Below are 137,454 nucleotides of genomic sequence, written 5' to 3'. Positions count from 1 at the left end.
AATGTACTATACAAAGAAAATAACTACTGGGGCCATAGATCTCTGTCAGAATCTCCCACCAGCAGCAGCTTCTAATGTGGACATAATATTCTGCCTCAAAATGTGAAGAGTCTTGACAGCGCACAGGGAACATGCTCCAGAATTGGAAACTGAGAAATTCAGAGTGACTGACCAGCACTGAGGATGCATTCAAAGGAGTAATAAGGCACTGGGCCACTTGCATTCTGCATGAGGTCAATCTAGTGAAACATCCTAGGGAATTTTTTCCTCCTTTTGTTTTGTTACAGAGCTTCAAAAGCACCCATCAACCCAAAATGTAGGTTCTCTACCTTTAAAAAAATACCAGTTGTTGATTGGTTAATCATTTCTGAACCTGTAAGCCTAAACTTTGTTCCCAAGATTTTAGTGACATAAGACAATAGAGTTTGTATAGAAAAATATATATGCAACCTTCCATTTGTTTTACTCACATCACAAGGTCTCTTGGTTTTCTTTTTCCTGCAGCTACTGAATGGGCTGCTCAACTGTTTTCAATATGTTTGATTAATTGGATGACAATGATGGGATGCAAACAGAGGGCATTAATCCTCACATCAATGCTAGCATGATAATAGCCTGCCTTTTCAGTGCCCTATCTCCTAGCTAATGGCAGGAAAAAGTGCTGACTTCACTTCAAAGCACCAGCTGGTAGCTCCTAATGAATGGAGTAGTAAAATAATAATAATAATAATAATAATAATAATAATAATAATAATAATAATAATAATACCCCACCCATCTGGAGAATAAAATGGAATTATTCCTCTCTGTCCTTGCAGAGTATTAGTTGGGGTGTGCAAAATGGGCCTTTACTGGTTGATGGACAATAGAAAGTTAGCTTTCTTTAAATCCATTTATGAGAGGGCTGCCTGGAACAAGCTAGTGGCTGGTGAAAGGGGACAGAAATTGTACTTTCAGCATTGCTTCTTTTTGTTCAGAAGGACAGGAATAATACATTTCTCCAAATCTTTAAACATGCAGGTAGGTCTAGGAGGACCAGACAATTTTTATTATTCGGTTTCTGATTTGCCCAGTTTTAAATTCAGTTCTCCACATTGTACAACAGTTTGCCATGTTATTTCTCTATCTGTTAAAAAATGCTCATGAAAATTCATCAGCATTTTAGGACAAATTTCTCCTAACAAAAACTTATTTGTATGCGATTTTGACAATGTGCATATTTTTGCAAGCAATTTTTGCTAATACGTACAATGCACCTTTTGTATGATATTTTCACTAATATCTTCATTTTTATGCACACTTCCCTTTAATATATGCAGTTTTGTTAGACTGCTTCACATTGCATCACAAAATTCAGATAGGCGTGAATTTTGAAAAATTGTTGACGTCTCTTCAGGTGACAAAGTCTGGCTTTGCATAGTTGAAATTCATGTAGTCATTTTAAAGGTAGTATGGCAGCTAAATGTTCTACACAATCTCTTCAGTCAGTTAGATTTTGAAATGTGAAATAGCAATAGTTTATGGGCTATCAGAGGTTATTACTCTCTCCAGTCACATGGCTGTGTTTCAGACTCAATTTCTTCTTCCCTGACTTCCAAATCTCTTTGTGGCTTTAAGAATAGATTTCTATGAGCTGCTGATCTTGCAAAGTGGCCAGACATTGTGTCATGGATCAACACCATCAACACTATTCTGTCACTTCAAGCGGTTCAATACTGCCCCCCTCCACAACCTAGTTTCTTTTTCTGTACTTCAAAGCTTCGCAGTCACACTTTCCTGGAGAGTTCATATTCTATTCAAGTTAGAAAAATAAACTGGAGGAAAATATGTTTTTTCATGCGAGTTCTGCATCAAGTTATATAACTTTGTCAAATCCTTTTTCTACTTTGCAGAACTTCTGAAGCTTGAGAGCTGATAATGTTGATAAGGCCAATGGATATTGTTTTAAAAACTGTATATTTTTTATCCAACCCTTCCTCCGGGTTGCTCAGCTGGGTGTACGTGATTTTCACAACATTGTAGGGTAGTTACATGGAGAGATAGTGACTGATCTCCCCCATTTATGCTTTATTTTTCCTGTAAACATACTGAATTGGACTGAAGCATGATGACCTCATGTCAGTCAGTACAACTAAATTCCCAGATGGGGGGTGTCAATGACTTAGTGAAGTTGTAGCAGGGTATATGTAGCGGGCTCAACACATTTTCAGACTCTTAAGTTGTAGAGTCTATAGTTTGGCCTGGATCTTGCTTAGTCTACTGCCATGCCCACTGCAGCCAGGGACTTGGCTGATTCTCTTCATATCCATTGCAGAAGCACATGCTCAATTGATGATGCTGCGCATGTTAGCCTGAAAGAAAGATGGTTGTATTCATATCTGTACTTGATGACCTTTGGCAAACTTCCAGAAGTCTTTGCGACCCTTTCAGATGCCAAAGTATCTCTCTCTCTCTCTCTCTCTCTCTCTCTCTCTCTCACACACACACACTATCTAGAGATATATATTTTCCTATGTATATAAAAATCAAGGTGTCATTCATCATGCTATGTAGTTTGAGTGACCTCTGGTGAGAGGCCACACCTTCTGCAGTATGGGTGTACAGGGAGGGGAGTTGGTCAAGTGTGTGGAAAAGGCAAAGGGGTAGGCAGGGTTGGCAAGCAAAGTGAGCAGGGGCAATAGCCCCTAATCTCTCTCTCTCTCTCTCTCTCTCTCTCTCTCTCTCTCTCTCTCTCTCTCACACCCACACCCACACACCCCTTCCCTATTGTGAAATCCTCAGACTAGTGTGCATGTGTATCTGGCCTTACATTTTGATAACAGACTTTTTAAAATAAAAACAACAACAACAACAACCACACCTGTCTTCAGTTGCCTATAGCCTAAGGCTGACTCTACTACATGATGAAAGGGCTCAAGAGAAGCTCTTTTGCTATTATCATTTCTTGCAACCAGCATATACACACCACTGCATGGTGATATTTATAATTTCATTAATATGTGTGTGTGTGTGGAATAGTTGGCAGAGAATGACACCTTGCTATGGCTCACAGAAATGCACACCTGCACTCTAACGCAGCTTCCCACTGCTGTTAGTCGTTGCTGCTCCTGTGAGCATACAGAGAAGGGTGTGTGTCCAGCGTGTGGCGAGGAAGCACTGCAGGCAGCCAAAGTCTATGGGCTGTGGCAGAGGAGAAAGAGAATTGTCAGCTGAAATGTCTCACCCATGGGGTTGCAGACAGGAGACCTCATATGGGTGAGTAGACAATAAGAGCTAAACTTCGTTCAGTGCTAAATTTCCAGCTAGAAGGCATAGATTTTGAAAATGTTATTAAGTTTTATTGGCAAATGGCTTAATCAAGTGAACAGTATCATGCATATTGTAGGAAACTAATGACAGTTCCCCTTTAAGAAAACTATTATCAGACATAGTTATGTTTAAAGCTATTAAATTCACCCAAGTAGAGGTGAGAATAATTTTAATGGTGTGTGTAAATTACTCTGGAGGGGTGGAAAAAGCATATTTTGTAATGATTATTGAAGATTGCATGGCATGGCATTATTTCATTATTAAAGAAGTATTAACAATTTATTAGTCTAGAATAAAAGTACCAAGCCGCTTCCGCAGCTGGCTGAAATTGAGGGTTCTGAAATATTGTCTCAGGCAATGTTAGAAACCAATTAAAAGTGTGCATGGGTGGAAGAATATAAATGGTAAGACAGGAACCGGAGGTTCTTACTTGAGATGAACAATAGATGAGATGAAGTGTTGAATGAAGAAATGTGTTGTGGGTAATGACTAACAACAATAAGTGGATTTGCCTCAATGTATCCGAGGATGCTTCCTATCCATGTATATTTTTGAGCAACTGCAACTTCCTGCAGGCTGATCTACATTTTTTTATAGCCAGGATGGGTTGGGCCAGCATGCTTCATCCTTAGGCAGCCACAGTAGGCATGGGGTCGCCATGGTAGGGGCATAGGAAGCAAGAAATGACATAGCAACCTTTGTCACTGGGCATTCATCACTTCATCAGGGTCAACCCTGGGTTAAGGATCTCCATATGGTGCACAACAAATATGGGTGGCCCTTCCAGGTCACTATTAAAGGTAAATGGACCCCTGACCATTAGGTCCAGTCGTGGCCGACTCTGGGGCTCATCTTGCTTTATTGGCCGAGGGAGCCGGAGTACAGCTTCCGGGTCATATGGCCAGCATGACTAAGCCGCTTCTGGCGAACCAGAGCAGTGCACGGAAACGCCATTTACCTTCCTGCCAGAGCGGTACCTATTTATCTACTTGCACTTTGATGTGCTTTCAAACTGCTAGGTTGGCAGGAGCAGGGACCGAGCAACGGGAGCTCACCCTGTTGCAGGGATTCAAACCGCTGACCTTCTGATTGGCAAGTCCTAGGCTCTGTGATTTAACCCACAGCACCACCTGCGTCCCTCCAGGACACTACTGGGGGAGTTCTATAGCCATTATCCCCTGTCTTGGCACATGGACCCCTTTACCAGTGACCCCGATACCATGATCCAGAGGAGGGTGGAGTCACCCCCTCCAGTTAGACTAAGGATACAACCCAATGCCTTTTCCCGCCAACAAGTTGTGACAATTCCTGTGAGGTAGGTAAAGCCCCCCAAACTGGCCTGAATGGTTTGAAGGCAAATTCTTCCCTGGCACTGAAAACGGAAACTGAGTCACTCCACAGCTTGGACATATACACGCAGCACCTGCTTAACTTCAGGTGGGGTGAAATTTATACCATTTGGGTGGGTGGAATGTCCAATACTGACTGTGCTGCTTGAAGATGGTGCAGCCAGTTTTTATGCTCAGGAGTTGAAACAGGCTTGACTCAGGTCCGTTCTCAAAGTCCTGCTCCGTAGTCGGGCTCAGATTTGCCAATTCCAAATTCAAAAGTAGGAGAGTCCTGCCACTGCCTGTTGGGGTTGATGATGCTGTTAGCTAGGTACACAGGAAGTTTTTTGCCTGCCCCCCCATCATCTTGCCCACTGCCAAGCAGAAGAAGCAGCATGGACTTTGAGGGGGCTCCTTGGGAAAATGCCTGTTGGTAGGCCTCCTATGTCAGTGGACTTCCATGGCAGGATTACCTGGCAACAGGTGGGTGGGTCTGGGTCTGGCTCATTAGAACCCGGTGGGAGAAAGTGAAGTGTCAGCATGTGATGTGCTGGGGTGCTGAGCCTTCAAAGGGTCTCAAGAAGATCATGGGCAGGCTCATATAGAGATAAGTGATAAACTTTGTCCCAAGTCCTCACAAGGTGGTGCTTCTGCTCGTATTGCAAATGGAGAGGCATGAAGACACGGGGCATGAAAAGGCATGAGGGCCTTCTTCAATCATGCATTTCCTAGTGCCTTTTCTCCTTACATTTCTATTTGTTTCAGTTCCTGGGTATTCTATCTTGTGCAACCAGTGGTGCCCACAGAGATCTTCAACAGTTATTTTCATGAGCACAGTAGAACTTTTGTGGAGTTGGTATGTGCATGAGAATTACTTTTGATTATGAAAATCACTTGGTAAGTGTATCAGCATGGTTCCAGTTCACACAGTGCTTTTCTGCATGTGATCACGCGCATAAATGAACCCAGGAATGACTAGATGTAAAACAACAGCAGCAACAACAACAACAGCCAAGAAACAGAATAAGGCCCACATGAAGTGGCTTCTAGATTATGGCTACTGTCTGAGAAGATCTTATTTGCACTGAAATCTAGTGACAGGCTTTTTTCTGAGTGCTATGTTTGCTTCCATATTTTAATACACAACACTTAAGGAAATGATGTAAACCAGCCTTAACAAGAGAGAAGGGAGCATATATTTGAATTAATAAAACACATTAAATAAAATCTGGTTTAGACTCTGTCATGAAAGAGCTAATTGCCACAGCCCACAATTCTACAATTCTTCTATAGACTTTCAGAGGAATAAAGTAAAAACTGTTACTACTGTTGAAAATTGTAAGACAGAAATTTCAGGGAGTTAGTAGCAGTGAATGCAATCATGGTCCCTAAATTATTACTCTAGTATTGCAAGTGGAGTGCACTATTAAGGCAAGGCATGTTGATTTTATGCATTATTATTTATAAAAATATTTTTATACTCCCATCTTATAACATATCAAGGCAGTGTATAGCAATACATTTGTGCAATGAAACAGAAATCACCACTGCAAACAGTACAAATCAAATGAATGGCTAATCAGAAGGTATTCAACAGATGCCTAAAAGTCAAAGTATTCCACAGGATGTTACCAACAAAACATGTAAGAGGGAAAGGTGGGGAGGGGGGACAGATAAGGACAGGTAGGGGTTAAAGATCAAGATGATAGCAGTACCTTGTAGTTCACAGTATTATTCCAAATATCAAGCCTAGAAATATTACCATTGCTGGCTACACATCCAGTTTATACAATGCCTCTAACCTACCAGCAGAAAGCTATTTAAAACAAATTTGTACACATTAAGAAGCAGGAATAATTCAGTAAATGTTATTGGGTGGACCTAGGCTCAGCAAATGAATCATTCAAAACAACAGGTTACTATTTAAAGTTGCACACAGTTATTTTCTTATTTGCTCCCCCCTTTTTTCTTTCTTTTTTTCTAAAAAAAGAGCCCTTCTTTTTACTGTAAAAAGCTTAATCTGTTTATTCACTTTTCACTGGACAAAGCGCTGTTTTAATGCTATGCTGCTGTGTTTGGCAGAGTTTGGCAGAGTTTGGCAGAGTTACAATTACATCATTAGAGCAGCAGTGCTAAGAAGAACATTAAACCCTTTCAGATCCTTAGCTCTTCAGTACCTTTCAGGCAATATTAATTAAATTCTTTTTTTAAAAAAAGCCCAGTATCTGGTTTAAATTGTATTATAAGAAGTACTAGGAAATGTGATTGTAGTCTCAGAAAAGTTCTTGGTTCCGGGACTGAACACAGAACTGAGAAGCTCCGGAGGGGGATATTCATGGTAATGATGCAACTTGTTTTCTGTACAAGCTGCTAACAACAATCCTTCCTGTACTTTGACCCATGTAAAATAATGCTACATTAAATAGCTCTCCTCTTTGACATCTTTGGATTAGGCTGTACGTTAGGGTAGAATTAGGGACGCGGGTGGCACTGTGGTCTAAACCACTAAGCCTAGGGCTTGCTGATCAGAAGATCGGCGGTTTGAATCCCCGTGATGGGGTGAGCTTCCATTGCTCAGTCCCAGCTCCTGCCAACCTAGCAGTTCAAAAACACCTCAAAGTGCAAGTAGATAAATAGGTACCACTCCGGCAGGAAGGTATACAGTGTTTCTGAGCAGTGCTCTGGTTTCACCAGAAGCGGGTTAGTCATGCTGGCCACATAACCCAGAAAAACTGTCTGCAGACAAACGCCGGCTCCTTCGGCTAGTAAAGCAAGATGAGCACCGCAACCCCAGCGTCGTTCGCAACTGGACTTAACTTTCAGGGGTCCTTTACCTTTTTTAGGGTAGAATTATCAGGGTAATTGTAATTCCTGGATCAATGCTACATCATGTACAACTTGGGATCAGGTTGCCTAATAGAACCAGTTTTGCCCCATATATACCTGCTCAGAATGGGACGCTGCTGAGAGCCCCACATGCCCCAGAGATCCTCTTGGTTTGTACGAGAAACCAGGCTTTTAATGTTGAGGCTCCAGCACTCTGGAGTCAATTACCGGCCGAAAATTAGATGGGCATCTGACATCTTGATGTTTAGGTGGCTGCTGTTGACATTTTTGTTTCAGGAGACTTTCTGTGAAGTGCAACCCAGTCATTCATGGAACATTGATTCTACATCAGTACAAATGGCTGTATTCAAATTGGTTTTAATATGTTTCCCTTGTTTTATCACTTGCTGTTTGCCACCCTGGGAGATAGGGCAAAATATTAAATAAATAAATAAATAAATAAATAAATAAATAAAGCAATTGTTTTGAGATTCTGTATTTCAGTTTACATTTATCTTGTATATGGCTGTCGTTGCCTCAAGTACTGAAGTGGGAGAAGAAGAAGAAGAAGAAGAAGAAGAAGAAGACGACGACAATGGAAGTAAAGGGCCATTCATTGCAACAAAACACTTTCAAGTCAGTGCAGAAATGGGTGGGTTGCTTCAGTTCTTGAAATCTTAGCATTCCAGATCAGAAATGATCCCTGTTGTGGAACCTCCATTGCTCAGCTGCCACCACCATGCAGTGAGACAATGGTAGGAGAGAGAAAGAGCCTTTGTGATTGGGAACACTGCTATATCCAAGTGAATTAATTAATTTATAATTTAAAACTACCAACTGATATAAAAAAGCAATAGAATGGCAGTGTACAATTAAATTATAAGAAGCTGTTGTGGGCCGAAGAGCAGTGGAACCATGGGCAGTGGAGCCAAGGCATGATACTTGCAATAAACACTAGACACCTAACTGGGATTTAAACAGGTCACAACTTATGAATCACAGATGTTAGTAGGTTTTGGCGTAGGCTTTGGCTGTGTACCCTGAATCAACCAACCCATCTGCTGGTTGATTGTTGGGCAGGATTAATCAAGGACTCGGCTAGACTGGTAAAGAAAAAGTGATTTACATGTGTTGTATGCAATATAATGCTGTGCCACCAGAAGGCACTGTGGAGTCCCATTTTTCCCTACTGGATTTCCCTGTTTAAATTTACAGCACATTTAACTGAAACACTTCTTTGATGCATCCAGATCTAGCTCAAGTTTAGGACTAGATGGCAGATAGATGGTATAGTGTAGATTGTGGTGATAAACCACAGGTCCAGGGTTCCAAACAAATGTTTTCTTTTTTTAAAAAAAAAGTTTCCAAAAAAATATTTAAAAGTATTAATGTTCGATTTTCAAAATGTACACTAGGGAGTAAAACTACCTGAATTTAGGACTGGGATGAGTTACACTTCAGATCACACAATTAGATGCCACAAAAAATGAAGGCGGGTGTCGAATACCTGATCAGGAGATAATCATGTTGCATTATGTATGGCAGTCCCACATTCACTTTTGACGTGGTGACAGGAGGTATTTTGCCTGTCAGGTGAAAGCTTGAGGACGAACAGTCTCTCTGAAATGGAAAACATGATCTGTCACTGCATGGGGTGTGCTTGTAAAAAATACTCCCCCAAGTGAAACTGATAAGAGAAAATCCTCTTTAGATTGTTAAAATGACCACAGGAACTGGGTCATAATGTCTGCTTTTGCTTTCAATTCCTTTACCCCAACAATGGAAAAAACATCGTGGCATTCAAAATCATCATGGGGGAGGCACCATAGCACAGCGGTAGAGCAAATGCTTTGCAGGCCCAAGGGCTCAGTTTCAAATCCCTCGCATCTCTGGTTAAAAGAGTCTTAAGTATAGAATCATAGAATCGTATGCAATGCAGGAATCTCAGCTAAAGCATCCATGACAATAGCAGGTAATGGGAAGGCACTCTCTGTTCCCGAGACTGCCTGCCTTGTTGTTGTTTAGTCGTTTAGTCGTGTTTGATTCTTCATGACTCCATGAACCAGAGCACGCAGGCACTCCGGTCTTCCACTGCCTCCCGCAGTTTAGTCAGACTCATGTTTGTAGCTTCGAGAACACTGTCCAACCATCTCGTCCTCTGTCGTCCCCTTCTCCTTGTGCCCTCCATCTTTCCCAACATCAGGGTCTTTTCCAGGGAGTCTTCTCTTCTCATGAGGTGGCCAAAGTATTGGAGCCTCACCTTCACAATCTGTCCTTCCAGTGAGCACTCAGGGCTGATTTCCTTAAAAATGGAGAGGTTTGATCTTCTTGCAGTCCATGGGACTCTCAAGAGTCTCCTCCAACACCATAATTCAAAAGCATCAATTTTTTGGCAGTCAGCCTTCTTTATGGTCCAGCTCTCACTTCCATACATCACTACTGGGAAACCATAGCTTTAACTATAGGGACCTTTGTTGGCAAGGTGATGTCTCTGCTTTTTAAGATGTTGTCTAGGTTTGTCATTGCTTTTCTCCCAAGAAGCAGGCGTCTTTTAATTTTGTGACTGCTGTCACCATCTGCAGTGATCACGGAGCCCAAGAAAGTAAAATCTCTCACTGCCTCCATTTCTTCCCCTTCTATTTGCCACAGCAAGGCAATGATCCATGAAGGGGAATACTGGGCTAGATGGACAAAATAGTCTTTTACCTGATACCAGGCAGTTTTTATCTAACTCAATCCACATGTGGGAGTTCCTGGAGAAGAGAACTGCAACCATTGAATCCCTTCATTGATCTTCCTGCTGCCACACTACCTGGGCCTAAGCCATGTTTTGGCTTAGTATGTTTTCCTTCCCAGGGCTCATGGCTTGTTTTCTTTAGACAAAGCACAAGGTGTAAATCAAGAACAAACCTTGGCTGCAGCTTGTACTTTGTTTGGACCTAAACAAAGTGAGCACGGGTTTGGGTCAACTGGTAAACAAGACCATAGCTTAGCCTTGGATAGTGCAGAAGTGGGAAAACCTGGAGAGGACTGCAGTGACAACATGTTCCTCTCCATGCATTTGTGCTAATCAGTAGTTACAAGTTTAAGTTGTTTTGGAGGAAGTACTCTAGATTTCAAGTGCTTTTTAGAGGCATCACTTGCAGAGGGGGGGAATACTTTGTTTAAAAACTGTTTGGATTTGGATTCAAAGTGCTTTCTCCAAAACAGAGTTGGGTATGTTTAACTTGGAGAAGAGGAAACAGAGGTGAGATGATAGTCATCTTCAAATATCTAAAGGGCTGTCACATGGAAGAGGGAGCAAGCTTGTTTTCTCCAGCTCTGGAGGGTAGGACCTGAACTAATGGATTCAAATTACAAGAAGGGAGATTTTGACTTAACATTAGGAAGAACTTTCTGACAGTATGAGCTGTTTGACAGTGGAATGGACTCCCTCGGAAGCTGGTGGACTCTCCTTCCTTGTTGGTTTTTAAGAAGAGGTTAGATGGCCATCTGTCAAGGTTTCTTTAGTTGTGATTCCTGCATTGCTGGGAGTTGGACTAGATGACTCTCTAACCCCACAATTCTATGATTCTATGATCATGTTACATCTAGTCTATCCAGTGATTGCAATAATGCAATTATTGGTATGGTTGTTGCTATTGAGGATCATTCCCATGTTAGTAATAGAATGTCCCAAGTCTTCCACCCACATGGGCTACGATCACAGACACTTAGGTGAAATCTACACACAAATAAAAACGTTCTGGAAATGCTTTTATTTAACATTGAATTTTCATTGAATTTTCTATAAGGCTCACCATTGCCATCTAGTGTCACATTGTATATTGCACTTAAAACACACTTAAAACTTTTATTTGCAGCTGTAGCTGACCACACGTGGGTTGCTATAATCATGATGTAACAGCATCCTGTATGGGTAGAAGGCTTTAGATCAGGGGTAGGCTCTGCAGGGTAGCCCCTACAGTGATGCACAGGTGTTGCTGGGCAACAGCTCCTATCAGCCCCTATCAGCAAGCAGGCCAGTGGGATGATGTTGTACCACAACATTGGGATAGCACCATGTTGACTATCTCTGCCAGTAAATACATGTATAATACTCTACACACTTTTCTATGTGGACATATCTAATTGTGGCCAAATTAGATATGACAATAATAATGTGTCTAGTTTTCAAATTTTAAAAAGCAGCTGCTTGAACTCTTCCTATTTCCCTGTTACCCATAACAACAGATTCCTGGTTACTTCACCTTCTAACTCTGGTTGAGCTGCAGTACAGGCTCAGTCTTCCCTGCCTGCTTGCCCTTTTCTTTCCAAACACCAAGCAATGGCTTAAGGCAGGGAACTTGTTTGCCCCCTCTTTCTAGTCTCACTAGCAGTTTTTTTCAGCATCCTCCTGGGGAGAACTGCGCTCCCAACACCAGCATTGATGCAGCTCACCTGGATGGCGCAAGCAGGGCAGAGTTGAGGTGTGAGCTGTTTGGGTGCACCAGTGGACCCAATCCAGCCCTTCCACTGAAGTGCCTGACCTTGCTACTACCCTGCACAGTCCCAAGCAGGTAAGAAGCAGTGCTGGTACCTCTTGTGGTACCTCCAGCTTCCCCTTACTTTCTGCCCTGCTCCTTTTGAGACTCCATTTGCTGTAGCATATATATCCCTCCTTCTCTCGATCTTTCTATCCCACTTGGTGGGCTGTTGTCCTTCCCCACCTGCCTTGTCCTGATTGTCCCCCAGCCTGCACATCTCCTATAGTGTTTCCAAATCTTGGGAGTGATGTATGGAGAAAGAACCAAGAGGAACATGAAGTGGCAAATGGAACAGGTAGTCGGGCCACACCCCCCAAAAAAACATATTGCAAAGCTGCAGGAATGGGATAGTCAAACTGCAAAGTTTCACATATAGTAATTCCCATGGAGATCAAGGGAGCTTATGCATTGACTGTGTTTATGCATCCTGGGTACATACTGATTTATGCAGCTGTATGGAACTGAACTCTCTTCATTAAAGAACATTCCACCAGCTCATCTCTCTTTAAAAATACAAGAAGGGAATAGTTTTTGTTTAAAGAACATCCCCATAAATTAGATATAAGACTGGGAAATTAGGGCATTGCTTTTCCAGGGGAACCTTTAATAATACTCTACACGATCCAGATATGGAGGGCTGCATACCTGGTATGCAGATAAAATAGACTCCATGACCATTTATAATCTAGTTTTCAAAATAAATAATTAAATGAAGCGATGGGCCCAAATTTTCAGCATGAGCAACACACAAGCACATTAAAGTTTAAATTCTCCTACAGTGCTCTTTAATGAAGGGGAAGCACAGGAATAAATGCCAAAAATCTGCATATTTTGGTGAATTGCTAGGGTTTTAGGAGGTGGGTTTTAAAAAAAATCTTCTATTTAATTCTGTGTAGACCTGTTTTTAATCAGCTCCTGACTATTATTCCCTGTCTCTTCCCCCCACTTTCCCCCCTTGTTCTTTGCCTTACCTTGGCAAAGCAATTAAAAAATGAAATGAAAAGCTTTCCAATATTTATAATTGTTCATCACAAACAGCAGGCTAGGAAGCTATTGGGAGGGTATTACGAGTCGTTATGCCTCAGAATTAAACCCGGTACCCAAGAGATGCTCTAACTGTCACAGAGAAAGAAGCGGCCTGCTTAGCAACATCAGCACCATTTGCACACCCCAGCCGGGTGCTCCGTCTCCCACCGGCTCTCCACAGAAAAGAAAGACTAATTCAAGGTGTCTGCCGTTTTATTCAAGGTCCCCAAAGGTATGAGTGAATGCTAATTATCAGTTCTCATTGCTCGTGGTTCTACTTTGTGCCAAGTCATACTAATGAGGAACAATTCCCCGTTCCTCAGAGCTAACGATCAAAGAGCGCAAAGAACATACATATGCCTGTATGTGTGTTTGTACTTGTGAGTGGCCATTGCTCCTCTGTAGTGCATATCTGATCTACCTCAACATGGTGCTTGCTTAGCATTAGCTCAACAGGGCTCCCATCAGAGACAAAATGGAGGGGCAACTCCCTACACAATAAGCACAACAACCTATTTATTTTTAATGACAGTTAAGGAAATATATCTGAACAGAAAGTCATAAAAAGATTAAATATTAATACATGCCAGAAGCCTGAGGCCAAAGAAATGGTTGATTCGTTCAAAGGCATAAGTGAAAGCTGCATTCCTTTGGCTACAGGCTCAGCTGCAGCAGAAGTTATCCTACAAAAAGTCCTTCAAAATGGCCCCTATGATAGGATAGAGAACCTCAGACCCAGGGGAGAAATGTTCTCCCCCAGGCCTCTCTATCTAGCCCTTGTGGTTTGCCCAAAGCCATGTCGCGTCACACCAAACCACAACAGTGGGACTTGGAAACCACTGCCACAAGACCCCAGTAAGTGAGGCTTCAGCACAGAGGATGGGGGCAATGGGGGCAGCATCTTCCCATTTCACCTCTGGGTGTGAAACGGGCTGGGCCCCCTCTGGCGTAGTCAATCATAAAAATCACCAGCAGCAGATCCTATGCATTTCCAGAGAGGGAAGATACAAAAAACCCACACGAACTACCCCACATAGAAAGGGCAGGAGTGGCAATTGTCCTTTCCCTTCTGACTGTCCAACCTAAGCACATCAGAACCATGCATTCAATGGTTGTTTTCTGTGAGTCTGTGTAGTTCATTCCCTTTCTAGCTTGTAGCAGTGGGAGGGAGGGGGGGAGATGATGGAGAGAGAGGCATGTGAAAATAGATAAATTCATCCATTCATTTTTTATGTTGAGCTTGGTTCTGACGAGCCTAGACATAGTGATCCATGTTTTGGCCATGTCGAGGTTTGGCTACTGCAACACAATCTTCATTGGGCTGCCTTTGAAGATGGCTCTTCAGCTGGTTCAGAATGTGGCCACCAGAGTCCTGATGTGGGTGAGGCAGCTGGAATTTGCAAGCACTGTTTTACCCTTTAGATCCTTAAATAGATTTTGGGCCCAAGCTACTTGAAGGATAACTTGCACCTGGCATCAGCCTGTCCACATAGAGTGGTACCTCAGGTTACAGATGCTTCAGGTTACAGACTCTGCTAACCCAGAAATAGTACCTCGGGTTAAGAACTTTGCTTCAGGATGAGAACAGAAATTGCGTGGCGGTGGCACGTTGGCAGTGGGAGGCCCCATTTGCTAAAGTGGCACCTCAGGTTAAGAACAGTTTCAGGTTAAGAACGGACCTCCAGAACAAATTAAGTTCTTAACCCGAGGTACCACTGTATTGAGATAAACAAATGAAGTTCTCTTTATGTGTCTGTTGTCAAGGTCACTAAGGCTGGTGGCTGCAAGGGAGTCTTTTCCATTTTGGTCCCAATATCCCCCCCCCCCCGTCAGTGGATTTGCAGTGATTTCCCATCCTTCAACTGTTTCAAAAGACCCTAAAGATAGACTTCTTCTGACTTATTCATTATTGGTGTTTTATGGCCGAGACTGGGGTTCACTATTGCTGTGGAAAGTGTTTTAATTGGCTGGGTGATACTTTTACTTACAGTTCTCTTAGGTTGTTGTATTGTTGATATTTAAAAATATTTATTATTCTAAGCTGTCTTTGAGAGGAATTGCCCAGAATGACTGCCTAGAAATATATTACATAAATCGAAATTTTTAAAAAAGTGTGCCGTGCCTGCTTTACTTCTTGAGTAGGGTGCTCACATTGTTGAGTGACCCTACTTGAAATTCTCATCCCATCTTTACTTTGCACCCTTGGTTTAACTCTTGCCTCAGAACTCCCAAACTCTTACATCCCATGGTCTTTGGACTTCTTCCTAGTAGTCACTTGTACAAGACTTAATCCCAGGCAAATTAAGAATTATCTCTTCCCTTATAAAGATAGACTGAAAAATGTTTGGTTCTCTGAACCAAACTGAGCAACTGAAAATACTATATCATGACAGCTGCTCAGCCAATCCATGTCAGAGGCTTCACTGCCTTTAGCACAAAGCAGATACATGGTGTATTAGAGGCAATCATCTCTTTTAAAGTTTCTTTATGGTGAAAAATTCCTTCAGTACTGGGAAGACGTCCAACCTTGTGAATACCTTTTGAATGCCAGGAAGGAAAATCCTATCACAGATAATGAAGTGATGACAGAAAGCAACAATAACATACACACAGACACATAGGAGACAAAAAAAAAATACTTCAATAGGCTCTCTTTTATTTTAAACTATGGATTAATTTGCCAGCAATTTATACCAAATTGTTCAGGGCTTGTCATACTGCCAGGAAAATCTCTATTAGCTGCTAGCAACTTACCTCAGAAAGCTCCATATTTCCTCAGAACACGATCACTTCCTCTCAAGCTTCCCAATGCTTCCATTTCATCATCCAGGAGAGGTGATCCCATTGTTGCTTCTTCCATCTTCTGAGAAATGAAATTGTCAGCAAGGCAATTGAGGGATTTGTTGGACCTTACATTCTTAAACCAAACCATCATTCCTTTTTTTTATACTGTGTTATTCTGTAGAGACCAATTTAACATTTGTAAGCTTCTTTACACATTTTTTTTGGTGTTTTAGCTAATATTATGTGGTCTTCAGGTTATGGGTGCTTAATGGCACCTGTGATGTAACATGATGTCATGTTGTCGTGACATTTTGTTGGTGGCACAGCGGTGCTTCTGAGGCCTTGTGGGGTCCTGGAGGTCACATCTGAGGACTTGTGAGACTTCTGATGTGACTTCTGGTTTCTACTGGAAGTTTCATTCAGAGGCTTGGCAGGGCCTCCAACGTCACTTCTGAGACCTCACAGGGTCTTGGAGGTCACGTGTGAGGCCTTGCAAGACCGCCGATGTGACTTCTACTGGCAGTCGCCTTCCGAGTCTTTGCAAGGCCTCGGACGCCGTCTGGGAGGTCACATCAGGGCTCCAACGTGACTTCTGGTAGAAACCAAAAGTCTTGGCGGAGCCCTGTGTTGTGGGTGCCTGGCACCTGGGGCCCCCTACATCTGGTGCCTATGGTGATCTTCAAATAACACTCCACTGTTTGTGTTTTAACTGACTTAACCTTCCCTACAAAAATAACCATCAAGTATGCCACAGGTCATTAAATGCTTTCTTTTTATTGTGTTCTAAAAAATGTGACCTATCTAACTCTATTGAGTTTTCCAATCTCAATAATTAATTTGTAACTTGGATAATTGTTTTGTCTAGAAGTATGAATAATAACAACAGCAGCAACAATAAATCCATCTGTGGCAATAGTGCTAATGTTTCATGGGTCTGTGTCAAATTGTGTATTGGAAACTTTGGAAAAAAAGGCTTTCTGTCAAATGACCTGAAAGCAACGTAATATGATCAGTGTAACATGTGGAACTTCATTGATAGGCGCCTCCAAATAAATGCTTCTAAAGCAAGTCCCTGTGGGAAGTTGTAATGCCCATGCGAACTTATAGTTAGCTATGGCAAAGCCCTAATGATCTGTTTCTTTTCAACCAAATATCCATCATCACTGGCAGAGAAGACAAGTGCCACAGAAATCTCCCACTTTTTAAAAAGTGTATTTCATACTAATGGACGTCTGATTGCATCATATGGCCATTGCACTTTCTTTTGAATTTCCCAGTCTCAAACTCGGCAGTAACAAAATTGCCAACTGATACCAGTACTTCAGTGGCTATTTCTGCTCCTGCACTTTCTTTCAGGATAATCAGGTTTGCCACAATTGACCCCTCACAGCCTGAGGTTCCCTACGCCTGGCTTAAAGACTATTCCGTACTCCAAGCACTAGAAGCATGTGATATTTCTTCCAGATAGTGCATCTGCTGTTATTGTGATTGCCACATAAAATGAAGCTGCACAAGGGTTGTAAGGTGCTGAACATTGTCTGTGTCACCGTTACGTGTTTTTAAATGAAAGAACTATGAAATGTCTGAGTCTTTAAAGCAGAGGCTGGATTAGCCTTATCAGGGATGCTGTAGAAGTTTGTCAGCATGGTAGACAACATGACCTTTGAAGTATCCTCTAATTCTATGATTCTATGCTCTTGTTTATTACTGTTATATATTTATCTTATTTTTTGGCTGTTTGTCTGCTTTAAAAATACCCAAAGCACTAGACAGTCTCTCCCCCACCCCCGCTCTCTCTCTCACACAAAATATCAAAAATGTTAACATTCATTACCCAACACAACCTTCTGATAAAGAATCTAAAACAGTAAAAATAGTTTTAAATTGAATATTTTCCCAAAGGGCTGATCTCACCCTTTGAAAATACAACCTTTTCTGGAAGTGTGTCCAGATAACTACTCAAAAATTGAAAACCTAAAGTTATTTAAGGAAATCTAGCTGCATCTTTGTTACTTTACTTTTTGCAGGCCCTCCAGCCTTGAATTGTTCCTCACCGGTTGAAGACTGTTTGCAACAATTCCATTCAGCCACAACCCTGGCAACAATACAGTGGTGCCCCGCAAGACGAATGCCTCGCAAGATGAAAAACTTGCTAGACGAAAGGGTTTTGCGGTTTTTGAGCTGCTTCGCAAGATGAATTTCCCTATGGGCTTGCTTCACAAGACGAAAACGTCTTGCAAGTTTGTTTCCTTTTTCTTAACACCGTTAATACAGTTGCGACTTGACTTCGAGGAGCAACTCATAGAACGTGGTGTGGTAGCCTTTTTTGAATTTTTTGGTGATTTTTGAAGCTTTCCCAAAACTTTTCCGACACCGTGCTTCGCAAGACGAAAAATTCGCTACACGAAAAAACTCGCGGAACGAATTAATTTCGTCTTGCGAGGCACCACTGTATAGGATGTACTTCCTTTTGTGTCCTATATTGAACTTTCTGACTCCTTTTGTTATCTGCCTTTCCATTTTAATTATCTTTCTAGGTGCCTTGTCAAATTAGTGTAAACAAATTACATGCTGTAAATTAAAAAATAATGTAATTACTATATAGCTTCTTATTAGCTGTTAACACATATGCCTTTGGACAGGCTGAACCCACATGCATTATAACGCTTAAAGTAAGTGACCTGCCAAGAGCTTTAGAGAAATTATTTCTTGAAAAAAGATTGAAGCAACACAATTAATTAAAAGATTACACACACTTGAGATGGTTGTTGGATCCAGAGGTTCTATTGTGTTTGAAAAGTCATATACATAAAGAGAGCCACTGAGGCTTGGAGACTCATCTTCAAATCTCCACAAGCATAGAGTTCATGGGATGACCTTGGCCCAGTCATATTTATCAGGCTTAACTACCTCTCAGGGTGGTTCTGATGATAAAATGGGTGGGGGCAACTGAGCACATTGCCTTGAGCTCTTTGGAGCACGAGTTGGACAAACACGTAATAAATAAAAGTAAAGGCCAGATTCCCCGAACTGAGATCACACTTAGGTGTAATACCACTGAGTGAAAATTGTAGCATTTTCTCCACAATAACTTTTGGTGGTTCTTTGAAAACCATGTGGCCACATCCATGAAAAGCACTATTCTACCACCCTAACAGTCATGGATTCCTATGCCAGAATCCTGTGAATGGTACCTTTGAAGGTGACTCAGAAACTACGACTAATTCACAATGTGGCTGCCAGACTGTTGACTGGGAGCAGCCACCGGGACCATATAACACAGTCCATTGGCTCCCAGTATGTTTCTGAGCACAATTCAAAGTGTTGGTGCTCACCTTTAAAACCCTAAACAGCCTTGGCCCTGTATACCTGAAGGAGCGTCTCCACCCACATTGTTCAGCCCAGACACTGAGCTCCAGCTCTGATGGCCTTCTGGCGGTTCCCTCACTGCAAAAAGTGAGGTTACAGGGAACCAGGCAGAGGGTCTTCTCAGTGGTGGCGCCCACCTTGTGGGACGCCTTTCCATCAGATGTTGAGGAAACAAACAACTATCTGACTTTTAGAAGACATCTGAAGGTAGCCCTGTATAGAGAAGTTTTTAATGTTTGGTGTCTTACTGCATTTTAATTTGTTGGAAGCTGCGCAGAGTGGCTCAGCAACTCAATCAGGTGGGTGGCATATAAATAAATTGTTGTTTGTTTGTTAAGGGTGCAGGGTGGTGATAGACCAATTCCCTTTGTGGGGCTACAGTTCCCAGAATGGTTTAACAATCAACATATCATCCCAGGATCTCTGGGAATTGTAACTCTGTGAAAGGAACAGGGGTCTCCTAACAACCCTAAGCACTTTTGTAACTGGACTTTTGGGAGTAAGCTGTGTATAGTATAATTGAGCTTTAAATGTATGGCATGGCTATAGCCTGATTTTAACACAAAATCAGTTCTATGATGCTAAGGGGTTCTCACTGGTGCATAGTAAACATGTTCTTTATACCAGCACCTTTTTATGGTTTTGTGTGAGGGGTTCTGTTCAACAAGGAAGGTTATAACAAGAATAGAGGGCTAATAAGCAATTTCATTAGCATGCTGCTATGAGATTTCCTGCGCTCATCAAAAATATATGCTGTCTGTAGTTTTATGATGTTAAACTCACTAAGGTCAGAACATCTCAAAATAAATTGGGCAATATTACAAGGTAAAAAAAAAATCACACTTTGAAAGAAACTTACAGATAAGAAGATTCTAGTGTCACATTGAAACTTTCTAACTGGATGAAGAAAGGGGAATGGACAAAGCCATTTTATGCAAAAGTATGGAATAAAAAAACCCCTACAAAACCTAATTGTTTTTTGTGGGGTTTTTTTTTTTGCAATATCTTTGCATGCACTTTAAGTTCTACATAAAGGGACATTTTTAGCTTTGTCAAGCTTCCACATTACTTTATTCAGAAGGAAGGGTCATGGAAAGACCAATTTGCATTGTATTTTCCTTAGATGAACAACTAAGATATTTAGAAATACATATGTCAAATGTAAATTGTGAATGTGACAAAAATGTGTATTATACAATTATACTTGTCAGGGAGTGATGACTGCCTCTCTCTGTTGAGTGCTTCTGTACGTGAAACCTGAAGAGTGAAAAGACCTTAACACTGCAGTGCTATACATATGTATGTGGGAGTAAGACCCATACTCCTTTTATTGTTTCCCAATGTTGTTTCCTGCTTTTAGCGCTGTGTTTTCAGGCAGTTACTGAATTAGTGTTCTGTGACCAGCAGATGACCTAAATTAGTTCTGTTGTGTGAATAGTTAAGTATGAGCTATGCATGCCCTTGATTTGTTTTAATTTTTTCTTTGTGCTAATTCATTGGGACTCATATAAATATGTGCAAGAAGCATTTATGGGATGTTGCAAGCTCTGCCCCTGGCTTTCACGCTCACTCATCCTTAACCCTGCTAGAATTAAGAGATATACATAATAAATGATTCATTATGAGCAATTATCTCTGGAGATTTTTTTTTAATCTTATCAAACCATAGACTATGTCAATCATATGCTAATTCTCACATGGAATTACATCTAATAAGCATCCACTTTTAAGTTTGGTAACTCATTTCAATCACATAGTTTTGCAGAGAAAAGGATCTCTGATTCCAGGAAGAAATACAACGATACTTTATTTTAATCCATCCACAACCACATTAGCTATCAACAGAACAACCCCTGGAGTCTCCAGGATTTCTCATAAACTTTCATCAAGAGCAAATCAATCATTTCTGGGGGAAAATAAGCATCTAGATCCCAGTGGTTGAGTACAAACTTCAAAGAGATGACATGTATTAAATGAGATGTTTGATCATGTGATTCTGTGAACATGTGTTAATACTCATTTCTCATTGAAACAATGCCTTGCAACAAAGGACCCAGAGCAAATATTATTGGAAGAGTAGAACACAACATTAATAATATACTCTGTGGTAAACATTAAAAAGCATTGGGGGAAAATACCAAATTGACAAAAATGACACTCTCAAGAAATATTAAAAGGCTAATATTCTGTATCAAGCAAGCAACTTCCATTAAGGTTAATTGGAAACGTGAGGCAAATTGCGTTCATGAAAAGAATACTTTCAGTATAATTAATCTGCTAGGCTATAGTACCGCTGGAAAGGACGGAGGAATTATAATGGATGACGAGTTTAACATGAGTCAATAATGTGATGCTGTTGCAAAAATGGAAAATGCTATTACAGGATCAATTGATGAACATCTATGATAAGCAATAGCACTGATTTACTGAAGGGAGGTGGATTTTTAAATTAGATTCTAGGGAGAGCTTCCTAGCCATGAGACCATTGGGCCAGTGGAAGAGCATATGGCAAGGTGGGTGGAATTTTATGATCATTTTACCAGGTTTATCTTATCTAATGATTTGACTTTGCTTTAAAATAATGTGGATTAGTGACTCATGCATTATCCTAGTCCTGTAGATGATCCAAAAGATGTCAAAGCTTCAGATTAATCAGAAAGAGCTTTGCTGGATCAGACCAAAGGTCCATCTAATGCAGCGTCTTTGTTCTCACAGTGGCCAACCAGCTGCCTCTGGGAAACCTGCAAACATGACTTGAGCACAATAGCACTCTATCTACATGTGAGTGCCATTCCCCAAAAGCTGATGTTCAGAGGAATGCTTTTGCTAATGCACTGAGACCCTAATTCTTCATGAATTTATCCAAACTCCTCACAAACCCATCCAAGATTGGTAGGGTATGGAGGGAGGAGAGGAAGGGGAAACGTCATTGCACAAATGAAATGCTACTTTCATGATTCTGGATAAAAGCCAATAAATAAAATACAAACTTTGTTCTGAGTTGAATCAATAGCACACTTCCTACTGATTTTAAAACATGGGGTTTGGAGTGCCATCTTGTCAAGCTTGCAATATAAGATGACTACAGTTATGTGTACTGTGGATTGTACTCTTAGTAACAAAATCCACACAGAACTGTAAGTGTAAGCTTTCTAGTGTTCACAACCTTTAAACAACAGCATAGCCATGTTTTCCTTTGCTTCCATCAGCACCTTGTGAAGAACAACCTGAGGTACAAAACTTGCCGGTGCAGAAAATAAGTAAACATAGAACAGAAAATAAGTAAGCTGTGAAACAGCGACAGTTGCAAGTTCCAGCCTCAAGGAAACATTCGGAGGATCAGATCACTTAAAGTGATTTTCAGTACAGCTGAGCAGCGATATTGGAATTTCAACTGAATTTATTCCAGTCAGTTTGTTCACCATTATTTTATTTTGTTTTTTATCATTTAATAATAATAATAATAATAATTTATTATTTATACCCCGCCCATCTGGCTGGGCCTCCCCAGCCACTCTGGGCGGCTTCCATAAAAACCAAAAATACAATAAAATATCACACGTTAAAAACTTCCCTGAACAGGGCTGCCTTAAGATGTCTCCTGAATGTCAGGTAGTTGTTTATCGCCTTGACATCTGCTGGAAGGGTGTTCCACAGGGCGGGCGCCACTACCGAGAAGGCCCTCTGCCTGGTTCCCTGTAGCTTTGCTTCTCGCAATGAGGGAACCGCCAGAAGGCCCTCGGCGCTGGACCTCAGCGTCCGGGCAGAATGATGGGGGTGGAGACGCTCCTTCAGGTATACTGGATGAATTTAATGAATTTAATGAATTTATACTCCGCTTCCCACTGTATGGCTCAAAGCAGCTTCCAGTAAAAATAAAACTTTGTGTGAGGGGGACAGACAAGGCCACAGAGTGACTTGGAAGCTCAGTGAGTACCTCTGATTCGAGATGCCTTCTTAACAGGTTGATCCAACTCAGAAATTTTGTGCAACCACAATCATTGCAAATATAGCTAGAGACCTGCAGTGAAACATCTCCACATTACTTCAAGCAATATGCAAAATACAAAGCACACAGTCATCACTGGTGATCTTTTTGAACCCTTCAATCCAACTCTCCCTTGTGTGCCTTATCTATTATGTCCCATTGTTCCTGTCCTTCGTAAAAGTTGTTTCCTGCTAGGTAAGGTAAATTTGATTCCAGACTTTTTTTGCTTCCCCCTCCCTAATTATTGCAATAAAACAATATTATTCTTGTTCAGTTTTGCCTGTGAATGTGAGAAATACAGAGTTTTCTTTTGGGGGAAAAAACTAATATTGTGAAGGGAAGATAGAATTAGAGGTCAAAAATGAATTATTATTCACCTCCAATGAGCCATTAACGCTTTGGGGAGTTGAATACACTCTATGACTGACTCTTCAAAGGTGAATAATTGACTAATGGATACAAAGGGGGTTATTAATCTCCACTCCCCAGCTTGGGGCAAAGATTGTGGAGTGTCACAACCAATCATGATGGCTGTTTTGATGGACAGGCCCTTTGTGCACGCCTTTTCTTGAAAACCATAGGAATTGATTGGCTTGTGGTGTAAAATGAAGTCCTGGCAGGTCACTTTTTGAATTTTGCCAGAAAATTATAACTTGCATGACAAGAGCAGAGCAGCCCATTCCTAGGATGCTGTTTTTGCCAAATATGAAAAGCGGCTTTTTCATAAAAGCTGTTTTTTAAAAGATAAAAATAGAGGGGAAAATAAAATTTGATCTCTTTCTGTTGGAAAATGAAAACTGGAAAATGTTGCATGTTTTAACAACAGTAAGGATCCCCCCCCACTCCTGTCAAATCTTATTTCCCCCTTTTTAAAAGGGAGCCACGATTGCCTCTCTCCTTTTTCTAATGCCACAACAGTATGTACAGAAAAAGTGAAAAACTTTAGCCTAAGGGTCTTCACAAAGTTATGAATACATTAAATGGAAGCATTTATGTGAACATTGAGGGCAACAGCACAGCAAACACTGTGGCTGTCCAATGCTTATTCCTTTCAGTGTGACTGTACAAAGCCTAGACAACTTCACATCACTGTGAAATGAGCCTCCTGCTACAGCACTGACATACTTAAAAGATGAGAGCTTCCATTTCAATCTTCTTTTAAATATGTGCCCTTAAATTAAAGGTAAAGGTAAAGGTACCCCTGCCCGAACGGGCCAGTCTTGACAGACTCTGGGGTTTGTGCGCCCATCTCACATCTATAGGCCGGGGGCCAGCGCTGTCCGGAGACACTTCCGGGTCACGTGGCCAGCGTGACAAAGCTGCATCTGGCGAGCCAGCGCAGCACACGGAACGCCGTTTACCTTCCCGCTGGTAAGCGGTACCTATTTATCTACTTGCACCCGGGGGTGCTTTCGAACTGCTAGGTTGGCAGGCGCTGGGACCGAGCAGCGGGAGCGCACCCCGCCGCGGGGATTCGAACCGCCGACCTTTCGATCGGCAAGCCCTAGGCGCTGAGGCTTTAACCCACAGCGCCACCCGCGTCCCTGCCCTTAAATTACTTGCTTGCTTTTATCTATTTCAACAACTACTATGCACGTGTTTACAAAAGAGATACAAAGGGGGGGGGGAATAGTTCAAATTTACCAGAAAAGCTTACTTAAAATGCCCGCTGAAGTAATAATAGTAAAAGTTTACACCTAACACCGGAAGACTAACAATAAAGAGGCCTGCCTGCCTGTCCTCAACTGAAAGGGAGTTCCACGGGCTCACAATACTGAATGCAAGGCTCATGGCCAGAGCTGGCCCACCCATGCGGTGGGATGAGGAAGTCGCCTCAAGCAGCACCCCAAGGGACAACACTCCCATTGCACCACCCAGCTTTGCTGCCAGTCTCCTCGGCCTCTAGGGGCAGAGAGGACCAGTGGCAAAGGTCTGTGTGTGGGAGCCAGGAAGTCATGAAAAAGGCTTGTAGCGCCACCTGGTGCCTCGCTGACCTCAGTGACCTGCATGTCCGTGCCTTGCAGTGTATTAAATGCATAGCCTTATATGGAGCTATGTTCCCCCCCTGGGGAGTATAACCTTACTTGGCGATGGGTGGGTTTAAGCCATGACCGAATGTAGGTAATGTGAGACATTGGCAAACGGCCATGCGGAAGGAGAGAACAAAGGATAATAAAAGTTACTGGAGAGGAGAGAAGAAGTTCGAAAGGAGCTGCCCTCCATCCATGAAAATATTGCTGGCTCTCTGTGTCTTTATTTTATGCTAAACTGTGCCATTTGTGATGGCTGGCTCTGACATCTGTGGAACGCCTCCCCTTTGCCAGATCAGTGAGAGGGGAGGCTTTCTGCCATCTAGCTTTGCTGCTGGGCAGGAGGGGGAGCTCTCTCCCCCCACCTGACAGTGGGGCAGGGCTCTGGTGTATCTTCTCAAAGGCAGTGCAATGCCCCATTGCTGTGTGGGATTGCCAGTTGGGGAAAAGACTCTGCAACATAGAATTGGAGATCTGGAAGGGACCACAGGGGTCATATAGACCAATGTGTAGAAAGGTCCTCTTTTGCCAGGCTGCAATGCAGCCCACTATATAAAGGTAAAAGTAACACCGGTTACTCTGCCCACTTCTGCCACCACTGGCATACGGGCTCCAGACAGTTGCACCCATGACAGAATGCAGCCCTCAGGCTGAAAAAGGTTCCTCACCACCACTGGCACACAACTTTCTTAACCATTACTAGACTTCTCAGGGCCAAACCAGAGGCGATGCTTAAAAAGTTGCTTGAAGTTTTGTTATTTTTCTTGCTATATTTATTTTTTTAGTGCCAATAGCTGTAACGTGGCAGATTTTTGTCTGGATTATGGCATGTGGGAGAAGAAGGGGTTGCTTATTTATTATGTATACTGTTTAATATGCAGAATTCCTATGGGGATTTTTTTTGTACATAAAAGATACTAAAACCAATATAACTATCTATCTATCTATCTCTTTCACAGAAGACACAAAAATGTACAGAAATATATCAATGAAACAGCAGTAGAACAAGCAGTACAATAAACCCTTATGAGCCAGGAAACGCCTACAGAAAAAGATAAAGTCTTCAGGAGACGTTTAAAGATGACTACTGTTTCCACCTCATGAACTACACCCAGGAGGATTGCTGAAGTGGTGGCTCAGGCAGCTGCAGGCTCTGGGCTGCTCAAAAGATCAACGTGGGCCTGCATGTTGTAGTCTTGTGCTGCCAGCCATGGCAGAGCTCAGGGGAGGGGGAAGCCAGCCAACCAGCAGAGTCTCAGGGGGGTACTTGCCTGGAGGCAGAGTCCATATACAAGGTACAGTCCAGTTCTAAAGTCAGGAGTATCTCAGTTCATGTAGTCAGACTATAGAGGGGTCAAGAAAGCCAAGGATCCAAGGTCACGAGAAGCAAGAAGCAGCAAGGTCTGGTCAGGAACGACAAATATTGTTTCCAGCAACTGACTGAGGCCAGAACCCCTGCTTAAGAAAGCTGGAGCCAGCTAGTTCTCATCAGGAACAAGAAGGCTGATGAGCAGCAGATGGAGTCACTTCGCCTTCTGCTTCTTCAGGCTGCTGCTCAGCAGGTGAAGCAGACTGCTGGCCCATGACACTGCAGGGCACCAGAGAGCAATGGGGCTCGGGCACTGAGATTCTGGCGCGTCGTGTCCCATCCTGCTTCTCCCCACCTTCCGTGCGTCGTGTCCGCACTCCAGGCGCCTGCACTGCCCCGGGCACCCAAGCAGTTAGCTACGCCACTGTTCAGGCAAGAGTCTTTCCCATTCCTATGTGCAGATGATGGGGACTGAGCTTTTGCATGCAAACAGTTTGCTCTACTATTGAGCCGTGGGCCTCAGGTATCTTGAAGTTAGGGGATCATATCATTGTCCAGTAAAATATCTGACATACTTTCTCAGCATATCTGGCAAGTGTGCACCTCCTTCCCACACTTGCATTAGTCGTGATCCTGGCCTTTGCGGTGAGATTCACTTACAGCCCATAGCGCAAGAGCATAACCTGCTCAGGCTGAGATATAAATGATGTTTCTCTTGTCTACTAGTGGAGAACAAGTAATTTACAAAAGCCAAATGGCTATCAGATGCTTCCATTAAGATTATACAACCTTACTAATTGTGCTCAAATGCTGTCCATTATGAAAGTACAGGTTCATATTGATCTGCACAGGACATGGAAATGTTGCTCAGGTGGAAATGGGGGCCCTTGGCTGAAAAAGGTTTCTTAACCCTGATATACAGTTCTCCATATTTTCCAGGTTTGTTGATCGCTGACATTGAAGACAGGTGCCAGGATTTAGCTCCAGCAAGCACAAATGAAGCCATTGCCATTGCACCAAAATAGCAAGCTGATCACCCATGTCATGGTTCTGATTAGAACATTATTTTCAATTAGACCATCCTCTGCTGCCCCAGTGTGGGATCTTATGGGAGAAAGTGAGGATCAGTTCATCCAAATGGAGGGCTTATCCACAATTTAAGGCATGATCTGCTCTTTAAAGCTCTGTGTCCGAGCTCCCTTTTTCTTGCTTCATAGCTTTCCCTGCAAAAACCCACTCTTTAAAGCTCAGTCGGAGCAAATTTCAGCTGGAACTCGCTGGAACTCAGTTCTGGCAACTCTCTGGTGGATGCAGTTTCCATTATAAGAAAATAAGGGAGGTGTTCATAGTGAGTTCTGGCACCTCTTTTTCTAGAAAAACAGCACTACAAATAGCAATCCTTTTAAAACCCAAATTGATGTTTGCTCCGGTTGAGAGCTAAAGAGTGGGTTTTTGCAGAGAAAATTCTGGAGCAAAAAAACCTCTGTAACGCTTGAACATGGAGCTTTTAAGCACGAATCTGTGCCTGGAAAGAGCAACAGAAAGGTAAATAAGCCTGGCTGTACTTTCATTTTCTTTTATGACATTAAACCAGAGGCTGGTTGTTACGGTATATATCACAGCCCCATCCCTTTTTGAAGTCCATTCAAAGCTTTTCCATGTTGCTGTTGGAAGACACATCTTTTATCTCTCTACCCTGGTACCATAATTAGTGCAACACCTTCGAAAAAGTCACTTGTTTTTCCAACCTCTTTAGTTTATACTGTAAAGTGCAGATGAAACATGTTTTTCTACCACTGGGAGCCATTTAGTTTTAAGATGCATGTGAATTAGCACTTACATATTTCTCCTTGTTGGGTTCCCCCCGCCCCCAATCTCTTGTTTTGAAAAGCAATTGCATTAACTGATGGCACCAACACCTACTGCACCATGTGGAAGAGTATTGTTAATGTATTTTCACAGGCATATTCCACTTGACTGTCAGGAAGGTGGATACTTAGAAACACACTTCATTTAGTGCAATGTATTAAAGCAACATTATCTCTGCACCAATAAAGCAAACAGCATAATGCATCACAGGAAATATGGTGAGGCACCAGATGCTTGAGAGGCCAGGGACAAAAGAAGCCTCTAGTAGGCACAAATAGAAATAGCAGAGGCAAGTGACATAAGAAAAGGGAGGTCAGTACGCAGGAAGGGATCCATGGAGATAAATCACTCAACCCAGGCTTCTCTGGGTATTTGGACAGCATTCAAAATGAACAGTGATTGTGCAGTCCTCAATCATAACCCTTTGTGCATCTGCTTCTCAAGGCAAGTTAAGAACTTCAGAGCCTCATTTGCAGTGAAACAGATGATCAAAGAAGTTGATGCTCACAACACATATGTGTCCTAATGCTCACAACACATATGTGTCCTTAACTAAGGATCCTGAAAAGTTTAAGGTCTCCAGTCACTTTCGGAGGAAGAGGAGTGCGGGGGGAGCGCACCGCCCTTGGCAGCCCGTTCCTGGTGAGGTGCCATCGCGGCTGCCCCCGCAGGTGGTGCGCCACGCCCCCAGGATGCGCACAAGCCCTGCCCCCACCTGCTCTCCACCCCCGGTGCTGTCTCCAGTAGCTAGAATCAAAAACACGATCAGACTGAAGAAGTCGCAAGATCCAACAGGTCAAAATAAAAAAGTTTGACAGTGATTCTATCAAACACAGACAGTCCAGCATAAAAATGCCACATTCAAATGGTTCCATTCCAGTTCACAATGCAACCTGGTCCAGAGTGGGTTCAGAACCCAACACAGTTGTGAAAGGTTGTGCTCCCTGAAAATGTCCTCATTAAGCCTGGCATAGCCAGCTGATGGAGTCTGGGAGTTCTGGAGGTTTAGACCTCCAGAAAAAAGTGGCCTCCTAGACTAGTCCAGTGGCAAAGTATCTGCTTTGCATGCAACAGGTGAAAGGTTCAGTTCTCAGCATCCTCAGGTAGAGTTGGGAGGTACCCTGATCTGAAATCCTGGAGAACCACCACGAGTCAATGTAGAAAATATTGAGCTGGAGGGTCCAATACTGAGCTGACACAGTACAAGGCAGCTTTCTATATCCCTTTGTTCCTATAAGAAATAAAAAAGAGATCATTCATATATACCGTATATATCCTTTCTTAGGAATCTCGAAAGCTCTTAGGCTATATCCTAATGCCTGATCACAAATGATGCCATCTCTTTCATTTACCCTGATCCTGTTTGGGGTTATTGGGTTGTTCTTGTTTTTATTTTGATTATGTATTTTGTGATTTTATATTGTGATTTTATCCTGTGAACTGCCCTGAGACCTGAGGGTATAGGGCAGTATACTAATTTAATAAATCATCACCACCATCATCTGAGCCCATGCAGTCAATATTCCTATTTCTTTGCTCAGAGTAGATATCCAGGAATACTCTGTAGGTACATCCCAGAATCTTTATGTAATTGAAAATTAAGTGCAAGCCACTTTGGCTGCAATCCTAACACAGTTACTGAGGAGCAGGGGTAGGGGAGAAATTTGATTCAGTTTGCATTTAAATGTAAACCTATCTAAGCCACTCTTTCTAAAACAACGTGCAAACCAAATTCACACTTAAAAGGTTGGTGAATTTTAATGAGTACTTTTAAAAAATTGCTGAAAGTGATGGGAATGTGGAGAATTGAAATTACAATTGAAAGAACTGAGAGAAACAAAAATTGTTGAATTTGCCCACTTACTTGCATAGACTGCATTGTCTATAAGACGAATAACAAAACCTATCCAATACGCACATGTGTTTTGTTACCTGTTAAAACATGCCATTCCTGCCTTTGTCAATATATGGCCAATTTATTGGAAAAGTAAATAAAATTTATTGGAGATCTGCTCTCAAAGTCCCAGCGCTGTCTGTTTAAGGGGCACTATAATGATTTGTGACAAACCATGTTTATGAGAGAGAAGGAACACGAGCGCATAAATCAACATACCATATTGTTTTAGAAAATGAGTTGTGAAGTTATAGAGTAAGTCATGAACTTTGATAATGAATTTTAATAAGCTCTACTAACAGCCTCCTGAGGATGGATGGATGTGAGGTGACTATGTGATGGTCTTTTAATAGTAAAAGACAAGGGTGGCATTAAAAAGTTAGCAACGATGCCCAGTATATAGCGTAATCCCATAAGCTTCATGGTCATTCCCAAGAATCATGTTATAGGGACCCAGTTCTTATGTGAAGCTGCTATTGAAGATTTTATCCTGTTACTTAGACTGCGAATGCCCTACTGGGCTTTCTTTTGTCAACCAGCCTCCCTTCTTTCTTTGAGTTCAGAGATAGGGAATGTCAGCCCTGAGGGTGAAACCTGGGCTTTGGAACTCTCTCCAAGCTGCACCCTCACTCACCAGAAACTGAGGGATTATACAGTAAAGTCCCTAGATTTAAGAGTCAGATTTCAGGAGTTCAGGTTATCATGGCAGCGAGAAGTCCTCTGCCTCTCTTGACAGATGCAGGACATCTCTGCAGCTGTGGTGGCAAAAGCCAATATTTGCACTGGTATAGCTACAATGGACAGTGGATTTATAGGATTCTGTTTTTGTTTTTATTTACCCAAGTGTTTATATACTGCTCTCTCACATCAGGGTGGAGTATTGCAACATAAAAAACCTTTAAAAACAATACAGAACGATGATTAATTGTAACTGGCTACTCCTGAAAATGTTAAACAACTGCTTAGGCCTGTCAGCATATTGCTGGACTATTTGATTTGAATTTCTCTTTTATCCCTATCCTTAACCCAACAATTTTGGGTTAAGAGCTAAATACACCAACTGATCATGCATCAACAGCAACACTAAGTGTTGACTGTATTGTCACTACTTCATAAAATGCTGTGAATATTTCAAGCTTTCATAATAAACAATAGATGGTACTGTGAGTTGAAATTTCTTTACCAGTCACAAAATGGCTGTTTTGTCGCTCTTCAGTGGGTTCTCTTAATTCCATGTTCATTTTACTAGCCATTCCTTAGCACTTCTTTAATTCCTTGTGCTTTATTCATGTTACAACTAACTTCAAGGCATAAGGGTGCACTTGCAAATCAGAAAAGCTTGTCAGAAAGCCAGACATGTAAGCTATGCACTTAGGACCAAACTACCTTTTACATATGTTAAAGAAATGCACTATTACATTCAATGTGATCAAATTTTCAAAGCCAAATAGTGTGTGTGTGTGTGTGTGAGAGAGAGAGAGAGAGAGAGAGAGATAGAGAGATAGAGATAGAGATAGAGAGAGAGAGAGAGAGAGAGAGAGATCAGGTTCAGGGTCATGCTGAGCAGAGATGAATTTAACTCTCTACTTTCTGCAGCGGTCTCGATGTAATTATTCCCCTAAAGCTGCTATTTGTATTGGGAGGGAAGCTCATATAGCGGTCAAAGTTTATTGAATTTTTGCTTTGGCAGGCTTTTGGCATCTTGGGCTGTTATTTTAATGCACTTTTAGTAGACTGATCTGTGGAGGTATAAATGCTGGGGCCCTCTAATTATGGAACACTATTGACACTTCATTTTCGCACGGGGAAGCATTTGTGTGAAATAGCTCCCATTAGAAACATTAAGAAGCGGGGGGGGGGGGGATGCCTGCAAACTGCACCACCTCAAAAACAAATGTGCAAAATTGGCCTTATCATTGGAAGTAAGGCTAATTTCAGTCTATGAATTTGTTAGCCAGGGAAAATTAAGCATTTGATACCTTGAAGGTGGGGGTGAGGACCCATTACCTCTTTCCCTCAGCAGCCCCCCACATGCCTAGAAAGCATCTCTTCAAAGTCAGGGCCATCCTAAACAATGGGGGGGGGCAGTTCGGGAACTTCATGACCAAATGTCCATGTACTCAGCCCACGCAAAAGCACTTAGGATTCTTTTGCCACAGTAGTAAAAAAAAATGTCTCTTTTTCTACCTATCCCAAATGCAAATCACTAGAGGGATATGTCTGGTTTTCTCCATGTGGAGAAATCTTACTGAGCATGTAGAGCAATGCCAAACTACCTGTGAATAATTTGACTAGTCAGCAAGCTATTGTATGATCAGCTCAGTTTGTCAAATTTGCTAAATGAGGGCCTTTTTCACATTCCTTCTGCTTCTCCCCATTGTAATAAATTTGGATTGCGTGTCAATTATCCAAATTTATTGGCTACCCGCCTCTCAGGTCTGAATATGTATGTGATTTTTAATTTAAGGCTTTCTCGAGGTACAACGTTTATTATCAGTCCCCTCTTTTAAACAGCATCGAGTTAACCAGTATTTTGCACTCCCAAAACGTCTTCCCTTTTCAAGGTCATCAGTTTTGCGACACCGCTGGAAATGAAGTGAGACGTATGGTTCGGTTTAATCAAATTTCACGCTCTGCTGCCTCCTACTTATGGCCTTTCTGCTAATTGATCAAGTTTTCAATTAAAGTCTCCATCTTTGTTTTAATTCTTTGTTAAGGTTTTTATTCCATTACATGGTTTCATAGGATCTAAGTTGCTACAAGTACAAACTGTCTCCTCCTATTCTATCCACCGTCTAGTTACAATCACACACAAAGTCCTTGTTGGAATAACTGCATCTATTCAACTTATTTGTGAATGCTAAGAGAAATGGTTCATCTATCAAGAGGAGATTAGTTTGTGTCTTTTATTATCATGGGTAAGAATTTCTCCTTTCGGGGAAAAACAATTAAGCATATCATGGTTTTCAAAAATGACACCACACTGAATAAATAGGGAAGTGAGAATTGGGTGCTTCTCTGCTTCATTGAGGGCTGTTCTAGTAACCGAGTAAATGTCCAAATGTAATTTATTTGTTGGGCAGTGAAGATCCAAATGAGTTCCATGTCTGTTGTGATGAACTATAGTCACACACTGAGAAGCTGTGCCTCTGTGATATGAGTTTCCATCCTTGGAGCTGGAGACACTTCAAGTTATGCTATTTTTTACAAGTAAGAAATAACAATTCCCAGCCCAGGGCCTCGAGATGCCTCGAAAGGGCACCAAATTGTAGGACTGTACATAGGACCCTTGTGTCTCCTTCTAATGGTTCTTTAAAAATGTTTCTCAACTGGTTCTGAGTTGTTCTGTGCTCTGTTCACTTTGATCTGTGATTCAGGTTCTGAACCAGCACTGCTTCATCTAAAGTGAAGCTCTGCATCCCTATTTACTCTTGCGGGGAATCTAGAAGACCTCAAACACCTCCTTTTGGCAGAAGCAGGTGAAATATGCCGGCACAAGGACAGAGGTGGCCCATCACATTTTGTCACCTGCGGAGAAATGGCAAGGTGCTGCCCCTTGCTGCCCCTGATGAAGCATCGCTTACCAGGGATGTGTGGCTGCAGCTTCCAGGTTCCAGTGAGCTCTCACTAGAGCCCTTTGAGATTTTGTAAGGCTTCCAAGTGATTTTGTGAGCCTCTCACAAGAGCTTTCAAGGCTCTCACAAGTTCTTGCTGGAACCTAGAAGCTGTCGCATCACTTTTCCTTACTTCTTTTGCAGGGGGTGCGGCATGCACACAGAAGCACCCCTTGGATTCTGCCAGTGGTGGCTGAAGCCACTCAGGCGCCTGAGGCAACATGCCCGGGGTGGGGTGAGGCACCCATAGGTGCGGGACGCACTGCAGGGCCTCCGGAGCCTGCCTGCTTCCTCCTACTCAGCCACCCTACAGCTGGGGGTGGGGAGAGAAGGCAGTAGGCGGACCGATTGGGCAACGTGGGACCTGTGCAGGCCCCACGGTGAGTGCCAGCTGGCATTTTGTCACCCCCTCAGTGGTGACACCCGGGGCAGTCTGCACCCACCGCACCCTCGTTCCTCTGCCCCTGGATTCTGCTGCCTAAGGCAGTCACCTCAGCCTGCCTCATGGATAGGTCAGATCTGCAGAGGAGCCATTCCATAGCGGATTAAGTCTACCAAATTGCAGCTCCAGGGGCTTTTGTGGGGTTAGTAAAAGGCAAACAGTTTCCTCCCTCACCCATATTTGTGGAAAAAATATCCAAAATCCATATTCCAAATTTTGGGGGTGGGTGGGGAGCAGTGGAGGTTTATCTCTTGCTCCTTCTTACTCTAAACAATTAAGAGGAGGTTGAGTGTTGTGTAGTCTTGCTTCTACTTTTTATTATTTACAGCTTCACATTGGCTAGCTTAGTGTACTTGCCTGTGTTGGAAGGGCAATTCCTCCAATAGGAATTTAAAGATGAAGCTGTTAATTCTGTTGTGGAGTGCTGAAGAACTCCAGGTGATGTTTACCTCCAAGAAGAGCAGTAGCAGATGGATTTTTTTTAAAAAAAGTTAAATGAAGCTTTTATCTTTTTTTAACAAAAAACTTCTCTGTTCTGCTTTAACACAAAAATCATTCAGAGATTTCTGAGATTCTGGAGACAGCATTTGGGGGGGGGGGTCTTATAAAAAGCCTAGCTCTAGAGTAGGGAAACGCAAAGACCTTGAAAAACATATAACTATGGTAATCTGAAAAGTAGAGACTATGGAAAAACATGGTAACAGAGCTACACGAGGCTTTGTGAACTGTAAATCACCTCCAGCAAATTAAGTTACTAGCCTAATCCAATTCGGGGCTCTGACATCTCAGTTCAACTAGAATCACCTCATTATTCAATCCCAGCACAGTGGTTGCACATTTCTAGCAAGTATTGCAGTTAGTTATTTAATGCTTTATTATATATTTTTCACTCCCTATGAAAAATTGGTTTTGGCGCTGTGGGTTAAACCACAGAGCCTAGGACTTGCTGATCAGAAGGTCAGTGGTTCGAATCCCCGCAATAGGGTGAGCTCCCGTTGCTCGGTCCCAGCTCCTGCCAACCTAGCAGTTCAAAAGCACGTCAAAGTGCAAGTAGATAAATAGGTACTGCTCCGGCGGGAGGGTAAATGGCGTCTCCGTGCACTGCTCTGGTTCGCCAGAAGCGGCTTAGTCATGCTGGCCACATGACCCGGAAGCTGTACGCTGGCTGCCTCGGCCAATAAAGCGAGATGAGCACCGCAACCCCAGAGTCGGCCACGACTGGACCTAATGGTCAGGGGTCCCTTTACCTTTACCTAACAGTACAACTTGGCCAGCCTTGGGTGTTACTTACATAGACTTGGGGACAGGGGGTAAAACCTCAGGCAGCAAAGTTTATTTGACTGGCCCTGCCTCAACCCACTAGTCACCATCAACTGGACTTCTCAGACACCTTGCCCTGCCAATATATAATATAGACCTAAGCTGGCTTGACACATGAGTAAGACAAGATTCCCTGTGCACCAAGTCAGCCAGCATCAGGTTTCTGTTGAGACACTTTAAGTAAGGAGAGAGAGAAAATGCAGTTACACAAAGAAAAAAATATCATGTTTTTTCTAAGGCTAACAGTATCATAATCCTAACTTAGTTGAAACAGACTTATAGCCCCCATTGATGAAGGAGAATATTGGGACCTTCGTTTGAAGGCAAAGAGGGACAGGGACAGAAAATCCCATCTCAGATTATATGAATATGAGCTCTAGTAGAGATGGTGGTAGTTGGGCAAAGGGGTCAGACGTCAGTCAGAGAGGTTTTTTCCGTCTGCAGGTTGAAAGAAAAGAATACTTAAGGTCTGGCCAGGCCAGGGTTTTTAAATTTTCCTTTTCATTTCTTTTTCATTTTGAATTGTTTTATTCTTGTTGCAAGATGTTCTGAGAATCTTGTTATACAGTAGCCTGTAAATATTGTTAATATTAACAACAGCCAGAAAAATTCTGAAAAAGAATTGACAGGCAAAGAAGATATAAGAGATGAAGATATGAACACCAAGTTAAACCTCAGGTTTGCACAAACAAAAGCAAAAGATATTCTATGAACTTTGCTGCAGTAAAAATATCCCCCTTCGCACAGTGATTTTCGACATTCCTTTCAATGGGGATTGGATACACAGCTGGTGGTAGATCAGTACTAACATGATGGCAGCTGGTAAATTACAATTGTGGGTGTTTTTAATGTTCCTTAAATGTCCTAAAATGGTTCTGGAGTAGCTGCTGTATTGCCACAGAATTTCCTTTGTTGCATTCATATAGACCAAGGAAATGTTTTATACAGAAGATATGTACCACAGGCAAAATACTCACAGCCCATATCTCCCTCAAGTAGCTGTCTGTCACATTTGTTCAAAGTTTGCTGCTGGCAACATGGTAGTTATTAAAATCAATATTTTCTGAAAAGCTAAAGGAAGTGTGTCAATGGGATCATGGTAAATACATTCTATACAACAAAGTCTTGTTTATTAAAGCATAGCAATTAACTTAAAAGGTGGACTTTATGCTTGGATTCTGAGGCACGGAGCTCAGTGGCAAGTAGATTGTGGATTATTCCCTGAAAAAATTGCAATGAATGTCAAGTAGTCTTAAAGGTTTACTGTTCAGAGCATTTACAATGGGAAAAATTCCCATTTTATGATAATCTTCAAATATACAATGAAAGCCTATAAAACATTTTCCTGCTTAAGATGCAGAAACAAGCACACTTGCTACTCCCAGTGATCTGAACATTAAACCAGGACTGATGCACTGATCAGAGAGTCACTGTAGCTCACAACAATTCCACCGTGGTTCTTGTTACGCATTTTAGTATGCCGGCAAGGTGCAAAGTTTTTCTAGTTCTAACGGCTTTGCCCTTCAGGCATTCCGATCCACAAAATGTATTAGCTGGATTTAGATTGGCTTTACACTCTGATCTAAAATACATTTACTTGGAAGCAAGTACCGTTGATGTCAGTGGAATTTGGGAATGGAACCCCCTCTCCCCCCCAGTTAATCTGTTTAGACCACATCCTCAAAGTCCAAAGCTGTGGGCCTTCATTAGCTACACCTGCTCCTCTACAGCCAAAGTGGTATTAAATCCAGAATAAGTGCCAAGCCAACTCCTCTACTAGGAAAGGCTGTCTGCACTGGTTTGGCTTGCACTGCCTTGCATTTGCTGTTTTCACTTATCAAGCTGTAATATTACCCTCCTCTTTATGTCTAGTAGCACGACCACAGAGGCGCCATGAGCAAGGAGAGCTGTGGGCACTGTAGTTTATTTAATTTAATTTATGAACTAGTTTGTACATTACTAGTATACCTGAAAGAGCACCTCCACCCCCATAGTTCAGCCTGGACACTAAGATCCAGTTCTGAAGGCCTTCTGGCGGTTCTCTCACCATGAGATGTGAGGTTACAAGGAACCAGGCAGAAGGCCTTCTCTGCAGTGGTGCCCGCCCTGTGGAACACCCTCCCATCAGATGTTGAGGAGATAAACAACTAGCTGACTTTTAGAAGACATCTGAAAGCAGCCCTGTTTAGGGAAGTTTTTAATGTTTGATCTTTTATCGTGTGTTGTTGTTGTTGTTGTTGTTGTTGTTTTGAAGGTATCTCAAAGGGATTTGCAAACAGAAAAATATTTAAAAAACACAACACATATCAAATATACCATGTAAATTAATGCAACATATTAGCACTAAGATGTTCACCCACAACTAATGAGTTACAAAATCATAGAATGTTGTTTCCCACCTAACATGACAAGCATGTAGATAAAATTCAAAGCCACCAAAACAAGAGCTAAACTTTTGCCTAAATGCCAGGCAGGGGTGGGAGGGAGGAATAAAAAGTATGTTCCTGATGTTCTAAAGATGCCAGTGTTGGTGGCAAGTGGACCTCCTTGGGGAGAACATTCTACAAATGGAAGGCATCACCAAAAAGGTCTACTATCTTTTGCCCACTTCCAAACTTCTCTCTCTAGTTGTCATCATTTTAGTGGACCCCCGAGAAGCACTTGGCTGCTTGGGATGCTAGACTAAATAAACCTTTAGTATGATTTAGTAGGGATCTTCTTATATTCATATGGATTTGGTTCTTTACTGCCATGGCTGGCGTCTGATTTTGGCACCTGCCATGGCCCAAAGCCCTTTCAGGGACCACTATGAAGAGACTCAGCTATACTGCTGCAAATAAAACGTTTTAAGTGTGTTGTAAAGTGCAGTATACAAATGTGGCACTAGATGGTGAAGGTGAGCTATGGCAAATCCAATTTATTTTTCAAAACATTTTTTAAAAAAGTATTTTCATATTTTTTTCAATATGTGTGTAGATTCTACCATGGTTGGTGGAATGTAGAGAGCTTCATTTATAGTGAATCTGAACATTTGCCCATCTCAGTATAATAATAATAATAATAATAATAATAATAATAATAATAATAATAATAATAATTTATTATTTATACCCCGCCCATCTGGCTGGGCTTCCCCAGCCACTCTGGGCGGCTTTCAAAAGAATATTAAAATACTATAATACATCAAACATTAAAAGCTTCCCGAAACAGGGCTGCCTTCAGATGTCTTCTAAAAGCCTGGTAGTTGTTGTTCTCTTTGACATCTGGTGGGAGGGCGTTCCACAGGGTGGGCGCCACTACCGAGAAGGCCCTCTGCCTGGTTCCCTGTAACTTGGCTTCTCGCAGCGAGGGAACCGCCAGAAGGCCCTTGGTGCTGGACCTCAGCGTCTGGGCAGAATGATGGGGGTGGAGACGCTCCTTCAGATATACTGGACCCATGTGGCCTTCAAGATCATCCATGACCACTGGTCATCTGGCAGGGGCTGCTGAGAATTAGAGACCAACAAGATCTGGAGGGACAAAAGGTTTGCTACCCCTGGTCTACACTGACTGGCACACTGGCTCTGCAGGGTTTGAGATGGGAGTCTTACTTAACCCATCTATGGATCCCAGTAATTGAACCTGGGTCATTCTGCATGCAAAGATGTACCCAGGGGATGGACCGGGGAGCCATTTTGCCTGGGTCCCAAGTGCAAAATGGGTCAAATATATAGACACTTATTTTTAGCATTTGACAAATTTCACAGCTTGACTTTATTCACATTGGACCAAAATATGACATAAAGCTAAAGGTAAAGGGACCCCTGACCATTAGGTCCAGTCGTGGCCGACTCTGGGGCTCATCTTGCTTTATTGGCCAAGGGAGCCGGCGTACAGCTTCCGGGTCATGTGGCCAGCATGACTAAGCCGCTTCTGGCGAATCAGAGCAGTGCATGGAAATGCCGTTTACCTTCCCGCTGGAGCGGTACCTATTTATCTACTTGCACTTTGATGTGCTTTGGAACTGCTAGGTTGGCAGAAGCAGGGACCGAGAAACAGGAGCTCATCCCATCACGGGGATTCAAACTGCCGACCTTCTGATCGGCAAATCCTAGGCTCTGTGGTTTAACCCACAGCGCCACCCGCGTCCCTTAAAATATGACATACTAAGTTGCAAATTTAAGAAAATAAGAGGTGTGACTCGTAAAAGACATATTTAGCTAAGTCATTGTGCTAGCAGAAGCCAGTGCAATGATTCTTAGTGCAGTGGGACTTTCCCCCGCTCTCCTCCCCAAAACAACATTTGTGTGTGTGTGTGTGTGTGTGTGTGTGTCGGGGGGAAGCGGGGAGATCATTCCATCAGGTAAATAGAACTGCTTTCACTGACGGAACAATCTCCTTAGCACTGTGTTTTCTGGTGTGGGTGCTTTGCATATTGCAGCCATTAGAAAACACCCGCAAATATTTTTAAACAAATGTGTGGCCTGGCTTCAAGAACAAGTGTGAGCCTTGACTCACTGAGGCTCAGCTTTTGAACCTTCCTTCTTTCAGTGTGCTTCACAACGTTTGAAGTTACAATAAAGAAGAGTGTCTCTGAGCATGTACAAGCTGCCTTACTTCCTTATTTCCTTGGCAGTCACTTGGGTGTTCCGGTGCCATTTGGGGCATTCCATTCATATATTCAAAGGCTGTAAAATATGGTCCATAAAACATTTGAATTCACTACAAACTGGGGCATAAAGGATCACCCCTCTAAGAACAGTGTTATGTCAGTTCATTCTGGTAAGGTGTGCACAAGACACTCGTAAAATGTTGGTTGCACAGGTGGTAAATTGCAGCAGATATCAGTATGCAATGGGGAAGGGTGGGGAACATATCCCAATCTGTCAAAAGCTTTCTGCTTTGCATTGCATCAGCATTATACCCAGTAGATGCATTTGGCTGCCATAGAAATTCTTCCCAAATGAGGGGGGTAAATCTAAATCACCTTCTGGCCAAGCGCATGCTCACCCAAATTTGTTCTGATTTTTAAATTTATGGTGTGTTCTGCCTTGTCACATTTGAGCCATATTATGCAATAAATTTAAAACCAATTTTACCTGTGAATGCATGTTATTGATTTAAATTCTACTTGCTTACAAGAGAGCAGCAAAGAAGAGCAAACAGGGGAAGGAAAACTTCGGAATTTTTTTTTCTGACAGAGAAATGTAAATTTCTGTTGAATGCTCAAGGTCTCTGGGCAGTTGGTTTGATTTCCTGGCTAAGTTTTTGGCAGCACTAGTTATGGATGTTCTAGAAGAGGGTGGTCCAACTTGTGGCCCAAGGATGCGGCCCTCAAGACCTTTTTTTGTGGCCCTCAGCAACATTTGACGTTCTCCCCTGCAGGCTTCGTGCTGCCTTCCCAAAGCTGGGTAAGTAAGGCGCTGGACTTTAGAAAGAAGGCATGACTGCTCTAGGGTTCTAGAGTCCTCCACTCTCCTTCCCAAAGCTTTGTTAGCACTTTCCCAGCTTGGAAAGCAAGGTTGGAGGATTCTAGGACCCTGGAATTTAATATGTGGGAATGTCTCTTCATGCCCACCCATTCCGAACTATACATTTTTAATATATACTGAGCCCACAATCAATATATTCCTAGTATCTGACTGATTCTTTCATCAGCACATCATACAGCTGACTGGTTACTTTTCATTTCAGTTCTCCACAAAGCTTTTAACACATAACTTATTAACTTTCTTTAGGGCAGCAGCCAACATTGTTACACTGAGCTACACCATCCCCAGAGATAACAGCGTGATTTCCTGTAGCAAAAAGTCTGGAACCGATCTGCTTAACATTAGAACTTAATGACTCTAATGACCTTATTTTTAAAACCAAAGCATGTGCTGTGCTCCAAACAGATCAATATTCATGTCTTTAATGATGCAAAAATAAACAGATAAAAAAAGTATACTATTGTGTTTCAAGATAATTCAGAGAGAAATGAAATTTAAGTAAGGAGATATGGCATATAATGTATTCTTTTAGGTAGAATGCCCAGAGTAGGAAAATTAGCATTAATTAATAATCTAATAAAAAGAGGTATATAATGAAGAACAAAATCTTTAGGTTACTACAAATTCTGCAACATTGTTAAATCCAAAGTGCAACTGAAAGCTGCAGTGCAATCTTATGAAAGAAAACCTAATGTAGTTCATTTTTTTAAAAAAGTTACCAAGTATTTGTGATTAGCTGGAAGTTAAAATAATCATTTCTGGAAAAGCAGTTTAAAGTCTGAGGGCCAAACAAAACCCTTGAGCCAAATCCACCACTTGCTTCTTTACTCGTAAACCAAGAAATCTTTTCCTGCATGTCATCTAAGTCATCTGTGCAACAATCTTGTAAGGTAAGGCAACCATTTATTCCCATAATGCAGATGTGGAGCTGAAGCCTATTCTGAACTTAAAAATGGAAAGTGTAATGCTGGAGGTAAACAAAAGAGGCTTAAAGACAGTCTCAAGGCAAATCTAAAAAAAAGTAGTATAAACACCAACAATTGGGAAACACTAGCCTGCGAGCACTCCAGTTGGAGAACAGCCTTTACCAAAGGTGTCATGGGCTTTAAAGACATTCGAACTCAGGACGCAAGGGAGAACCGTGCTAAGAGGAAGGCATGCTTGGCAAATCCACACTGTGATCAGTTCCCGCCCGGAAACCAATGTCCCCACTGTGAAAGAACGTGTGGATCCAAAATTGGACTCCACAGTCACTTACGGACTCATTCTTAAAACCGTGTTTATGGAAGACAATCTTACTCGGCTACGAGTGATCACCAAAGAAGTGAGAGCCAGTGTGGTGTAGTGGTTAAGAGCGGTAGTCACGTAATCTGGGTAACCGGGTTCGCGTCTCCGCTCCTCCACATGCAGCTGCTGGGTGACCTTGGGCCAGTCACACTTCTGTGAAGTCTCTCAGCCCCACTCACCTCACGGAGTGTTTGTTGTGGGGGAGGAAGGGAAAGGAGAATGTTAGCCGCTTTGAGACTCCTTAAAAAAGGGAGTGAAAGGTGGGATATCAAATCCAAACTCTTCTTCTTCTGAATAGGGCTGAGGTGAGATTTGAAATGGACACATACAGGTTCAAAAAGTTTGGCACTCCTAGACAATACACTTCCTCAGTTATCATTGTAGGAGGACTTGGAGCCAGTTACTGTGAAAAGGTTAATATACTTAAATGCAGTGTTTTCAGATTAGAACTGTAAATCACCTCAAGTAAATTAAGTTACCAGCCTACAAGAGATAGGAAGACTTATCACCAAATCTGGGCACCCAATGTCCCAGCAGCATGCTATCAGTCTTTCAATGTATTGCAAGAGTTCCACCTGTTTAAATTGCCTCATCGAGCAGTTTTTGCTATCCAGTATGCAGAGTCTGTACAAAATGCACTGCAACGATTGGAAACAAGCAGATGGCATCCGCTGAATTAAAAAAAAAAGCAACAACATTTTGAGACTACAATTCAATTTAATCAAAGTGCATAAGAGAAAGAGTGCTGCAGTACCGCATTGATTTCCATAGGTAATGGTTCTTTTCGAAATGTGGCTTCGAGCTGCTGCAGGAATCAGCATTGCTTTGATTTGGCTTTGTCAAAACTATTTAGATCCACTGTGTTAGAGAAAGCACATGAGACTCCACCTGCCAAACATGCTTCAGTTTAACCTTGAATTTTGATAATAAGAGTCATTCAAATTCCCAGGCTGGGTAAATTCCTGGGTGGGACATGAACCAGCCCAATCAAACTGCCTAGATAGGTCTGCTTATGAATTCTTTCTCATTTTCTCATAGAGTCTTATTTCATTTTAGTCCCTAGCTGATTTGTACCTGATTTGAGCTGCTAAGTCTGTCTAGTGTAGCATTCTGTCTCTGTCAGTAGCCTGTCCTGATAGAGTTCTCAAGGAAGCCAGGGCAGATTTTGGTAATCTTTTGTAATATGGCACCCTGTGTGAACCCAAAATTTGGTACTCCCTAATGGATCTTCTCAATTATGGATCCTCTCAGTTTTGCACCCTCTCTGCTTGGAACCACCTGCACCACACTAAAGCCAGTGCTGAAGCAAGGCATGAAGCTCACAGCTACTTCATGATGTTGGTGTCTAGCATCTGATAACATGAAGGTAGTCATCACGGCTCAAAGGCTTTGATTGATCAATCCTCCTGACATTTGTCCATTGTCCCCAACCCATATTGTGCAGTGAATTCTAGAACTGCCCACAGGTGCTCTCTGGCCCACTGGTAAGAGCAATTAGGTTGGTGAACATTAGGGACACGGCCTTCTCTGTTGTGACCACAGAACTCTGGAATGCCCTCCACAGAGAAATTAAGATGGGTTCCTCTCTGTTGTCCTTCTAGGGAAAGCTAAAGCATTTTTAAAATTATGGTCTGTATAAGAATGGTGTCCTGATTGTTGTTTTAAGAACTGTTGTATTTGTTCCTGTTTTAATGTTGATCTTTAAAAACAAAAACAAAACAAAACCTCACCCCTGGTTCAACGGTTGTTGCTGTAGCAAAATGTCCCTCTGTGCCAGGACTGAAGGACCCCTTTCAGCCTCAGGGACACATTCCATTCTAGATAATCTTACTGGGGTCACATGTGAAGCAGGGCTGCAGAAGGGTGTGGCTGTGATCTGGGGAGAATCCTGAGGGCCAGATAGAGAGGGTTGAAGGAACACATTTGGTCCCTGGGCCTGAGGCTCCCCATCGCTGCCTTATGCCAACAGTAAAGGTAAAGGTAAAGGGACCCCTGACCATTAGGTCCAGTTGTGGCCGACTCTGGGGTTGCGGCGCTCATCTCACTTTATTGGCTGAGGCAGCCAGCGTACAGCTTCCGGGTCATGTGGCCAGCATGACTAAGCCGCTTCTGGCGAACTAGAGCAACGCACAGAAACGCCGTTTACCTTCCCGCCGGAATGGTACCTATTTACTTTCACTTTGACATGCTTTCAAATTGCTAGGTTGGCAGGAGCAGGGACTGAACAACAGGAGCTCACCCCATCACAGGGATTCAAACCGCCAACCTTCTGATCGGCAAGTCCTAGGCTCTGTGGTTTAACCCGCAGCACCACCCGTGTCCCTCTACGCCAACTGTAGATGCATCCTTTTATCATGTCATGCTGCTATGCAAGGGAGAGTAGGTTCCAGGGTCTAGTCATTCAAGGTCAAATTCATAGGTTTTTGAAGTCAGTGGAAGGTGTGCTCTGGGCTTTGGGGAGAAACAGTAGCACAAGGGTTTGCAATTTCAATGGACGACATAAACAAGCAATATGCAAGTAAGTACAGGGAAGAAAAGATGGATGGAATGTGACAGCAGAAACAGTATGACAGCAGTGAAACACAATGCTTGCAGCTTTAGTGGCCCCATGGTGTTTGTTTACATTTTACTATTTTATTAAGAGCCAAGATTCTACAGTGAATCCCCCAAAGTCCAAACTTGGAGAAGATAAAACATTATTTTAATGCTTACCAGAAACCTGAAGGCTTTTAGCCAGTGCACTGTGACGGAAATATGTAGTCTTACAATCCCATCTGATTTTGTTGCCATAAATATATTGTCTGAGTAAATAAAACGTTTTGACTCCTGAAGATATTAAGCAATGAATTTGATCTCATTGCCAGTACAAATATTAGGACACGGACAAAGCCGTGCCTTATGTTACTTTCCGCGAATATGACATTGCTCAGAAGAGCAAGGAAAACTGAGGTTTTATATTTTCCTGTGATTTGGTCAAACAGAATAGTCTAGTCGTAAATCAGCCAGAAAGACAGGAAACCAAGTGAACTGAAACCTGCTTGCACAGAGTTGGACTGCTAAATCATCAGCGTTATCCTTTCCAATTAGACAGGCATACTTGCTGCATATATTTTAGATGCTTGCTAAAAACTTTTTTGTCTTGGCAATCATACCCAGATATCTAATTTAGGGTGGTATTTGACTATGCTTTGCTCAGAGTAGACTCATTGAAATATTAGAATCTAACTTAATCATTTTAATGGGTTTACCCTCAGTTGAACCCAGATTTGGTCCTAAAAGTGTGATTTAGCTAATCGTTGCTTTAATGCCTATGGTTTTATGTATGTTTGATTTTTAATTGGCTTGCAGATTTTAACTGTGTTTTAGCTGCCTTTTTTTTGTATACCACTTGGAGAGTTTTTTGATCAAGCTGTTTAGAAATATTCTAAAGAAATAAAGAAATAAAGTCTGATGATTCGGATTCACTGCTAGTGTATACTGCAGAATGATGCTACACTATTTTGGCCCTAACATGCTGCTGCTGTCGTTGTCAACAGACTATCTATTCTAAGTCGATCTCTCAAATAGATCCAGGGCTGATAAAAAATAAAGTACTTCTTCATTCAGGCTCAGCATATAATTAATCTATGGAATTTACTGCCTCAAGATGTAGTGATAGCCTTTGACTTAGATGACTTTTAACGGGCTCAAACAGCAGGACCCAAGAGTTTTACTGTAGAGGCTGAATGAGTTACTGGCCCAATCTGTGCTACATCATCGCTTATCACAGTGAGAGAGAGGGTACTACAGCTCTTCAATTCAGCTGGATCAGGAGATCTGAAGAACCCATCAAAGTCTGGCGCCAGGTCTGATTTCTCAGTCTTAGTAAATTGTCTCATTGAGTTCCCTAGGAAGAGGGATCTCCTGTTGACCTCCCTGTCTGCATTCCCCAGCAAGACCCAGCCTAGGTTGCGATAGGCGATCCTTCTCAGCGTGAGAAGAACACACCCCTCTTTCCTGCCCCCCCGGCAGGAGAAAGAGATAGACAGAAACGTATTTACATGCCTTTATTTCTGTCTTTGCAGCGTTACAGAAATCATGACTGCTCTCTTCAAACTCCAACAGCAGAGAGAAAAACTCCTCCTGTACTTCCTGTACAGCTCATATTACACTCTGAGCTAATTCCGGTGCTTCGCACTGTGAATAGACTGTCCCTCTGTTTCCCACGGACAGTCCCAACATTACCATTATGTTTTGCTTTCAAGCTACCAGCAGCTCGCGGCTGCATTGCTTCAATATCGTAACAGATTGATGGCTAGATCACTCAGTAAATTGTAGCCCTGTGAGAGGAACTAGCAAGTCTCACCATCCTTAACAAACCACAGTTCCCACAATTCTTTGGGGACTGTTAAAGTATTATTATTATTTTTTAGATTTATTCGACACCCCTCATCACAAGATCTCAAGACAGTATAACAGTGCTTTAAACGTATGGGGTAGATATTGTCTTAGACTTGCTGGCTGAATCTGGAATATGTCTGTCAGTCCATCCTTGACCACATGTTTTACCTCTGTTGCTTCACAACTGTCTTCACCAGAGTCTGATCCTTCAACCACAGCTTCTTCCTCTGGCCTATCTGTGCCACAACTGGACACTGGCTGCAGTCTATGTCATAGCTTGACAAGAGGTGTGTGTAAATAAATTCAGGAAGGATATGTCTACTAAGGGCCATTAGCCATAGTAACTGAAGTGGAACCTGAAGTTAATAATACTTCTAAATGCTAGTTCCCAGAGGGCTAACAGTGTGGGAGAGCCATTGCCTTTGTACTTGGAATGGGGAATCTGTGACCCTCCATATATTGTTGTGCTGCAATTCTCATTGTCCCAGCCAGCCTGGCCAAGGACCAGAGATGATAGGAGGTATAGTCCAACAGCATCTGGAGGGGCCACAGGTCCCCCAACCCAGCTTTTTGTAGTTTGGTGGAAGTAACTCTGACTGGTCTCTGTGGGGAACAGGATGCTGATTTGGTTCAGAAGGCTCTTATGATTTGGTTCAGAATGTTCTTATTAAAGCTAATAAGATTTGTATATACTAAGTCCGCTGTAAAGCTTTCCTGTAAAGGCCCAAGAGATGAATGGGAACAGAACAAGCAGAATTTGCTTTTACATTTCCCCCCTTCATGTCAGCTTGACTTGTGCAGGGGAACTACTTGGTGGATTGTGCCCTGCAACAGTTCCCTTCATGGGAAAGGGCTGGCATTGCCTAGAATCAGCCTACATCCTACATATTGCCTCTGTATGCACTTACACATACGTCTTTCTTTATTCAGTGCTGTTAAGAGCCGGCTATACATACCAACATTACGGCTTTTATTTTTAGCATCAGGTATCATAGATCTGCATGGAGTTGCCAAGATTTTTGCAAGACAAGCAAGTGGCCCTGGAGAGCAAATGATCTAAAGTTTCAAAGCAATGACAGCAGTATTTATGGAACATACTGAATAATTTTATACCTTCAGCTTTTGGGGACTTTTATAAAGAAATTAATAATTAAACAAGCCATTGTGACTTTAAAATGCACCACTCTTTAGAGGGAAAAGAAAACTGAACGTGATTTATCACAGGGGAGATATGTTAACAGTGCGTTTTCAGCTTTTGTACAATGAAAATGGTGGAATACATTCTAGTGAACTGTGGGTGTCTAATAGGCCCTTCAGTTTAAGCACTAGTTTGAATTTCTTTTAATTCAGTAATACAATGACAAGCTAATGGAATTTATGTAATTTCAAAACATTTTTCATTGTGCAATTAGAAATGACTTTCTGATTGGAAGATATTTGGGAATATTGGAAAATCATTGTGATATGCGGAAATATCTGAGGAAAAAGTGGGAAAGCTGTAAAATGGATGGATGAGTTTTGAATGAAGGCTTTTCTAAAATTAGTACAGTGGTACCTCAGGTTAAGTACTTCATTCGTTCCGGAGGTCCGTTCTTAAGCTGAAACTGTTCTTAACCCGAAGCACCACTTTAGCTAATGGGCCTCCTGCTGCTGCCGCACCGCCGGAGCACGATTTCTGTTCTCATCCTGAAGCAAAGTTCTTAACCCGAAGCACTATTTCTGGGTTAGCGGAGTCTGTAACCTGAAGCGTATGTAACCTGAGGTACCACTGTACATACTGACTGAACCTATGAATATTTGGATGTGGGCGGATAGGCAGGAAATGTCCTCTACTGAGAGAGTAATCTACCTTCCCATATTGCATAGATTTAACAACATAGATCAACTTCCACAACCTGGGTGCCTTCCAGATGTTTCAGGCTGCAACTCTCATCATCCCTGCCCATTGTTTTGGGTGGCTGGGGCTGATGGGAATGGAAGTTTTTCAATTTTACTCTTCTCCAAATTTCATAACACACTTCTTGGCTCAAAACAAACTACAAAATGTGTATTTTGGGACACCTGTACTTTGAGAGAAAGTATTTATTTATATTTAAATATGAACACACACAAATTAATGCAGAAATTGGATGGAAAAGATTTATGAATTAACAAAGACTAGAAATTGATTGCTCTGCCCACCCATAGGCTAGATGTCAGCTTCTCCTGACACATAATATCTGCATGATTTACTGGCTATCTGAAAAACAGAGCTTAAATTATGAGATCTTTCCTATATCAAAGGAGAGGCCAGAAAATGTAATGTGCAGTTCTGATGGAAATTACACTAAGAAGAATAAAGCTACCTAATATTAGACCATTCTTTTGTGGCTTTGAAAATACCTAGCAATGACAGAGTTAATCTCACCTCACCATGACACCCCCCCCATGATAAACAGAAAACACAAACAAAAATTAAGTTATTAAACTGCTTATGCCTTTGAGCAAAAATGAAGCGCTGAACATCTAGCCCCAAACCTGCCTGTTCTGCTAACTTGTTCCACTGATTATGGCAGACAGAATATATTGCTTCTAGTGATCTCAACAACATTGAAAGATATCGGTAGCACTGAAAAACTCTCACTCTGCCTTGTGCAGATAAATAATTGACACACCATTCACTTGAATATTTGGTGGGCTTGAAAAAAGAAATATAAAATGTAATTAGCTCTTATCTGCACCATGATTCCCAACACAGCATAATGAAATGTAAGAATTTAGAAAGAATGGATATTTTCACATACACATAAACAAGCTATACCACTTGTACTTGAGTTGGTTTTTCAGCTCTGTTATTGCTTAAGCATGTGCTTCATTGCTTACCCACAGCTGTACAGGCACAACCAATTTGCAATAAATAGGGAGCCATTCAAGAAATGTATGACTCTGGAAAGTGGTTTTTAAGCTACCCATTCATAAATTACAAGACAGGGGAAATCGCCCAAATAAATACTGGCAGCATTGGATTTAATTAACCAACAGTGTTTCGTTCCCATGTTTCTCCAGCTCTTGTAAGCAGGGATACTTCAAAGCTGAATTGGGATCATTCCACTTGAAAATAATATGATTACCCACTATTCAAAATCAGTTTGTGCCTCTTGTGTGTTCAGGCAAAATCTGTGCTGCCATAATCTTGCCCTAGTTGCAACAGCCTTTCAGCATGCCCACGAGGACACTACCAAAGTCTTATTGTCAAACCTCCAGGTGGGCTTCCTAAGAGTCAGCAGTTTTCTTGAATCAAGTATTTGTGGATGCTCTCTTGGGTTTTCAACCAGCACTGAGGAAGGCACATGTCTTCTTCAGATGTTACGCCCCTCCTGTGATGACAGAGAGAGTGGCGAAATCTCCCTCTGTTGCATTACCGTCACTTTCTTTGCTGCCCTCCCCCAGTTGGAGAACAAATGTCTGCAGCAAGGATCTGTGTAATTTCCCTGTGTGACTTAGAACCTGATCTTCCAGGGTTCCAAACTGGGTGATGAGTAAAGAAGGATTTTCACTTGCAGGTGTTACCCTCCTAACATGTGGTGAGCTTGACCTGGTCAGGGGAGAGTCAGAGGAGGTGGGGTGAAGAAGCACAAGCCACTCTTCTCAGAATGAATTGCATTTGGGAGGGAATGTCTGAAGAGGGCTATAAACTAGCCGGTCCTATGGACTCTCTTAGCAGGCACAAAGCACTGTGATATAGCTACAGTGTTTAAGGGGAAGTGGGACAGAAACATCCCCACCTGCCCACCTGCTATGTATAGAAAAGTTGTATTGCTGTTCTTGGATGCCTGTCTTTTATATATGGTGGTAAAATGTTGCATCCTGGATTTACCAACTGGAACAACCTATCACTGGCACTGTGTAGGAAAGGAGCTGCAGCAGAGAAGGTTTCCTCCATTGCTACCCTGACGAAGCTTGATTAAAAGGTTCTTTGCTTCAGTTGGTCAGTTTTGATCAATTGAACACTGGCTATACTCTAGTAATCTACTCTGCCCTTTCCAGCTTCAAGTTCTCTGTAAATAAAGGGGAACTTGTACCAATCAAGTGACAAAGAAGGATGTTTGGAAGCAGTCTCAGTTTTGAAGTTGGCCTGGTATCTCTAGTTGAGCTTTGCTATCCACAAAGCAGTTGTTAAATTTTCCCCAGATCTTTCTACAATATTATTATTATTATTATTATTATTATTATTATTATTATTATTATTATTATTATTATTTTATATACTGCCCTATACCTGCAGGTCTCAGGGCAGTTCACAGGATAAAATCAGAATATAAAACCACAAAGTACGTAATCAAAATAAAACAACAGCCCAATAACCCCCTCCCCACCATTTTAAAAGGGCATAGGATGTCAATCAAATCAACTAAAGGCCTGGTTAAAGAGGAATGTTTTTGCCTGACGTCTAAAGGTGCATAATGAAGGCACCAGGCAAACCTCCCTGGGGAGAGCATGCCTCAGATGGGGAGCCATTGCGGAAAAGGCTTGTTCTCCTGTTGCCACCCTCCAGACCTTTTGTGGAGGAGGCACACAAAGGAGTGCCTCAGAAGATGATCTCAGGGTCCGGGTAGGTACATATGAAAAGAGGTGACTATTCCATGAGATTGTAGGAAGAGAACATCTTAATAGGTTGGTCAACCTATTTGTGTAACAGTAACCACTTGTACTGATGACACGGTACATAGAATAAATTTATGGGGAGAGGTCAGAATCATACTTGTAAACAATTTTCAGCAGTTCATCTAGATTTTTGTACCAAACCCACATACGACAAGAAGTGTCAGGTCCATGATATAAGTGAAAGGTATAAGATGAAGATCAGGTGACATCCACACATATTGGTATACTTGCAAAGAGCTTGACTATCTGAGGGGGTAACATGGCCCAATCAGCACATACAGAGGAGTCCTTCATACATATGGCAGTGTGAGTGAGGCCAGTCTGTGCCTGCAACACCCCGCTGCAGTTCACATATTATTTCCCATTCATTATTTTCTATGCCGCTCAGGTCATCCAGATAAGTGAATTGGTATACATTTATCTGCTGTGCTGTGTTCAGTTTTAACACAGCAGTTGTCTATTTCTCTCATGTACTAGCAAGCAATCATATTAGCGAGCATTCCAGGAAATTCTTTTTGAAGTTCACACTCTAAATCTGGTTTTGCTCAAAACTTGCGGGCTACTGGGAAAAGAAAGAAAGAATTGTGTTCTGTTCTGCAAAGTGCATATCAGTGATTTGGTCCAATCTAAATGGACACTCAGTTTCTTTCACTGAACTTCAAACCCACTCCCTCGCTGTCAAGAAATAAAGGAAATGCATGCACAGCCAGCCTCCTGATTAAAGCAATTGTGATAATCAATGTGATTAGTGCCCTCCTTGCTTTGACCTGTATTTTTATTAAGCATTTAGAAGCATGCATCTACTGCAAAATCATGGATGTTCTCTATTTTCTTTGCCTCGAAATCACATAGATGGAACAGTTTAGTTTGTTCCATCAATCAATATGAGTTTCACTGAATTGCTTTATTCCTGGCATAGCCTTGAGAACATCAAACATAGCAGAATCAGACTGAGGGCGTTGGTGGTGTCTATGCAAAGGCATAGTCATTACTACGTATCGTGGAAGCAAATTCAATAAGTAACACTTGCTTTTGTCTATCTCTGATTCTTTCAACATTCAGCAACATAGGGTGGCCTTGGATTCTAGTGTCTGGTGAGTTCTTGATGTGGAGCTGTAAATTCATTGTTGCAGTGAAATCCTTGATTGACCTCGGCTACTAAGAGGCATTGAAGTCTTTAAATGCTCTTTACATGGGCATAGAGCAGGCAGCACTATTCTAGACATCTTAGCACATAAAGATAATATTTCTACAATGCATTTGTTTTTTGTTTTTAAAAGAGCCTTGAATAATGAATTTGTACTTGTAGTTTACCCCAGAAGTGTCATAATGTATATATTAGTTTCACATTTATAGAAACATAGAAATTCATTAGACATGAGAAGAGAAAAATGAAGCACTTTATATGGAGCAGGATGAAATGTAAATTGTTGGCTTTTGTGACCTGTCTCTCTGCCAAGATGCAGTCTAGACATTAGAGAATAGCAAAAAATATTTAGATAAGCACAGTAATGTAAAATATACTGTCAAACTTTTAAACTTACTTTTTTTGTAATAGAGCTGAATGTTTACACTGCTGAGCTGAGTTGAAATATGTGCCGGCCTCTCAGGTGCTACAGTAACTTAATAAAGGTTCAGCTCTGTAAAAACAACAACCCCTAATAGGATTATCAGGGCTGATCCAGGGCCACTCATGAACCAAAACCTAAAATGTCAGCAATTTGTGCCTCTTGACAAGTTTTGGTTAAAGTGTTGGCACTCTTCAAGCGTTCCTTGTGTGATGAGATCAAGCATAATGAAAAAGGTTGTGAGACCATGCAGTTAACTCCAGCCCTAAGCTGCCTGGCTCCACATACCCTTGTTGTCACTGTATTGAGCATAACTTCTGAAACAGGGAGAATGTTGTACATATGGAGGTTCACTGAACGTTGTCTGAAAACTATACTCACCCAAGTTTCTATATTGTACATAGAGACTCCATGTATAGAGCTATCTTCATAAATTATGTCCAGCGCAGCGTGCCCAGTGGCAGGGGTGGGAGGAGCCCTATAACTTTGAAGGCTAGGGCTAAATACTAAATTAAGCCTAAAAACTAAACTCTGTCTCCATCTCCAGCCAAAATCACAGTAAAAGCCATCCTCTGTGTGGTATTTGGTATCAGGGACAACCCCACCCCAAGCTAATTGCTGTACCAGGAGGAATTAACCTTGGCTTACCCTTTCCAATACATACTGTACATACACACACTGCACATGGAACTTTATTTCTAAAATCCAGTGATGTGATTGCTAATGTAGAAACATCCTTACAGTACATTTTAAATCTCAGCTGTTTACTGTATTCACAAGTGTACGGCTAGAGGAGATGGAACATGACCAAATATGCAGGCTTTATTGGTCCCAAATCAACATCTCCCAGGTATAAAAATATTCTGTAAAGCAACTTGAAATGAGAATCCACCAGGCATCAAGCACCATTAATCAAAAGAGCATCATTCCCCATCATTATATGCCAGGCTTAATTGTGAGCCCTTTGCATAAAGAAAGGACTTCATGACCTATTCAACCTGCTCCTAACTGTTCTTTAAAAACCAGCACATTGTTGACTTAGCCTATTGCATTACAGTAAACCATAAACTTCTTTTGAACCTCTTATTGGCAGCCCATTCCTCATGACCTAAAATGTCTGGTAAATCACCGTGGATTACCGTTGTTATCAGTGCAATACCTGTGCTTTGAGAACAAGTTTTCTGGCATCCTGTAGCTAATCTGAAAGTAGAGAAAGTAAAATACTTCCTCAAAGATACATAAAAGGAATTTTGGACAAGTCTGTTACTACTGTAAACAAGAAGATTATTAAATTCCTTTTGACTTTACTTTTCACCTGCCATGACTCTCCTTCAGCCTGAGAAGTGTTCAAGTATTTGGATCATGAGTTGATGGAGTTAAAAACTATATATAGAAAAGTATTCATTTCCATGGAACTGCTGTTAACACTTTGGAAAGTTGGCAGTTCTTAGGAGGCAATGAGGTTTATTTAACTAAGCCTGACACTAATAGTCAGAAATCTCTGAGTTATAATCCCCTAAATTTGGGTGAAATCACTTTGGTCTCAGTTTTGGTCCCGAAAATGCATAAGGCTTCTTTACTACTGCAGTTTAGCGGTATCAACCTTTTTATTTCACCATTAAGCCTTTCATCTGTGGGCATGTTATAAACTACTCTGTGAGCGGTCCTATTAGGCGCAGTGAGGCAGCCGCCTCAGGCAGCAGCTCCTAGGTGTTATGAAAAGATGGCGAATGGCTAGTTGTTTAATATATTATTGCTGTATTTTTATTATTAGGGAGGCGTGCTTGTGGGAGTTTATGTCTCAGATGCTAGAATAACTTGTCTGACCTTGGATTATTTGCACCTTGACAGGGGGTGGGGTGGGGCACCTTAGGTAGCAAAATGTCTCAGTAGGACCCTGAATCAACCAGGTACTTATGTGGTAATGGATTATTCCATTACAAAATTTTAAAAAAAAATGTCAGTAAAGTTTTAACCAGCCTTCCAATCAATTATGTGCTTGCCTTCAACACTCAGATCTAATCCTTTAAAAAAGTTTTATCTCATGGAGAAATGCACTCTTACAGATTTCCTCCGCACTGAATAATTACAACCCAGGAGCCACACAGGGAATCTCTTCATTGACAAATCCTCATGATCCAACGGCAAAATAAGCTTAACCCGCTTCATAAGCATAAGTCTTGGGAAGGGTGAATGAACTCAGCAGGGGGAAAGGCAAATGGTGGCACAAAGCAGGTCCTGTTCAGCATAAGGAGGGGTGGGGAAGGGCTGTAAATAAGCAAGGAGCATTTGCTCAACAGTGGCATCGCTGACAGAGGAGCAGTAAATAAAGAAGGGGAAATATGCACTCCGAGGTAGCAAGCCCTGTCTCACATATGAAACCTTACCAGACAGAAATCTATACATTTCCCGTCAGCACGCACAAGCATCTTTACTAATGACATTCAGATGCATTTGAAGCAATGCATAATGGGTTGGTTTAATGAGTGGGTGCCCACCTGATACCTTAAAAGTGGACCTCTCCGTATGTTGTGAACTGCAATGACGGCTCCTATATCTATGGTGAAGCGACCTGTGGAAAGTAAGGTGGCACACAGAGTAACAAACAATTGTCAGCAGCTGGAGAGCATAATTCCTGAAGCTGCATGTTTGTGAGGAAGTGAGAGGGAAGAGGGAGTGTTTCGTGTTGCCAGTGTTCAAGTCTTATGTCGCAGAGCACATGCCCCCTTCTTACTTGGGGGATTCCAGTGAAACATTGTGTGGAGTAGCTGTTTATTTTTATCCAAATATCTGGGCTTTACCTTATGCAGTTGAAGGTGCTCATGATGTTAGCCGCTCTGAGCCCGGCCTCAGCTGGGGAGGGCAGGATGCAAATAAATTATTATTATTATTATTATTATTATTATTATTATTATTATTCAGCAGTGGCAATGGCTCGTACGGCTGACCTTTGCCAACAGAGAGCTTTCTGCAACTGGGATAAGTGCCTCACCAGAGAGTGGGAGATACTTCACTGTTGATGGGAAGAATGAAACACAGCTCACACAAGACACAGTATTGACACAGAACAAAGAATGTGTGGAGGAGACTGAGATATAGGGAACAGTCATGCCAGCTGCACAATACAACATGGGTTTCCCAACCTTGCATACCTGTGCTTTGTCTTGGCAGCCTCTGATATAGAAGTGGAGTGAGTAGAGTTTGGTGATGCGTCTTTTGTGTCTATAGCTCTGAGAACAGTTATCTATGTTAGGAGGCTAAGCTGTTGGTGCAAAGTGCTTTCCCCTCTTAATTCCCACCACTAAAGGTATGCGTCTGTGTGTGTATGCGCACGCACGCACGCACGCACACACATGCATAACATGGGACCATAGCTCCAATGACCTATGGCTCTTTATCAGAGTTATGGTTTCCTTGTGTGTGATTTATATACTGGTGTTAGTATGCTGTGATAGTATGCTGAGTTGTACCATATCCTAATTCCAATAGTGCTGATGTGGGCTTCAGTACAGGGTGTAATTCAATATAGGGGAAGCTTTTTTAAAAAACAAAACAAAACCCTCCAACAGAAGTCAGTTGGCAACTCAAATGAAGCCAGTGTGGTGTAGTGGTTAAGAGCGGTGAACTCGTAATCTGGTGAACCAGGTTTGCGTCTCCGCTCCTCCACATGCAGCTGCTGGGTGACCTTGGGCTAGTTACACTTCTCTGAAGTCTCTCAGCCCCACTCACCTCACAGAGTGTTTGTTGTGGCGGAGGAAGGGAAAGGAGAATGTTAGCCGCGGGATAGCAAATCCAAGTGATGGAAACATGCACAGGATTTCCTAAGCTGACTTTGTGCTGGAGAGAGGTCAGGACCCTGGACAAGAGCAAGGGTGCAGGTTTAGAGCTCAAGAGCAAGCATTTCAGGACCATGGGCAACAATTTTGTAGCTGTGATCAGGAAGGAACAAATCACTTCAGTACTGTACTGGCATATTGCAAACTCCAGTTTATAGCCTGGCCTGGAGGATCTAGTATTGGAGCTGTGTTCTTTTGGAGAAGGGGGCATTATCCTTTAGTGCAGCTGTCAACTCCTTCTAGGTAGCAGGTTTTGGGCTGTGAAAACTAGGTTTGCAGGAGTTATGTAGGACTTTTTTTTTTTGATCCACAGGTTAGTCAGTAGTCTATTCCTCAGAGTCATATGTAAAGTTACATCCTCATAGTTTGTGGGACTAGGTGCAGAATATGATACTAGCGGATTTACTTTGGAGAGGGCAGGGAGTGAGTCTGTTTCTTCTTTAGAGCTACTGATGCTTAAAAAAAGGTAAAGGTACCCCCGCCCGTATGGGCCAGTCTTGACAGACTCTAGGGTTGTGCGCTCATCTCACTCTAGAGGCCGGGAGCCAGCGCTGTCTGCAGACACTTTCGGGTCACGTGGCCAGCGTGACATCGCTGCTCTGGCGAGCCAGAGCCGCACACGGAAATGCCGTTTACCTTCCCGCTAGTAAGCCGTCCCTATTTATCTACTTGCACCCAGGGGTGCTTTCGAACTGCTAGGTTGACAGGCGCTGGGACCGAGCAACAGGAGCGCACCCCGCCGCGGGGATTCGAACCGCCAACCATGCGATCAGCAAGTCCTAGGCACTGAGGTTTTACCCACAGCGCCACCCGCGTCCCTTACTGATGCTTAGGAACTGTGAATTGGAGAACACAGGGCCATGACATGATTAGGGCTGGAGGAAACTTTGTTATTGATTGTGTGTGACCATGGACAGAAGTGGAAGAGGATATGACATTAGTGTGCTCCTCACCCTGCTGACATATCTTCACTGATGGAACAGCTCTGCTGGTATAGTATTCTGCTGGGAAATATGGGGTTCTACCAGCATATCTGTCATGGCTGACAGTTTTCATATATGTATGTAGCTTTAATTCTATAAATGTTTCATTTTTATAATTGATCGTCCTGTGTTTTTAATGGCCCTTATTTTTATCTATAAGCCTCCTGTGTCCTGTCAGGGAGAATGGTGAAGTACAAATATAACAACAACAACAACAACAACAATAAAACACAAGTGTAGTAAGACCTCTCCCAGATTCTAAAGACTTCAGCCAGGCTATCTCAACTATAGGATTGCATTTCTGGAGTCTTTTTGGTTTCTGATGGAAAAGGCACCAGATTGTCATTGGACTCAGAATATATAATATAAATAACTTATGAGATAAAGATTCATCATTTCTGCACTAAAAATGAAGAAGAAAATCAATAATATCATTTGACTTTAACCTGAAACAATGCAATTTTCTTTTTCTTATAAAAAATAAATAATGTGATACTTTCTTTTAAGAGGAGGATGACAGGAAAGCAAATAACGCCAGAATGACATTAGTGTGTCTGATCCTCAATGAATTCCCTCAATAAGGGCAAAGTGCAACTTTATGCGAAGTAAAGGGTAAACTGATGCAGAGAATCTATCCTTCATACCATTTCCTCCTATATTCAGAATATCCTCCTAATGTCTGTTTATACTTAACAAGCCCTGACCACGTAGTGGAGATGGATATGATATTCTTTTCCCCTTGTTGCAAATTATTTTAATTGCCTGTGCAAAGGGTAATTGCCCCAATCAGCAGAGGTTGGCGGATCATCCGAGAACATTTATTTTGCAATTTATCTATTTTAAAGTATGTACTTTCCACATGTATTTTGGATACTCTCACTACATGCAAAGAGTGCCTTTGAGTATTTTCTTGGAGTCCTTTTGACCTCAAGGTTCAAGAATTAATAAATTCATTTTGGCAATCAAAGCCAAACTGAATGTTAATGTAACATTTGGACTGATATCTTTCATGAAAACAAGATGTTTGTAAGTATGGCTCTGGTTTTTTTATACAATGAGAAAGTATAATATACTGAATAAATGTTGAAAGTACTTGGCCTCATGCAGAGTATTTGATATTAAAACATACCTACTGGCAAGCTCTGAAATGGATGCCTCCTTTTTCATTTCTGGGTAGAATTTGCACCTTTGCTACAATAATTCCACTTTGCATCCCCCCACATCATTATTCTGATAAAGGAACAATAAAGAAATATATGCAGGAGATGCTGTTTCAACAGCAGGAAGTTATGTTACATTAATGAAATTTGAACTTTTGTTGCGAAAACTATGTAGCTGAATTCTGGGGGCGGGGGGAATTGCCCTCATTTGTGACTTACAAAATCCAGTAAAAAGCAAGGACGCAACAAATATCTCTTGTTCAGCTCTGACAGGTCACAGTGTAGGCTGAATAGATATAGTTTGCAGCAATTTGTTCCTGCCTCTTTGACAACAGAAACATGTTTGAATTTGGTTGTGGTCAAGAGTATATTTGTGAACTGCGTTTCCCCTGCTATTTGGAAACTGGGCTTTATGGAAATTTCATTTCCAGAAGAGAATACAAATCAGTTATGGTGTGGTTGGAAGAGTTCTTTTTGGGACAGTTTTCAAAATAAGGGTGGTTGCTGAAATGAAAGCAAATAACTTCCAGAGAAGGTCAACTTAAAGAAGGAGGGATGGGGAACCTGTAACATCCAGATGTTGCTGGAGCAGAACTCCTATCTTTCCTGACCCTTGGCAATGTCTCACTCAACCCGATGGGGGTTGCAGTCCAACATATATTTTTTATTAGCTTTATTAACATCTCTTATATTATATGACACATTTCATATAGCATATCTCATATAACATATACATATACACGTGTATTGTACATCTTCCTGACTAAACGTATATATAATCCGTGTAAGCAAAAACCATATACAAGTAATATTCTGTTTACTTACATAATTTAGACTGATTCGTATTTTTCCTATCTTTTGTTGTCTTATCTATTTATTAACATGAATTAAAGGGGAAAAAACCAAGAACAAAAAAGAAAGAAAGAAAAGGAAAAAGGTGTAGTTGGACTTCCTGTCATTTCCCAGTCTATAGTCTTATTCTAGTAATGAATGTACCTATCATTATTGGGTTATTCTTTATATTCCTTCTAATACATTCTTACAACAGTTAGTACCTCTTGACTTATTTGTCATATGTTTCATTATATAAGGGTCAATTAAATGCTGCCATATACGTTATACCACTGTTATAATTTCATAAATATTTCTTATATTTATCCCATCTTTGTATGAATATTTCTCTTGCGTTGCCTCTCAAGCTATTTGTCAGTTGCGCCATTTCTATATAATCCTGTAATTTATTTTGCCAGTCTGATATGGTAGGAACATTTTCCCCTTTCCAGTTCATTGCTATCAATGTTTGAGCTGCAGCCGTGGCATATAGAAAAATTATTTCAGATTTTTCAGAATATTGTTGCTGAGAATGCTTAGCAGAAAAGCCTCAGGCTTTTTTAGAAAGGTTAATCCAAAGATTTTTTTCAGCTCATCATAAACAAGACACCAACATTCTCTTTTTTTTTTTATAAAATTTTTATTAGTTTTACAAAGTTTTTAAATAACAAACAAACACTTAAAAAGACAAACATACACGTATAGTTTCATACCATATTTTCATAAACCTCTTTTCTTGGACTTCCCCTCCCCCCCCCTTTCTGCATCCCAATGTCCAATATTTTTAGCAACTCCCAATTGTTAGTTCCAACCTCTGTCATCTTAGTCTTCTCTATATTCTGACCTTATACCACTGTATCCCTTTGTCTCTGAAAACCACAACACTTTAACATTCATTGAGTTTATAATAGTCCTTAAGGTAACTTTTAAATTTTCTCCATTCTTCTTCCACCGTCTCCTTTCGTTGGTCACGGATTCTGCCTGTCATCTCAGCCGATGTCATATAGTCCATCACTTTCATCTGCCATTCTTCCAAAGTGGGTAGATCTTGTGTCTTCCAATACTTCGCGATAAGTATTCTTGCTGCTGTTGTGGCATACATAAAAAAAGTTCTATCCCCTTTAGACACCAATTGGCCGATAATGCCCAAGAGAAAGGCCTCTGGCTTTTTAGGAAAAGTACATTTAAGTACCTTTTTCATTTCATTATAGATCATTTCCCAGAAAGCCTTAATCTTCGGGCACGTCCACCAGAGGTGATAAAAGGTACCTTCAGTCTCTTTACATTTCCAACATTTATTGTCGGGCAATTGGTAAATTTTTGCCAGTTTGACTGGGGTCATGTACCACCTATAAACCATTTTCATAATATTTTCCTTTAATGCATTACATGCCGTGAATTTAATACCGGTGTTCCATAACCATTCCCAGTCAGCTGACATGATATTGTGCCCAACGTCCTGTGCCCACTTGATCATAACCGATTTGACTGTTTCGTCCTGTGTATTCCATTTCAGCAATAAGTTGTACATTCTAGATAAAATCTTAGTATTGGGTTCTAATAACTCAGTTTCTAGTTTTGATTTTTCCACCTGGAAGCCAATTTTCCTGTCCTGTTTAAAAAACTCCATTATTTGACGGTATTGAAACCAATTTTGTACTTTATGTTTCAATTTCTCCTGGCTTTGTAGTTTAAGCTTATCTCCATCCTGTTCCAAAATTTCCCAATACTTCGGCCATCCGACCTCCATATTGAGTTTCTTCACTGCTTTAGCCTCCACTGGTGACACCCATCTAGGGGTTTTATTTTCCAACAAATCTTTATATCTTGTCCAAACATTATATAATGCTTTCCTAACAATATGATTTTTAAAAGCGCTATTAGCTTTGTCATACCATAAATATGCATGCCAACCAAAAGCATTGTTAAAACCCTCCAGATCCAAAATGTCCGTATTCTCGAGGAGCATCCATTCTTTCAGCCAGCAAAAAGCTGCTGCCTCATAGTACAATTTTAAGTCCAGCAGGGCAAAACCCCCTCTTTCTTTTGCATCTGTCAATATTTTAAATTTAATTCTGGGCTTTTTGCCCTGCCAGACAAATTTCGAAATATCTTTCTGCCACCTCTTGAAACATTCCATCTTGTCAAGAATCTGCAAGGTCTGAAACAAAAATAGCATTCTAGGCAATACATTCATTTTAATCACCGCAATTCGGCCTAACATTGACAATTTCAAATTTGACCATATTTCTAAATCTTTTTTGATTTCTGACCAACATTTTTCATAATTGTCCTTATACAAGTTCACATTTTTAGATGTCAGATAAACCCCTAAGTATTTGACCTTCTTAACCACTGTCAGCCCTGTCTCTTCTTGGAATTTCTCCTTTTCCATATCTGTTAAGTTTTTTCCTAAAACTTTGGTTTTTTGTTTATTCAACTTAAATCCAGCTACCTGGCCAAATTGTTGTATTATTTCTAGAACCTTTTTCGTACTAGTGATTGGCTCTTGTAAAGTCAAAACTAAGTCATCTGCAAACGCTCTTAACTTGTAATGTTTAGCTCCGACCTTTACTCCTTTAACCTGCTGGTCATTCCTTATCATGTTCAGCAACACCTCCAGAACTGAAATAAAAAGTAATGGGGAAATTGGGCACCCCTGTCGTGTTCCTTTTTCTATCTTAAGCTCCTCAGTTACTACGTTGTTTACAATCAATTTAGCCTTTTGTTCAGAATATATTGCAGCCATACCATTCTCAAAACCTTGGCCTACCCCCATCCCATGAAGGTTCTTCATCATAAAGCTCCAAGAAATATTATCAAAGGCTTTCTCCGCGTCCACAAAAATCAGTACTGCTTTAGTGTTTATATTCACCTCTAGCTTTTCCAAGATGTCTATTACATTCCTTACATTGTCTGCCAGGTGTCTTTTAGGGAGAAAGCCTGCTTGGTTCTTATGAATCCTTTCCATCAACACTCTTTTAAATCTTTTTGCCAAAATGTCTGCAAAAATTTTATAATCCACATTAAGTAGTGATATTGGGCGGTAGTTCTTCAGTTGAGTCTTTTCAGTCTCTGTCTTTGGTATGAGTGAAACATATGCTTCTTTCCACGATTCAGGTGTCTTCTTTCCCTCAAGGATCTCATTACAAACTTCTTTTAATGGTTGAGTCAACCATTCCTTCAACGATTTGTAATATCTAGAAGTCAGTCCATCTGGTCCTGGAGATTTGCCCAATTGCATGTTCTGAATGGCGGCCTCTATCTCTTGTTCTGATATTCTCTGGTTCAGATCCATCTTACTTTGATGAGAGATTTTTTGTAATCCATATTTATCAAGGAATTTGTCTATATCTTCTTCATTTTGCGAACCTTGAGTATATAGCTTTTTAAAATAACTCAAAAAGCAGTTTCTGATTTCATTAGGTTTAGATATATTCTTTCCATCCACTTCTAGGCTTGTAACCGTATTCAATTTCTGCCTTTTCTTCAGTTGCCATGCCAGAAGTTTGCCACATTTATTTGCTGATTCAAATGTCTTTTGTTTCATTTGTTTTATCTTCCATTCAGTCTCTTGGTTCATCAATTCCATATATTGTGTTTGATATAACTTAATCTCTCTTAGAATCTCCTGGGACTTTGGTTTTGTTCTTAATTTTTTCTCTCCTTCCTTTATCTTTTCCAAAATCTTTTCTTTTTTCTCATTTTGTTTTTTTCTCTTTATTGAATTTTGTTGAATCAAGAAGCCTCTCATCACTGCTTTACTTGCGTCCCAGATCACTCTCTTTTCCACGTCGGTCCTCAAATTTATTTCAAAATAGTCTTTTAAGGTTTTTTGGGCCTTCATAAGGATCTCCTTATCTCGAAAGAGGGTGTCATTCATTCTCCATCTGAATTGACCAGTTGTTGTAAGTTTCATCTCCATCCTCACGGCATTATGGTCGGAGCAAGTTTTTGGGCAGATTTCCACCTTCTTAACCTTTGGAGCCATACCACTAGTAATCCAAATTTGATCGATTCTGGTCCAGGTCATCATTGCTTGAGAGAAAAAGGTTCCCTCTCTCTCCAGAGGGTTCCTTGTTCTCCATATATCTATCAAATCCATGTTTTCCGTCATTTCGAAAAAAGTCTTAGGAAGTCTCCCTTCCTTGCTAACTGTTAGTCTTTGTGCCTTGTCCATGTTAGTGGAGACCACACCATTCATGTCTCCCATGATTATCATATTGTAATCCAGATAGTCCATCAGAGTTTCATGAAGTCTCTTAAAGAAGTCAGATTTACCTTCATTTGGTGCATAAATTCCCACAACTAAAAATTTTTCTCCTTGTACTTGTATCTCGACCGCCAGGTATCTCCCTTGTTCATCTTTAAATATCATTTTTGGGGCCCATTTCTCTTTCACATATATTACAACTCCTCTTTTCTTAACTTTATCTGATGCAATAAATTCTTGTCCTAGTCTTTTATTTATAAGTAGTCTTCTATGGGCTCTAGTTATGTGAGTTTCTTGTAGACATATCAAGTCCAGTTGTTCTCTGTTCAAAATATGAAACACTTGTCTTCTCTTCAGAGGCCCATTAAGTCCATTACAATTCCAACTAAGGAATTGCAAAGCCATCTTATTATTTTTCTGAAGCTCCTCCAACAGCTCCAAGTTGTTGCTCTTCTTCTGATGGTGGTGGTTTTTGCCCAAACGAGAGATTCAAGATGTCTAGTACTCTCCTCTGTTCTGCAAGTACGTCCACTGTCCCCTTCTGTAGGTCCTCCTGATTTCTTGCTAAAAATTTATCCTTGTCTTGAATAGTCTTTATCTTCACCTTCTTTCCCCTGTAATCAAATGACAGTCCTTGTGGAAATTCCCACCTGAAGCGGATAGAGTTTTTCTTCAGCAGAAGAGTCAAATCTTTGTAGAAGTTTCTTAAATCCAGAATATATTTTGGAATATCTTTAAAAATCTGTATAGCTGAATTTCCAATTTGCAAGGCCTTTCCAAAGTGTAGTCCTAAAATTTTGTCTCTTTCGTCCTTGGATCTAAATGTAATCAGGCAATCTCTCGGGGTCTTTCTGTCCTGCTTTTTGCCCAGTCTGAAAGCTGTTGTAATCTTGAAATCGTCTTCTTCAAGATCCCAGCAGTCAACAAACTCCCGTGTCAGATATTCCGCAAGATTGTCTCCTTCATTCTCTGGAATCAGTCTTAATTTTAAGTTTCTCTCTTTTCTCTGTAACTCCCACAGGGCCAAAGTTGCGTCGTGTTCATAAACCTTCTTAGCGATCGGCTCTAATTTCTCTTGTGTCCCTTCAGCAGTAACTTTGGCATCTTCAGCAATTTTACGCGTAGTAGCATTTTCCTCCACCAATTTATTTATTGATTCTGTATTCTGGTTTAGTCTTACTGATATTTCTGTTAATTTTTGTGTATTTTCTGAAGTCTGTTTTGTCAGAGACTCCAAAGATTGATTTATTTTAAGCAGGGCTTCTGTCACGGCATCCATAGAGGCAGCCGTCCCTTTTTCTTGTCCTGTTGTTCCTGCAGATCCAGTAGTTACGCCTGAAATTGAGCCTCTTTTCTTTGTCTGTTGCTGCAGCTGCTGTTGTTGTTGTTGCTTGGTCTTAGCTCTTGTAACTATCTCTTCTTGTGAGCCACTCATGTCAAGGTCGTTTCCCACGGGAGTTATTCCCCGTTGGAAAATTCCACTGTCCCAAGCTGTGCCAAGTTTTACTTTACCCTCTAGAGGGAGCAAATCAAAATGGCCAAAAATAAAATGTCCAAGTACAAAGACAAAGGAGAATATCCAAGGATGTAAAAAGAAAAGCTTTTTAACACAGTTAAAGCAAGTATAACTGGAGGCTTGTAGCTACGAATTGCCACAGTTTCCCAGTATATACTGTTTCATCTTGTAATGTACTGTAGCCAGGCACTGTATAAACTTTGTATCGCAGTATCACTTTTACAGGAGGAAGTCAGTTCAGTGTTCTATTGTCCTAAAAGGCAGACCGTTTCATACTTTTGTTAGCTGAGACAGCAGAGGATTTTTACTGTAAATAGGTTGTGCAGTTACTAAAGTCTCTTTCACCTCCCCTCTGCCCTGCTAGCTAGAGGGGAGATCTAAGTTCTGAGTGTCCGGTTTAGTTATATAAAAGCAAGTTTCAACGGATGCAGATTTAGAGTTCCGTTGCTTTCACTTTTCATGCAGTCGGGGGGAGGGAGACTTCCTTGATTTAACCTCCCCGCTTTTAGTCCGATTTTCAGAATTTGAGGGGTCCCAATTGTTTTCAATTCCTACTCACGGGAATTCAGTCCAAATTTTCTTTCAGGAAGGAATCGGCGCTCTCCGCTTATGGCGACGCGGCTTCACTCCGCAGGCTGGGTGACGACTCTCAGCACCGCGCTCACTCCCGATGCCGCTCCGTAGCCTTTAAAAAGGCTCTTTCGCAGTACCGGGGGGCGCAAAGGTGCCCACCGAATCTCCTTGTTCTCAGGCTTCAGCGCCTGAGATTTTAGGGGTCCCCCGCTCGCCGTAGCGGGTAAGACCCAAACTTGCGGAGCAGTCCTTCTCCGGAGCTCGGAGGTAGGACCGCCATTAAGCGCTGGCACCAACCGGAAGTCCCACAGCGAAGACACCAACATTCTCTGATCTTTCTACATGTCCACCACATATGATACATGTTGGAGTCCAACATTTGGAGGACCACAGATTCCCCATCACACTGTTTCAAGAAGTGTGAATTGGGTAAAGGTAAAGGGTAAAGGGACCCCAGACCATTAGGTCCAGTTGTGACCGACTCTGGGGTTGCGGCACTCATCTCGCTTTATTGGCCGAGGGAGCCAGCGTACAGCTTCCAGGTCATGTGGCCATCATGACTAAGCCGCTTCTGGCAAACCAGAGCAGCGCACGGAAACGCCGTTTACCTTCCCGCCGGAGTGGTACCTATTTATCTACTTGCACTTTGGTGTGCTTTCGAACTGCTAGGTTGGCAGCAGCAGGAACGGAGCAACGGGAGCTCACCCCATCGCAGGGATTCAAACCACTGACCTTCCAATTGGCAAGCCCTAGGTGCAGTGGTTTAGACCACAGTGAATTAGGTAGGTTTGCATTAAAAAGTGAACTAAAACAAATTTCTTCCCTATCCCTACTTATGTCCATATACACACAGGAAGAGAGAAACCCAGCTGATAACTGCATTCCAACAACTCATTTCTGCTGGACTTCCCTTGACAATTTGCATCCCCCCCCAAAAAAAAAATATCCCCATGAAAATTCAGCAGCATTTTGTGCAAATTTCTAATATATATGTATTTGCAAGCAACTTTCCTAAATATAATGCATTCTTCAATGTTCACTAATATATGCATTTGAAAACACTTTCCCCTAAAATAATGCATTTTTGTATACATTGTTTGTTATATTTGTGGTGCATTACCACTATTCAGAGAAGTGCAGATTATGGAGGACAGCTGTGTCTAGTCATGTATTGGTTTGAGAAGTATGCATTAGGTAGGTTCTAATTAAAATGCAAACAAAGTGGAATTTGTCTGCCATTCTTAGTGTAAGGAAATGAGAGCTGGTGCATATGTTCACCCTCAATTTTCTTTTCTTTTTTAAAGCACCCCAAACTCTATCTGAAGAGTAAAAAGAGAAATAAAGTTGATTTATCAGGAATACAACTTTCAGAAGAGGTAGTCATTTTAGTCTGCTCCTGCAAAAACAACAAATAATTTTGGTGTGCCTTAAAAATGAACACATTTACTAAGTTATCATAGACTAAAGTCCATTTTATAATACATAAGTACCAGAAGACAGAGCCTGCCCTTATAAATTAGGACAGTTGGAATATATAAAGCAGCCATTTTGAAATTACTTGTCAAGGTGCTATAATGGAACTTTAATGGCTCCATGAAATGTTAACTTTCTGGGACATTTTTAAAAACCTGCTCTTTTTTCTTGATTCAGGACATAAAGTCTGCTTCTTAACCATTTCTAGAAAAAAAATATAATATGCTCAGTAAATCAAACAACATTTGTATAGATCACTAAGAACATTTGTGTGCATTTCTCTCACTTTGTTTCAGCTCTTGTTGCTACAGAAGTTTGTTCCAATTGAGAAAAAGGTGCTTGTTCAGATATTCCTGCTGTTCTCATGTAGAAATTTGCACACATTGAGCTTCACTGTTTAATGCTTTCCACTTTCTATAACCATGCAAGGTGAGTCAGCCAGCAATTTTAATTTCCTTTGCAGTTTGTGGCTCTTGTTTCCTTCCTCATCATAACTATATTGGGTGTTCTGTACAGTGCATTAGTTCCATGCCCTCGTTTATCTATTTACTAGCTAAGACAATTGCATTGTTTTATAGAAGCTACAAATGGGATTGTCTTTAACGAGGATCCTGGTTACGCATGGGCCCCTGAGACAACCCCTGCAAGGTCGAAGGTGCTGGGCGTGGCCCAGGCCTTGTCTGTATGGCCCCACAATCACACCAGGCCATTTGAGCCAATCAGTGCAGGTGGCGTGATTGGTGGGGGTCTATAAAATCAGTAGCGCGACGTGGCTGAGGTACTTGCTTTGCGCTGCTGAACACCTACCCTCCGCTCCCTATTTGTAGGTGTTGCTGCTTTGGCCTTGCTTCGGATATTGGTTGGTTGCCAGTTTTGGAACAGGGGCCGGGTAGTAATTTTTCCATTTGGCAAATTGGCAGTGGCCACTTGGTTTTCACCTACCCCTTTACAACTTTGTCAGGTTAGGTGGTTAGGCATGGGCTTAATGAAGTGTGTGAGAGGGGAGGTGCGGCCATCAGCTGCCCCTCCATAAATAAGGGCATCCCAGTAAAGGAATTTGGGGGGTCCTGGATCTCGTCTGAAGTCTGCTTGAGGGGCTAGGGCCATGCCAGGACCACAGGAACCCCGGGGTGAGCTTCGGTTGATCTTCATCGATGTTGTTCCCTCGTTTGGTGTTTACCCTTTCAGACTACCAGCCAGAGGGGCAGGAGTCAGTTATAGTCTGTTGCCAGTGCCTAAGCCAATACCACTCACTTTGCTGTAATCAATAAAGTTGTGGCCTAAATTTTGCCTATTAACATAAACCAAAATTATTTGTCAGTGTAAAGTTATTTACTTGGGGAAGGGATTGGGGGCCTTGGGGGCGCAACCACAATCTTAATATACAAACCAACAGGCAACTGGCAGGGTTTCAAGGGGGGGCAGCTCATCCTGAAAAGGGTTCCAAACACAAGGATTGAGATCTGGATTTGGAAACCCTTTGTGCAATGAACTGGGTTCTTTTAGACTCAGCAGATCACATACCAGCTCAGGAGCATGTTACCTTGGGTGTTAGCCATATGCATTCCTGCAGGCCACATTGTACGTTCTACAGTGAATGCCTAAAGAGGACACTTAATTGGTAATATGCCCCAAAGTTCCATAAATATGCTTAGGATTGTACTGTTGAACCTATTTTTTTCACAAATGAAATATTATGCTTTATTTGAAAAACCCCTCACAGAATTCTTTTAAAAAATGTATTCTTAACTTTTTCATCTCAGATCCATTAAAAGAAATTGTGGTCTCAGCCTTAGACAACAAAGAAATAAATGCAGGAACTGCCTACCCTGAAAACGAATGTTTAAGGTTCCTCTAAGATGATCTTTGTAGAAATGTTATAAATAACTGGAAATTCAACAAAAGCAGGGGATGTGGGAAGAAGTCAAGTAGTGGTCACAAATGTAAGACTTGAGGAGCAGAAAGCACTAATGTACAAAAATAAAGCACTTAAAAAACAAACAAAAATAAGAAGCTCTAAAAGCAAGGATTCTTAGTCAACCACAAGCATTTCTAAGCTTTGTACTGGATGAAAAGAAGAGTATTCTTGAGGAAGAAGCCTGCCATTGTCATGTTCAGTATTGTTTCAACCCAACAAAAATGCTTCGGGAATCAAAACAGGGTGACATTTAAAATAAATAACTTTGGATTCTGCATAGACTATATTAAAAGAAAGTATTTTGGGGAGCTGAAAAGGCTTAGTTTGTATAAAGCTGAATTACAACAATGTGTGGAAAAAGAAACTTTTTCTTCACATGGACATCTAACTGTTATGAAAGTTTAATTAAATCTTTTATTGAATTTGCATAGAACAGGCACAAGACTTACAAGACTTACATGCCAAAATGTACTGCTGCAATTAAATACTGACTGAATATATGAATAAGTAACAAATTATCTACATAGGGAAGCATATGTTTGGTTTTCTTTCTGGCCAATTTGTTACTACCGTATCAGATGTATTCTGGATGGTTTATTTATGAATTCTAGGACAAAAGGCACTACCTTGTAGAATTTGTCATTATTTTGTTATGCTGTAAATATCAGTAAGAATAGCAGCAACGCTTGTTATCTCTATACTGTAATTTGTAGAGATTAATTCCCATGTGATTTTTGCTGTACTTGTTTGTCTCAGAAACTACATTTTATTTATGCATTAAGTTATGTTCAGAATTTTATTTATGTTTTAAATTATGTTATTTGTTGTTTCTATGGATAAAATCAGTTAAAATGCACTTCTGAAGAAATCATTAAAGGTTATAGTTATTTCCTAAAATTTATACACCACTTGATTGTAAAAACAAAAACAAAACAGCTTAAAATCAGTCGTGTAGCCAACATAGTTACATATAATGAATTCCATGCATGGGATGAAAAAAAGCTCCATTGAATTCTGGCCCATTTCCACGAACAATTCAAAGTCTCACACAACTTGGGATACAGGAATACAGGAATGCCCTATACCAAGTAAGACAATTGGTCCAACTAACTCAATATTGTCTATGCTGACTGACAGGTTTCTAGATGAGAGTCTTTCCAGCCTGGATATACAGGGACTGAACCTCAGACCTTGGGTCCACAAAGCATGATTTCTACTGCTGAGCTACAGACCTTCCTCAAGGATTCAGGTACTTGGGAAGCCTTCTTTTACTGCATGAATCTGCTTGGGTATTAAGACCAGCATCCAAAACCCCTGATAACCCTGACAAGTGAGGCAGGTAATCACCAGAGAGGGGGCCTTTTTAGCTGAGGCATCCCACATGTAGAATTCTCCCCTCAGAAAGACTCCTCTGCCCCCTGTGCTATTACCTTTTAGGCACCAGGTTAATATATTTTTGCTTTCCCAGGCATTTTAAATTGCTGATGCTGTTTTATTATTGCTAGGTAATGTTTGATGCTGCTGTTAAGGATTGCTCCATTATCTGTTTTTTTGTTTGTTTCTGTTTTTTAATTCTCTTTTGTGAGCTGCCCCCCTTTTTTTTAAAAAAAGGAGCAGTCTATAAATCTTTCTAAATAACAAAAGGAATTTAGGAAGCACTTCACATCCAAGCTGGGATAAGTGGAGTTTGGAGCAGGCAGATCTCTGACTGAGCCTGGGCTGGATCAGGGCTATGCCAGCTGAAGTCTCTGATCCTGGTTCAGCTGGAGATACACTGAGGTAAATCTCCAATCACAGCTCAGCTGGGCTCAGATTAGGCCAGAATAAATCCTTAAAAAGGATCTTTCTGGGGGTATAACAGGATGGGACAAGGCATGGGGAAGATTTTTCCTTATTCCAAACTTGGTTCAGTTCAGCCATGTGACCCAGCAACGCAATAGCAATGGAAACCTCCCAAAGGGCCAGTGTAAATTCTGTAGCACTGCGTTAAAATAAAAGCTTGTTTTTCCTCTGCAGGGCTTGGACCAGCTCAGCTTGCCCCTGAATGGAGTTTGGAGTGGGCAGGTTGCCCTGACATAATTTACCTTGCTGTAAATTATCCTGGTTTCCTGTAGTTTGGATTCCCTGTCAGGGCTGCAACCCCCTTTGAGTTCCTGATCTAGGAGTAAGATACAGTATAAAACTGATGTTATTGTGAGATGTTTGCACATTCTAAAGGACTATTTTCAAGTGAGGCCTGCAGCACAAAATTAAGAGTGGGAAAATGTATTAATTTTAAGAGAACTAAAAGCAATATCAGACAGTCAATAGCCCCATGATGTAGATACATTACTTTTGTCCCACTGTTACCTTGAGTCAAATAGATTTTTCCCCTTTATCAAAGACAAATGTTGGATGACAATACACATCAGAAACACTGGTTTCTCCTTCAACTTTGAAAAACAAAAACAACCCACCAACACCTATTGTTTCTCCTGCTTTGTGTGTTATAGCTAAAGTGGCTCAGACCTGAGACAATGCTCATTCTGGATGAATCTTAAAACTTAAGAAAATCAGAACTAAAAACACCCACAATCCTCTCAGTTCAGAAAGTAATAAAAATTGCAATTCTCATAGGAAAATGCTTTCAGAAAATGTAAGAAATGTAAGAAATCACTTCTCTCTCTGAAGCTTAACTCTTATTAATCATTCCATTCAGACATTGCTGTTGTGTATCTAATATGCCAAATGTATTTCAATTATTTAGTAGCTGTAATATTGTATTTATTTTATCCAGCACCTCTATGGTCTGTGATTGTGATTGAGTATTGCTAATGCACAAAAGGTTTCCTACTGCTTTGATGTTTTGCTTAGCGATTCTCAAAACCCTTTCATTTTTGAAGGTTGTAGAGAAGTGTTGCTTAAATTTGTGAGGGGTTTAAAAGCCTCTTGTAATCAGACACAAAGTTAGGAAAATAGGATGGAAATGACTGAAGCCATTTTTATAGGTACAAAAATCCACTTAGTGAGACAGAAAGACCTGCTAGCCCACAGGCAGTGCTATTTTTCTAGAACTCACCATGAACCCTTCTCTCGTTCTCTTAGAATGGCAGTGGCGCCTACCTGAGTGGTGCTGAAAAAAAAGCCCTGCCCACAGGTATATCACTCAACAATCTTTACTAATATTATACATTGGATAAAGCAAAAATAAAATAAAAGGGGGGGAGGAGGAATCACTTGAGAGTATTTCTAGAACTAGGCACGCATGGGTCTGTTTCTCTAAATAAACATGTGTAGGATGGAGCTGAATGATACAAAAAGGGTTTCAAAAGGTGCATTCCACCTCAAGAACAGCAGTGAGGGGGTTAAAAGGACCTAGAGGCTCTCCATTAAAAAGAAAAATACACAAGTGCTCATATTTCTGGATCAAAGCCGAAGTGTTTGGAAAGATGTTAATAGTGAAGCACCTGGATCACCATGTTTTTATGGGTGTAGCTGCTTTTGCCAGGTAATTTAATATGGCTCATTCACATCTGTCATTTCAATTTTTGAAGTCCTATTAAAAATGGAGCGTTCTCTGTCAGGCAGAGAGTGCACGGATATGGTTCAGCTGCTGCCTAGCTTATGGGATTTCAAGATTGGACTACGTATATTGAATGTGTACAGAAACAGTATTTATATGTCAATAGCAAATATGGATGCTAAATTATCTATACCAAAAGCTTTGGCAACCATCCGGTAATGCTCCAGCTCTGATTTTGCCCCTCAGTTCCCCCCCCCTTGTTTTTGAAATGGGGAAGCGAGAGGAAAGAATAGGAAATATAATCAATGCTGTTGGGACTATTCTTCTGTTGTGAACTAATTGTATGAAAAAAACTTCCCATGAAAATTCTTGTGATAAAGAAATGATACATGTCCATTCTTGGAACAGTCTGCAGTTTTCATCTGAACCTGTTATGGGTAGATTTCCATGACTGTGTCCTACTGCATAAATTGAGGTTTCTCCTTAATTTCTATCAGATATAAATTGACATTATTGAGGGAGCAGCTGCCATTGGTCTTGAGAGTTGAGAGGTCATCTAGCAGCAGCCATTTCAGCAGGTTTCCTGAACTGTTTCCATCCCAATGGGTTATTATAAGAATTGCCGCTTTTAAGAATATGGGCTTGATCTTGCTGCTTCCTCTTCCCTCCCCATTTCCCCCCTTTGTGTGCCATTTTTATCAGTCTACTAAAGAATTCTGTAACCCACTCTGAGAGTGCTCTTTAAATAAATGCATATTTCAGATTTGAATTTGGTTCCACTAATGTCCAATGCTTGAGAGCACATGTGCTTAGCTGCTTTTATAGTGCTTATGTCTGTGGCTGCCTTTCTTGTCTATAGGGCTGCCATACACCCAAATTTTCCCAGACAGTACTGAGATTTCAAAGGTGGGATTGACGTCCAGGGTGGGGTCGGGGTTTCTGAAAGGCAGTGCTCTGTCCTGGATCTTAGGCAAGTCAATCGAAAAATTGCAATTTTTCGGCGTTTTGTGGGGGGGGGAGCTCAAGAATTTTGGGGTCTTCTTAAAAAAAAACCTCAGCAACTTTTGTGATGTTGTGATATCCTATCAATAGGATAGACTCTGTTCTCTATCATAACCTCTTTCACTGCTTGGAAAAAAGGGTATTTCCCTTGAGGAGAGAGTTTTGAATCCTTGTTCCAGGAAGGCTTTTGTATGCTTTCAGCAGGCCTCTAGCCTTCACATTTACTTTGTGTTTTAAAGCAGTGCTTGAGTGGAACATATGATGATTTAAATCTTGGGATACCTTGGGATGAGCAATACTGGAGTCATTGCTGGCTGTGTTGCTGGAGCTGATGGACCATCTTGTATGTTTCCTGTGTGTTTTGTGTTTGTCTGATGTCAGTGTGTGTGTGTGCCTATCGTAATTAATTCATTGGCTGCCTCCATGCATGGGGGCATAATTTGTTTGTTTTATTTATTTATACAAGTATTTATAGACCACCTTTTTGCAAAACACTAGGGTGGTGTACAGCAGCATGAAACACATTCAAAAGCAACACAGAAGGATAATTAAAATGACTGGCTGCTCAAGAAAATTTTAAGCAACTGCGTAGGCCTGTCTGCGTAAGAATGTCTTCAAGAGGAACCTGAAAGTCACAAGTAAGGATGCTGTTCCACCATCATAGCAGCAGCAGCTCTCTGTCTCCCCAAGTGAAATTTGAGCATAGGATTGTTCTGTCCATTCCTCATGGCCTTTTAAAATCATCCTGCTTTCTTTTCCTTAGTATTATCACAAACAACAATAATTTATCAGAGGCTGATGACTAGCCAGAAACATAATTAATCATGATTATCTATGTCATGCCTAATTATAGAGAGCTATCCCTGGGGACAGACTCCAGTTACGTTATGAAACCTTCAGACTGTAATGATTTCCCATTGTATTGTAAATATTCTTGGTCCACACTCACAGAAATATAGAGTGTATTTATGGTGCCAGGGGTCAAAAGAATACAATGAAGTGGTATACAATTAAGTGTGAGTACCCCATGTATTTAAAGAATACATACTTCAGTTCTAGAAAGTTTAATTTGCATTCTTCACACATGGAAATATAAAGAATATTTTTCTATTATAGTTTTCCATGTGGGATTGTGCTTAGCTAAATCTGAAGAGATGATTTTCATTCTGTGACTTTAGTGCAAAGTAGATTAAAAGTTATGGAGGGGTGAATTAAATCTTACCTGCAGGGTACCAATTCTCAAAAACATGTTCATTCCAAAGATGTGAAAGATATTTTTTTTCCAGAAGGAATCTAATTTCTGCTAAGGAGAAAATGGCTTCTGGTACAGCTGAAGAGAAGAAAAAGAAGAAGAAAACTTTAGATGAAATTCTGACATTATTTAACCCAGTAAATAAAATGTAATCGAGATATGTACGATTATGAAGAAGATGCATATAGGTTTAGATGTGAGCAATTACATCCCTGGGTGGTAACAAAGCTGAACACGTTTTTATTCAAGAAGAAAAACACTAAAATTGTGCTTGAAATGTAAAGACCACAAAACACAAGCTGCCTATTTGGTTTGTTATTGAAAAGCATACCACACAACAAAGTCATTCCAGAAAAAATGAAAAAATGAAGAACTATTTATTTTTACAAGCCAAGGTGGGTCTCTGAAGGGAAGGTACGAGAACATTGTTTCAGCATTGCTATAACCAAAGGCGATGTTCTAAGGCAGAGAGATTTACATAATAGATTTGTAGAACTATGCTGGAATGCCTGCTGTTGTACTTGATTTCTCAGGCTGTTCCAGAAGCTAGCTAAAGTTAGAATTAAGCTCATTGATTGTACTTTTTTTTTAAAAAAGGGGAACTTTTTTTTACTTCCTCATGTAGCCTAATAAGCTGTCAAGGCACCCCCATCTCCTTAATGTCAGTGAAGACAAAATTACAATGAAAACTCAAAGGGGGGGAGAGACAACTTTTCTAGCTTAGGTCATCCATGGATGGCCATAGACCAGTGTAGATGACTGCAGTCAGGGGAAACTGAATACACAGAATGAAGAAGCAGATCACTGCGTGGAGCCACTATGCTAGGTTCCTGGCAGGTGGGTCATATTGCTGACTGGGAGGTACCACTGTGCTCTCACGGGAAACGTTTTTCTGGGACACTTGCAGGGTGTGCCATTAGAGCAAAAAGGGAATCACCACCCTATCAATCTTAGGCTGCCTTCAGCTGAGTCAACCGTATCAAAACATTTGCTTTAGCTACAGCATAACTTCCTCACATAGCCTTGAATATTTCACTGCTGGGCCTTGTTTTTCCTGCTACAATTCCCAAACCTCTGCAGGCTTTGACTGTATGTAACCCTCAATAAAACAAAATCAGAGAAATATTCCCTTCAATTATTCATAGTGTTTAAATATTAAGGAAAACAATGAAGATTCATTATTTTAAAATGTTAAAAGGGAATATTCCTGTTAGAGTTCAAAATCAACAAAGCATTCTCTCTTCAAAGGAGTAGGTAGATAATGCATTTAAATGCTTTGCCCCCACTTAACATATGGCTGGCAGGCAAGTTTCAGTGACCTTCCTGGTTGTTGTTTAAAACAGCATCTTTATATGAGGCAACGGAGTAAGAAACCTGCTTGTGCAAAGCACTGGTCTCTGTCTCAAACGCACAATCATCTTTTAAATCATTCAGACACCTGCATTGTGGAATGTGAGAGGTTGGCTTTTGCCTCCTGCTCTTGAAAACGACTAATCCTCTTTTGCATTAGAAAGTCATAATGTCTCCCTCATTATTTGGGAAGGGCACCCCATGTTTGGCAGTGTCTAAGGGTTGCATCCAATGGAGAGCAATGTGAATGTTCTGTCAGTGCAAATATTTCTGCTTGTGCAATGGAACTTCCTCCCTCCCCCTGCCATGCGCCCTCTAAATGAGTTCTGGGGGTTCCCCTCAACCCTTTGGAACAGAGTTGGGGAGAGGGTGGGGAACACAGATGTGGCAAACACCTGTGTTACCATGCCTATATGAGGACCTTTTAAATTACTTACCACAGCACAATGATGAAGCACTTCCTGTGCCATTGCTGTAACATGTAAATGGAATCCCATGGAAGGGGCTCTCTGAGCATGGAATGCAACTGCTTGAAGAACCTGTTGCTTTCTATTTGGATTTGAGCCAAGATTCCAGAATGTGAAACAGACTTTTTGTGTTTGACGATCTTACATAGAGGGCAGTTATCAGGAACAGGCAGAGCAGAGAAGAATTATTTCTGTAAAATAAAGGCATGATGTGAAGGGAGCCATAGCAGTCACGAGGAACAAAAACAGCAATGTGAAACTAAACAGAAGAGGAAGAGGAAGGAAGGAATAGTTAGGTTAAATAAATTAGATCAAATATTATTTTTATGCTGCTTTGCAGCCAACACCCCCCCCCCCCAATAATTCTTATTTAAAACTTCAGAATAAACACTTCAGCTAGAAATAGAGGACCTCATTTTTTAATAAATAAATAAAATCCTCCTTAGGAAAAAAAATGCAGCTGGTCTTCCACCCCCACTCCAGAGCCCCTTTCTGATTATTTCCTTTCCCCGTTGCCTTTGAGGTGAATGAGATGTAGCCTGTCAATTTGCGTCTGTCAGACTTTGTGGCCTTGAGGCCAGACTACCTGTGACTGAGGGAATCAATGCACGTTTTTGTCATTGATTGCAAGAGAACCTGGATTAAATCCATTATGCTTAAAATTGACACTCTTTTCTTGTTGAGTATGACGAATAGTGTTTGGTGGGAGTTGGGGTGAGGGGAAATACCTCCCACATTGTCCTTCCAACAGGCCATGCTCTCAAAGAGTGAAGAAATGAACCATACTATTAGGGAGAGTGATGCAGTTGTCTAAGGTCTGAAGTGTTATGAAAAGGCAGCAAGTTGTTAGTTCTTTAATTTATTTTCATTGGTTATTTTTTTTTACCTCCTAAGGAAGCATTTGTGGGATTTTCCGTCAAAATAGCTGGGGTAGCCTTGGGTTCTATGACTATGGCCTTGAAGGGGGGACATAATTTGCTATTCCACCTCAGCCAGAAAACTGTATTTGTTCAACCATGATCATGAAAGGTGTGCAAGGCTGTCTCAACACAAATGTTTCCGCAGAAAGGTGCCTGAAGTGGCAATTCCAAGGGGCCCAGACAAATCTGGAAATGTCTTCTTCAGCGGGAATTCCCATCTAACATTTTTGTGTCAGCGTGTTCTGAGGTGTGAAGGTAATTCTCTCCCCACCCCAATGCTCCCAGATCTAGATCCTTATGCCTAATTCTGCACACAGGTGAATGGAAGGAGAACCTCTTCCTTCTGCCCTTGAAATGTTCCTGGGCTTCAGCTCCTGCTCGGCATGGCAACAGAAGATGGGGTTGCTGTCTAAAACATCTGCAGGGCACCAGGTTAACATTGCTCTACAAGAGATTTGAACCCCTTCCTCTGAAATTCTGCTGAGACCAAGGCATTTGGGCAGCATCTGATTTTCCAGGTACTTTTCTTCAACATTTGCAATTAGTTTTCTGCAGGAGAAGTAGAGTGTTTGACCAACAGTACTAAATTTGCGTTATCAGTTTTCTTTACTGCCAGTGATAAGGACATGCAAAGCGGCATAACTTCTCTTTGAGAATCATCTAAAGCAGATGTTACAGCAGAAAGCGCTTATCCCCAAATACTGCCACTGCAGTAATAGCAAGGGAAACACAGAAAATTGCTTGCAAAGTAAATTGCTTTTTTTTTTTTGCATGATGTACAAACTCTGTTTCTTCAAGTTTTCCCCTGAGTGAAAGTCCATCTTTAAAGAAATGGGCTTCAATATTGGTCTCTCAAGATGTTGTTATAAACAACAAGGATAAAGAAATATTTTACAGTGATAGGAAAACAAGGACATACCTATAACTCAGTGGATCCCAACCTTTTTTTGACCATGCCCCACCTAAGCATCTCTAAAATCCTGATCCCCAACCCCATGACATATAGTTCTTATTATTCAAAAAGTGAACTCCTATTTATGTGGAGGAAGCCTAGAACTGTTAATAACTTGTTCTCGAATTGTCCCCTCCCCTAAAAATCAAATTGCCCCCCTGTGGGGCATGTGCTCCACCTTGCGAACCACAGGTCTAACTAGTTTGTTATACACACACACACACACACGCACACATACACACACATGTGTATTGTGCATGTTTATTCAGGAGTAAACCTTTCAGTGGAACTTGCTTCCAGGTAAGTGTGTACAGGACGTTGAGCCTTAAATCATTCCTTCAGATTACAGGCTTGACCTATCAGTCACAACAGAGCTCTCTCTCGACCCTCTGCTCTTTGCACATCTGCATTGCCTGTAGAAGGTCATGGGTTCAATCCTTAGCATCTCCAGGTAGAGCTGTGAATGCCCTTTGTTTGAAACTCTGGAGAGCCACTGTCAGGCAACGTTGATAATATTGAGCTAGATGGATCCATGGTCTTAACTCAGTATGAGGCAGCTTCCAGTGTTCCACCATCACTCCATCCCTGTGCTATTTCCAATACTGTATGGTAAGCTTAGTAACACTACTTTCACTATTAACAGGTGCTTGTCTCTGCAGGGTTTTATCATTTTATAACTGGGTTGCAGAGGCACCACAAAGCACCAGGTGCTGCCACTTTGACCCATGCTGCCTTACATGGACCCTGCTTTGCCCATGAAAAGTCCCAAATCTCTCCAAGGTACCCCTCTGACGCTCTGGATTTTGAAACCACTGATGCACACCCCTTTAAGATTGCTGGGGTCATTAAATAGCCATGAAATAAATTGGTCGCTGAATTTGTTGTTGTTGCTGTTTTGCAATACATGTACATGGAGTAGAAAAGGGTATTGAGGATTATTATTATTGTCTCAAATGCTGAATTAGCTAAATGGCTTTGGCCACTGTGAACTTAGAAGTGGTGCCGCCAAGTGCTTTTCCATCCCAGAAAGCAAGATGTTTGGGACTCACTTTGGCAAAGCTCTTTGACAGCTAATTTGTCTGAAAAAAGAACATAAATGTAACAAACAAACCTACAAAAATATGGTTCTACTGCTATCAATAGCTCATTAATGGATGTCTCATGGCTTTTTCAAATATTGGAGATTAGCCTACAGAAATGATGAAGATATAATGGATGTAGATCAGCCTTTCCCAACCTGGTGTCCTCCAGATGTTTTGGGCAACAACTCCCATCACCCTTTTCCATTGGCCATGGTGTCTGGGGCTTATGGGAATTGCTTTCCAAAACATCTGGAATGCACCAAGTAGGGAAAGACTGAATTAGATGGGTGACCACAGTTGGCCTTTGAAGTTCACAGATCTGTAAATGAATTAGTTCATGAAATATTTGCACATGGGTTAAGTTGGAAAGTATTCAGGGTGTGCTGTCCCCTTTATGGATCAGCTTCTTCATCTTCATCTTCATCTTCTTCTTTGTTGTTATGTACCTGCTACCAACTGAAACTGTTTGAGTCTTCTGCTAATGATATTACAGGGAGAAGAAAGGATAGCAAGTAGAAAGAAGGTGACATCCTAGCCTGCTGAAACACTGCTAGATTCGTGCAGTCTTGTTCACCAAAGTTTTCTGTTGAGTAGTTCAAAGTGTCTGCTTGATTTCCCCCAACCCCACCCCATCATGCAGATTATAAATAGTCAATGTATTCTTCAGAAAAGCATGGCACACTTGAAATCGTCTATTAGCCATGATGGGAGCATCATCTGTTTTTGTTTTTGTACATTGAGTGTCTGAATAATGTTGATAAAATACTCAAGGAGAACTCAACAGAATATTCAAGACAGCAAAATGCACAACATTAAAAGTGTGTTCAGCCTTTTAGTGTCATCCTTTTCCTTCTTTGCTTTTTACAGGTCACTCTAGTATTAAACAACTGGCTATAAAATGTTCTCTAATATTAGCATTTCTGGCAGGCTGATTCTGTGGGTGCCTGCAAATGTTTGCGGCTGCACTTGCAGTTGAGTGCTCTGGCATTTATTGCCTTGTGGCATGACAAGGCTTTAGCCCTTGTATTTTTGAGTCAACCTTCCTGTTTTGTGGTTGCAGTGTGCAAATGGAGGCCTCTTTTGTCCTGTTGACATGGCAAGTTCAGACACTTTCCTGGCAATCAATACGACATAAAAGCCTCTAACCCTACTTTTGTTTCCCAGAGAGCAAAAGTATGGAAACCCATAGCTGCCGAGACTGGTTCTAGTCTCATTAATGCCAGCTAAAAGGTCTCAGCTGTTTTTCCTTCTGTCTCTAAATTCAAACAGGCACCTTTATTGCTATTTCTTTGTCCTGCCTGCAAATTCTGACGGGTGTCTTGGTCGCAAAGATGGAGAAAGATTTTAGAGCAATTGTCCCAATTTTTCAGGGACACTCTTGGAATTACGAAAGCCATCCTGGCTTCTGATTTGATCCTGGGATGTCCCTATTTCCCCCATCAGTGCCATCATTGTTGAGCTTGGGGAGGATTTGCATCTAATCTTGCCCCTTTCTAAAAATTATTTATTGGTATGTGTGCTTCTTTTTTAAATCTACCAAAGAATGAAATAAAATAATGTAAGGATTAAATGGTTTTTTCAGGACAGTGGAGGGAGTGTGTCCTGTGTCCTGTTGGTGATGGTGGCACTCGTCTTTCTTCTGATAGGAACTGTTCTGCCAGGGGGTGGGTTGACCAAAAAATGTGGGGCTGAGGGTCAGTTGCAGGAAGTGAGAAATGTCCCAATTTTCATCTGAGGAATGTTGGAGAATGCATTTGTATTTTAAAACACTCTCTCTCTCTCTCTCTCTCTCACACACACACACACACACAAACACACACACACACGCTTAACATCAAGCAGTTTGGCCTTTGGCCTTTGCCTCTTTGAGTCGTCAAATCCAGACCTCTCTAGTTCTAAGTGGTCATTTAGGAAAACACCCCCAGTCATTAAGATATATTCAAATTCCTTTTGACAAATCCTCTATTACCAATTAGTTGAGGGGTGGAGAACCTCAAGCCCAGGGCCCAGTTGCAGCCCTCTATGCGAACCCTTTTGACCCATGGGACTTTCCTCGAGCCACATCCAACCCCCAGGGCACACCTTCCACTGACTCTACTTTGCATCTTCCTTGAGTGTTTTTACCTAGATGCAATGTGTCCTTGAACTAGGATAATGTCACTTGCTTTCCTGGTTGAGAAGTTGTGTGTGCTTTTGTAGAAGCCTTTTGACCTTTGCATAGATGGAATGTAGCTTACTGAACAAAGGTAAGAGGCATAGCCATTACTCTGCCCACTTTTGTCTTTCCATGTCCACCTTGGCCTCTGGTTATGTCCGCTGCTGGTGTGATTTCTGGAAATTGGCCTTTGGCCTGTGAAAAGATTCCCACACCTGAGTTAGTTAGTCTGCAAGGTGAAATCATAGTGATAGACCCATTCATGCTAATGAAGACAGCAAAACTAACAATACTTGATGTATTCAACTAACTTTTACTCAGAGTAAACTGGTTGAAATCAATGGCCATAACTAATTTAGATCCATTAATTTCAGTGGGTCTGCTCTGAGAAAAAACTAGTTGAATACAACCCATCATTTTGGCACAAATGTATGAAAAAGCATGTCTGTGCTTGATTAATGTGTGCATCTCTCTCTATCCAAGTTGAACAGCAAATATGAAATGTTCTACGTTTGTTTTTGTTTTTTAAATCTATTTCTACTTAAATGAATTTATTCAAGGGCTGGCATGGAATCAGCAGTGAAATTTGTGTAAATATGAAGTGTGTGTGAGAGAAGAAAAATTCCAAGTTAGCGAATAGGAAAATGTCCAGTTCTTTGGCGGAGCCTACTGTTATACCTTAACAGTGAGTTTTGATTGATTTAAAACAAATATAGAATCAAAGAGTGCCAGTTTTCACTTTGGAAACATTTGGAATGTTCCTTTCCCCCCCTTTTTTTGCTGAGTGGGTGACTTCATGGCGTGGTGCTGCTTCTTTGTAGTGTTGCCTAGCAACATTATGCTCTTAGAGACATCTATCCATCAGAATGTAATAGTTGAGAGTCAGTTGGGGGGGGGTTAATTCTAATTGTCTGCAGCAGAAAAGTTTTCAGTTATATACGAAGAGTCATTCCCTCATATACCACACCAATGCACTAAGGCTTATTGTTTTATTCTGAGACAATAAATTGGGACTGGTGAAAGTAATAATAATAATAATAATAATTCAGGAACAGGAAGCTGTAGATTAGAATGATCAGTGAAACTTCTCTAACCAGGTGATACCCAATTGTTGTTGGACTCCTGCTCCCATCAACACCACCTGTAGTTTCTGAATAAAGGCAGCCCCACATATAATATATTGCAGTAATGCAAACTAGGGATTACCAGAGCATAGACTACAAATGTTAGGCTGTTAAAGGACCAGATAGAGGCACAGCTGGGCCACCAGCCCAAACTGATGGCTGGCATTCTGCTTCACTGAAGTCACATACCTGCTCCTTCAGAGAGAGTGAAACCCTGTCTAGAACAGACCACATCCCATCCATCAGTTCTAGGGAATAGATGGTCTTGCAGGTCATATTTAATTCACTATTGCCTGCATTAAACTCCATTTTATTGGCTTTCAGTCCATTGCTGAGGTAAGATATCAATCTAGCACATCCATGGCCACACCTGCAGATGTAAAGGAGAAGTGGAGAGCTGTGTCATTGTAAAGGTAAGGTAAAAAAGGTAAATGATCCCTGAATGGTTAAGTCCAGTCAAAGGCGACTACGGGGTGTGGCGCTCATCTTGCTTCAGGCTAAGGGAGCCAGTGTTTGTCCACAGACAGCTTTCTGGGTCATGTGACCAACATGACTAAACTGCTTCTGGTGCAACAGAACACAGTAACAGAAACTAGAGCGCATGGAAACACCGTTTCCCTTAATGCCACCTATTTATCTACTTGCACTAGTGTGCTTTTGAACTGCTAGGTTGGCAGAAGCTGGGACAGAGCAACGGGAGTTCACCCCATCACACAGATTTGAACTGCTAACCCTCTAATTAGCAAGCCCAAGAGGCTCAGTGCTTTAGACCACAGCGCCACCTGGGTACCTTAGAGTTGTGTCATCAGCAGGTTGCCAACCATATACTCCAAAACTCCAGATGACCCCACTCAGTGGTTTCATGCAGCTGCTGAACAGCCTAGGGGATAACATTAAATCCTGAAGAACTCCACACTGAAGGCTCCATGGGAACAAACAGTATTCCCCAAGCATCACTCTCTGAAAATGATCATCCAAGTAGGGCTAGAACCACTACAGAGTGGTGGTGCCACCCCCAACTTGGACAGCTGTTCTGGAAAAGTTCCATGGCTGATGGTATTAAAAATCATTTAGAGATCAATGAGAATTAACCGGGACACATTCCCCCTGTCTCTCTCCTAATAGGGTGAGCAAGGCAGTTTCTGTGACCAAACCAGGCCTAAACCCTGATTGAAATGGATCTAGAAAATCATTCATTCAAGAGAGTCTGAATCTGGCCCATAACCATGCTGTCTTACCTTGCCCGAGAAGAGGAGGTTCGTGACCTGTTAATAATTACTTAGATTTTCTGAATCCAGGGAGGATTTCTTAAGGAATGCTCTTATCACAAGCTCCTTTAAGCAGGCTGGAACCATCCCTCTTGCAATGGATCCCTGATCAGCCATGAAGGTCAAGGGTAAAGAGCATAGGTGGTCATCTGGACCAAACCAAGCACCTTGTCCACATCCTTGAACCTTACAACTCAGTAGACAGTGAACACCACCAAAGATTCATCTGCTAAAATCAGGACAGGAGGACAATTGTCTATTATATGTTTTGGCAAGTGATTTGTCTGCTTGCCCATTTGGATTCCTCTTGAGATATAGTCACCAAACTCATCATGAGGATTCCTGAGGTACGACAGTGGACTTTGTCACCACTGGGATGTCAAGCACCATTTTGAATGAAGTTGTCTGACTGAAATGTCACTTTGGTGTGACTTCACCAATTTTTTGACATAGGTTTGGCCTCTCAGGGTATCATTGCCAAACTTGGTGCAAGGCTTCCTGGAGTGAGGGTGGCAGTCTTCATCAATGTTTGGATGAAGGCACCATTTTGAATCAATATTGTGGACTTCAGCATGACTTCAGCTGATTTTTTGTGGAATGTATCCAAACTCACCAACTGCAATACTGGGAAGGAACGGCCTTTAAGGTACCAAGGTTTCATGTCATTTAGAGAGAATTCCCCATAAAAACACATCCCAGATTCAAGAAGCACATGAGGATGAAGGCCTGGAAAAGCATTCTTACATGTATTAGGCTGTAGAAAAATGGGATGGCAAAAATACCATGTACATTTTTGAAGGCACAGGCTTGTTGAAGCCTGTAGCAAGTTGCAGAGGAAGCATGTTTTCTGATATAACTTAAGACACTGTTTCTGATTCATAGAATCATAGAATCATAGAATCATAGAGTTGGAAGAGACCACAAGGGCCATCGAGTCCAACCCCCTGCCAAGCAGGAAACACCATCAGAGCACTCCTGACATATGGTTGTCAAGCCTCTGCTTAAAGACCTCCAAAGTAGGAGACTCCACCACACTCCTTGGCAGCAAATTCCACTGTCGAACAGCTCTTACTGTCAGGAAGTTCTTCCTAATGTTTAGGTGGAATCTTCTTTCTTGTAGTTTGGATCCATTGCTCCGTGTCCGCTTCTCTGGAGCAGCAGAAAACAACCTTTCTCCCTCCTCTATGTGACATCCTTTTATATATTTGAACATGGCTATCATATCACCCCTTAACCTCCTCTTCTCCAGGCTAAACATGCCCAGCTCCCTTAGCCGTTCCTCATAAGGCATCGTTTCCAGGCCTTTGACCATTTTGGTTGCCCTCCTCTGGACACGTTCCAGTTTGTCAGTGTCCTTCTTGAATTGTGGTGCCCAGAACTGGACACAGTACTCCAGGTGTGGTCTGACCAGAGCAGAATACAGTGGCACTATTACTTCCCTTGATCTAGATGCTATACTCCTATTGATGCAGCCCAGAATTGCATTGGCTTTTTTAGCTGCCGTGTCACACTGTTGGCTCATGTCAAGTTTGTGGTCAACCAAGACTCCTAGATCCTTTTCACATGTACTGCTCTCAAGCCAGGTGTCACCCATCTTGTATTTGTGCCTCTCATTTTTTTTGCCCAAGTGCAATACTTTACATTTCTCCCTGTTAAAATTCATCTTGTTTGTTTTTGCCCAGTTCTCTAATCTGTCAAGGTCGTTTTGAAGTGTGATCCTGTCCTCTGGGGTGTTAGCCACCCCTCCCAGTTTGGTGTCATCTGCAAATTTGATCAGGATGCCCTTGATTCCATCATCCAAGTCGTTGATAAAGATGTTGAATAAGACCGGGCCCAAGACAGAACCCTGTGGCACCCCACTAGTCACTCTTCTCCAGGATGAAGAGGAACCATTGATGAGCACCCTTTGGGTTCGGTCAGTCAGCCAGTTACAAATCCACTGAGTGGTAGCATAGTCAAGACCGCATTTTACCAGCTTCTTTACAAGAATATCATGGGGCACCTTGTCAAATGCCTTGCTGAAATCAAGGTAGGCTACATCCACTGCGTTCCCTTCATCTACCAGGCTTGTAATTCTGTCAAAAAACGAGATCAGGTTAGTCTGACATGACTTATTTTTCAGAAATCCATGCTGACTATTGGTGATCACAGCATTCCTTTCTAGGTGCTCACAGACTGTTTGCTTAATGATCTGCTCCAGAATCTTCCCTGGTATTGATGTCAGACTGACTGGGCGGTAATTATTTGGGTCCTCTCTTTCCCCCTTTTTGAAAATAGGGACAACATTTGCCCTCCTCCAGACTGCTGGGACTTCGCCTGTTCTCCAGGAATTCTCAAAGATGACTGCCAGTGGTTCTGAGATCACATCTGCCAGTTCTTTTAATACTCTTGGATGCAGTTCATCTGGCCCTGGAGACTTGAATACATCTAAACTAGCCAAGTATTCTTGTACTATCTCCTTAGTTATTCTGGGCTGTGTTTCCTTTGCTGAATCATTTGCTCCAAATTCTTCAGGTCGGGCATTGTTTTCTTTATCGGAGAAGACTGAGGCAAAGAAGGAATTGAGGAGTTCAGCCCTTTCTGTGTCCCCTGTTTGCATTTCACCATCTTCTCCTCTGAGTGACCCAACTGTTTCTTTGTTCTTCCTTTTGCTACGGACATACCCATAAAAGCCTTTTTTGTTGCTTTTAACCTCTCTAGCAAGCCTGAGTTCATTCTGTGCTTTAGCTTTTCTGACTTTGTGTCTACACGTGCTGGCTATTTGTTTGAATTCCTCTTTGGTGGTTTCCCCCCTTTCCCATTTTTTGTACACATCCTTTTTTAATCTTAATTCAGTTAAAAGTTCTTTAGATAGCCACCCTGGCTTCTTTAGGCACCTTCCATGTTTCCGTCTCATTGGTATTGCCTGACGTTGTGCTTTTACTATCTCCCTCTTAACAAACTCCCAGCCATCATGAGCTCCCTTTCCTTTTAGTATTGCTGTCCATGGGATCTCACCCAGCACTTCCAAGTTTTATGAAGTCGGCTTTCTTAAAGTCAAGAAATTGAGTCTTAGTATGCTTGGCTGCTCCTTTCCGCTGTATAGTAAACTTCAGAAGAGCATGATCACTCGAGCCTAATGATCCATCCACATCTACCCCACTAACCAGGTCATCAACATTGGTTAGGACCAGATCTAAAATGGCTGTTCCTCTTGTTGCTTCTCCCACTTTCTGGACAATGAAGTTGTCTGCAAGGCCAGTGAGGAATCTGTTTGACCTTATGCTCTTGGCTGAGTTTGACGTCCAACAAATATCCGGGTAATTGAAGTCCCCCATTACTACTATCTCCCTTCCTTTTGCATGCTTGGCCATCTGTTCCAGGAAGGCATCATCTATGTCCTCCGTTTGGCTTGGGGATCTATAGTAAACTCCCACAATGAGGTCTCTGTTATTCTTCACTCCCTTAATTTTGACCCAAATGCTCTCACTAAATTCCCCGGATATTGTTAGACTTCTTTTAAAAACGTGGTCCTGTCTTTTTTACCCCTCCTCCCTGAATACTCTGGTTGCTTCATTAATGTTGCAAGAAAACATAAAGACATCCCAAAGCAAGCAAAAGTTACAAAAGCGTCTTAGTTTGCTACTGCATTCTAAGGTGGTGGGGATCCTATTAAATTTAACAGGTGAAGAATAAATATTTTCCTGTACTCTAAGTTACATAAGCAGGGACGCGGGTGGCGCTGTGGGTAAAACCTCAGCGCCTAGGACTTGCCGATCGCATGGTCGGCGGTTCGAATCCCCGTGGCGGGGTGCGCCCCCCGTCGTTCGGTCCCAGCGCCTGCCAACCTAGCAGTTTGAAAGCACCCCCGGGTGCAAGTAGATAAATAGGGACCGCTTACCAGCAGGAAGGTAAACAGCGTTCCGTGTGCTGCGCTGGCTCGCCAGATGCAGCTTCGTCACACTGGCCACGTGACCCAGAAGTGTCTGCCGACAGCGCTGGCTCCCAGCCTATAGAGTGAGATGAGTGCGCAACCCTAGAGTCTGGCAAGACTGGCCCGTATGGGCAGGGATACCTCTACCTTTTTTAAGTTACATAAAAAATAACCCATCTGTATAAACTCTCAGCCTGAGGGAGATTCTGTGATTTTTCCAAACTCAGCTCGATCTATACATAAGCAAATGTTATCATTCTGAAATGATTAAATGAAAAAATAACCCTGATCTTTATCATTTTTCATATCTAAAGAGTGGTAGAACTTCAACTATAACTCAAGATCCACCTTATTTTATTCCATGTTTTATGTGCAGAATGCTTTTTTTAAATATAGAATTCTTCTGATTCAGATACTTTAATAGTCTTAATGAATGGATGGCCAACAGTTATTGTTAAAGGTGCTTAAGCACTGCAAGGTTTTGCTTGTATTGAATATGCCCCATTTATTTCTAACTGTAATTATGCCATTACCCAAAGTGTCAGGGCTTCCATTATTAACTTTGGTTAATGAGAGTTGATAACATAGCCATAGAAGGTCAAGCCTGAAACAAAAGGCAGTAAATGTGATATTGAAACAGGTTAGTCTCCTACCTTATTTTATTTTACTGTACTACTAAACTTGGGCTACATCCTCATTTTGCAAGACACCAGTAGCCTTGGCAAACTGCTCTGTGGTTACTGGAAACAAAACATGATCCATGAGCTTTGCTGTTCTTATTCTCCATTTTCTGCAAACATCTTCTCTACTGGTGGCTCATAATAACTTTAAAGCCCTGCTGGATCAGACCAAAGCCTATGTAGTCCAGTATTCTGTTCTCACAGTGACCAATCAGATGCCTATCGAAGCCCACTACCAGGAGAGGAAGGCAATGGCACTCTCTTGCTTATGATCTCTAGCATCTGATATGCAGAGGCATATTATCTTTTAGACTGGCTAGTAGCCACTGGCAGCCTTATCCTCTATGACTTTGTGTAAAACCATATTTAAGTTGTCCACATTGATGGACTTCACAATCACTTATGATAGCAAAATGTTCTCCTGTCTTTTTACACCTCTCGAAGCTTAAAGTGAAACAGTTGATGGATATAATATATCTCTGCTCTCTCCTTGTCTGTATTGGCCAGTTGTCCATTCATACCACCCAACACTCCATCCCAGGGACATTTGAGTCATCCCCTGGGTTGACCTGAGTGTATCAAATTCACCCCCACATAAGAGTGGGAAAGGTATTCTAGCTCTTTTTAATGTGTGGCAATCAGAATTGTACATAGTGCCCAAAGTGTGAATGCACCATAGATACTGTGTGTAGAAAGAGCTCGTGAGAATGGCAGTTTTATTTTCAACCCCTTTCCTATGGATTCACAGGAAGGCCTTGAGTTTGGAGCCAAAGGCACTCTTCTCTTTCTCTTCAAACCAACAAAGAGACAGCTGCAGCAACTGATTTACCACAAAAGGCAAAGAGAAGGAGTTGAGGGAAGGAAGAGCACTGCAGACCCTGAGGGAATGGAAGCAGTTGATAGAGGTTGAGAGGCGTAAAAGAGCACTGTACAGATTCAGAAGGCCTGCACAGTGAGGTCTAGCACTGGGCCGAGACCAAATGTTCAGTACATGCAAAATTGGTAGCTGGTGGGAAACTGAGCATCTTTCTCTAGCTACAACATCTGTTGCGGGGAAATTTCATTTTTTCCAGCACTTAAACAGCAGCATTATTTTACTGATAACAACATACAATCTTCAAGTCCCATAACTGGAAGTATATACTGCCTTTTGCAAGGTTTCTTCTTCTTCCCAGATTCTGATGGCATAGAAGAGCCTCAATAGACTGATGGAAGCAATGAATAAAGTCAGAGTAACTTTTGATAAAGAACATCCTTCACAATGGGAGATACAGTGTGAGCAGCCTTTTATTATACCTATATTCTTCTCTTAGGATTCTGGGTGATTATGTTGATGTAATAATAGAAGCTGGGATAAGTTTGCTTCTGAAAGGTACAGTTGCTCTGTCAAGGTGTTTCATTGTCCACTCTGTTTAGTACTCCAAACCTCCCTTAAACGGTACATTTTCTTCCTGCCAATAATGCACAGTTCTTCATCTCACTAATCCTTAGAGGTTTTGCCCAACCCTGCTTTCTCCTTCATTGTTCCCCCCCCCCCGCCCCACTCTCAGGTCTCTGCTGTTCTGTCCACTGTTGCCTTGGCTGGCACATCTGGCACGTCCTATTTTGCACAACACATACATCAGGTGAAGCCAATGTGGTGCCCTTAAAATACTGTTGCACTCCATCTCCCATCATCCCTGATTACTGAACATGATGGATGGGGCTGATGGGAGTCAGGGCCTTCTTAAGTATATCTGGCGCCATGGTGCAAAGATCCCTCCGGTGCCCCCTACCCCTGTTTCCCACACTTGCCGACCTTTTTACGGTGCTGCTGGCAGCTTTGCGGGGCTGGAGGAGGCAGGCAGCGGCTGGAGGGTGGCTCCTATGGCAGGGAAGAGGCAGAGGCCCCGAGCGTGGTGCTGCTTCAGTGAGGTGGGTGAGGGCGACAAGCTGATGCCGGGAGGTGCTGCACCCAGCCTCTGCCTCTTCCCTGGCACCCGTGCTGCGGTGGTCACGGCAGGCAGAGGCTCCAGGCACATGCTGCTTCAGCACAGCATGGTGGAGGCGGGCAAGGGCAGTGAGCTGATGCCAGGAGGCGCCACGTCCAGCCTCTGCCTCTTCCCTGGCGCCCCTAGAACTTGGTGCCCTGGCACCTCACACCACTTGCCTCTATGGGCAAGACGCCCCTGATGGGAGTTGTAACTCAATGATATCTAGAGGGCATCATGTTGGCTACCCCTTTCCGACCCTAAATGCTGTGAAATGTCTTTACAGGACCTCCCTCTCATTGTACCCTTCTTGCTTCATCTTCCTGTCTCCTCTGACCTTTTCCTCAACCTTCCTTCTCCTTCACCAACCCTTCTCTCAAGTTTACATTTCTCACTGCACTACTTCTTCTTCACCTTTCCTTCAACCCCCTTATCCATTGACTCCTTGCTTTTTCCTCTTTCTAGTTCCCAGTCTGTCCCATAAAGCTACTCCTGCCCACAAGACCTGTGTTGATATTTTAACCTCAACACTTTCCTTTCCCTCCTACAAAACAGATTGCATTTTTTCTGACAGCTTTTATATTCATTCATTTATTCATTCAACCATTCAGTTTTTATCCTTCTTTCCCACTAAATATTTTACCTAAAGGAGCTTACAAAAGCAGAAAACAAAGTGAAAACCATAGGGGGGGAAAACCCTGTTTCAAAACCCAGAATCAGACAATACAAACAACAGCACCAGGTGGATCCAACTTAAATGGCACAGCATTGCATTGGGGTGGGGGGAAGCCTGCAAACAATTTGGCTTTAAAAAATAAGGAGAGAGATACAGCTTGATTGATCTCATTGTAGAGATGAACTAATCTGTCCATTTCGGTTCCTTTCAATTCTCATTTTTCCAATCTTAAGTTCAGTTCATCACATTTCCACACCAGTTTGAGATGAAAACATCATCAAAGAAGTGCACATTTCTCTTAATATATACATTTTTGTATGCATTTTGTTGCTGTTATTGTTGTTGAATTACATCACAGATTCCAGGGAAGTGTGGATTTCGGGCAGCTGTGTTTCAGTTTGCATGCTTTTCTTTCCCCAGAAAGCACAAATTAGTTAGGATTTGCATTCAAAAGTGATCCAAAGTGGGGAAGGAGTGTATTCCACAATGTTGCTCTATCTCATGTAACTACCTGCTGGGCCTTTAAGGGTGACGGGACAGTGAGTGGCCCCTGAGGCCAATTTCAAGTTGGACAGAACAATTCAAAGCCCTTTTGTATTGGACTGGGGTGTGTGCGTATGTGGATTGACTGGACGTATCCCTCTGCCTGGCCTGGCTAGCTTTCACTGCCATCTTGTTGGTTGCAAAGTGATGCCAGCATCACTCCATCGGCACAGACCTTCGCCATCTGCCTGTTGAACATGCTTATTCTAGCTTAGCATTGGCTCAGCCAAGTAGCACTACAAGATTCAACATCATAAACAAAACACAACATAAGCAAATTGAATGATTCATTGCTTCCTTAAGTGCCATATGTATGCCCCAAATTTTTCATTGAACTGGAAGGAATCACTTCTCTAATTAAACATGAATGGACTCTAAACATCCCACTCTTAAGCATGCTATATAAAACAAAGCTCAGGTTTCCAGCAGATAATTTGGTTTTATAAGACTCATGTTCTAAGTGCCGCACAAAATCTGGAGGTTAATAAATGATGGCATTTATGCTCCTGATCCTATTGCTATTACCGCTGTTCCATATTTATGTAGCACTACCGGTGTGCTGACTCATATGCATTTCTTTGCTTATTGAGTCTCTTGTTGAGTAGCCTGGAGGGATAGGAAGGTTTGAAATTTCTGCTACAATGTTGCCCTGTGGCAGTGCAGGTGGCCTCAAAAAGCTTCCTAACAAGGCACACGGAATTTGCAGCCGTATGACAACCATCTGATTTCTCAAAAATAAGAAAACTCCCTTCTAGGCAGAGCAGTAGAAGCAATTGTTACAGAAAGCATAATAACAAAAACAAAAATTCCTCTAAAGGGGAAAAATATAATCAACTGTTCCTTCTGACTGTTCCTGGGCTCTTTTCCTTTCAGGAAACACAGATAGAGTCAGGTTTCATGTCCCATTATGCACGGACAAAGTGCATTAGGGATTGGGGCCAAGGACCAAGTTGCATTCCGATAATGGCCCAATATTGTGTCAAATCAGGATGGTGCAACTGTGCATTGCACAAGTGGTCCAAAATGGTAACAAATGTGAGGCCATCACACATACTCCTGATTCAGTGAGGGATAGTGGCACTGGTTCCAAGTTGCTTTTTTTTTTTTTGCAGGGCATGAGTGGGCTTTGGCAAGATGCTCTCAGTGGGCCCTTTTCCTGAGTGGGCCCACTTCTCTTTCCTACTGTTGCCAGGGCCACTGCCCATTCATTTGCCTTCTTCCTTTGGGTCCAATCTGCACAGCCACCAGGAGGGAGAAACTAAGGTCAGGAGGGAGGTCAAGGTATGTGAAGACTGCTTCTTATTCTCTTTGCTCACTGCTCATTCAGACTCACTGAAAGCAGGTAGACAGGCAGTAATAGCAAGGAGCAGCAGGGCCAAGAGGCTCCTGATGTTGGCCTTTTTTCAGGGGTGTGTGCCTTGGCAGGTGTCCAGTGATGTTGGCTTCTGGTGTCAGCTATGTAGGATAGGATGCTGACCAACTTGCACTAGTATTTACAGAAACCAATCTTTATGAGCTGCCTGCCAGTGATCTTCCAAGGAAAAGGGAAGGGAGGAATATAACTTTAGACGGATGCATGCAGTCTCACACATATACAGAGGGAGAGTGGGTGTGACATTCGGAGACCTCTTCATATGAGGGACACACGTTTATATGGAGAATGTAATGTGTGAGGCAGACTTCCATGTATGTCAAGCTAGAAGCAATTTCTTTGATTGCAACAACTGAAAAAGGTACTTAGAAAATTCTGGAAAATCATTGTGGAAGCTGCTGATATCTCAGGCCACAAATTACATTCTCTATCCAAGTGCATCCCTGGTGACAGAAAGGAAACATTGTGTGGGGAAGATGGTGAACGTTCTGAATCATCTCACATAAATATGCTCCTTCAGGGATCGGCTCATCATATACGTTAGTGATCCAAAGGGGAATGAAATATAGATAGGTATTCATTTCCCAGGCTTATTGCAATTGTCATGGTAGATAAAGCTGGAAGATAATTTCTTGTTATATGCCCAATTTTCAGACAGTTTGTAATCCCCCCCCCTTAGAAAACAAACTATTGCCTTGAGATATTTCTTGTCACTGCATGTTAACTCACTCGTAAGGGCTCTCTTAATTTCCCTCAGGGGCAGATCTCCGCACTGTGTCGGTGTAGTTAGCACAACTGTGTGCCACTCTGATGGCACAAAGCTGCTTACTGCTCAATTTAAACAGTCCCTGGAGAATCAGCCTTATTGGGAGGGATCATGGGGTGCTGGAGTTGCTGTGACTTTACCTGCATTATTTCCATCTCTGCCGCCAAAGTTAACGTGATGGGGCAGGACCACTGTTGTCTGTCAGTTCCCCTCCACCATGCCAGAACTGTAGGACTTTAAAGGCTCTCCAGAGCAACTTCATCCACTGTACTCTGAGGAGGCAAGTTGCAACATGCACTAACCTTCCCTTGCAGCTTAATCCTTATAAACAGCCAAAAGCAACTGATCAGCAAATGCAACAGCAGCGTTCACTTAAGTGGAAAATGGGAAGGATGAAAAGGCACAACTTCTAAGGGGCAAGCAAAGGTTTTGCATGCCTACTTGAATCAAACATGAATTTGGTCATATGTTGCAAAACAAAGTGAAATGCCAGTGGCTATGGTCTAGTTTCTGCAAACAGCAGAAGAGGTGGCAAAACTGTGTGTTGAATGTACCATTGAGACTTTGGTGCAAGCTTATATGATGGAATGTCTCTTGAAAGAAATCCTATAAAAAGAAATCATATAAAAGAGTGTAAACCCACCTTGCATAGGAAGGCGGAAGTTCAGATAAAGCCTAATAATAATAATATTTCTATTAGTTAGGGTAATATATTTAGGAGGAACAACTAAAATGTCACAAAGCAGTAGGCAAGCTTTTGAGTTCACCAGAACTCTTATTCAGGCTTGATGTTTATTTTATTTAGTTATTTTCCCCAATAATTTCATAAATAATAACAGACAAAACACAAATGGTACAACTCTAAGCATAATCATTCACACTATTATTATTTATTGCATTTATACACTACCTTTCTCCCAAGTAGCTTGAAGTGGCATATATAGTTCTCCTCCTCAATTTATCCTCATAAAAACCGTGTGAGGCTGAGAGTGAGTGACCAGCCCAAGGTCATTCCATGAGTTTCCTGGTTGTATGGAGATTTGAATCATGGCCTCCTAAGTCTTAGTCCAGCACTCTAACCACTACACCACACTGGCTCTACACCTTATTAGTTCAGTATGTCTTTCCAAAGGACATGTCTGTTTCCTGGAATATTTATTGCCCCTGTTTCTATCTCTCACCATGCTTCAATTTTCTCACTCTCATCTTCAGTCATCCTGTAAATTGTTCATGGATGAATAAAGTCTTTGAATTCCAGAAGCTTATTTCAGTCTTATTCACCCAAGCTTCAAGGTCTGCTAACAAAGTATGCTTAAAGCTGTAAACCAATTATGTCTGGAGGACCACAGGTTCCCATCCCTAGGCCAGAGGTGTGATTAATTACAGCTAGTTAGGAACCTATAGATCTGTCTGCATAGTTCTCCTTAATATTCACCCCACTCATCCTTCTTTATCAGTAGCAAGTGGTCAAAACAATTCTGCCTATTCTCTTCGTTAGAAGAAGGTGAACAAAAGTTCATGCTGTCTACCAAAGATAGTATACAAAGCTGGGCTTTAGTGTCTCAAGACAGGCTTTACATTATCTTGTCCTGTTATAGCTCATTGTTAAGTTATCCATGAAGTCTGGAGTACTTCTGTTTATGTCCTGTGCTGTTTTGCACTTTCTCTAAAGCATTAGGGTCAGACACTACATACTCAGTTAGGCAAACTTGTTCTGAACCATTCTTTGTTTATTCAAGAATTCACAACAGGATAATAAAGTATTAGAAAAACAAGGCAAACCTCCGCCTGTAAACGAAATACAAATGAAATCCCAAGCAGCAGAATTATCAGAAGCAGCGCTTAAAAGTAGAGTGCAGTGACAGACACCTTTTATGCACTTCAAGGAGAAATGGTAGAGACACTTTGCCACCCACTTGTAACATTATGATAACAAAGGATGGCATGATGAAATTCTTCCTACTGTGTAAGTGGCAAATGTACAACACACCTATGTGGAGGAGCAAATGACAGGTTGCTATAATTGTTCCCTGTTCAACATGCTTTTGATTTATTTTGATCCTTTCTCAATATGTGAATCAATTCACCGTCAATTAACAAAAACAGCTTTTCTTCCTATATACAAAAACATGTAAGGCTGTCATCATGCAGCCCCCATAGGATGATTTTTAGTGCTGCATCATAATCCTGGATTTGCATGAAGTCAGGGTGGGGCAAGGGAGCAAAAGAGAAGGCAGGTTGTGCAACACCAGTGGCCATGGCATGGGAGCGAGAAAGTAGAGACACTGACAGGGGGAAAGTTGAAGTTTATTGTGATGGAGGGAGCTGGCAGACATTTCAGACACTCCTGTTGAGGCCAAATCCCACTGTGGAATGATAAGATGCATAGACATGTGTATTGACATGATGACTCCTGATCACCCTAGTACCCTAGTGACCTGTGTGTGATGAAGACCTCAAATATCTCAGAAACTGCCTCTTTCCCAACTGACTTCGAGGATCAGCAGAGAGGCCCCTCTTGGTGGTACTGTCTCCATTAGAAGTTTAGGTTTGTGTATGTGGACCAGAGATGTGTGTTTTCTGGTCATACTCTTTTCCTGTGAGTGTAATCTGTTTTAAATATTTGTCATCCTGAATTTTAAATTGTTGTGACCTGCCGGTGAAGGCTAAATGATGACGACGATAACAAACAATAGAAAGGAATCTCCTTATCGTTATCTAGTGCTGTTGTTTCAGAGGCAGGGAAAGAGTGATATGCAAGTAGACCTCTGTTTCAGGAATGGGGGCAGGAAGTGATATGGAACTAAGGCTCTCCACTCTTGATTTAGACAGCAGAAACAAAACACCAACTTGCCTTCCTTTGAACCCTCACATTCTTGCTGGCCAGCCAAGAACTTCAGTTCAAGTGTTGCTATCTGAAGAGGGCTCTAGCCAATCCAGAGCTTCATACTGCTTGTCTTTTGCAGATAGGGTAGCCATAAACACCCCCTACACACACACAACCCCCCCCCCCCACATAAACACGAGAGAGAGAACAAAAAAGGACACAAATTTGTATTAATTGCCCATATGTTAATTTATATGCCTAGATGGAAATTTAAAAATAATCTTTATATTGAAGGGAACTGTGGCTAAATGACCTGTGTGTCCATTGATGGTCAACGTGAGGTTCTTATTCTCTCTTCTTACATTGTTTTTGGTCATAGAATTGGTCTGGACTGCCCTTCAAATAGAGACTTGGCCCAGAAAGCCTTTCAAATAGAGCACACCTTCAAACAGGAGACTGTCCTCTGTAAAGAAGGACACAGCATCTACCTCAATATCATGGGCTGATGCTGCATATCTTGTTCCTTTCTCTATCTGGAAAAACTTCTTTATGCACACACAGCTCACAGTGGTTCACTAAACTGGGTCTTAGCCAAAAGCTTTAAGCTTCTGGTTCAAGCTCTCAAACCCCTGAGAGTAAAATTCCCACTCTCCTCTACATTTTCTCCAATGTTCTCAGCTGAGAATAACTGCGAAGCTGAGACTTTATGGCATTTTCATCATTCTCTTGAATTTTGCAGTAACTTTCCAGTGTGAAATCAAAAGGAGGATAGAAGCTTCATCTGTCATATTCAGCAACTATGAACTTGTGTGACATTTAAAGCAATCTTGAAAGCTGATAATCCCTGGTGCTAGGATAGCTGCAGAGAAGTCAGGTTAATCCCAAAATATTGATGCAGTTGCTGGTGCTGACATCCATCGGCTCTTATTCTTCATGTTGGATGTGACCGGATATGAACTTTAAAGCCCTCCTTGTAGGCAAAAGTTATTTTGATCTCAAGATGTTTTACTTGAACGGTGGCTTTTGATTAGTTATTTGTTTGTGGTCTTTGGGGCAAATTCATCTTATTAAGTAGCATTGTAGTTAATATACAACAGAAATTGCTGTAGATATTCTCTCCCCCCCCAAGTTTGAGTTAATCTAAAGGAATTTAGAATATTGAAATAAGATGCTCAGTTGTTACTTTGAGTGCTTAACTTCTCATCCCATAATTCTGTGTGTGTGTGTGTGTGTGTGTGTGTGTGAGAGAGAGAGAGAGAGAGAGAGAGAGAGAGATGTATACAAATGGAAAGCTGCCTTGATAGAAAAAAAGTTGCAAATGATAATGAATGACAAATCCAAGAAAGCAAAAGAGTGCATTTCCCTTTGAAAATTCCCTCATATGTATTAACAAAAGGTTGCAAAATATTATTGGCTTCCACACTTCTCTGAGCCAACCTGGTCGCATGGCTTCTATGCAGCCTCTTCTTTGGAGTCCATGAAACCCTTGTTTGATTTGCCGTTTCACAGGTTGGGGATATGGCTGAGCAGAACTTGCCAAGGTCTTCTCTTGGAGTTCTGGTGGCTTAAGCCAGCTTTTATCTAGCAGAATGGGCTACAGTAGGTAAAAGCTGGCTTGCGTAAGCAAGTAGCATCGTTTTACATCACTTCAAGGCTCAATGGCGATATCTGGCTATCTCATGTTTTTCCTCTGGCCTGCATGACTCTTGACTGCTGTTGGGTCAAGAGTGACTTGAAGATGGACTGTTTCACAGAGGGACTCTTCTGTATGAATAGACTTGCCAGACTGTGGATGCATCCTATGGACTTTGCATTCCTTACAAATTTTCTCTCACTTCCTGCATTGACCTCAAGTGCCTTTCACCAGCTTTAACAACTCCACAGGCTGCAGCCTTTCCTAGAAACAATGAACCTGATATCAATGATACATGCCCTAGTTACTTCCAGATGGGCTACTGCAATACTGTCGATTCCAGGTTTCCTTTAACAAATAGTTCAAAAATGACAAATTATTCAAAATGTAGCTGTGAGAGCAGTACCTGGATCCTGAGGATCAGAGCTCCATCCTCTACAAATTCTCCTCCTGAACTCCCTAAATCTGTAATTGCTCACAAAGACTTAAACCCCTCTAGGATAAGGAGTGGAATGCTCTTGAAACAGTTTCTATTTCAACCAGCTTTTAATGTTAATGTTTGATTATTCATTCTGCTGTTTTTCAGGAATTGCTCTGACCTATAAAGGATAAACTCTCCGTTTCCCCCCTCCATGATCTATCTTTACGTTCCCACAATATTATCTTCAAATGGATACTGGACTTTAATGCCCTTAGTCTAATATGAATTGGCTGTGAATGGGGAGAGTGAGGGGTGAATGTTTAACTTAGAAATGAACACTCCGCTATCATGAAAGAAGCAAGAGACTGTTAGCTTCATCACAATTTCAGTGTTGAAAAAAAAAGCTAGGTGAAGATGCACCTGATTTTTGTGGAACTACAAGGAGCAGCACCTTGTCAGGTCCCAGTGAGTGTGATCTCAGTCTATAACACTCAAGGATCAGCACATATATTATCACCGGTGTTACGGGACTAACATCTTTCTGATTATGTGTGGACAACCTGGGGTCAAAATAATTGGGCATATGAAAGAGGAAGACTTGAGCAAATCGTCCCCTGAGAGCTGGGGAAAAGATTTTAAGAGCTGGGTATAAAATCAGCATCTTTTGGAGCAAGATGAAACACTCTCTGGAAGGAGCAAGAGAAGTCTGACGCAACAGCCTCACTTCACTCTCCTCATGACTCTGAACTCCCAAACCGGCCATCTAACAGTCGGAGCAAGTTTTCCTGGTCACGATATCTCTGCTGTATACATGTAAGCTATGTGCATATGAGAACCTTTTTATTTTCTGAGCTGTTGTGTTCTTACCTCCTCACATATACAAGAATATCAGTAGTTCCTTAACAATGGGTTTATGAACACCACCATGTTGTGTCCCATCAAAGTAGTGACTAGACACAGATCAGCTTAATTTCAGGATAGTGACTGCATCATCATGTACCCTCAGATGATGCTTGAAGTCCTGGGTCCTGCAATCCTTTGGTCCTGGAGTGTGTATGGGGATCAATAAAAAGTTAGGGATAGACTTCCTAGTCCCCAACATGTGCACATGACAGCCTTGGAGCTGGTGCAGTGTTCCCAATGGCAAGATACTCAGTAAATACATTTTTAAACCCAGAAAAGGATGGAGGAGTGCAAGAGTGTTGCTCCTCTCTTATTTCCACCATGTTAGTGGGCACTGGGCAGAGTGGTTCAAACACCTTTTTGTACTCTTCCCCCCACTTTAGGTTTCCAGAGATTCTAATTTCTAGGGGATCTTGGGAGAAAGCTGAACACTAAATGGTAATTTTTGCAACTCACATTTAAAATATTAAACAAGGCATTGCAGAAAGGCTCAAATAGGAACCATATTTGAACTATGATTTGCCAGGACAGATACCAGAAAACAGGAACCTGTCCTGAGGATATAAGGCCAGTTGGACTGTGTGGAACAGTTGGAATGAGCCTGTAGTTCATATTGTAAGGGTACCTCTTCTGGGTATCACACTTGAAAATATATTTCATTGAGAACCCACAGAAAAGCTGCATATCATTTTTTAAAAATGTTTTGTATCACATAGAAATGGTAACCAGAAAAGATCCCAACAGCACATAACAGTGTTTTCAAACAGTTCAAAGCCTACCACCCTTCGTGTTTATAATCCAAAAAGAGTAGGCTTTTTCAAAGGAGAAGAATTTTAACTAGCTATGTTCATATCAAGATAATTTATCTCATTATGTTTCCTTTGGGGCCCCATCCTGCTGCCTTATTCCATGATCAACCCTCAAAAGTGTGCTTCAGAATCTTCTTAACCAGTTTGCTAGGTGGAGCTTACTGTGGTTTTTCTGATGACAGAAAAAGAAAAAGAAAAAACAGTTCTCAGGAAACAGAAAGAAAACTTGATAATTTTATTTTTTATATCTTCTGTGGCCAGAGGTGGGAAGAAAGGGAAGATACAAAGAGCCGTATTAGAACTAGGGCCATACTTTATTAACTTACAATTAAGTTTTTGCGGTGGATGGTGACACTGCAGGAATTATCTGATCTATGCTGTCTTATCTGTATTGGACAAGAAAACCCCCCTGAATAACCAGAATCCTTAAGCCACACCCATTCAGGTGAGTAGGGAATCCTTCCCAAGTCTCCCACTATTGGGCTCCAAGTCCCGTACTTTTGGACCCCAGCAACTCTAATGGGATAACTCAGGTTAGTTTCCTTCTCTATATCCTATCCATGGTCTCACAGCCCTGAGTGGCCAAGTCTTGGGTTTAGTTCTGAGGGCCTTCTGGCAGTTCCCTCACTGTGAGAAGCTAAGCTACAGGGAACCAGGCAGAGGGCCTTCTTGGTAGTGGCGCCTGCCCTGTGGAACTCCTTCCCACCAGATGTCAAAGAGAAAAACAACTACCAGACTTTTAGAAGACATCTGAAGGCAGCCCTGTTTAGGGAAGCCTTTAATGTTTGATGGATTACTGTATTTTAATATTTTGTTGGAAGCCGCCCAGAGTGGCTGGGGAAACACAGCCAGATGGGCAGGGTATAAATAATATATTGTTGTTGTTGTTGTTGTTGCTGCTGCTGCTGTTGTTGTTGTTAATGCCTGTCACCCTCCAAGGTGCATAAAGGCAACTCACCTTAACTCATCCCATACCTGTTAACCTTCACACACTTTCCTACTCAATGTGAACAATCCACTTAACTAACAGCACCTGCACTCTAACTGCCATCAGACTACAAGAACTACAGTAAAGAGTGGGCAAAAAACCCACCCGTCCACCAGGCTGATGCATTGATAGGCCAACAATTTCTAGTTGACCCCAAGGTAGCCAGTAAGAACCTGCACTGTAAGGGTGGGATTGTGCTGAGAATTTTTTTACAGATCCCAGGCTGGAGTGCAACAAGGGCTTAAATAGTCTCATGACTCCACCCCTTCCTGTCATTGGTGGAGTCTCCTGCTTCTTCCACCCTGCCCAAAAAAGACAATTCTGTCTGATACTATGGCATAGGCATTGAAGCAGGTAACCGAATGCCAAGCATGGGGTTTCATTGCTTGCAGCTAAGCTATAACCTGTTTTACTTCACCTGGTTCTTCTGTCAGACTGTAACACTGCAGGTATTATTTTCAAAGGATCTGTTGTTACTTGTCTTTCCTGAATCTCAAAAAAATAAAAATAAAAATGGAAGAAATTTTCAACTGTGGAAGAATGCAAGCCTCACTGGGACCACAGAAGAAAGAGAATTTATTGGAATGCCCTGCTGTTCCATGTCATAACAAAAACTTTATATTTATCCGAACCATTTCTTGAAACCACTTGCAGAGGGGGAGTAGAAGACCATCTCTTCCTGTGTCCCTGTCTTCACTTAACCTTATTCAGTTGGTGGCATTTCACTGATTGATTTTTTCTTCTTCAATGTAGCTGTGTCATTTACACTAATTTTGCTGGGAACATTTGAACTATTGGCTAACTCCCCTTTTATGATTTCTACACCAAATAGCTGCAAGTTCAAAATAAGCTGAAGAGCGATTTCTGGTGTTGCCTATCTAAGGAGATTGTAGTCACTTAGCTTTAATTTATAAAATGCAGTGAGTCATGCATTAGGCAGAAACACAGTTTATTTACTCAAAGCTATGAGACAGAAATGAAAATGGAGAACAAACAGATAATGTTCATTGCCTAGAGATCTGCATTTAATGAGTCATATTCCCATCATCGCAGTGCTCAGAATGTTTCCTGTGAGTTTTTCCTAAGCACAAATCCTGATGACCTCCTGCTTGCTGCTAATTCTGGGGCTACTCCTTCGTAGTCTCATGGAGAAACAGTCTTTAACCAAGATTAGATGGTCAAGGCAGTGATATGCAAGGGATTTACATGTTTTATTAAATATTATAACTAGGGCTTGGCAAGACCGAGCTGAAAGTACTTGCATGTTTTTACACATGCATGCGCGCACGCACACACACGCACACACACAGGTGTATGTGTGCATAAATGTGTTTTTGCCATTACAATGGTACCTCAGGTTACATACGCTTCAGGTTACAGACTCCACTAACCCAGAAATAGTGCTTCAGGTTAAGAACTTTGCTTCAGGATGAGAACAGAAATCATGCTCCGGCGGCACAGCGGCAGCAGGAGGCCCCATTAGCTAAAGTGGTGCTTCAGATTAAGAACAGTTTCAGGTTAAGAACTGACCTCCGGAATGAATTAAGTACTTAACCCGAGGTACCACTATACTGAAAACCATGTCTTTTTTCTTGATTTATTTGGTACTCCACACTTTCTCTGTGACATCATCAGTTAGCCAGATCTAATTGGTCATGCCACACTACATCATCAGTTAATTTATGACCCTGTTTGGCTAGGGTCATCCCTGTGACTATCTGAGGACAACAGAGGAACAACCAACTTGGGGAAAATATGCTACTGAAGCTGCAGGCGTGAGAAGAAATGATTGCACTGGACAGTATTAATGAAAGGTGAATGATCACACCTCTCTCTCTAACTGGAAAATATTGTTTGTGATCTGTATATAGCATCTCATAACTATTACTTGCTTGTGTTCTTTAGAAGTTTTTTTATTGCTTCAGGCACACCAGTAACATTTACAAGGAGTGTGTGTGTGTGTGTGTGTGTGTGAGAGAGAGAGAGAGAGAGAGAGAGAGAGAGAGAGAGAGAGAGAGAATGAATTCATTTATTTTTTAAAATATCTTTATGCTGACTTTTGGCCCTATTAAGGGCCCCCAATGTGATTTACAAAGCAGAAAAGGCAAAAATCAATTTAACAGTAGCAGAATTCAATCAAAGCATTAAAAGTCAAGAAGAGCAAAGTCAACACCCTCAATCAAATTAAAAATTATTACAAGCCAGGCAGAAAACGAATGTTTTCTACCTGCCAAAAGCAATCAGGAATGGGACTACTTTGATCTTACAGAAACAGCTAGAAACAGTGTCCCAGTTAGTGACTTGGATCTTATCTGGGGTCAAGTGTACATCCTTAGCTTATCAATCTATCACTATTTGACACAGCCTTGGGGTCAGACTCCCCTTCATCAGAGCCAGCTCCAGATATATGTGTTCAGCCAGAAGCACTGGCACAAGAGCAGCCCATTGTGCCATTTGCCTCTGTCTGAGGCCTCCAGTTCAGAAGCCACAGGGGAACCACAGCTTCTCCTGCTCCATCAATATTAACAACAACAACAACAACAACAACAACAACTAATAATAATAATAATAATAATAATAATAATTTATTTATACCCCACCCATCTGGCTGAGTTTCCCCAGCCACTCTGGGAGGCTCCCAATAGATATTAGAAGCACGATAAATACATCAAACATTAAAAACTTCCCTAAAGCAGGCTGAGCCCCTTAACGTAAGAAGGATGTTGACAAGCTGGAATGTGTGCAGAGGAGGGCAACCAAGATGATCAAGGGTCTGGAAACGAAGCCTTACGAAGAGTGCTTGAAGGAGCTGGGTATGTTTAGCCTGGAAAGAGGAGACTGAGAGGAGATATGATAACCAGGACGGCTGTCACATGGAAGAGGGAACATGTTTTTCTCCTGCTCTGGAGGTTAGGACTCGAACCAATGGCTTCAAGTGACAAGAAAGGAAATTCCAACTAAAATTTTGGAAAAACTTTCTGACAGTAAGAGCTGTTTGACAGTGGAACAGTCTCCCTCAGGAGGTGGTGGACTCTCCTTCCCTAGAGGTTTTTAAGTAGAGGTTGGATGGCCATCTGAAGAAGAAGAAGAAGACAACGACGAAGAAGAAGAGTTTGGATTTGATATCCCGCTTTATCACTACCCTAAGGAGTCTCAAAGCGGTTAACAATCTCCTTTCCCTTCCTCCCCCCAACAAACACTGTGTGAGGTGAGTGAGGCTGAGAGACTTCAGAGAAGTGTGACTAGCCCAAGGTCACCCAGCAGCTGAATGTAGAGGAACAGGGAAGTGAACCTGGTTCACCAGATTACGAGTCCACTGCTCTTAACCACTACACCACGCTGGCTCTGTCATGAATGTTGAGATTCTTGCTTTGCAGGGGGTTGGACTAGATAACGCTTGAGTCCCTTCCAACTCTAAGATTCTATGATTCTATCCCATTGCAAGTGCAGCTAGCTACTGAGACAGAGCTACAGTTCCTACAGTATTGAAGGCTCAGTTTGATGTTGTTGTTAACATCTGTCTGTCTTGAGAGAAAATGGAGTGTGCCTCTGGGGGTGATCAAACCAATGGAGAATCACAGTGCCTGTTGTGGCTGCAGAGACTAGTAATTGTTCTGTATTAGTTTGATCCTATAGCCATTTTTAAATGAATAAATAACAAGACTATCACCAATAGGGCATTAAGCTAAGTCTCTCTCTCTCTCTCTCTCTCTCTCTCTCTCTCACACACACACACACACACACACACACATTTAAAATGCCTGTAAAATAAGAAACATGGATTTATATACATGACCAAAACCATTATTTTTTGGGGGATGGGGCAAAAACTTAACAGCAAGATCGTGGCTTTATGTTGATGAGCCATTAAGAGAAAGATTTTTGTTCGCACCTCCAGGAAGCTCTGAATTGGAAAAAAAATGCATGAGTGAGTTATTAGAGGGTTGTGAGCCCTTCCTCCCACTGCCTCCCCAGTAAGAACATTGCTAACTTGCCTGAACCTGCTGAGCAGCTGCTTATAATGAAACCTGTGTTGATCCTGACAGCGAGATATGAAGAAAGTGAATATACCTCAAGATATATAAAAGGCATGAAAAAGCCCAACAGAAATGTACGAAGTGTGAACGCTTTGTATGTTCTAACATATGAGGTTCCTTTGCTATGCACTTAGAATCATAGAATGGTAGAGTTGGAAGGGAAGCAGAGGATCATCTGGTCCAAACCCCGCCCCCCCAGTGCAGGAATATGCAGCTGGAATCGAACCTGCAACCTAGGCCTTATCAGCACCATGCTCTAACCATGGTGATCTTATCACACACCCTCCCCTTTTCCATCCTTCTATGCAGCAGGAACTCAGTTGGAGAAAGATCAGGTGAGCGATCCAGTTCCACCAGGCTGCCTGCTGGTTTTAGTGGAAGTCAAAGATAGCTCTTGGTGGGTAGTATCGTTGTCCGATTAATTTGAGGTGTTATTAGGATGCTGATAAACAAATGTTCTCTGGCATCCTGGTGTCCAAGGCCAGGCAAATGAGTTGAATATCTCTCAAAGAGGGTCATGGCTAAGCTAGAGCCCAATGATTCCCTGGGTCTACTCTGCATGCAGCTCTGATTTTTTTGTTTTGAAAGCAATGTGTACCTACACATTCAGTTGCTATTGTGCTCTGTTGTTGTTGTTGTTGTTTAGTCGTTTAGTCGTGACCGACTCTTCGCGACCCCATGGACCAGAGCATGCCAGGCACTCCTGTCTTCCACTGCCTCTCGCAGTTTGGTCAGACTCAATATGGTCTAAAATGTGATACGTTTCAGGAAATAGAAAATGCCTGAGTGTGTAAACACTGTGACTTGTATGTTGGGGTGAGAATAATGACTGTCCTCCTCTGAAAATATCTTCCCACATTATAAGGCACTTTGCCTCATTCTATAATTACGTATGATTGCTTGAAAATCACTTGTGCTTGCAGCCCACTTGTAGTGTCAGATCAATGGTTACGTTCTCTTTGGCATTAAAAAAAAAAGGTGTTAGATGGCAGCAGGCATAGGTGCTGTGATTTCAAGAGGCGAGGAGGAAGGGGGAGCTGTATGAGGTACACAGGCATAAGTATTTGTATACGTGTTCACATAAGCTGATTCCCCCCATCACCAACACAACCAGGAAAAAACAAACATATTTCATTACATGTTTGTGAATGGGAAAACTATGCTTCAGATTTGCAGAGGTGATTACCACTTCACAAATTCTTAATTTGTACTGCACTAATTGGTACACTTAAGCTCAGTTTAAATTCACTGAGGCGAACCAGGTGCAACCTAATTTCTATGGGGGAGAAAAACTGGGAGGGCAATGTAATGTATGGGTACAGCTCTGCAATTCTCTCTCAATAGATTTTTTTTAAAGGTTATTAGTCGGTGTTATGCAAGCAAATTAATTCAGGCCAGAGACACTGGAAGCTCTCAAAGGGTGAGAGTGTGAATTTAAATATTATAACACTGTTTTTTCAACATTTCCTTTGTATCCAGAAGCAGGAAGAGGGGTCATGAAGTACCGTATTTTCCCGTGTATAAGACGATATCCCCCCCTTAGAAATAATAGTCAAAAATTGCAGGTCGTTTTATACACGGAAAGCAGGGGGGGGGGCAGGTGATTCATGGCAGCAACCAGCAGGAGATTGGCAGTGGTGATTGGGTGTGTGATTGGTTGCTGTGGCAAGGACTAATGACAATTGGCTGGGGCTGGGCAATTGGACATTGATTTAGCGAGGCGTGCGTGCAATTGGCTGTAGTTGTGTTGAGTGAGCAGGTGGTCTTTTGGTGGCGACTGTGCAGATGATTGGTGGCCACACATTGATGCGTGCGATTTGCAGTGGCGGGCAGGCTGTAGAGCTATTTGCGGTGGTACCCTCCCCAAAAGAAAAGCGCAATAACTCTGGGCAATCTTCCCCCCCCAAAAAAAATCTCAACAACTTTGTTGCAGTCCCAAAAAATAGGGGTTGTCTTATACATGGGGGCATGTTATACACAGAAAAATATGGTACTTAGCTTCTAAAAATCTGGGGCTACAGGGCACAGAATTAAGCAGCAGTGATGCCATTCCTGCAGCTATGATGATCCGAAAATGTGCATCACCCCGTCCCCCAGCAATCCTACCAGGCACGTCTTTGATCCTTTGGCTCTGTGACACAACATGATGGAGTTGTCTAAGGATGGGGGAGAAATGTGTTGGATTCACATTTCATGCGACTCTGCCTTATTCACATTTCTTGAACCAATACACGAACTAAAACACAGCTATCCTTTGAAATTTGCACTTCTCTGAATTTTGTGATGCAGTTCTCCCAAAAAATGTGTACCAAAAATATTTTTGGGTAAAGTGCTGATAAAAATGCAAAATTAGGGAAAAATCACATATAAAAATGTGCATTTTGGGAGAAATGCACTGAAACCGCATACAATTTTTAATGCAGACTCTTTTAAAATTGCAAACTGATATGGGCAGGCCTTCAACTGAACTTAACTGGCAGTAACCACACCCGGCACTTGTCCATCCTTAGGGTAGTTCCATATTTGAAAATGAAAGAATTTTATCTCTGTTTCACTGCTTTCCCCCCAAGTAAATCATGAATTGAAACTGTCTTATGGAACTTGTACTATGCCATTTGCTAAAAGCACAAGTACAACTAGAGGATCCACAGAGTAGGAAGGAGCAATCAATAGTAAAATTATTTCAGGAGTGGCGATGGTGCTCATGGTTTCTAGCCATCCATAATGACAAGCAAAACTACTTTTGCATGACAAAACTTGTTCACACGATCAGTTCAATGTAAGGTAAAGGTAAGGTAAAGAACCCCTGGATGGTTAAGTCCAGTCAACAGTGACTATGGGGTTGCGACGTTCATCTTGCTTTCAGGCCAACGGAGCCAGTGTTTGTCCACAGACAGCTTTCCAGGTCATGTGGCCAGCGTGACTAAACCACTTCTGGTGCAATGGAACACCGTGACAGAAATCAGAGCACACGGAAACGCTGTTTACCTTCCCGCCACAGCGGCACCTATTTATCTACTTGCACTGGCGTGCTGGTGTGTACCTGCAGCTGCAATTAGTAGGATTTAGCAGGCAAAATGGCTGTTTTGTATTTACCACCCCTACAGCTTTCATGGTCCCAAACAATTTATCCTAGTTGGCTGAAGAACTTAAGCTTGCATTTAACTTTGAAAACCACTGAACTCTTTACTTTCCATGTCAAAAGTGCGCCAACTCTGTAGATTCTAAGAAAGCTCAAGCTGTTCAGAGTAAATTATGTAAATGTGAATAAATGTGGAATGCATTGACACAGCTGTTTCTATGATGGTTATTTTAGCAAATCCTTAAGCAAAGAGTTTCTCAAAAAATGTTTCTACTGTGAATGCATAATGTCTATGGGGTTTCATGACATGTTGCAGGCTGTCAGGGCACAGCGATTAAGTTGGTATAAGTACTTAATTGGACAGGTATACCTTTGTGAATGAAAAAAAAAAAATTCATACCATCATACCTTATACATTCATAGCTTTCATCTCCTGGAAAGCAATTTGATATTGGGTCAGAGTCTCTAAACGTTTAACATCTTATGGCAGGTTACAGAATTTATTTTTACATTGGAACACAAAAGTAAGCAAGAGGTAGAATAGAAGGAGTAGTTGAGAAATGTGACTTACAGTGGGGGATTGTGTGAATAGAGAACTTGTCATCCAGGCAATTACCTTTCACTGAAATGAGGTCGTAATGCTCTGACTTGTAGAAGTACAGAATACTCCATTAGTTTGGATGGCCTCACTTGGATTTGGCGCATGGAAAAGTCCTACTTAAAAAGAAGAAGAAAGAAACCTTCCCAAATACCAACTTTCCGAACTCCAGGATTCTATATAAATCATGCCTCCAAGACATCAGAAGCATGATTCTTTAGCACCCTGAATGGTAAGGAGCGTTGCTAATCTGCTAAACTGTCTCGATACCTCTAATTACCGATTCAAACGCTCTGATTTTCATCACTGTGTGCTTGGTTGGGGAGATATAGCTGTGCCTATTGGTTGCCAGAGCTGATTATGGTGACCAAGTTAAGAACAAAAGACTCTTTGCTTGACTGCTTTTCTATTTAAAATCTAACAAAACTGCAATTATTCCACATGCTACTTCCCATTTCACGCCAGGCTTGTTCACACATTACGCTGAACACAGGTATACTGAGCATGTACAAGTGCTTCTGTGAAAGACTCCATTTGCTGATTGCACAGCCCAAGTAGCGTGTGCACTAGAATGTATGCTAATTGAATGTTACATGTGAATAAATCATATGAGTGTACAGCTCAACTATTTGTATACACGGTTGCAGTTGAAAACATATTGGGGAAACCAGGTTGATGATGGGTGCTGTATGGAGTAAAACCACACCGGCAGGGGGGTGGGGGGTGGCGGACAGATATTGACTGGAAGGGGCCTAGGATTGAAGCATTTCCTGGCTTCCTGAAAAAAGCGGCAAGTTTATTATCAAGAGCACGGATAAGGTGGATCAAAATTACGTCTTTCTTTCTTGGTGCTGCCCTGTCAAACAAACAATAAGAAAATCAAGCAGACTGTGGTGTGTTAGCTGTCAAATGACATGAGTTACAGTTCCTTACATATATTTTGACACTTTGAATGGGTGGTTCAGGGAAGGAAATCAAGATAAATATAGTCAATTCTGACTTTGGGGCAAGTTATATAGGACCAATCCTAAATCAGACAGCTCAGTGCAGACAGTGGGGAATCATTTAAATGCTAAGCCTTAGACATTAATATTACTTAAAGGAAACATATAATTCCATCTCAGTCCTTAGCCTATTCTGCCACTTTCCTTTGGCCATATTTCATGGGGGAAAAATTAGCCACTTAACTTTTGACTGTTTGCTAGTTTGTTAAATTGTAGAGCGTGTTGGTTTGTGATGAAACACCTTTTTCAGATTAATGGCCAGCAGCGATATCTGTTTATTCCACATAACTTCAGATTTAAAGAAACTGGTGTTTGGTAAGGTAGGTGTATGTGTAGGGGATTCTACCCCTCTTTGAAGAACAGAAACACTGGACATAACCAAGGCTTTAGAGCAGGAATGGCTAACCACTAGCTTTCCAAATGCTGTTGGATTCTGTGTCCATTTATTTATTTATATCCCACTCTGCCCAGGAGTTCAAGGTGGCATACATGGTACTCCCCACAACAGCCCTGTGAGTTAGGTTAGGCTGGGAAGCAGTGACTGGCGCAAGGTCACCTGGTGAGTTTTGGGGCCAGATATAGTAGGTTTGCCTGGTGTGTTTTTTGGGGGTGCCATTTTGAGGAGGGGGGGCTTAACCCAGGCCTTTTAAATAGTTTGGGGTCTGCTCCACTTAGTTTTTGTTTTTTAAAAGGGTTTTAATTGTGCTTTTAGTTTGCATAGCTCTTATTTTTTGATAATGTATTTTAATTATTGCATTTGTTTTGTGAGAACTGCCCGGAGAACTTACGGTGTGGCCCTATAAACTTGACTATAAGAAAATATAGAACAATATAAGTGTGGTTTGTTGTTTAGCAGGGACTACTCGCTTTTTGGATCTAAGCAACTGTTCTATCTGTTGACTTTGCCACAAAATGGGTGGCCACAGAGGGGAGTGATCCATAGGAAACTGCCTGCACCCAACCATTTTCAACAGAATACCAGCACCAGGAGACCACGTCACATTCCCCATGATTAGGTTGGTTATTATCAATGCAATTAAATGGGTTCTGAAGTAATTGTGTAGAATTATGTTATTTGAGGCTGTAATTTTGTTACTGAGCTGAACTAAAAAGCTTGCGTTAAGGGAAATTCATAAAAGTGATTCAGAGTAAAAAGTAAAGTAATTATTTGAAACTGGGAAATGGTCTTGTCTCACTGACTTCCCTGCAGGGAATGTGCTTGCATAGCAGGCCCCTGCAGAGAGCAAGATTTAACTCCCTGCTCACCAGTTGATGAGTGGAGAGTATAATCCTGCCAGATGCTGCTTTGCCACATTCCTTCTGGGGAATATCTTGGCAAGACAGACTCGTCCGCCTGCCTCTGCGGGTCAATTTTGACTGGCGGCCAGGACTGTCCACCTATCAACGAGACCATTGATTTCAATGGGTCTGCACTTATTGGATATCACCCAGTAGCTACAGCATCTGCGAGCGCACTCTGAAGAGGGTTTCTTCCCTACCATCCTGCCTATAAATAAATCGAATACTAATGCAAAGTCCCAGTGCTCATTCGAATTCCTCTCCTACAGCAGCTTCCTCAGCATAGCTTTATTCACAGGCAATTGGCACCTTCAGACGGAGTAGCCTGAGCACTCCAGAAATAATTTACAGTCTCAGGTAAGCAATCTGATTGAGTTGAACATGATTCTGCATCTGTATTGTTCATGCTTGTTCTCTTTCTCTCTCTCTCTTTCTCACACACCTATTCACACTCTCCCGTGTGTCCCTAGATTGGTTATGAGCTTTTAGGGGCAGCAGCACAGAGAAAGCCTTAATGGCATGTTGCATGTTCAATTTCCCTTAGTTAATCTATTGAGAAGAAGCATACAGCTCATGATTGCAGACCACGCTTGCTCCAAAGACCGAAGTCAGTTTGTTGTATTACCCAGCTATAACTACTTATTTCACCCATTAAATATCCATCTTTCAGTGCACCCCACGGAGATCATCAGGGAGATGGCAGTTTGCGGCAGACTTCAAAGAATGTTTAACTACACTTGAGTTTTAAACACAGTAGCAAATGGAGGGGAAAAGGTTTATGGCACATTCTGGAGATGGAAGACGACTTCATCTAACAATGCTGAATATCTTTAAAACGATAATCCCGAGCCAGTTTTCAGATTAGCCCATAACAACTTTTAATCCTTGGTGTATATTTAGTGATTACCGTATTTTTTGCTCTATAGGATGCACCCGACCATAGGATGCACCCTTTAGAGGGGGAGAACAAGGGAAAAAAAATCTCCCCCTCTCTGCACAGCGCCCCTTCAGCGAAGCGGCAGGAGAAATGGAGCCCCTTCCATTTCTCCTCCTGCTTAGCTGAAGGGGCGCTGCGCCTTAGCTGAAGGGGCACCTACCCTTCAGTGAAAGGAACCCGAAGCCTCCAGAGTGCAGCAGGAGCTCCCGCCACGCTCCAGAGGCTGCAGGCAGCTATCTTTGAAGCCTGGAGAGAGAGGGGGGTTGGTGCGCACTGACCCCTCTCGCTCTCCAGGCTTCAGCGAAAGCAATGTGAAGCCTCCGGAGCGTGGCGGGAGTGCTCCCACTGCGCTTTGGAGGCTTTGCGTTGCTATCGCTGAAGCCGAGGAGCCTGCATTCACTCCATAGGACGCACACACATTTCCCCTTAATTTTTGGAGGGGGAAATGTGCGTCTTATAGAGCGAAAAATACAGTAGTTCTACTGGATATCATTTTTGGTAGTTTGGTAACTTCAGCTGGCACAGAATGCAGCTGCTAGGATGCTTTTGGGAGCAAACAACTGGCGAAAGGAACACCTCTGTTGTACAGTTTCATTGGATGTTTGTTGTTGTTTAGTCATTTAGTCGTGTCCGACTCTTCGTGACCCCATGGACCAGAGCATGCCAGGCACTCCTGTCTTCCACCGCCTCCTGCAGTTTGGTCAGGCTCATGTTTGTAGCTTCGAGAACACTGTCCAACCATCTCGTCCTCTGTCGTCCCCTTCTCCTTGTGCCCTCCATCTTTCCCAACATCAGGGTCTTTTCCAGGGAGTCTTCTCTTCTCATGAGGTGGCCAAAGTACTGGAGCCTCAACTTCACGATCTGTCCTTCCATTGGATACCTATTTGTTAAGAAAGATCTTTAAATCCCAAACGGTTTGGGACCACACTATTTGATGGACCACTTGCACCCATATGAAGCTCCCCAGGGCTGAATTAGAAGGCCCTGATCATGGACCCACGATTGCAATCTGTTGAAGGGTGGGCATCAGCAACAGACCCTTTTGAGTAGTTGCAACATGCTTGTGGAAAGATGGTATGGCCCATATTCTTTTTTTGGTAAAGTTCTTATTATTTTATACTGTATATAAAACACAGAGATTGATTTTATAACAACAGACAAAAATTAAAAAGGTGAAAAACAAAACTATAAAATAGACACATAGAACGAGTAGTTGCACATGAGTTAAAATAACAAAGTCCAAGCAAATCAGCTTTTGTCAGATCATCAAGGTTGTCTTGTATGGCCCATATTCTTGAACAGACACTGGAAACTTTTTATTTCAAACTGTTGGGTTTTTTAAAATAAAAAAATAGATGGTACTCTCTATTGTAACTGCTGCTGTTTCAAAGTCACAGCATTTCAATATTTTAGTTTTAGATTGTGGTTTTATTGATACCCAGTGCATTATGTATTACAGTTTTGATGCCAGCTGTCTTGGGAAGGTTTTTCCCTGAAATGCAGCAAATAATTTTGTAAAAAGTAAATAAGCAGTTGCCAGAAGATAAATTATGGTGCAGTTTTACCTTTGCTGTGTCCTAGCTGGGAAAGGAAGTTTTCATCTCAGGTCACAACCCCTCTGCGTGTACTTGTCCTTCCCCCTATTTCCAAGGATTTCTCTAAGCATTGGCTGAGTTACCTGCTTATGCTGGCTGTTTTCTCTTGCTCTGTCACAGGTAAGCAGATGAATATACTTTCACCAAGTCTGCACTAGACAGTAAAGCTTTTTATGTACAGTTAACAACAGTTTAAGTAAGCAAGTGTACTTCTACAGCATTGTGAAGGGGAATAAAAACCACAGTGCAATGATTCTGTATGTGACAATGACCTGTGCTGGGGTAGATACTTGTTGCTTAATTGTTTAAGAAAACAGTCGTATTTTGGAAAGATTTTAATATTATTTCCTCTCCAGATAATACACATCTACTATGCAAAATAAGATAGTTTGGTACTTCTACTCCTAAATGGAAAATTTAATTCTGTTTATATGTCTGGAGCCAATAATGAATCCAGTTTCTTCTAACCAAACTCTGGAATGGAATCTAGAATGTACTGTATAGTCCAATTTTGGTACTTCTAGAAATGTATATTATGGCCTTGAAGCCGTAGGAAGCTAAATTCTGTCCTTTCACTTGGGCCTTTGGGGTCAGTGAAGCTACTAATTCTGCATCCTATTGGAGAATTCTACACTTATGGGGTTAGACATGCCATAGCATAAATACGACTCCAAACCATGCTAGATACATCTGTTTATCTCAACAACAGATCTCCAGTTGTGCTATTTCATGGACCTTCAGGTCCTGTATCTAATCCAGAAATCATTATGCTCCAACTAGAGCTCAGGTTTTTGGCCCAGATTCTGATAATCATAAAAACTATACACGTGCTTATGATTTTTCCTTTGCTTCCAATGCTTGAAAATAGGAATGTAGAAAACTGACTTATACTGACTCAGACCATTTGTTCATCTAGTACAGTATTGTCAATCCTGATTGACAGTGCTGTCTGTGATTTCAGGTGAGTATTTCTGATGCCAGGGATTGAACCTGGGACCTTCTGCATGTATGTATGTATGTATGTATGAATGGATAGATGCATTATTTGAATGCTACTTCTTCATCATCTAATGAAATGCAGAGGCACTGCAAATGAAATCAGATTCAATTGCTTTGTGTATTCTTGAATTTATTTTAATTCTAGGAATGGGGTAGGTTTTGTCTTCTTTTTTGTTCTTAGCAAAACCAAGCACAGCTTGAGCAACTGAATAAGATGAAATTAGATCTATAAGCAGGCTAGCCTTGATTGCTAGGAACACAATGAAAGGGAACAATTTCAGGAAGAAATATAGACTCCCATGCTAGAAGGACTCTGGGTCCAAGCTTTGAGATGTGTCAAGATTGGATACCAGCCAGCTAGATAACTTAAGGGAATCAGTTTGTAGAGAGAACCTAAGAAATACTATCAGAGCACCCTTGAAGAAAGAGGTTAAGATTTGGATCAACAGAGACTAGAAATGTCACAGATGGGACTGTTGATAAATATCCTTTAAATTTAGGGAGAGCCTAACAGAAGATCCATAGCCATTAATACCCATTCAAATTAAGAGATGTCAGAGAAACTGCTGTGCAGGGAAGCCTATGTGGCTACTGTTCTAGTCTTCTTTGCAAGAAGTAGCAATAAGGCGCAAATAACAAGACTGTTCCACAGTGATGGGATAAAGTCAGGCCAAATCTTCTTTGACAGCAGCAGGTAAGGGTTGATGTGGCTCAGGGGCCAAAATCAATTCATCATTCCACAAACCCCACATTGATGGAATGGGTCTTCTGGGTTTGTACTGCCCTAAACCCATTCCATGGGAGTCAGCCAGTGCTGAACCTTGCCATGGTGCAAGCCAAGCAAGCAAGTTCTCACTGGGTGATGAGGGTTCAGAGTCCAACTAGGCAGTTACCCCACCCCTGGTTTGGGGGTGTCATGGTCAATCTTTCCCTCAGCCCCCTTCAATATATGTTGACCCTCCCCAATGCCATTTCTGCCCTCAACAAAAAACGTTCTTCCACCTAACAAAGGAAGGCCATAATTTCATTGAGGGAAAGGCAAACCCGCCCCCCGCCCCCAAGTGCCAATCAGGTTGAGAGAGAAAAAAATCATTTCTGGCCCTGTCAACCCGTGACCCAAAATTGCTCTAGCCTGAGGGTGGGTGGGTGGGAAGCTCTCAAGGCAAAATGGCCCTGAGCTCCGGGAAGCAGCCTTACATAGGCTTTCTCCTCCCCTTTGCAAGGGCTCATGGGACAGCTTTTTTCCCAATAAACTCATGGATACTGGGCAAAACCCAGCCTAGCATTTTGCTGCAGTCTATGGGCCCCAGTGTCACCAGTCAAAGGCATTCTGTGCTTATTGAGCACAGAATGAGGCTTACTACTAAAAATACACTATTATATCTAAGATGAGATGTAATTTGGAATCTACTCTTGAGTGACTCTACAGGTGTATGTGAAAGTTAATTCTCATGAACCAAATACCATATTTTTCACCCTATAGGACGCACTTTTCCCCCTCCAAAAATGAAGGGGAAATGTGTGTGCATCCTATAGGGCGCATGCAGACTTTCGCTGAAGCCTGGAGAGCGAGAGGGGTTGGTGCGCACGGCCCTCTTGCTCTCCAGGCTTCAGGAAGCTATCCCCCCAGCCTGGCAAGCTCCGGGAGCGATGGCAAGGTTGCGCGCAACCTCGCCATCGCTCTCGGACCCGTTCTGGGGGCTGGGGAAGCTCGGGCTTCGCTTCTGGACTTCGCTTCCGGACCCCCAGCCCCGAGGCTAAAAACGAAGCCAGGACAGCGAGCAGGATCCATCCCACTCGCTGTCATGGCTTCTTTGCTCTTTGTGGCTGGGGGGGAAAAATAATTTTTTCCCCTTTATTCCCCCCCCCCAAAAAATAAGTGCGTCCTATGGGCCGGTGCGCCCTATAGCGCAAAAAATACGGTACATACAGTTTAGCATATTATTTTTTTCTCATAGGATTGATGTCTTCCTGTAATCTTTTTTTTTTTTTAATCCCTTTTTTGTTGGCCCTGGAAATTCCTCTCACTTAGGTGTAAAATATTCCAGCATGCAAAAGGTTTTCTTCCCACTCTAAGGTCCCATAGATATTTACTTATATATAAATTAAGCATCATAAGTTATTTGTGATTATGGCCTAAAACAAAATGGCACTATGTGGTAAAATAAGTATGTAATGGGGGGGGGGACAGATTTGCTATTTTTTGGGCAAAATCTGGTTTTGTGATCAGTGCATTAACAGCACATCCAAATACTGGACGTGTAAAACATTTTGTGTGATCAAGCTCTAATGAGAAAAGAAAGCTGTATTCTTTAGCTGATATTAGAAGGCCATGCATGTTAGAGGTAGGTGGAAAATGCATTTATTTTAATCAAAAATAATAAAAAAGAGAATATATGTATAAGATCCTGGCACGATGGAAATAAATAACAGTGTTGCTAAACTTGGCAGAATTCCTCTGAATTCCTGTCTATATATAAATTGATTGAAAGGAATAGGAGCACTCTTATAAGGTTCCAAGAAAGATGCTGGAGATTTAAGTGATGATGAAGTGATGATATAGAGGTTTTGATTAGACAGAGTTCACATTTATGCTCAGGACACAAATTTAAGAGATTTAAATGAACAGCATATGGTGTGGGGTTTTTGTTTTAGTATATATTTAGTGATGAAATATGCTCACTATTCTGCCAAATCATCTATAAAATGAAGAGTCAAGACATTTCTAAAAGAAAGTAAGAATGTGTTCACCCACAAGCTGACCTGTTCTCATCAGAGTCATCTTTAATTGGAGCTTTGGAAGCAACAAACTACACACAGTCTGTGCCCCCATTCTAATATTATTATCCCCCCTGCTGATTTAATTTATGCGTTTAATTTTGGTTTGTAGGGTGCAATATGGCTAATTACTTGAGAGCAGCATAGCCTTACAAGTGAAATTTTGCTTTTTAAAGATTTGTGGCACATCAAATGCAATAATGTACATTTAATTTCTTTTAAAAAGATAATTATACTAATAGAATTATTTGAATAAAAAAATTGCACTTTGCAGAGGATAATGTCCTGTCTCCTAATTTATACTAATGTAAATCTCTAAAGAATCCTTAATGAGCCACTTCCACCCCAGGCTGGCACAAGCTGGGAAGCAAACACTAATGGTATACTGAGCCCTTTATGGGGATTCTTGTGGCTTAATAGTTAATCCCACCAGAAGACATATAAAGGATACAAACTATGTGGGACCTAACAGAAGTTTCACCTTGTCTCACACTCTCAAAAACTTTCCAGTCACTTTCCCATGTAAGTATAGGGTTTGGACATTCAAAATAATGAATTGTTCTAGTGAACTCTATTTGGAATAAGTGCTGTGCATGTTCCTTCTAAGGCATAGGTCCCAGTGATGGTTTGAAGGCACACAATACCAGGCAGAGCTGAGGCCCAGAACTGTGGGTTGAAGCTGTTATGAGCCTGCATTGACACACCAAACCTAACTCTGTCCTTTCTACAGAAATAGTACAACAGGTCCCATTTGGTACACACCCATGTGGACTGAAGACATCACATTGTGGGAAAACAGGAGGACCTAACCGGTCAGTCCAGTTTGATGATGTCACAACTGTAATAAACTTTAATAAAAATGAACCAGCTCATGTATACAAGACTGGTCTAGGTGCAAGATATACAATTGCTTTTGGGAAGGTTCCATCTACTACAGCTGCCATTCTTTACTACAACTGCATTGATTTCTGAAGCAAAAAGGGAAAATTGCTGAAGTGATCTGAGGTAAATATTCCTGTTTAAAATGACATTGATTGTAACATTGGATTTGTATGGTATGATTGATTGATATCTCAATTGTTGGAGAATATTTTCCATCACAAGCCTTGCAGTGCATTTTTACAAAGTTCTGAGTAATACAAACAACAGTTGAAAGATGTGGCCTTTTATGCTAAATTTCATGTCTAAATATGTACTCATTCCTTGCTCTAACGTGACAAAGAGGAGAACAATTTTCGCCCAACAAGGCTTTGTATCTGTATCAAGCCCAATATAAGCAGAGCCGATGGCCGACTGGGGGTGGGGGGTGGGGCACTGATGGGAATGGTCTCAGCCCCCTCTTTTTGTTCTTCTTTGACATTCACTTGTAGCTGAGTAAGATTGTTTTCCATAAACACAGTTTTCAAAAGTGAGTCTGTAAGTGACTGTGGAGGCCAATTTTGAATCCACATGTCCTTCCACAGTGGGGACATAAGTTTCCGGGCAGACGTTGATCATGGTGAGGGTTTGCCAAACAGGCCATCCTCTTAGCGCATTTCTCCCTTTTGTTCAGAGTTTGAGCGTCTTCAAAGTCCATGACACCTTTGGTGAAGGATATTATCCAATTGGAGCGCTCACAGGCCAGTGTTTCCCAGTTCCTGGTGTTTATACTACATTTTAAAAGATTTGTCTTGAGAGACTTTGAAACTGTTTTGTTGACTACCAACATTATGCTCACCATTTTTAAGTTCAGAATAGAGTATTTGCTTTGGAAGACGATAATCAGGCATCTGCACAACATGACCTGTCCACTGAAGTTGATGTTGAAGAATCATTGCTTCAACACTGATGATCTTTGCTTCTTCCAATACACTGGCATTAGTTTGCCTGTCTTCCCAGGTGATGTATAAGTTTTTTTGGAGAAACCATTGATGGAATCTTTTGAGGAGTTGGAGATGGCATTTCACGAGCATACAGTAAGGTTGGTAGTACAACCTTTTGTATTCTAATATGAAACATAATTGGGGCAGACGTAAGGCTTTTTCTGGTGTTACAAATATGTTATGATTACCATATGAGGAGGACGGTGGTGAAAAGCATGATGTCTCAAACTATCACACACCCAGCCTAGCCACAGTTTTCATCACTTTCCAACTTCTCTGAAGTGTACATCTGGAGTCTCCCTGCACCTTATGGAACCCTGAAATATAAGGGTCTCCACTCCACAGGTTGGAAGGTGATGGTGTGTCAGTATGTGTATTGGAGTGAAAAGATAGCATGTTTGTCACCACTGCCCCCGCCTCATGGCAACCTTCCCATACAGTTGCACCTCTGGTTACATACTTAATTCATTCTGGAGGTCAGTTCTTAACCTGAAACCGTTCTTAACCTGAGGCACCACTTTAGCTAATGGGACCTTCCGCTGCTGCCACACCGCCGGCGCGTGATTTCTGTTCTCATCCTGAGGTAAAGTTCTTAACCCAAGGTACTACTTCTGAGTTAGCAGAGTCTGTAACCCGAGGTGTTTATAAGCCGAGGTGTTTGTAACCCGAGGTACCAGTGTACTTGTAATGGTTGAAGAGGGCTGCTCATTTGAAAACGGGGGCTGCCTTTGATGTCGCATATAGTTTGACCCTCTGTTTATTGCCAGCAAAATGTGTTTGACAGGAAGTCTTGAAAACTAAAACACTTCTCCAGTACATAAGAGGGAAGGACTAGCCATGCCAACTTCTATGACACCGCTGCAATTGTAAATCACAGAGTGATTTCAAGTTAGCTCATTATATTCATGCCAAGATTACAGACAATGGGGGTAATTTGCAGTAGGTTTAGCTATTCACCTTTAAGAGCTGTATTACTGGTCAAAGTGACCTGGCTTGAAAACTGTTACAGAAGCACAGTAACATCAGTTTGCATAAATCTTTGTAGAATCCAAAACATAAGAAGCAAGATGATGGCAGGGTAATCCTCCCACAACTTGAAGAAAGGTCCCATTGCACAGCCACTTCTAGTACTAAGGTCCCCGAGAGCCTTCCCTTTCTCTTCCTTCCTCAGACACCAGGAGCTGTTCGCTATTGTCTAGCAATAGCTTCATGCACCTCTCCTCCCATCCAAAAAAGGAGTGGGGAACTAGTGGCCATCCAGACATTGCTGGACTTCAACTCCCATCAGCTCCAGCCAGACTAGCCCGTAGTCAAGCACGTTGGGAGTTGTGGTCAAGCAACATCTGGAGGGAAGCAGGCCCCATGTTGCTGCCGTAAGCCATTTCAAGTTGTAGAGTGGGAGATGGGGGCAATATAAGAGATGATGGAAGGAAGGCACTTAGATCTGATCCAGGAATGGCTAGTCTCTATGGCGCAGTGTCAGTGATAGGATGGATAAACTGAAATTGAATTCAAATAAGACAGAAAACAGAGTTTTCCAACCACCATTTGTGGTTTGTTTGTTTTGTTTGTTTGTTTTCAAGAGGATTGAGTTAATGAATAGTTGGGCAGTGATGCTATTTGGCTGCCGCCGACCTACTAGTCTTGGACAGATGCTACTTTTTAGGGTCTTCCAGAGAGAATTCTTGCTTTAATTCTATTTCTGAGAATCAGTTCAACTTTTTTATTTTTTTAGGACCAAAGCTGATACACGATGAACTCCCAAAATTGCTGGGCCCATGGGCAACCTATAGATTGCTTTCTATCTTTGCAATATTCTTCCCTAAAGTTTGAAATGATTGTGCCACCATACTACTCTAGAAATGATAAATTTGCAGCTCATCTGACACCATCTGCATTTTTTTTTAATGGAAGCTGATCTCACAGCAATAAAGTATTACCTGGGAGATTTATAGTACTGTATGGAAATATGAGTTAAAGAAAGTATTCTGATTCTGTTCCCCAGGGTGCTGGTTTTTGTATTTTTGGTTAAAATGGGAAATACTGTATGTTAGAATTAAAGGATAATTCCCTAGATGCTTAGAACTAGGTTTGGGACAAGTACTCTTTGGTGAGAGAGCCCCAGCAGAGATTTAAAATCACAAAAAATGCAGCAAAGTGTGGAAATATAGGTGGTTATACCTTTAAAATATCCCCTCCTAAATTGTTTCCAAAGTTCCCCGCTTCCCCTAGAATAGAAAAAGACCACATATTTGCTAAGTTAAAAATGGTTTACTTAAAAACTCTTGGAACGTCATTTTCATGTGTTTTTCCATAGAGCAGCAAGAAAAAACAACAACAAGCAGCATATCTTAGGTTCCTAAAATGGTAAATGTTTCTAAATTATTTGTATAGAAACACAAAGATGGCTTGTTAAAGCCATGTGATCTAAGCCTGGGAGCATTCAGTTTATACCTCTTTACTGGTAGAGTTCACATGGTGGAATGAAACAAAAAAAGAGTTTGGTAACCCTTCCTCCCAAGGTGAGGGTCTGGGACCTGACTAAGCCCAGCAGGACAGCTCACTCTATGATCTTAACCCTTTGACTGCAGAGATGTGGCAGCAGTGGCTTCTGGTGAAATCATGCTGGAACCTGCCATCTTTCTTACTGCTCCATGGGCTCTGCTGTGCGACCCAAGTAAGGAGGCTTCAGTGGGGGTGGATTGGCACGTTCTTATTTCACGTGAGTTAGCAAAACACTCCAGGTAGTGTGGTTGCTGACCTTGAGCCAGACATCCTGGAGAGTGAAGTCAAATGGGCCTTAGAAAGCACTGCTAATAACAAGGCCAGTGGAAGTGATGATATTCCAGCTGAACTATTTAAAATTTTAAACGATGATGCTGTCAAGGTGCTACACTCAATATGCCAGCAAATTTGGAAAACTCAGCAGTGGCCAGAGGATTGGAGAAGATCAGTCTACATCCCAATCCCAAAGAAGGGCAGTGCCAAAGAATGCTCCAACTACCGCACAATTGCACTCATTTCACACGCTAGCAAGGTTATGCTTATAATTCTACAAGGCAGGCTTAAGCAGTATGTGGACCGAGAACTCCCAGATGTGCAAGCTGGATTTCGAAGGGGCAGAGGAACCAGAGACCAAATTGCAAACATGCACTGGATTATGGAGAAAGCTAGAGAGTTCCAGAAAGACATCTACTTCTGCTTCATTGACTATGCAAAAGCCTTTGACTGAGTCGACCACAGCAAACTATAGCAAGTTCTTAAAGAAATGGGAGAGCCTGATAATCTCATCTGTCTCCTGAGAAATCTCTATGTGGGACAAGAAGCTACAGTTAGAACTGGATATGGAACAACTGATTGGTTCAAAATTGGGAAAGGAGTATGGCAAGGCTGTATATTGTCTCCCTGCTTATTTAATTTATATGCAGAATTCATCATGCGAAAGGCTGGACTGGATGAATCCCAAGCCGGAATTAAGATCACTGGAAGAAATATCAACAACCTCAGATATGCAGATGACACAACCTTGATGGCAGAAAGTGAGGAGGAATTAAAGAACCTTTTAACGAGGGTGAAAGAGGAGAGTGCAAAATATGGTCTGAAGCTCAACATCAAAAAAACGAAGATCATGGCCACTGGTCCCATCACCTCATGGCAAATAGAAGGGGAAGAAATGGAGGCAGTGAGAGATTTTACTTTTTTTGGGCTCCATGATCACTGCAGGTGGTGAGAGCAGTCACAAAATTAAAAGACGCCTGCTCCTTGGGAGAAAGGCGATGACAAACCTAGACAGCATCTTAAAAAGCAGAGCCATCACCTTGCCAACAAAGGTCCATATAGTTAAAGCTATGGTTTTACTAGTAGTGATGTATGGAAGTGAGAGCTGGACCATCAAGAAGGCTGATCGCCGAAGAATTTATGCTTTTGAATTATGGTGCTGGAGGAGACTCTTGTGAGTCCCATGGACTGCAAGAAGATCAAACGTATCCATTCTTAAGGAAATCAGCCCTGAGTGCTCACTGGAAGGACAAATTGTGAAGTTGAGGCTCCAGTACTTTGGCCACCTCATGAGAAGAGAAGACTCCCTGGAAAAGACCCTGATGTTGGGAAAGATGGAGGGCACAAGGAGAAGGGGCTGACAGAGGACAAGATGGTTGGAAAGTGTTCTCGAAGCAACAAACATGAGCCTGACCAAACTGCGGGAGGCGGTGGAAGACAGGAGTGCCTGGCATGCTCTGGTCCATGGGGTCACGAAGAGTCGGACATGACTAAACGACTAAACAACAACAACAGCAAAATAGGACACACTGAACATGCAGAGCCAGTACTGTCCAGGCGTAGAGGGAGAAGTCTGGATAGCAACGTCCAAACTGAGGCTCAGCAGACAGACATGCAGTAGAGGGGAGCGTGCACAGGAAGGCCACAGTGGGAGCACTGTTGGAGCTCATGACCAGATTAACTGGCAGGGTTTTGGTCAGGGTGCCAGGAACATGAAGTATTGCTCCAGCACTGAACTAGAGGGCTGAAGAGGTCCTGCAAGGCTGGGTGTGCCCTAGCTCTTGTCTTGCTTCTATTCTCAAAGGGGTTACATTCTGGAGTGCATTCTTTGGAGGCTTTCAGAGCTTCTAGTGGGAGTTGTGTGGAGATGAAGGGCTGATTCCCAGAGTCAAGGAAGTTTCTAGTAAGAAGTCATGAACATCTGAGGGTATGAGCAAGGAAACCTTTGAAATTTGAATGATGGCATTGGAGTTCCATGGGAGACTGTCTTATCCTGTAGAAATCTCTGACAAAGGGGCTGCCTTGATGACAGGCAGTATGAGAGAGCATCTCCTGCCTTCTGAAGTTCCCAGGATTCTTTTGCTGGTGTCTGAGTCATGGCACAGGGATCTGATAAGGTGAGGTGAGTTTTACTGTGGTTGATGTCTGTGCAAATAAACAGTTATGCTCAAGTCTGAAGGTATTATTCCTCCACATGCCCATTGGAATCAGTCAAATTAATATCAGAAATCCCTTCTATGAATTGTTCAGCATCTTTGTTTATCAGCGTGGGAGCTTTGAAAGCCATATCAGCTTCCAATAAAGTAGGATAACAAGCAAATCCCCTACTAAACAAAAGCAACCTGCTAGATTGGGATCAAATTTCATCCATCACTTTATAAGATGTATTAACATCAATCAAGAAAAACGTAATGTCTGAAGGCCAATGTGCATTCCGTAGGATATCTTTCACCCTGATAAATCTCTGACAGAGTAAATTCTCATTTGTTTAGAAAGTGTAGCAAACCAAATGTAACTTCTTAACTCTGTGCTGCTGCATTGGCTTTGCACCAGTTCACAACACAATCAACTCCATCCTAAAGAATTCTTTGTGCCTGAGGCAGCCTGCAACCATCTGCTGAAGAAGCACTGAGTCCTGGTGCTCCTTCAACTTCCTGATTCTTGTACCTCTGTCAGTGTGCAATAAAGGTCATCCTAAAATTCTCAGTCATGATGGGAAGTGATCCTACAGCTGGATCTCATCAGTAACCTGCTGCCATATGAAACATTGAAAGTTGTCATAAAGGTGAAAAAGAAAAGAAAAGATTGGTCCTTCTGTATTGTAGATGCTGATTGCCAGTGAATCTCCAGGATTTCGGACAGGGAATGTTCTCGGTCCTACCTAGAGATGCTGGGAATTAAATCTAAGACCTCGTGCATGCAAATCCTATGTTCTACCTCTGGAGCTATGGCTGCTTCCTGGTCCTTCCCTGGCCTCCAATAGCTTTGATCAGCTTTGCCTATAGAAATGTTTTGCAAAATGCAAACCAGATTTTTTTGAATGAGACACTTTTGACTCTTGATTCTTCTAATAAGACTAGTAGCCAAGTAGAGAAGTACAGGGTGAGTCCTTTAAAAGGGGCCCCGTGGATACAGAGTACACGTGTTTCACAGGGCCTCTTTTAAAAGACTCACCCTGTATAAAGACATGATGTTTTATGTTATATTATTAGTAAGCAACTATCATAAGAAAATGAATAAATTAGGAGGTCCCAGTGAAGAGGATGGGGGGGGGAAGCTGAGGAGAATGAATAACAGATGGAAGGCATTTGTGTGCAATCCAAACCCCACTTACCTAGGAGTAAGCCCCACTGAATTGAATAGGACTCACTTCTGAGTAGACAAGGCTAGGATCGTGCTGTTAGTCAGATTTCCCTTGGCCATGCTCTGGAATGAATGCTCCCTACTCTATTGCAGCCATTTATTTCTTTTTCTTCATTCTTCCTAGATGAGCAATTGGCTTTGCTCAGGGCATCTTCCTCCCTTCCTGTACATCATTCATATCACATAACCTTAACAAGATTTTACAAAGGCATCTCATCAGTCCTGACCTGTCTCTCCTTTTCTTCATTCAGCACTGTTTTTCTCTCTCTGTTCCTGACACCTACTCATTTTACTATCAATTTTAAAACATTAAATCCAACTCCCTTTATCTTCCTTTCAAACCCCTCATCATTGCACACTTGCTCTTTTATTCTTGACAGCTTTACCGTCCTTTCTGTCAGTCATGTCCGCAGCCTAGCTAGTGTCTGATTCCCTAGTCTCTCTCATACTGCAAGTGTTCAAATTGCATTGCTTGTTCCAACTTCCCCAGCACTATTGTAGAGACCAACTTGGCTGGAAGGATATAAGTGACTTGGCATGGCCCTGGTGTATCAAGGGAAGGAGAACCTGTGGTCCTCCAGATGTTGTCAGACTCAAACTCCCAGCATGACCATTGGTCAGGATTTAAGGGAGTTGTAATACAGCAACACTGTGGGATGCAGGAGGCGCTGTGGGTTAAACCATAGAGCCTAGGACTTGCCGATCAAAAGGTCGGCGGTTCGAATCCCCGCAACAGGGTGAGCTCCTGTTGTTCGGTCCCTGCTCCTGCCAACCTAGCAGTTTGAAAGCACATAAAAGTGCAAGTAGATAAATAGGTACCTCTCCGGCGGGAAGGTAAACGGTGTTTCCGTGAGCTGCTCTGGTTCGCCAGAAGCGGCTTAGTCATGCTGGCCACATGACCCAGAAGCTGTACGCTGGCTCCCTCGGCCAGTAAAGCGAGATGAGCGCCGCAACCCCAGAGTCGGCCACGACTGGACCTAATGGACTGGACCTTTACCTTTAATACAGCAACTTATGATAGGCCACTGATTCTCCACCATGCTCTATAGACTGTGGGTTATATGTGTGATTTAGATTGATGCTTTGAAATTTGAATGTGATTGAGGTACCACATCGCATAAGGCTTAAGGCACCCCCTCACTCCTGCAAGCCAGAATGGAAGTAAATATGGTCATTTAAGAGGGGAAAGGGGAAATGCTGGCATCAAACAGCAGCCTCAATATCTACACTGTTGAAGGGATTGGAAAGAAATGGAGCAGGGAGCACATAGAGGGACGCTGGCATTGGAGAAGCAATGAAGAAATCAGCCTTCTCAACCAAGCTGAGCAATTGTTCACAACACTCCCTGTTGGCCAGATGAAACAAAAGTGTGAGGGCACCACAACACATACCTGAAGGAAGATCCCTTCCCTAATTATGGAAAAGGAAGAAATCCATTAGGTTGGCACATTCATGCAAAGCTACATATTTCACATTTCCTTAACCAAAACACAGCTGTCCTTTGAAATTCACAACTTTCCAAATATTGCAGTACAGCTCTCCAACAAAAAAGTGTATGTTTGGGGAATGTGTGCAGCAAGATGCACATATTGGTGACAATAGAGTACAAAAATTGCATTGTGTTAGGTGGAAATGCACGCAAAAAGGTACACGCAAGGCAAAATTGCATACAAAAATGTATATATAGGAAGAAATGTGCATATAAAATGAATGAATCTTCAACAATGAGTTTTTTTAAAAAATAATCAGAGTCTGAGACAGAAGTAGGGTGAGCTGAAAATTCAAGACTGGAAAAATGGGAAACTAAGAGAAATCGAAATTAGTTGATTTATCTACCCTTGCATCATACTCACATTCTCATTCTCAGGCAGTGTTAATAAAGCTACATACCTTCATGACATATATTCTTGCCACCTGTGGGTGCAAACCAGACAATGGCTAAGTCCCTTTACTGATCTTAAACTGAGAAACACTTCTAAAATGTTGAACTTTAAGTCTTGTTGAATTGTAAGATCATATTGCTAAGCATTGCCCACCTTGTAAGAAACATTAATTCAAGTGTTCAATTCCTTATCCTGTGCTTTATCAACACCCATGCCTCTACTGAAAATACTGAACTGCTCATTCATTCTTTCTAGTCTCCTGTTCCAATCATGGGAGCTGTCTTTTTTAAAAAAATGACACTAAAATCATTCACTGCATCACATTAAATTCAAGGTTATACCATAATTGAAGATGTTAAAACATGCTTACTGTCATCATGTTGTGTCCTCAGCCTTTTTTTTTTTTTGGCACCAATTAAAAATCAAGAGCAGTGTTATCCTTCCTTCAAATACTTTTCCAAAATGTTTCTGTAATGTTTCTTAGTTTTTTTTGAGGGGGGGGGGGTTGAAGGGAAAAAAGTTGGGGGGGGGTCAATAAAAGACCAACAGGCGTAATCTGCTATGGCTCCTCAGAAACAGATTGGTTTTGTGTGATGAGGTTTCATAAGGAACAGCTTGCTTTATCAGAAGTATGAAGTGGATTAAGAAAGTAATAGGCACAGTTATACTAGAACTAGAGATGTAGAAGAAATTTGTAGAGTCCATATTTCAAAACCAGCCAACTTAATTTGGTTCCATACCAAATTAGGAACACATCTTTGCTTAAAAAGCCACACCAACCACACGAGGCTGTATATGTCACTAAATGTGTGCAAAAATCTGTCTTTTGGGGGAAATTCATTGAAGATAATACAAAAATTCATATTTTAGGGAAAGAATCTTAGTTAAATATGTACATTTTTTAATAAAAAATGCTCCTTTTTAAATCTGCAAAAACTAGGTCAAACCTATGATTGAGCACATGCTTACACAGAATACAAAAAGACTGATCCATCTATCCCTAAAGAGAATGCAGTTGAACCTGGTATCTGAGTTTCTTGAACACTTTCAACTGGTGATTACCAGGAAACTATCAAAATGGTACAAAAATGATTGCAAGGGGAGAAGGAGTATGCCTTTGTTGCCTTGGTAACTGGGCCAATGCTCACTGCTACACTGTGCCACAGTAATGAAACTAAAGTGTGACAAAGCAGGGAGCATTAGTCGAGATGTACATTGCTCTCAATGGGATGTGTGCATCAATGTGCATTCCAATTATCATTCTGGCATGATGACTACAGCTGGATTGGGGCTTTAGAGATGGTGGTAATGTAGCTTTGCTTGTTGTTGTTGACATCACACACAGCCAAATTTGAACAGTCTGGGGAAGCATCGTATCTGTGACCCCTAATTGGCTTGAAGTGAAGGAGAAGGAATAAGCCTTTAAGACTTACATATTAAGACAGGATAGACATTGTTTAGAATATATAAATAAAAGTGAAAAATTATGAAGAAGCCACAGAAAACCATGAAATGCAATGGCTGTGAAAATATGCCAAGAATCTACCCCAGATTTTCAAGGTGCTTCCCCTCGTCTAGCGAGTAAAATGTTTGAGGATGAAAATTTGGTGCAGCTCCAAAATACACATATGAAATTAGATACCTTCAAAAATTCAGCTAAGAACAACGATTAGAGAGATGTAAACATACCCATCTCAAAAACCATTGCGCTAATCCTGAGTCTAACAGGCAACCTAAACATTTATCATAGCATAAATATTAATGCTTAATCATTACGAGAGCATGGGATGCAAATTCAGTACATAGCCAAATGGAGGGTAATTATTTTTTGAGCTGGGAGAAAACCACTTAAGCCCAAGAAACATGAGTTAGCTTCAGAGTTGCAAAGAAACCAGAAACAGTGATGTCTTCCAGCGAAGCGCAGTGAGGAGCCTTATCAAAGTTGTTATGGGAAAACTGCATCCCTCTTGCACCTAGACTTCATTTATTATCCACATCTTTTCACTAGCAAAACAAATTCTGGCAAATTATACTGGAGGAATGAAAGTGCAACAAATATGATGGCATGTTTTGTTTCCCACCAAATGCTATAGCCAGAGCAGTGTTCCTTCATATGGTATAGTCATTGTTTTCTGCACAGAAGAAGGGGCAAAACAGACTAAGCACAATCTATGGAAACAGTGGGCCCTTCCCTGATCTGTGCCATCTCTCAATCCAGACCCTACCCCAACCTTATAACCATTTAAAAATTCTGAGGAAGCATCCTGTTTTCTCTGTTCTCAGTAACACTTTTCCTTGGCTCAGGACAGGACAACAAACTTCACTTCAGACCCTTTAAAATAAAATAAACTGTGTGTGTGCATGCACATCCACTATACTAGCCTGATCAGGAACCCTAAACTACCAGTAGTGGTCTTCTCTTGCTATTTACCAATCGGAAGCTGCCTTATACCAAATCCAGACCATTGGTTCATTTTGCTCAGCATTTTCTACAAGAGGTGACTGGCAGGGTTTCAAATGCGGGAGATTGCCAGGCCTACCTAGAGATCCTGGGGACTGAACCTGGTCGGGACATTCTGCATGATGTTCTGCCCCTGGGCTACAGCCCTTCTGTGTTTTATCTCCTTTCACCATTTTTTTTTTTTTTTTTTTTTTGCTATGAGAATCTCTATTCATTTTGCTTTTCATTCATTAGGATGCCATTTGTTTTGTCAATAATTCTGGCCATTCTCGTCATTTCCATTTGTTTTCCTTCCCATTGATTTCGGTAGGAGACTCAGGTGGCCTTGCACCGCCTGCAACTTCCATCTGTTAGAGTGGTTGTTTCCAGTAAATGCTACTCAGTAGTCACTAATATTTTGTGCAGGATTTTTGCAATATAATACTAAATTCTGTAGGGGAACTCTCTCTCTCTCTCTCTCTCTCTCTCTCTCTCTCTCTCTCTCTCAAATCAGTGATCTTCAGCATCCACTGTGCACTATGTATAAGGTAAAGTGTAACAACTCAGACTAAACATTGTTATTCACTTTACAGGTGGCATCTCAACAATATATCTCAGCTTCTTCAAAAACACTAGAGAACCATTTCATCACCTCGCAGGATGCCCCTTTTATTACAGTTTCCTCTGCTGAAAACTGCTGTAAGGATATATATTGACTCACAATATAAAAGCCTTCTCTTCTCACATTGTTGCTGTGCATTTCTCACTGGCTTGTTTCCACTTGCCTCTAACTGTTTTGTTGTGATTGACTGAGCGCATTTAAATGCATCGCTGAGCTGGGAGCCACGAGCGGTCCCTGTGAACACAACAGGCCTACCACCAAAGTTCACTGCAGCAGAACTGGGAACTAAAGTAACTGCACACTCCCCTTAATGTAATATACCCAAGGGAATCATCGAGATCCAAACAGGTCTCATTATATATCTAAAGACATTTACTGCACAAAGGCTTGATGTCAGTGAGGTCATCAACCTGCTTCTGGGCTATAGCAGTGCAGATAGCGAGAGGCGGCTGTACAAATCCTGCATATGGAAAACTAGATGGCAGGAAAAAAAGGTTCCTTTCCCCTAGCATTTCCGTATTGCGGGATATTGGGTTTGTTTTTTTAAAGAATCAGTTATGCTTGCCTCCACTTGCAGTGGACAAGTCCTGATTCACACTGACTTCCTTATATAAATCCTGGCCGAGGACAGAGTAAAACACAACCTTCACACAGATTACATTCAATCCTGCTGCAAAACCCACAGAGCAAGCCAAAATTCATGGGGACAAAGTAATGAAAAGTGTCACCTCTTTTTCCAGGGACACCATTTCAGTGGGGAGGGGGGTGGCGGGAGATGTTTCTTTCCTCCTACAAAGCTACAGTCACTGCCTTGCCTCCAGATGCTCTTAGAAAAGGAATTATGCTCAGAGGCATCTCAAACACAATGGCTTCATTTAACTGTCAGCGTACAACTTCCCCGCACCTAGTCCCCCGAGTTCATTCCATGCTACGAGTTCCTGCGCTAGTCATGAAGTGACGGGGTCTCTTGCGGTGCCAGCTACTGAGCTCATTAACTTGTGTTGCTGACAACTCCTTTCCTCCCAGTTTTTCTAAAGGTGCTGTAACTGGCCATCATAACACCTAGCACGATCCCTTCCATCTTTTGCGTTCCTGCGGGCTCATTATCCAATAAAAGTTAACTTATAGCAAAGTCAAGCTATTCTCTCTCTCTATCCTCTGTGTCTCTTCCTGTACATATATTCCCAGAGCAGTCTGTATTGTTAAGGTGTCAGCATGTCACTGGAGTTTTCCACTCGGCTGCTGATTAACTCTGAAGTGCCCTGATGTGTTCTCCATTGCTTTCCATTCCGTCGCTCTGCCATATGTTACAGTCTAGCCGGGTGTTATGTGGCCATTATCGAATCACTTGGGCGGGGGGATTACTTTAAAGCATGATCAATACATTAAATATATCTTCCTTACCAATGAAGTCATTCTCCAAGGCACTGCCATGGAAAAACTGGGAGCTTTTGAACTTTTTTTAAAAATCCCCAACAACCCTGCCATTCACTTAATTTTTAAAATGGTGATCATACTGTGTGGATTGTTTTGAATAAAATGAAATAGCTGATGCTTTCATAAACCTCTTTGGTTGTTTTTTGTTGTTGTTTTTTACAACCAGTTTATAATTTTTATGAAATAAATGAGAGATCAAGTGTGGCACGCACTCTGCTGTAAAGTTTCCTGCTTACAAATCTATTCAACATTATAAGCATCAGTATAGGAGTGTGGCAGCAATCTTGCACATCTCTCTCTTATTTTAGAGACTACAGAAGGCTGGCCAATGTAACAGAAAAGGGGAATAGATCCTATCTACTGAATCTGTGGCTGAAGAACTGTCCAGACCCAGCTCAGATCAACTTTCTGTGTCTTTAGAACACATCCCAGGTTCTTAATAATATTTTATTTCTGCATTTATTTATAAGAAAATCATTAAATCGCTAACTCTCAAAAAATATCAAGGTGATGTACAATAAAAGCAGTAATACCTCATAAAACTATGAAATCCTAAAACTATAAAATACAGGATAAATGATCAACACCGAATCAAATTAATTCCCTAATTAATATAGCCTGGATTACTGTGTTCATACCTAAAGGCAATTTGATACTGACCAAGGATCCTCAGCTATATAAAGTCCTTTGCATGGTGTATGACCCCCTCAACTGCCTCCAGATGACAAGGTGATTTGGCAAAAGATGGAAACAGCATATCATGGATAATATATGCAAACTAGGGTTGCTTTTCACCTTAATTTGAAGAATATTTCTTGGGGAAAATGGTTGCCTTTCCTGGTATATGTTGACACTTAAAAGGGAATGTGTAAATGACCTGCTAAACTCAACTTACACATCCAATTAACAGGAGCCATTTTCATTCAGATTCATTGTAAGCATAACACGCAATATATTAAATAAATAAGGTGATATTAATATATTGTGTGTTACACTTCCAGTGATCTCTGGCAATTCTGAAAAGAGACTATGTAACTGAAAATTGGTGGTTATATTTGAAATGAAAGCTTAAATGTAATGTTGCCTAATGAAATGCTAGTTAATATATTGCTCTTATGAAACTGGAAAAAAAATCTTCAAATAAAGTAGTTAAAATGACATTAATTATTGGCCTTACTCCCCCAAAAGACTATTGTGAGACTCAGTTAAATAAGAGTGTTAATGCATTTGGAGGCATGTTGCCTGCTGCACTGGAAAACAATCAAACAGAATCAGAGACAAAGGTTGCCACACAATGGAGCATCACATGGTGCTACAGAGGCACTGACAGTCAAACTATGATATTATAACTGTGCTAGATCGTATGTCAGTCTTGAAAAAAGTTTGTTCACGTACTACTTTGCTGTTCAGGTGAAAACAGGATATGATGATGTTTGGCTTACCGGTATGATATAACCATATTCATCAGAACAACAATACAAGTCTTAGGTTGGAGTCCCGCTGTGAATTGAAAATGTTCAGAGGAGATTTTGAGAAAGAAGAACATGTGGATAAGATCCTCATGAAGACGACAAGTGGAGGCTTCTTGGAGGAAGCACAAAGCTCAGATTTAAATGAGTTTGCAGAGGATCCGAAGTGTGTCCAGGGGAACTGGAAGAGAGAGAAAAGACCAATAGGGAAGGGTCAAACTGAGAGAATGAAGGATGATTGGATAAAGTCTAAGAAAGGTCTAGTAAATGGTAGATTGACTTCCCATCCAATCAAGGCTGAATAATCTAAAAGGTTGACGTGGAAGAATGGTCTTCCTGAAAAGATTTACCTTTAGAGAACAATGATTATGGCTTGAAGTTCTCTTACTCTTTCGGGAACTGCCAATCTGCAATTCTATGGGATTCACAGTTGGTTGAAGGGCCCTGTTTTCCTGAGTCCAAAGCAGAGGCTTCAGGATGTCAAAACCTGCACCTGGTGCCTTTTTGTTTTCTTATCAATTATCCCATTATCATTATTACAACTTAGCTTTCTGAGGAAAAATTATTTTTTTGGATCCTCACGTTAACAAGTCTGTACATAAGGTCACAGGTTATTTCCTATTATCATCCACTTTAGCTATATTCATACATTTGAGTATATGCATTTTTGTACACGTTACTTAGCTGGAGAAATGCCTTGCAAAATTGAGAAGAGTGCAAATTTCAAATAATAGCCCTATTTTCCAGTCTATGGGGTCATGGGGAGCACACCAGAAATGTACAAAAGAAAAAGCGTCCCAAAGCGCCAAAATTCTGACACGCTTTTTCCACACAAAAGGTGGTAAACATATACCATCAGTCCTGGAAGTTTTCCAAGCTATACCCGAAGCACAGTTATTATATGGAGCTCAGTTTGGACAGGCACCTACCCTGGATCTACAGAAGCTGTCCAATCAAAGTTCTCAAGGCAAATTTTCTTTGTGCCACCCTGTGTCCCAAACGCATCATTGTGCCTAGAGGCTAATCTTCCCTTGGTAGAATTACAGATCTGGTGCAGGACACTTAACTACGGGCTTCACCTAAATGCAAATCCCCTCGGTCTAATATCCCTAGTGCTGCAAGATTATCACAAGAGCTCCTGGACTGAAAATGTCTATCAGAAAATTCACTCTTGTGTCTTATCACCACAACAGCTACTCACTTTGGGTTTTAGTAAAGCAAACAGTCTAATTTGTCAGCGCCTAAATGATATTGAGCGTCAAAACAACTTGGCCACAAAAAGGAAATTTTGCCCATGGTATGACTATTTTCCCATTTCGACTCTCTGGCATCCTATCTGCATAACCTAGCAATTCTAAAATATAGACGCACTTTTACTTGAGGGACGATTCCAACAGATTCCACACGAGAAACACTTATGTCTCTGTGGAGATGGCAGTACTGAATCAGTGGTGCATGCCCTTCTGGCTTGCACTCTTTATAAAGACATGAGGAATGAGGTTATCACCCCTCTTTTATTGTCTATTCCGGGTCGCCCAACCACTGCCATAGTGTCCTTTCTCTCGGCAGATCAAGATGAGCAGGCGACAGCAAAGGTTGCAAGGTTTTTAGCTGGGGCAATTAGAATAAGACCCACTATTTGACTATTGATTCAAAACCTGAAACTGTATTTTATATAATTGACTTTTTATTTCTATTCTATGTATATCGTATTGTTGTTGTATTGCTATGGCCAATGGCTGACGCATATAAAGATTCATTCATTCATCCATCCATTTAAATAATAGTTGTGCTGTGGTTAATGTATTGTTTTGGGATATGCCAATTTGGTAGGTTAAACTTTAATTATGAATCAACTTGAATCCCACCCCCCACATCTCTAGTTGGACCCTTACATTTTGTATAACCTTTGTTTTCAACTTTTTTTTGGTGGTGGTGACAACATATGCAGAACAAAGTAACAGTTTAATTACATTCTTAACAGAATGCAGGTCTCAGTGCAGACAAAGGCCTAGGACTGTTCACCTGTTTCCTCTTACTAGCTGACTGTATGCCTGACTCCACTCTCTTCAAATGCTCAGTGGAAGTTCCTTGGAAAAGTTCTAACAACTTCAGTTTTTCTTTTTTTAATCCAGTAAAAGGTTCACTGTTAAAAAGTGCTTTTAACTCTAGTTCCAATTTCTGTTCCAATTAAACGTTGCCAATTTTGTTGAAAACTTTACCTTGGAATTAATTCTGAGAGAATAAGACATCAAGCCTAAAGTCCGTAGTTAACCAGGACTTGTCAAATGGGGATTGCAAAGCAAACTCATAATGCAGTGCTTACTATTGCCATCCAAGGTACCCATTAAAACTGGCTGAGGCCAATATGCAAACCTGTGGGTTAAAAATAATAGAAACAACTAAAGAACATAGCTTAGAATTCCAAAGTTTGGCTACTGGGTTAGAATGCAAATAAATCACAAGGCAAAGCCTTTGCTTTGACTTCAATGCTTTCTAACACAATTTAAAGTCATAATAATAGAATCTTTATTCCCCATGGAGCATGGTTTTGCAGCTATTCCAATTAATTACACACATCTTGTGACAACTTCAAAAAACTGCAATTATGAAAGGAAGCAAGCTGGAGCCCCACAGAGATTGCTCTGCTAAAACCTAAATTTGGCCCATAGAGGCAACTTCACAACTTTCTAATCCTTTAGGGGAAATCTAAACTGCATGGACTCGGGTAACAGCAAATGGGGAAGGAAATTTTTGTAGAGCTGGTAATTGGAACTCTCCAAAGCAACCCTCTAAACATCAGTGCATTCATAAAATTTGGGAGACTATGATTATGCAGAAACTTACCCAGTGGGTAAGTTTTATGAAATACATTATTTTTAAGAAATAAGTATGTGCAGCAAGCAAAGAATTCTCCCCTTTTAAAAAATGTGTGTGTGTGTGTGTGTGTGAGAGAGAGAGAGAGAGAGAGAGAGAGGGAGAGAGAGAATTTGTTTGTGGTAGACCAGGCATAGACAAACTCAGCCCGCCAGATGTTTTGGGACTACAATTCCATGTTCCCTAGCTAACAGGACCAATGGTCAGGGATGATGGGAATTGTAGTCCCAAAACATCTGGAGGGCGAGTTTGCCTATGCCTATTGTATAGCCTATATGGATGAGGGAACCTCTAGCTTGCAGGCCTCATCAAGCCCACCAAGTCTCTAAATT

The 137,454-nt window shown here is 41.7% G+C and overlaps 1 long non-coding RNA gene across 3 annotated transcripts; it reads right to left on the bottom strand.

Annotated features, from left to right (window-relative positions):
• Positions 1-15,840: 15,840 nt before the first annotated feature.
• LOC309530751 lies at positions 15,841-77,097 on the bottom strand. 3 transcript variants are annotated; one of them, XR_014218873.1, is made up of 3 exons: positions 77,031-77,097; positions 75,214-75,321; positions 15,841-15,875 (listed from the first exon to the last, which is right to left on the bottom strand). It is a non-coding gene; the product is annotated as an uncharacterized lncRNA (long non-coding RNA). The 3 variants fall into 3 exon arrangements; XR_014218874.1 differs by lacking the exon at positions 15,841-15,875 and adding an exon at positions 52,967-53,056; XR_014218875.1 differs by lacking the exon at positions 15,841-15,875 and adding an exon at positions 74,667-74,749.
• Between the last annotated feature and the right edge of the window lie 60,357 nt (positions 77,098-137,454).

This window comes from Podarcis vaucheri, assembly GCF_965113315.1.
Source record: "Podarcis vaucheri genome assembly, chromosome: 4".
Classification (NCBI taxonomy): domain Eukaryota; kingdom Metazoa; phylum Chordata; class Lepidosauria; order Squamata; family Lacertidae; genus Podarcis; species Podarcis vaucheri.
This window is presented reverse-complemented; position numbering and strand designations above follow the sequence as displayed.